The sequence below is a fragment of the Seriola aureovittata genome, chromosome 1 (genome assembly GCF_021018895.1).
Source record: "Seriola aureovittata isolate HTS-2021-v1 ecotype China chromosome 1, ASM2101889v1, whole genome shotgun sequence".
Lineage (NCBI taxonomy): Eukaryota > Metazoa > Chordata > Actinopteri > Carangiformes > Carangidae > Seriola > Seriola aureovittata.
Window position 1 is genome coordinate 15,660,050 of NC_079364.1, and position 101,921 is coordinate 15,761,970.

Sequence of the window (101,921 nt, forward strand, 5' to 3'; positions counted from 1 at the left end):
ATGACGCTTTCATGATATTTAATGCCTTGCTATAATATGACATTCTTATACCTTACTAAATAAACCCTTTTTTTTCATTTTTTCATTCCTTATTTTACTATGTTTTTCATTTTCATACTTTACTATATATACTATGATTATTGATTTTTTTATGCCTTACTGTACTATGACATTTTCATGATTTTTTCGGCTTACTATACCATGTTGTTCTCTGCCTTATTATGCTATGACATCTTTATGACATTTCTATGGACTATTATACTATGACGTTTTGTTGACTTTTTATGCCGTACTATTATGACATTTCTATGATTTTTCAAGCCTAATGATACTATGACATTTTTATGCCTTACTATACTATGATGTTTTTTTGACTTTCTTTTTGGCTTACTATAATATGACATTTTTATAACTTACTATACTATGTTATTCTGTTGACTTTTTATTTCTTAGTATACTATGTTGGTTTTATGCCTTACTACACTATTATGTTTTTATGACTTTTTATGCATTATTATCCTATGTAATTTTTATGACTTTTTATACCTTGCTATACTATATCATTTTTCTCAGTTTTTATTTCTTACTATGCTATGTTGTTTTCATGACCTTTTTATGCTTTACTATACTGTGGCATTTATATGAATTTTAATGCTTTTATGTACTATGTACTACATTCCTACACCTCACTATTCTATGAAATTTATTATGCCTTACTATATTATGACTTCTTATACCTTAATATACTATTACATTTTTATAACTTTTTATGCTTTACTATACTATGACATTTTTATGCCTTCCAATACTATGTCATTTTTATGTCTTACTTTATTATGACATTTTTATGACCTGCCAATACTTGACTTTTCTATGCCTTATTATACTATGGTGTTTTTTTAAGAGTTTCTGTACTATGACTTTTTATTCCTTACTATACTATGGCGTTTTTATGCCTTAGTATACTATGACCAATGACATGACTTTTTCATGACTGTATATGCCAAATATTTCCCTATATCTAGAGTTATGTTACCATATGTGTCACATATAAGAGGACATATCATAATGACACATTTACATACTCTTACATATGACTATGGAGGACTATGTTTATAACATGTATGAAATACATCATATACACATACACCTCATAGTAAAATGCAACTTCATTGAAAACAAAATGCTTATTAAAATTTTTATATGTTTGTATATGATTTTCTTAACAATGTCCATTAGAATCAGAATCAGAATCAGAATCAGATTAATTTGTCACTACCATAATTTGCATTTTAGCATACATGGAAGCGAAATACCATACTCCATAGATCAGGGTGCAGGTCACATTTAAAAACAACAAAAGACACGTTAGACACAGGACACAATATACATTTGACATAAAAACATGAAAAGAGAGCAGCATTAAAAACTTTTCATAACAGCAGCTTCAGATAAGATATTAAAAGGTGCTGATCCAAACAGGTGGCCTTAATAACCAGTGCATTTTTTGTGCATGTCACCCTCTGGTATTGGAGGCAGGGATGGGGGGGGCAGCATCTTGAGTTTGTAGTTCAGAAAAAAAGTGGAAAAAAAGCTATAGCACACTTGGTTGGATCTTTCCAGAGAAGAGTGCAAAGAGGTGGTGGGAGGGGTGGAAGAGTTCGAACAGTATGTTGGTGGCCTTCCTGACACAACAGCCTGTATAGATGTTTGCCACTGAGGGGAGAGAGACACCTGATATCTTCTCTGCAGCTCTCACTATTATTCAAGGAGAGCAAGGAAAGCAAGATAGGTCGCCAGGCTTTAGATGACAATTGTGCATTTCTTTTTCTTTTTTTTCTTTTTTTTTTTAAGCTATTTTAACCATGGAATTGTTTTTTTGTTTTTTTTATTAGAAAACATTTAAATTACAGCAGTCAAACAGCAGACAAATAACCAGCAGACAAAACATTAAACACATATCAAACTTAACACACTAAGTCTAAGAAACGAATGTCAAAAATTATTTGATTTCCAAAATAAAAATAAATAAATAAAAACCAACAAAATTAAATTTTCTCAACACAATCACAACCAGTCTTCTAATTCAATAAACCTTTCTCATTCTTTTAAGGTTTTTTTAACATCATCATTAGTTTTTGCAATATTTCCATCCAAAAATAAAGTCATGTTTAATAAACATTCTAAATTGATTAATATTCAAGGAATCCACATCAGCAGCTTTGAAAATACATTTCTCTATAATCAAATTAATAATACAATAATATTTCTGTGTAACATTACCTTACATAACTGAGAAGAAGTCCAGTGGAAAGCACAGCTTCATTGCATTGTACATCTGAACTTCCCTCCATAAGGTTGACACAACATGACAAGACCAAAACAAACGTACTGCTGACTCTGATTCAGTAAAACCAAAATAACACCTATCTGTCTCAGTAATACCCCAAATCTTTAACTTTTTAATTGTGGGCAAAAAATTGAAAATTATTTTTAATTGTAAGAATCTTGTAACTGTGTCTACTGTTGTTTTATTTAACTTAAACAGGGTTCCCAGGGTATAGGACAGTCAAAAGTACCCCATTTTCCGCTATATGGAGTAATAGATCTCGAGGTTAAATAAAATTTATAGATACTTTGATTTACCTTGTATCCTTTTATAGCTGGTTGGCATACTAATAAGTTAGTTTTCCCCCTTAGGGGGTGGTCCTCTGATCTTCAGATTTTTCTGACTTTTAGTGCCATCATCAGGTTTAATTTCAGTTCAATTTAATTTCAGTTTCTCCACCACTTTTGTTCACAACCAAACTAATGCTGCTCTTGCTAAACACCAGCCTGTTATCGTTGCTGCTGAGCTCACAGTGCAGCTGCTAATGAGGCCCCAGACTTGTTATGTCGGTCACAGGACACAGGAAAAAAACATTTGTAATTGCCACGTTTTTCTGGCCTCTTATCGTCCTCCTATCGTCTTTAATAAAGATTTTCTCTCAGTGAAAGGTAACCAGACACCACTGCAACTCATATTTTTTACTCTGAGCCAACAACAGGGCTTGGAGAGGATGATGATGGGTGTCTCACTTGCCAGCAATGAATATTAGACTGAGCCGGAGCCCCAGCTCAGGCTCTGTGGCGCCTGGTTGGCGGCGCTGAACGGGACTCCTGTGGTCGTAGGGAGGTTTGTCTCCGAAAGGAAGCTGAGGGTCAGAGGAAGAGCAGAGGGGGCCTCTCTGGAAGGGAGGCAGTGGTGGGTGCTAGCTTGCACTGGCAGCAGGTGCAGAGTTGCAGCAGCCTAACATCTTTACACAGCCTCTGGCTGTTCTTGCCATATTTAGCCTCCTGCTCTTTGGGTATGGAGATTAGGACCTCTGCCCATGAACAGAGGGATGCAGGGGAAGTTCTCCAGCTGGATTGTATGGAATGGCATGATAGGAAAAATTTCCTCCAGAGATAGGAATGGCAGCTTTACTCAACAGCAATTTCATTCAATTATTGATTCCTCTGACTGGATCATTCATGCAAATTATCTATATAAACTTTTTAGGAGATAAAAGATCTGTGCTGTTACATAACCATGATGTGAGTAAGGATACATTACTGCCTGCACAAGAGATTTCCTCTCTTGAACACAAATGACTGATGAAAGCATCCACTAAAATGCAGGGCTATGTAATTGTGATCTTGTGTAACTTGGCTAAATGTTTCTCCTGAGTTCAATGTGATTAGTTTCGGTTGGCTTAAAGCATGCTGCTCGCACATAAAAAGACAAATCAAAAGCAGTCTATAAATTCAAGATTGCACGTAGCTGTTGGTTTTGGATCCTGTACTCTTCATGTACAGTCACAGCTGCAGTAAATGACTCTTGTCTGAGGAAACAGTTTGAAAAATAAGCCGACTGGCCTTTCCACAGACCCCCAAAATACTCCAGTGACAGATGATACTGATTTATTTCATTGGTCCTCCAAATCCTATTATCTATGTAGCCCTGCAGTGGCAATGAATGCAGGCTGTGTGGCAGTTTCCATTTCCTGGGTACTTCTGCAATATGGGCAGAGCTGATTTGCTGCTGCTGGGGGCCTTTCTGCCTGAGAGGCCTGTGGGCCCTCAGTGGGCACCTGCTCCAAAATTCATCGCAGCAACTCCAAACTCTGATCTCACTGGCTTGACACACATCATCGAGTCCCACCCTAGAAATAAGGATGATGTCAGCTGCCTGCAGCACATGGGGGTCTAGTTGGGAGATTATCAAATGCATGAATCAACTGCATGAGTTCCAAATGATCTTATCCGGACACCACCCGCTCATCCATGAACAGAAAAGCACAATTACACATTTGATTTGTAGCTTGAAGGGATGGTAGTGGGTGTTTCTAAAGTTTGCATTAAAGTCTGTTTCCTTGACCCACTTAAGCGTTATTTATCTGACGTCCTGATGTTTTTCACTTTGCCAGTGTAAGTGACCCTCAGTTTTTCTGCAGCGAAACCTAGAGTCCATTCAACCATGTGAAATGCTCAGGGCTGTGAGGTCACTGTGGGAAGTCATCTAACCAAGAAAACAGGCATCTGTGAGACATTTTTTCACCAGCAGACAATCCCAAAAATGTTCCCATTTCAAATCAGTTTCCATGAGGATGTTTTGGACAGGAATCAGATGAATTGGTTATGGGCATTAGGGTACTTTTCGGACACATGGGGTGAGGGTGAGACAGTTAGAGATATCCTTATTTTTGGAATGTTTGGGGGCTTGTGCAATTTAGCTACGGAGATTAGAAACTCCCAATTCTGAGAATAGTCTTCACAAAAAAAAAAAAGGCGCCACATTTTTTCTCAGATTCCGGGATATAAATACCTCTTACAGAAGAAATGCGGACAGCAAATCAACAGCTTTACAATTGCATATATTGCAATGAAAACCAATGAGTGGCCGTTCATTCCAATCTTTTTTTGATTTCTTTATCTAATGTGTTAAATGTTATCTTGCTGCACCAACTGAAGAACCATGGCTCATAGGAACAAAGGTCAAGTGGTTGGATTTCTTGGTCTGTTTTGATGATAAACCACATACCAAGTTTCAGCATTAGAAAAGACATTGTCTCTATATCTGATCCTTATCACTGACTCACCATCATACAGAGATCTGCATGGTGCTGGTTGATGGATCAGTGTATGAATGCAGGTTCTTATCGCATCTCCTGCTCTGACAACTCTGAACTCAACTTGAACTTTCTTTTTTTCCCTTCCAGCTCCTTTCTCGAAGACGAACAAATTAAGGTTTGGTTTAAGAGTTTTTACACCAGAAACTAAAAACGCTCATTGTGCGGGCAGGCTGGCAGACACGAGACAAACAAGTACCCACAGCTGATAGTTTCACCCAGTTACAATGTTCCTGTAACATCGTCTCTTTTTTCATTGAAACATGAGGGCAGGGATGGCAAACGACAGTTGTGCATGTGAGAACAGTGGGCCTTTGTTGCACAAACTGATTTGTTTTGACACAGATGCAGCTAAACTGAGACCTGACTGCTGCATGTCACGTGCATCAGTGTGATTAATCTTCTTTTCTGGTAACTGAAACAATGAGGTCATATTTTGCAACATCTACAGACCTGTCTTACAAACGGTTAGGTAACTAGGGATGCACTGATCCAACCTTTTCTCTCTGATATTGATTCCAGTACCTCAACTCAGTTATCTGCCAATACTGAGCATCAATCTGATACCGGTGCACAGTGTGATGAACTTATTGGAATCAAATTTATGTGAGGTAACTCAAGGTGAGGGAGGGCTGTGGCTCTAAAAGCTGAGTCACTGTAACTAAATAAATGTAACAAAGAAACTGTATTAAAGGTGGATCAGACAGGTTGAGGCTGATACCTGATCTGCTTAATTAAGTATCTGCAATGCTTTTTGAAAAATATGAAATGACTTATCAACAACCCTGACTCAAAGTGAAACTTTGTACCTGTGACCTGCCCGTTTTATTAAGATGTTCATCTTCAGGAAGCTTTGGAGTTAATAACACCGGTCTCATTCTTTAAGAGGGAAAAACACAAAGACCCTGCAACATCTGTACAACACAGCTCTTTTTAAGAATACCTAACACTGGTGAGTATAAAATATTCTCCATGAGGTGTTTTCTTGCTTTTATCCAAAGGAAGACTGTGTGGTGGGGTTTTGCTGCAGGAAGCTGCCACATGAGCCTATGGCATCAGCACAGTCTCCCATTGCTGCTCAGTTAATAATAACCCAAGGATCCTTTTCCTATGGCGACACCTGGTGGAAACTGCTCATCGTGATCAGGAGGTATGACAGCAAAGTAAAAGTGAGAAAGAAATGGTAAAGCTTTATTTGTAAACAGCTTCTCCTCAACCTATGAAATGTAGAGACCTCTGAAAAGAATACAGCCACCGACTTTCATAAAAAATAGATGGTGTTTTATTTAGTTTTATTTTATCATCGTAGTTATGACAAATGGATGCAATTCATTCAACTTTATCTAATAAACTGAGCTTAAGTGGAAATATATATCTACTGTTATACCCAGTAGATATATCAGTAGTATCAGTAAAATGCTCCATATATTTTTTCACTAGTTTACATCATAACAAGTTTATGTCAAAACACAAAAACATCTAAATTAAAACATGTCACACAGCTCTTCTCCTGTACACCACACTATTTTCCCCTTCATCAGGGTGGTGTCTTAGAACACAGCCTCAAATATCACTGGGAAATTGAATGTATGTTTGTCAAAGAGAGGGGGAGATTTACAGAAGCTGCTTCTTACGAGGGAGGCACACTGGGTTTATAAGAAGGTTAAATGAGGAGTTCAACCTGAAGCCATTTCTGTAGAGTCCACTGGATTATATTTGTTAACAGGATTTCTCTGAGAGGTACTGGAAATTTAGCTGTTGGATGGATATGTTCAAACGCAAAGAGACTTTTAAATTAGTTAGGGTTACTCCTAATGTGAAGTGATGGCAGTGATTGTGTTTTGAAAGAGTGGTGTGGATAGTTAGGTTGAAAGAATACAAAATCTAACTACTCCATTGTCAATGGATATTCAGCCTTTTTATCCACTGATGGGTTAAAAAGTTCAGATCAAAGATCAAACTAGTTTTTGATGGACTTGAAGCTGACACTGTGCCGCACCTCAGTGCGAGTGTGTTCTCAAAGTAAAGAAATGTTAAAACAAACAAAATATGAAAAAACTGCCAAGCAGGTAAAATAAACATAGCACAAAAAATGAGAAAGGATGGACTAAAATTAAAAAAGTTTAAAAAAATTATATAAAAAATTTTGACAAAATAATCTTAACTCATGCTCCACTTACGGCTTTTATTCCAGGGGATTTCAACCACATCGGACAGCCTTCATCAGTGGATGAAGTTTGCTTCACTGTCTTAGTAATGATTAAGATGTCTTCACATGATCTTTCATCACTAGAAAAAAACCCATAAGCGGACATTGACCTTGATTTAAGATCTTTTTGTCAGACTAAAACTTCCATAGTCTAGAATCAGCTTCTGAGGCTTAAATGTGATTTTTTGTTATAAAACTGGTAAAACACAATTAATCAAAGCTGTACACACTTTCCTGTGGCTCAGTACATTCACATTGTCAAACTTCTTCAGACCTGAAATGTGACAATTTGGGCTCCACACTTAATTATAGTCAGAGTTTTCCTCATCAGTTTTGCTATGTGAGCCATCAATTATGTTGAGTCTTTACTGAGCCTGAGCCCCCTGGTTCTTACTCTCCTGCCATGACTTCTTCCTCATCTCCAGCTCAGCATCAGTGAACGATGCTGGACCCCAGTTGGTGATCCTCTGAGGTCCTTTATGACCTGAAAGAATGGAAGAAGTTAAGGAGAGGACATGCATTTCTTTAACAAGATGTGTTTACAAACAAGCTGAACAAAGGACTAAGAGTGGACTGAATTAGATCCCAGTGAGCGCATGGCCAAGGTACTTTGCTGCACCTTTCTGCACTGTTCACCAAGTTAAATTCAAGACATTTCAATACCACACAGAATGCAATTTAATACCTGTGTCGCGGCAATATTGGTCACAATATGAAAGTATGATGCAAAACCAATTGGATGGGTTGACATGGCCTAGAATAATGTATAATTATGTCACATCTGACAACAGTCAGATATTTATTTTACAATGTTATTAATCAAAGAAAAGCAGAAAATCCTCACACTAGAGAATTACTAATAACTACAGATGAGCAACCATCTATCCCCCTACCTGGCTGGATGAGACGCACCAACCCCTCATGTTTGGCCACCTTGTCTTTCCAAGTCTTTGTCTTGTTAGCTGCTCGTTCCAGTTTCCTCGACACCTCCTATATATATGAAAAAGAGGAAGAGAGATGGATTCAGATCATATGATTTTAGAAGAGATGTTCAGAAAAGAACTAACAGTCACTGTGGTCTAGCCTCTCCTACCTCTATATGTTATTCATCCAATAACATATTTCATTATTATCATTATTATTAGGAATTAATTAGTATCTAATTATTCTGACCATACATTATGTTATATGGCCCTTTTCAGACACATACATGTTTATTTGCCTATAGATACATCACCACTGCCCTCAGCCAAATAGGAAAATAGGGATAAAACTATTTCTGATGCCATGGGATAATTCATCAGTGGGTTAATCAAGGGACAAACAATGAATCCTTGTAAACCTCCACATGTGTAACCTGACCTCATACTGCTCCAGTGCTCCCTTCCGATCCTTCTCCAGTCTATCCAGCTGCAGCATGGCTGTCTGCAGCTCTCTTTCCTTGGCCAGCTGTTCGGCCACCAGCTCCTGCTTCTCAGCCTCAGTCTGAGAGAGCGCCCTCTGCTGCTGCAGGTGGAACTGCTCCAGCTCTGCCCTCTTTGTTGCCTCCTCCTCCAGCAGCCTGCAAGGGAACACACAGCATACATACCAACATTTCGTCTCCAGTAGATCCGCCCTGTATGTCTATTTGCTGCCAAATGCTGTTTCAGAGTTCGCACACTTATTTAGACATAATTTTCCATGATATTACCAGGAGATTCTCAATGACATAAGGTTGGTATGTCTCCTTTAAAACATATGTGTTAATCTATGTTAATAAACAACTGTTATAGAAATGTTTCACGATAGGACTAACTCGAATCGCTTCTTCTTTTGAATCTTATTGACCATTTTATGACTATGATTATTTTTATTGTGTTTTTAATCTTCTGTTAAGTGTCCTTGAGTGCTGTGAAAGGCGCTGCCAAATAAAATGTATTATTATTATTATTATTATTATTGTAATAACGTCAGTAGTCTGGTCTCTAAAAGTGCAAATAGCACCATTAAAGTTAATCTTTCATACTCAGTGGTGAGATACAGATACAACAGCAGACTAACAATACATGTGCTACTTTGTGAATTATGTTCATTTTCAAGCATTATGGATTCAGCATTTAGGCCAAAATAAGTATCATGATAACTACACATTATTTATAATTAGCCAACACTTACCAGTGTTTGCATTTGAAGGATCAATTCATTTATTCGCATTTCAGCAGTGATTTTGCTGAATATACTGTATGTATTTTTTTATTGAAGTTTTCAGGTTTGCCAACCATTGAGGTGCATTCAAAAGCCCAAAACTGGGGCAATCAGAGAATTTCAAAACATGACAAAGAACAACCCATATACATTCTAAGATCTGACTGTTCACTCTCTGCAACAGCAAATGACAGAATGACAAAATTGATTTCCTGAACCACATAATGGTATTTGGGCCTTGTATTAGTTCTTTCCTTTTCCATTTGTTTTCCAAGACTGGAAATAACTAAACGTTTCCATGTTTTCCTGCTGTTTTCACTGTTACACAATTGATTCTGGTAAAAAATCCAAAAGCCAACCACTGTCTCCAACCTTGGAAAAATGCTCAGCTCACTGCTAATGGCCTAGCATCTGCATGACCAACAGAACATAAACACTAGCTGGAGCCTCAAAAATTAGCTGAATCATCAGTTCTCTGACAGTGTCAAAGTATAATCATCAACAGCTTAAAAAAAGACTGCCAGTGAACTGGTTTGCATTATATTAAACAGGTGTTCAAATGACTGTATTTACTTCATGTACTTATCCACATAATATCCAGTGTGTGTGTGTGTGTGTGTGTGTGTGTGTGTGTGTGTGTGTGTGTGAGTCACCTGGCCTGTAGTTTTCGCATGGCCTCCTCATCCTGCTTGGCCTGCCTCTCGTCCTCTAAAGCCTCCTCCAGCCGGTGGTACATGTCTTCCAGCTCCCGGACACGCTGCAGGTACTGCTCCAGTTCACTGGACTTCTGAGCCACCTGCTCCTCCATCTGCTGACGCACCTGAGCAACACACACACGCACACACACACACACAATGTATAGCTTATTTCTTACACATGACTGTACATACAAGCTCTTGAACTGAGCAAAAATCTGTAAACAACCAGTATATCTACTGTATCTACATCTCCTTACATGTTGCTGCAATAATTGCAATGATGCAGTTATCTGTGTAGTCACTGAATTAAGATGATGATTAATAAGAGTCAGTCCATCTGACACTGACACAAAAAAATGACTCATCATCATGGGATATATGATTTAAACTATTTTCAACTTGTTTCCTGGAAGGACAGAAGCACAGTGGTGACTTCATCTGAAGGTAAAAATAAAATCAAACCACAGTTTTTGTTTACCACCATGTGTCGCATCATATGCACTCATGAACCCACATTATCCGGACAGAGTTGTGGGAGGCAGACTCAGGAAGAGCGGTTACCATTTTCTCTCTCTCCAGGTCCAGTCTGTAGCGATCCTGTAGGTCTAACTGAGTCTTCAACATCTTGTGCTCCTCTAATGCTGCTTTAGCTTCAGCCTCTTCCATTTTCTATGAAGCACAAAAGAGGAATCAGTTGTTACTTCTCTGCTTGACTGGAGGACAGGCTAAAAAGGGGAAATCATTTGAAGACAAAAAAAGAGAGGTTTAGTTTGCATTAACTAAGAATAACAGTCAAGAGCAACTTTTATCTTTCCTTGTAGTTACTAGTTCCTGTAATATTTTACTTAGTTACACCAGGGTTCATTTAGCAAAAGAATTTAAAGTGCCATGTGACTTTCTACATAGTCAGTAATTGGGCTTATAAAGATACATTAGTTTTTGACATTTGAAAAAAAAAAAGAAGCCATCTGGCAGGGTGAAAAGAGAAGTGAGAAGCCATCAATAATCTGCTGCAGCTCTGAAACAACTGTGTCCGCATGCCTGGCCTTTCAATAGATGCAGGTGTCCCTGACTGCCACAAAATGTCTTTTGCATAGCAGCTTTTACTTCCCCTTTCACTGTGAATGTTCTGCTGCATCATGTGTTTGTCCACAAAATGAAAAGAAAGCAAAAACTGTTTCAGTTGTATGTCTTGTCGTCTAGTTCCAAGATTTACAAAGTTTTCCAGACTTATCTACTATAGTTCCACATTTGTACCGTCAATAAAGCACATCCATATTTAGCTTTGTGTACTGGAGCACTATAGATGCTTATGTGTTTCCTGTGTGCTCATTTATAAGAAAGAAAAAGATAACAGAGAAAATGGTAAAAATCAATCAGATATAAATAGAAGGAAAGAGCTTCAAATAGAAGAGATTACATTGTTTACTACTATATGTCAGAAACAAAAGTGTTGGCAACATGACTTGATAAGGATTCCTGTGTATGGCATTTGAGTTGTGAAAAGATGTGATAGTCTCCATCTGAAAGTCAGTTTTTAAGTTGTAAGAGTTGAATGTGGAACAGTACCTCCCTCATGGCCTCCAGCTGTCTCTGTTTGTTCTCATTGGCTGCCTGGAGCTGCCTCATCTTCTCCACCAGATGATCCTCTTCCACATGCTGCCTTTGCCGGAGCTCCCTGCGCCTCAGTCGGGCCTCACGGTGAGGAGACGGCAGCCCCAACCTCAGCAGCTGGATGCACGTTTGAATTGCTGCCGTAAAATAGAGTGAGAGGGGAATCACTGACTGAATTACCTCCACAACAATCTTATTACAGACACACCGATAGATAAGTAACTATGACATTCAAAAATTCAAGTAAACAAAGAGATGATAATGACACGACTTTTTATGATGGGGCAGATACAGAGCAGTGGAAAATGTCTCATCAGTACCTTGAATCCATTCCTGCTTCTTCTTTTTATCTGATGCACTGATCTCAAAGCTTTTATCAATGCACTTGATAATAAACAGGCATTTCTTCCCGTCTTTATCTGGCAGAGACTGCAGGAGAGAAAAATATAATGGCACCTTCAGTCACATCGTACTAAACATGCAAAACCATGTGGGTTTCACCACAATTTTATTTCTGACCTAAATTAAATCTTTCAAGAAATGTGAGTTATAATGTACACTCTTATTTAGGAACAAAAAGGGACTTCAAACCATTTAGTCAATACAATATTGTTGACATATTCTATATTACATATTGTTAATAGATAACACATCTTAAAATGAACAGAACTACACAGCTGAACTGTTAACCTCCACACAGCAGTTTTGGTCCAGAACGATTTTTCCTTTCTGCTCCACCAGATCCTCACAGACATAATATGACAGCGAGTTGGGTCGAAGGATAAACCAGCGCTCAGTCCAGTTCTTCCTTTTGTGGCCCTTTTTCATCATGTATCCCTTCAGAACACAGTGAGGAGTTAAGCAAAGAGACTTGAGTCACTGAATTAGTCTGCCATAGATAGATAATTAAGAAAATAATTGATTCATTTGCCGAAACACATTTAATGTATGTATATGTGCACCTTCACATTTACACAATATACATGTGCTTTCAATGTCAATTATCCCAAACAAGGAGATCAGCTAATGTGGTTTTAGTATATATAGTATACATATTACTTTAAAAATTGTATAACTTGAAGGTCCTTGGTACACAGTGGAAAACTGCAGGTGCGTTTTTGTCAAACCAAACAATAAATTATGTACTATTATCATGCTTTCCATAATAGTGGTTGTCTAACAAAGGAATGTATTTATCTTTTTACATTTCTGTATTATAAATGCACTAACCTTTACAATCACATTTAGTTTAACTGATGCAGACCTGATACTTTTATAGACAATGTGTTATTTCCTCCCTTTCTTTTTGAGAGAATATTATAATTGCACATTGTCTACTGAAAATCAAAACATAGATTAACTGATTTTTTCCCCCAAAATGTTATTTTCAGATCTGGGTAGTTCCAATAAATGATCACTGCTGCTCATAAAGCATGCTGTGAGTACACTGTGACAAATGAAGCCATCTTAGATTAGCGTGCACCATTTTCTTTCAACACAGGGTTTTTAGATAATGGCAGTTGAACAGTAAGAGTATAGTAAGTACAGTAAGAGTACACTGTTTTTAAGTGAGTAAATCAAACTGAAATTAGATCAACGTCCTGTCAAACCTGCTTGAGCACATCCAGTATGAGCTCCTGGAAGACCTCATTGATGCCCAGGGACATGGACTGGCGATTCAGGCCCTTGCTGAAGTAACCCATCCCCACCACTTCAATCAGCTCCCAGGCAGTCAGGCAGTTCTTCTTTGTGTTCAGCTGCAGCTTGTAATCTGAAAACTTCTCCTCACTCCATTCAGTCCCCATGGTCTCCATCAGCTTTCGCAGAAAGTACTCAATCTAAGGAGATGGACATATATACCTCATAAAACCTTAACTTCATGAAATTAAACCCATGGTGGAGGGTATGGTTAAACATGCAAGAATGTTCCTCACCTCTTCAATGATGATGACTAGTGGGTATTTATCTTCTGACAGAAAGTTGAAAATACACCAGACTTTGAAAGAATCCTCATCTGTGATGAGTAGATGTTTAGTGCAGATATTTTTCTTGTAACACAGTGTCCAGCACATCTTGTTGAACTCTAGTACATCAAAATCCTCCCGGACCTGTGAAGAAAAATGGAGCATTCAGTTAGAGTCAAAGTCACACTGGTCAGCCCCACTGAGGGCACTGTGTTTACAAATGCTAAGCAGGAGACTGTTGTTTGTCTCTTTGTCTGCAGGATGTGAGGTACAAACCTGATGTAATTAAATGCCTCATTTTTATTCAAGTCAGAGCCTACAAGAGAAAGGCAAGAAAACAGCTTCCAAGTACAAAGAGTGAAACTCAAGCAGTTTACTAACTGACATGAGAGTTAGTTTTATAACACTTCAACAGATGTGTTTGCGTTGTATTACACTGTACTTACTAAGATGTAGGACATAAAAAGCCTTTCAGGGCTGTTCATGTCAAAGTGCAACATTGAGTATAAATAAGAGATTCGGTACCACTAGGATGAAGTATTAAACATCATATTTTAAAAGTTCTGCTTCTTTTGTAAGATGAAAAAAACACATAAAACAAAAACTTATTTTTCTCTTTTCACTTTTACTCATGTCATCTTGTCTACACTTCCTGAATCCCACACTAACCATCTTTACAATATTCTTGGTCCAACTCTTGTTTATGGAAGCTAATCTTGTCCTGATCTGTATCACTAATATTGAATTTGTTGTCCAATACTGTTTCACAGTTTCAGGAGTGCTTCCATTAAAGACTGTTGTGGAGGCCAACCTCTGTTTTTATTGGAAGTATGTTTAGATCGATGAAGCTTGGCACTAGTATAAAACAAAAATTCTAATTTTGGTAAATGATAGTGTGTTGACAAGAGTAGAAACACAAGACTCTCCCAGTCTCCTACAACTCTTTCAGTATCTTTGTCCCCACCTTGTCAAGAATAAACTTGTTGAGGTAAGGCATGTAGCCTTCGTTGGACAGAGGCCCTTGATCATCATCCTTAAAATGTTTTTCGAGGGCCACAGGGTCATGAGGGATCCTCATCACTGTGCACAGGTTGTGAGACAGCACCTAAAGATGATTACAAGCAAATTAAATACTACGATAACAAAAACTGCAGGTTAAGACACATAATTACTCAAGACACATTACTATACAGTTACAGATTCCTTTAAAAATACATATATAACATATATAAGGTTAAGTTAAAGGTGAAGCTCAAGAGCAGTCTTGTTGTTTTCATATTTTGCTACCACACATGCAAAAACCTTTTGCTGACATTTTCAAGCATTACTGGTCAAGCGTTACTTCAGTTCTTAAAAACGAACTTTCAGTCCCTAGACTAAAGATCCTTTTCTACAGATAAGTTCAGCTGTGTTTTATTTGAATGGTACAGCATTGTAGACATGCATCAACAAGGACCAAATCTAGCAAACAGTTTCCACTGACAGAGTGTGGTGGTAGGTAGATGGTGAATAGTTGGCTTTAAACTAGCCATCATAGCAATATAAAGAACATAAATTAACCTCCAACAATATGGACTTTTAGAGTTTTCTTGGCTACTCTCAGTGTTGAGAGAGCATATGTGAGAGATGAAAAACCCTGCAGGATCCTTGAAGTCAGACTGTGTCTTTGTCAGGCTGGGCACATAGACATCAGATCCAGCAGGCCCAGGCTGTCATACAGCAAAACACCACCTCTTGGTTAAACTTTCTTTTTTCAAACTCCCTGATATGAGTATTAACACACAAGGAAAACACAAATAAGCTGCTACATCACTGAAATGAACCTGGCACTGACACTTTCAACTATTACAGGTTGTTTCTCCTTCAACTTGCGGTCCTGTTGTCCTGTTGTAAGTAAAGTTGTGTTTTTTATATATTGCTTCCATTTTTTTCTTGTGTGTCAAGTATTATTCCATCATACGAGTAAGACTCCAAACAACAATTATTTCCAATATCCATACTTCTGACAGTTATTTTCTTTAACAATCAATTTATTGTTGAGTGTATTTCAAGAAATGGAGAAACTTTCACTTCTGAGAAGCAGGTAGGTTTTTATCATATTTTTTTTTTTTGCTTTGAAAATGACTCAGAGGATGAATTGTCAGAATTGCTGCCAAAAAAAAATCTGTCAATTGACTAGCTGATTAATCCACAAATCATTTCATTTTTAGGTGGTTTCAGGGGTGCAGGTGGTACTAATGAAACAGTGGGGGTCAACAGCTCAACCATTAGACAGGTTAATTGGCCATGTAAATTTTGTATTTAAAAACTGAATTTGCAAAGTAACTGGTAGCTATAATTGAAGAACATATTGTATGCAGTAGTAAAAGGCCGACATTTAGCCCTGTATGGTATAAAGTGTAAGTGGAATAAAATGGACGTAGCTAAGTAACGTGCGCATACGTCAGAAGTGTACGTTATAGTTCGAGTAAATGTGCTTACTTTCCACTACTGATATTAAGATAGACGATAAAATGCAGCTTAGTCGAGTATTTATCATGAGAGCAGACACAAAATGTCTTAGACGAGCTAAGTCTCGAAAACAAGTCATATCCATGAGATATGATGGACGTGACACCACATCAACCGTTACCGTTACAGCTAACATAAAGTAATGCACGAAGGATAACGTTACCAACGCTCCTACAGAACACAGTTCATTTGCCTTTATCCTTCATGGCGTCTGAAATGTTCAACAAGAAGGAAAAAAACAGAAGTGACACGCACCTTTAACTGAGACTTGGAAACTTTTCCACGATGGTCCACGTCCAGGGCTATGAAAGCGTGCCATATGGTCTTCAAAAGCTCGTCTCGAGGCCACATTCTGTCTCTCAGCAGTACCGGAGGCGCTCTGTGAGTCTGTGCCGTGTGTTTGTGTGTCACTCTGTTGATGTGTGTGGTTTATCTGTCCGCCTCTCAAATACATGTGCGAGAAAAGAAGTGATGACAGCGCCACATAACGTTTAACAGTTTAATACCTTTCAGCTGGGGTGTTTCATTTTATAAACTCAAAACCTCATCAAGTTACCAGCGGTGAAATTAACGAAGTACATTTACTCGAGTACAGTACAAGTCTGACATACTTGTACTTTACTTGGGTATTTTCATTTGATCCTATTTACTTATACTTCACTACATTTCAGACGGAAGTATTGCACTGTTTACTCCACTACATCTATCTGACAGTTGCAATTACTTTTCATATTCAAAATTGAAAAAAAAGTTGTCTCTAACTAATTAATATTGTCATTACTGATGAATCTACTGAATGTTCTATAGAATGTCAGAAAACAGTAAAAAAAAAAAAAAAAAAGAAAAACAGTACAAACCTTAAAAATATTGTTTACAATAATATAAAACAAATAAAATTGTAATTGTTATAATTTGTTAAATTAGCTCCACCCTGACCAGCTCCAATATTACAATGCTGCTTATTTGTTAATGTATCAATTATTATTATCTGATAATATATAACTCTGTGAGGGTCCAACTTTTACTTTAGATCTTTCTAGTACTTTTGGCTAATAATACTTCAGTTTTGGTATTTTTATGTTTTATAGGTATTTTCATTTTACTTAAGTAAAAGACCTGAATACATCTTCCACCAAACCCATGTTAGTCCTCAGTACCCAATTTTCAAACAGTGATTGTATCCGACAGCCTTAGTTACACATTATTTTACAGATTAATATTTTCCATTCAAGATATGTGATGCATTGTTTTAGATTAAATTATCTGACACTATATAAATAGTTAAAATTGTATGAATTACATTAGTAATCATGTGTATTAATCTGATAAAACACATACATTTAGGAATAAGCAAAAATTAGTTGACGAAGGTCTTGAAACTGTATTTTGACAGCAAAACACTTCGTAACAGGACTTCTGGAAGTTTCTCCCATTTCCACACAGGATCTCTGGAGCTCAGGCAGAGTGACCTTCAGGTTCTTGATCACCTGTGACTAAGGCCCTTCTCTCTGATTACTCAGTTTGGCCAGCTCTAGGAAGCGCCCTGGTTGTTCCAAAACTTTTTTCATTTAAGAATTTTGGCCACTGTGCTTCTGGAAGCCTTAAATGCAACAGATGTTTTTGTAGCCTTCCACAAATCTGTGCCTCACCGCAATCCTGTCTCTGATATGCATCGTCAGCTGTGATACCTTATAGGGACAGGTGTGTGCCTTTCCAAATCCTGTCCAATCAGCTAAATTTACCACAGGTGGGCTACAATCAAGATATGGAAACATCTCAAAGATGATCGAGAGAAACACGAGGCACCTGTGCTAAAGATCTAGTGTCACATCACAGAGTCAAAATACTTATGTCAATGTGATATTTCAGTTCAAAATTGAGTTTTTCTTTGTCATTATGGGGTATTGAGTGTAGATTTTTGATTGAGTTTGATGTTAGCATAAAGATGCAACATAACACAGGTTTCTGGACAAATCACCAGGCTGTTTGTCCTTGACAAAAGACAAACAGGATGAAATCATCTCTGGTGGACAGTCATCTGAAAAAAAGTTAATCTTATAGTCTTTAACCAATTATCAAACAAATTCATAAAACGGGAAGAAATGTGCCTGTATAAGGAAACACTCATGGTCATGAATTCCCTTAGCTTTTTTTTTTTTTTTTAATATGTTGTTGTATATATAGATGGTTCATCCATACACCAACCAAAAGCTTGAGACCTCCACGATAAGTCCAATTGTACATGCTTCAATGATGTATCCAATTGTACTTTCAGTGCTCACAAACACATGTCCTGTAGCCATACTGAACACCAAGAGCATTCTCTTTTTCCTGAAATCAATGTTTCCGAGTTGCCCACTGATCCACTCTGTAACCAGATGCGTGACAACCAGTCATTACAGAAGTCGCTTGCTAAGTAACAAAGTTACAGCTGTTTTCATTTTAAATAGTCTTCAATTTAAAAAATTTGCAGTCTGATACAGAAGGCTAGGAGACCTGAACAATATGAAAGTGCTAGTCATTAATTTACAGAGATCAGGCATCACATAGTGCTATGAAGTATCCAATATGCTACATATGAATACAGCTGTTGACACCTTACAAATGCCTCTGGTTGTTTTTCAAGGCTACTTGAAAAATCAATAACCTTGGCTTGTATGTACATAAACATGAGTGTTTATGCAGAAAATAACGTAGATATCACCACTACCAGAGGTATAATCTTATTACGGCCATTTGGCCACAACAGTGATAATGAAATATTTAGTCCCATTATCAATTTCTAACTGTTAATCCCCCAATTTTGTTTAAGTGGGAAAAAAAACAAAAGAGTTGCCGTCATGGTATCCCCTCCACACTGGGCTCCAGAAGACAACGTTGTTCAGAGCTTCTTCTCTTGCATCGTGCTCAAGTTCTTGGTTTGTTTTCCCCAGCCATTGGTTGCATTTTGGTTGCTTTCCCACATCTTCTGGTGCTATTTCCCATTTGACAGATTGAAGAATGACTGAGAAGAACCAGTTCTGGAACCACTACTTAAGGGAACAACACAAGCTTTTTTTTCACTTCACTACAATCAGTCACAGAGTAATAAAAAGTAGAACAGATGACTCAATTCATTCCTGGAGCAGTGCCTCCAAAGTTGAAAGTAGATGGCACCACTGGCGCCGTGAACTTGTACCCGCCGTGTTTCTCGATCATCTTGGATTCTGTAATTAGATGATGAGGCAACAGTACTTAAGAACCACAAACATAGGGGAGAAGAAAAAAAGCTGTTTCCTCAATGCTTACTGTTGCTCACTATTCATTTACCACCCAAGACAGATTTCATATAATTTGTAGTGTAAGACTTTTCTTCCCTGCATCATTGTCCACAGAACACAGGTATGTAATTCTGAGACAAGTCGTTGAAGGCCTCCATGGTTGGCCATAAGACATCCAGACCACACCAGATTCTTGTACATCTCTGTTTAATGTCTCAGTGTGAGCAACAGTTTTGGCCCTTTATGGCTTTATTATTAGTCAACAATAGAGCGATAACAGGAAATGATGGGAGAGAAATATGCAACAATAAAAGGTTAATCATTTGGCCCTAGACCATCATTTTGGCTAACAAGCATTGTGGGAAGTTATACAGGCAGGGTGCTCCACCGGGTATTGAAATTTTACTATTGAACTAGGATTATAACACACACACACTCATTTTCTTTTATGAAGAGAAAATATGATATGATTTTAAATCATCCCAGAGTATTTAGTGGGTAAAGGCTGTGAATAATATAGTACCATTTATTCCAAGTAAACGTATAGATGAAAAGGCATTAGTAATAGCATTTAGAATTTTTTAAATTGAAAGGCAAGTATCAATAACAAAAGAGCAGTAAATTGTAGCATCTTAAAAAAAAAAAAAAAAAAAAAAAAATACTTTGCCAGACTGAAATGCTCCATTAGCGTTTTATTGGAAAATTGAAGAAGAGTCTCAGCTGGTGCTCACCATGTGCTGCCCGTCTCTGGTCTGCAAGTGTGCCAATGTCCTGAAGCTGTTTGCCCTGTTCCTCGTCAAGGGCTTGTGTTAGTGCCTGGTACCATGCTGGGTCACGGCTCTGGATATCTGCATCACAGTGAAGTGAAATTATTGACTGATGTACAACACGGTTTGACACAAACAATTGTTTTAGTGAACCATTTAATTTTGATTTCTAACAGATCGGTTATCACAAGCTTTCCAGCAACAGGTTGCAGTCTTACTCTGTAGTATGGCTTTGAAGATCTGATACTCGTCCACTAAGTTGTCTTCATCATCTACAGCTGTAGTGTAGCCTTCAAGTGCCGTCTCCTCAGCATCATCCTCCTCCCAGTCTTCATCATCTCCATCTTCTCCTGCCTGCTTCGCCAGCATCTCCAGGTACTCCTGACCTTCCTCGTCAATGTCATCTTCATCGCTGCCCAGCTCAGCTACATTCAAAGAATTATGGGAAAACCTTTCAACATCATACCTTAACTCAACCTGCAGAGTAATACTTGATGACTGATGCAATTCTGCATACATCAAACACTTGTGCCTTACCGTTGTCGTCCTCATCTTCCCCATCTTCATCATCGTCCTCTTCCTCATTCTCATGCTCTGCTCGACAGGCGTACGCCCTCTTGAGGCCACTGAACAGTAGGATGGCTGCTGGAAGGAGCTGGCCGGCCACCTGGTTGACGGCCTGAGGCCTGTGCTCAAGGTCAATGAGAGCACAAAGTCCAAGAATGCACATCTTCCTGTCATGGAGGCTGTGAGGGGAGCAAGTGGAACAGGAGGATTAATAAGATTTCTAATTATAGCAATTGCTAATGAGGATAACAATAGTTGACTAAATAAGTGGTTGCTCAAATTGATTGAAATCATCTCCCATTAGAAAGAGACCGAAGTCTTGAGATTTAGAAAGGTTAACATTCACCACCAGGTACACTGTAGATGTTATTTGCAATATTAAAATCACTTATAAAACTGGTCTTACCCGAGGAAGCAGTCGACATCTTTGAGCCACTGGGTTATGAAGTGGTTAGTGATTGGCTCAGTGTTGTTAGGAAAGCGGAGATTCTCCAGGGTGTTCAGGAGAAGAGGGGGGCTGTAGTAAAGTGCAGCAATGGCCACCTGCAGGCACATAGTCCTCAGCTCACTGGTCTTCACTTCCCGCGTCAAACGCTCCAATGCAGCAGCCACAAACAAGGGCACAACCTGAAAAAGAAAAATACAAACTTCAATTATGATTAAATATTAAAATTGATATTAATTTTAATTCCCAGCCAAACAGATGTCTTTGTGCATCCTGCAGATGTACGCTTTGGTTCTGTAGGTTGGAATGTGAATAGTTATATAGTACCTGTTCATTACACTGAGATGTAAATGTGCTCGAGTTCATTAGACACTGACCTGATCAATGCCACGGCCTTTGCACTGCAGAATGATCACCTCTAACAACTTGGCTGCATGGCACTCGGGATCCTCACCAGGATCACCTGTCAGGACCTGTGTGAAGTGATGGATCAAATTAGAGCTCACAAGTCACCACAAATAATTTAGCATGTATATACAGTGTAGAGTGTTATCTCTGTAACATCATGTGTTAACAACTACAACGGCTCCACTATACCTTCTTGCACATGCTATAGATGATCTCCAGGTATTTGGTGTCAGATAGGAGGGTGTCTGTGTCAACTGTGACATAGTTGTGAAGGAGAGGCATCATATCTGAAACAGAAACACATTTATTATTCACTCAGGTGACCTCACAGAAAAACATGGAGGTTGCACAAAAAAGTGTTCTTTTCCTTTTTCAACTAAAAATATTTATCCATACCTCACTGACACCTGCTTATTAATTAGGATCTCAATGCAAAAAAAAAATTTCCCCCCCAAGCACATACCTGTGAAGTAGTCAAATCCATCCTGCTGGAAGACTTCATACACCAGTGGAAGGAGCTGCCACATCTGTGGCGACACCTGCTGGCAGGTCAGGCTGTGAGCCAGGGAGAGGATCTCCTCATAAAACTCTGAGAAAAGGAAACAAACAGGAGTGAGCCACTGAAGGTAACTACAGTTTGTTTATTATCACTAGGTGAACTCAGACAGAGAGTTATAGTGTGTATAGTGCGAGTGGAAAACAGAAGCACAGGAAGAACCAGTCCTGCTTACCCAATACATGTTGCTGCAGCACAGTGCCAATCACCTGCAGACAGATGCCCTCTAGTTGCTGGGTGATCTGAAAGAGCACAGGCAATGAGGATTTCATCAATATAGGGCAAAAAATGACATTTAATCAATTTGATAAATTTGAGAAGACAAAGCTGTATATAGTTTGATCTTAACAGTGTGTTCCAAATACTAAAAATGTTAGAGTGTATCTTCCAATGCAAAAGGAGTAGATTCCAACACAAGGCAGTTGTATGACACATAGTAAGTGAAACACTTACTCACACGTATTGTTCAAAATATGTTTAACAATAACATCTCCTGCTCTGTCACCACATGTGGCTGTTTGGTGCTTATTAAGCACTTACATTCACTGAGTGAGAAACTTCTTATTTTAACCAAATGTTAAAAGCATAATTCAACAGAACATGTTTCAAATATTAAAACCATATAAAACTGAATGCTATATAAAAAGGAAATTTACATGAAAAGGTATATCTTCAGGATGCAATTTTTAAAATTCAGACCGATTCTATTCTTTAGTCCTGCCAGGATTTCACAGGGTTTTTTTGGGATTGATGTGGGCTAAGATACCTGATTTCGCAGCAGCTTTTCTTAGAAATTGTGATGCATGTTGCAATGTTTGCAATGAAACTGAAGGAGAAAAAAGTGATTATGCTCCCTTACTCTTTGTTAATCACAGGTAGAGCTGATCTTTCTAATAACCGCATGAATTTATAAAGTAGAGCTTTGTACGTATGTATGGGGTCGTTATGCTGCGATGATTGGTCAAATTTATGTAAAAGTTGCGATGATTGAACAAAAATGCAAGGTCGCGCAGAATTCATGGGGATTGGTTGAATTTGCATTAATTAGTGCGATTGCAACATTCTGGAGGGACTGGTTATTGATCAAAACAATGAGGATAAGCGCCTCTTCATCATTAATGTTCATGTTGTTTATTAATGTTTGTGGTGGTATGTCAGTTCAGTAATATCATCTACCCTCTATTACATCTACACCAGTGGAACAGGTTTAATTTCCTCTATATAAAAATTCAGCCAAATTGGAATAATTCCAGTTCTTTGCAGCAAAATGACGTACATCAACGATCGATGAAACCTAAACTACTGAACTGTTACGCAATCAAAAGTCCTCAGTGTAATAAGCAATGCTTGGTCAAATCTAATGCCTTCTTGGCTTCAAGCACCAGCAGCCCTATGTTTCAGCAGACACAGTGGCAGTGTGCCCCAGCACTATTTCTAGCGTCTGCCTCAGCCTCTGAGTCATTTTGAACATGGTGAGAACAGAACGTGTTCCCAGGAGTCGGTGGGTGGCTGAAGTGTGTTGGCAGGAATGCTACAGCAGACCAGAGCTGCTTCTGCAGAGGAAGTGGCACCGAGATGAGTGATCAGCCAGTAGAGAGTGTGAGTGTGTGTGAGTGTGAGTGTGAGTGAGTGTGAGTGTGTGTGTGTGTGTGTGTGTGTGTGTGTGTGGGCAGCATGCTTAGTGGCTATGCAGCTAACCTCTTTGTGGTCCTCCACCACACTTAGCAATGTGTCAATGGTGTTGAGGATGCCCATAGCCGTCACAGCCTTGTCATCTCCCCCTTCCTCATCAGGCCCCGTCTGAATCACCTGGTTGAACGTCATCGCCTGTCAAAGAGTGAACACAGAGAATAATGTGATTGTGTCTGGACTATCCATTAGTATCACTATGTTTCATCATCAGGCAGGACATTTGAATGAAACACACAGGATTGTTAGATTTGATAAAAAGGAAGAGATAAACATATGTGATTATATTGCTTTTAAGAGAAAGCTACAGAGGGAAAGCATGAGACATCACAATACATCGGGCTTGATAGTCGCTTTCTGAGAAGTAAACACCTGCTATTAGTGCATTTCCATGGCAAAAAAAAAAAAAATTTTTTTTTTTTTACAAAAGCACTGCGCAACTAAGTGCACAATGTTTTCCAGCAAATTAGCAAAACAATAATAATCCTGGTACCTGAAGTTCAATATGTATTTGCCGTTTTTGTTAAGGCACATTAAATTTTTGGATATTATCAGACCATTGTTTCTTTTGGAATACTGCATGAGTGACTTTAATTTGGCTGCCCATACTCATGGGTGCATACTTACTAGACAGACTTCATTCACACTCAGTGACTTTAATATTTTTCTCTTGGGACTGAAGTTTTCCACATTTAAAGCAGCCATAGGAGGAGTTTATTTGGCTACTCATCGATGGTAAACAGGATGGTGTCACGTCAAATGATGACAACCTGTAGACTCCACACTGAGTAAACACCATACTAACACTGGATAGGGCCTCCCTTTACTCTCAAATCAGCCTCAATTCTTTGCGGCATGAATTCCATAAGATGTTGGAAAAATTCTGATGTGAACATTAACAGAAGCTGTATCTGCTTATTTTATGCATTCCACTGTTGCCACACAGTTGGCTGATTGGATAACTGCATGAATAAGCAGTTAATAATAAGTTGTACACATGTTCCTAATAAAATGCTCGGTGATTGTATAATGATTGCACTTACCAAATGCTGTGTCATCTCCACTGCAATTGGTGTGACCTCCTCACTGTATTCACAGATCATCTTCTGTATGACATTGGTGAGATCATCGTTCTCTGTCTCCCTGACAATGTGCAGGAGCGCCTGCATCACTGGCCGGATGAAGGGGGTGATGTATTCTTTGGCTAAAGAATACAGTATATGGGTTTGTTTAGACACTTAAACTACTACTGAATTGCGCTTTATAAAACGGAAAAGCATGGTATGCAGTGCAGTCAGGAAACGTAAGCTGTATGCTCACCTTTCTCCTGGTTGCTGATGAGAACCTGCAGCGCAATAGCAGCCTCCACCTTAACTGGCATCTCGTTGTCATTGATTAGACAGAGGCGGGTCAACTCCAGAGCCGTCTGCAGGTTCTGGTCACTTTTGAACTTCACCTCGCAGAAGTAATGCAACACCCAACAGGCCTGTAAGAGATTGAGAAAATGTGGCAGGATAAATAAAAGGACCTAAACTTAAGCTAATATTACCAGCATGTGTTAAATTCAAAGCTACTTTAATCAGTACTGTTATCATAATAATCTGAGTTGTGCCTGTTATGAGATCATCACTTACTCTGGCTCTCATGTAGCCCAGTTCACTGCGGAACAGGGGGAAGACGTGATTCTGCAGCATGAACTCCATCTGGTCCTTATATATTTTTTTCTGTGTAAAGAAAGACATAAATTTCACAAGGCATTCAAACACACTTTCCAATATATCTTGTACATTTAGCATTTTCAGCTGTTAAAAAAAAAAAAAAAAAAAAATCCATCTACAGCTTGTTTGATATATAATAAAGAGGCTGTTCAGACTGAATTTTGGCAAATCAGTTAATGACAACTTCACACTATCAGCACTTGAATTTTTTGGCTGATGGCTGTTAAATATTAAAAATCAAATCAAAAAAAAAAAAAATAGTCTGCCAAGCCACAACTAAGTAGGCAAATTATTAGTAAGTACTAATAGCCCATAGCTAAATCAACTTCTGCACAATCTCTAACCCCACTTAGTCCATTATTTACGACTGAATGCTTATGAGGTCAGTCATGGTGAGAACAGGTGGGTGCTCATTACCTTCAGCAGGATTTCAGCCAAAGAGCCTATCATGTGGAGGGCACCATCCTTTTTCCTGGGGTCAGAGGTGGGATCAGTGAGAATCTGGTAGCAGAAGCCCATAGTCTTTTGCAGCACCTAAACAGAGACAGAAAAACAAACTGAATCATTCTTTAGGCCTTATTAAATATGAATTGTGGGGGACAGAGGAGGAATCAGTTTTCTTTTTTCATTATGGGACCCATTTCTCTTACTAAACAAAAATCAAATTAAAAAAAAAAAAATTATTTCATCTCACCTCTTTCCTCTTGTTGCAGGCAGTGAAGAGGAGTGTCTGGGCTGCTGTTGTTGGAGAGATGAAGTCCTCGAATACATCTGAGGAGGACAAAAGAAATGGGAGTAACGGTTAGTTATCACTGACGCACAAGACTACTTTTGGATTACAGGCACCAACTTTCTCTGCTTACCAAACTTCATGCGGATGTACTCATATGGATCCTCCTGCCACAGTTCCTCATCACTATCTGTGTAACACATGAGGGGGAAAACCACATCCTGAATGATGCCCTGAAAAACAAAATTAAAAAGTCACAATTAGAAAGTGGATTTAACATAGTGGATGCCAGGCACTTGACTTGAGACCATTTTTTTGTAAAAGTGTCTTCACACTGTCCAATCATAATGAACTACCACTGCAAATTGTTAAATTTGAGGAGAGTTTTAAACTGTAGTCAGGTTTTAATTGGTCAAACACCATTCTCTCTGTGTTGTGGTTATATATAGTATAGAGTATAGAGTATATTAGAATTGACCTTTTAACACTCTTCACATACAGTATTGCAAGATATTTTCTGGATATTCAAACATGCTGTATTTTTACCTGGATGTGGGGCTTAAGGTTTTTCCACGTCAGAGCATGCGCTATGCCCTGGTTGATGTAGTTGAGCGTCTGTTGGAGTACTCTGGGAGCCACGTATTGCTTTTCCTTGTACTGGTATAAGACTTTCAGCAGCACCTAGCAGACAAATGTACAAAGAAATGCTTTGAATTTGTGAAGTGCTCTCCAAAGACATAGTTCAATCTGACTGGAGAGCTGCTGCTGCTGCCATCACATCTTCTGAAGTTTTTACCTGCTGTGCAGGAACTGCATATTCCTTGAGGAAAAGTTCAGCAAACTCTGCATACTCTTTGGTTGTGTTGCCTGGGCTTCCATACCTGCATACAGGGTTGAACAAAGTCAGTGTTACTGATATTTGTATGGTTTATTAAGCAAGTTAAGAGAAGAATGATTAGCTTTTTACCTCTCAAACAGGCGAGCCAAGATGTGAAGGGCCCACTTCTTGCACTTCCACCATGGCAGCTCAGGCCTCTCGTCTTCATCTATCTGCATCGTCTCCTGCACAAACCATGGATAACGTTGACACTGTCAGCTTGTGGAGAACTTAAATGTGCACATCTCCGAAACTGAACAACCTATGATTTGATTGAGGAGTGATTGGGAATATTAGTGCAGTGTGAATTTATTTTGTCTCCTTACCGGAGGAACATCTCTATCAACTACTGTCTTCAGGATCTCCATCCATTCTGTCAGGTTCTGTCTGTTGATGAGTTCCAGGGGGAGGTTGTACTGCGGAGACAAACAAGAAAGTAATTTTGAAAAAAAAAAAAAAAAACACTAAATATCTGGTCTAATTAGAGTAAGATTTAGACATGTTCATTTTGTAGATTTCATTCAAAAAAAAAAAAAAATTAAAAAAAAAAAATGATGACACTGCTTGTATTTTCTCAACACGGGTTGAGCACAACTTTAAGAGCCGTTCTCAGGCCCCAGCTAAGGAGATGATGTTAGGTGCAGTGATGTTACCTGGAAGAGGGCATAGAGGATTTTGAAGATCTGTTTCTGAATGAGGACAGAGTCACTGGAGTGGTCAGGGAGCAGCTGGATAAAACGTTCTTTCAGCATGGGCATGAAGATGTGCATGGCAGCCACCAGAGGTTGACGCTCTTCTGGTTTCTTATATCTGTTTGACACATCAGTCACACAGGCTCAATGTTAACCCCATGCCATGTGTTATTATTCAATATAAAATGTAGAAATGAAGAGTGAAAACTGACATACTCGTAGTTTTTGACAAGCTGGTAAAGGCAGAGCAAGATGCCCAGCCATCCTGCACTGTTGTCTGACTGCAGGTAGAAGCCAATCTTGTCCACGATGGTCGTCCACTTGCCAGGGTAGTCATGCTTGATCATGTGGTGGATACATGTTGTCAACTGGACCCTGACAAGTTGAAATGGCAGTTTTAGATCGATTGATTTAGACAGTGACAGATTCACATACATTAAAAGAATGTATGCCAGGTGGAAAAGGGTGATTGGGAGGAAACATGGATGAACAACAAAATCTCCTGAGCTCCTCTTAGCTCTACTCAGCCAAAAGGACACATGGTTACCTGATGCGCTCGGGGGAGTGGATGATGGCCTCCACTATGCTGTCTCGAATGAACTGCCTGTCCTCCTCAGGGATGTTATTGACAGGAGTCTCTGTGCCTGAACCGTCTCCATCACTCCAGTGCTGGGTTATCATGTTCTTCAGGTAGATCACACCTAGACAGAGAAAGACCACAAGGGTCAGCCTTTTAAGGCACTTTCAGAGCGCCGACCAAAACATAACGACACCAAATACAATGTATGAATGATAAATATCTTAAGCAGAGCCCAGTCTTAGTATCTAAATATCTTTAAAATGCTGAAATCTTATTTGCCTATCACACCAAGCCCCTTGTGATGTGAAATTTCATTTGCAAGATACAAAAACTTGTAAATTTCAGTTTGAGATGGTTTGGCAAAATGTTTGTGACGCCTGTAAATTTTATCTGCAAGCTGCTTTGCAGGGGTGTTTCAAACTAACTAAAACACTATATTTGGTTAAGAAATTCTGCTGGTGTACAACCTTATCATACTATCATACTGACTGCATTTACATCATTATGACTGTACAACACAGTAGTGTGAATTCAGAACCATTTAAAGCCTAAGCTGCAGGAATAAATTCTTCCATCTGTAGTTCAGTAGTTTTGAATGTCACACCAGCATGTCAGCTGGGTTCACCTCTAATGTGGGGCCCCATTCTGAGCTCTGTGGCTCGTAGGGAGAGGCATCTGAGGGAGCAGAGGAGTGAGGGCTGGGAGGCGGACGTCAGACTGCTGACACAAATGTCTACACCGCTGGCGAGGCAATCATAATCCAGCCTATCATTGCTGACAGAGCATAAACCCCCCCCACCCCCCTCCCCTGTGCCTATGACCACCAAACTACACTATCGCCCCAACACTGAAAAGCCATTAAGAATCTGTCCTATAAATTACATTCATGGACAGGAGGAAAATTACTTCTTGAAAATGTCTTGCTGAATGAAATGACTGCAATCTTAATAAATGATTGAAAAGAAGGGAAAAATTAAATAAATAAATAAAAAAACATGAAGTGAAAATTTGTAAGCCCTTTATTCCTATAGCTGTTCTCTGACATAACTTAAGCCTCACAATTTCTTTGAGTTTGTCAAATTGAAGCAAGCACTTGTACCGCCTAGGTTTTGCCAGTCTTACTTCAGACTGTTAAATACAGACTATTTCAGTTGGATGAGTAGACTATGCAGATTTTTCACAGCACATTTGAGAACCAAATATTTAAAAGTTCTATCGGATCACAAAAAATCTCAATTAACCCTGGTAGCATTGAGCTGTGCAGAATATTTTGTGTGTTTAGCATGTTGAGTTTTTAAGGTTAAACTTCTTTCTGCTACCACACAAATACAACTGAGGTTTCATTCAAATCACATTTACCTCTTTTGTACTGGGTTGGCAGAAGAAAGGTCAGAAGCAAAGATCTCAAACACTCAGCACATACTGCACATGCTGCCAATACTGATTTAAGTACAACTCAAAGCCACATTCAATCATGCTGGAGATAGACAAACAACCACTATTAATGCATTTGATCAATATGTCCACTAAAAATTATGTAATACCCAACTGTCAATCAAATAAAAATGATTGTAAGAGAAGCAGTGAGATTGTTTCCTCAAAAGACAGCAGTTATATTGGGCTGTCTACTAGCATCAAGCCAGACAGGAGCCAAATGAACGACAATCCACCCAGCCTAAGTGACTGACTCAGTGCCAATACAATAAATTTAGACAATGTAGATTTGTAATCAGCTTCACTTGTGATATGATTTCGACAGCTTCTGTGCAGTCTGGAGGAGCTGTTCCTCCTCGACTCTGCTCTAAACACTGTCAGACATTTTTTTCCTACAGCTGGAAAAGTAATTTATTGCACAGCTCTGTAACAGCTTAATTTGCTAGTACGGTTATGGATAGTTGGAGAGGTGGACACACAATGATTCAGGTCCTATCTGTGCAACTTTCTGCAACAACTTTGGTCAGAAGTTTAACTTTGACCATTGATTTTTCCCTCCATTAACACCTTCCTCATAGAGAACCGTTTGACTAAAATGAAACAAGCTATATTTAACCAACTCCATGTGTCCACTGCACTTCAGCGTAGCACTTTGGCCTCACGAAAACACAAGTGTGAATCATGTATCATCTCTAAATTATCTTTTTTTAAACTATTATACAAGTGACCTGTTTAGTTTGGGATCATGGGGAATATGTAGTCTATTTCAATTCTAATGCAGTTTGATAAAATTGGAGTCAGATGCAGAACAAAGTGGTAAGTCACACAGTACCAGGGTGTTTCAGTCACCTTTATACGGATACAACAGGGAAAAGCATGGACTGTGTCATAACTCTTGAGAGGGTTTAACTAAATAAAAAATTACAGAAAAATATCACTGTGAGCAGACTAAGTGAATTATCCATCCAGCTTCACCAACAATAATTTAAACATTCTTTTGTGGGTTTCAGTCTCAATGTAAGAGTAGGTTATCCAAACAGGCATAACGTTATTTAAGAAGGAAGACTAAACATTTTATTTCAACATTCAGCTCAATGATAAATAGGTTGAAATGTTAATAGTGAACCAGTGTGCTTGTTTATTGACAATTTGGGAGAATAGCTTTTACCTTCTAAATTTTTTTCTATAAAAAAGGAAAAATGTTTTTTGTTTATCGGGGAACATCCTGCACCTGGTTGTGTTGAATTTCCACCTAAGTTTTTAAATAGCATCCTCAACCAAATCTGATTAGACAAACCAGTTTATTGTAAAGATTTGATGGTGCCACTCCCTATGGTACCACTCCCTAGATAGCAGGGACTGAACCTTTATGTTAAGTGAAGAGAACATTAAAAAAATTAAAAAATATGCTGGATTCATGTCTCATTTCATTTCCCATGACCCTTTACCACCGATAAAACTATTTTTACATGTCAGAGTTTAGACTCACCTGCTTGCCTGACAGGCAAATCCAGCTGATCAGACATGGTGACACGCAGCAGAGTGGACACAAAGTTTACCTGGGTGTGACCCTGTAAATCAGAATTGAAAACAGCTGAATGTAAACCAGTTAGAAATACCAAAACAACATGTGGAATCTCCTGTTTTTCATACCATCTCATAATAATTTGCTTTTCACACCATTTTACATGAAACCTACTTCTTGTTGTTAGTGTTGTACTGTACGAAGACAAACATGGCTTTAAGCTTTTTGGTAAGGCATCACAGAACAAGAAGTATTTTTGACATGGCAAGTTGAGTACACATTATGTCTAGCATTTAGTCATGCAAACTCTTGTTACTAGGCAACAAAGACAGACACGACCTGTTTACCTTTTTCAAGATTGAAGAATAATTTTTTAATTTTGTTGCATTTTTACATCATGTTTACAATAAAAATGGGCTCCATACTTTTTTTTTTTTTTAAAAAGTCAATGCTCATCACAACTCAAAAATTTTAGTTTTTTTTATTTTATAAAAGAAGTACAAAAACTGAATACAACATCAGCAAGTTATTCAAGAAAATTAACATTAAAACAGATGCTCACATTAACCAGCTTGAATCCACAATAGTACAAATTTTTGGCATAAATGCAAGCCAATTTTCTGACCTATATTATGATTAAGTGGTAAAATGAGATAGATTGAATTCTGGGTAACTTTTTCCTACTGAAAGAAAGCTGCAGTAAGTTTGCCCCTATGCACATGTAAAGGTGGACGATGACATGACCAAATAATGCATGAGATGTTTGTATCTGAGAGGCAAATCACTAATAGATATGCTGCAGATTCTAAACATCACTCTGGTATGCAGAGCTCCACCACAAATAGTATTTACAGTATATCATTAGTGTGTGCTTTGAGCCACACTACAGCTCCACTGTAACAAAACAGTTCATGTAATGTGTTTGAGCATTTTGTTGAGTGTTATTCAATATTTATCTGGACATTTTCCATGAAAAACAGTCATCGTTTATGACTAAGCAAAGGACTGTATTTAGAAATGATGCACTGAACAGATTTACTCCGTCCACCTCCAGAAGACAACACACAACTCGAATAACTCCAGCCAGTTGTGTGTGAACACTCTCCCAGCTATGCCATTCAAGTGAGCCATCACTATCAATGCATATGTGGGTGTTTTATAAAAAAAAAAAAAAATTTTTTTAAATAAAAAAAACTCAATCCCCTTACACTGCCAAATATAAACATGGGAGGAAGGGTTACTTACTAGGAGCAAAACATACTGACCACATGTGCTATAACTGAATTATCACTTGAATATTAAAAAATAGTTACCAATACAGGTGGTCACGACTTAAAGGCTTCAGGTTGTGTCATGTAGGACACTGTGCATACTGACTGATGTTAACACCATTAAGGAGAACAGTATGGCCCCCACAGAGCCCTGATCTTAATATCATTGAGCCAGTCTGGGATTACATAGACAGACAGTAGACAGAGGCAGAAGAGCTGTGGCAAGTTCGCCAACAACCTACCTGCCAAGTACCATTATAAACTTTATATTGATTATCGATTTGATGAAGTTTCGTTTGGCTAGTTAACTTTGTAATAAGTAGATAAAATGGATAAATATAAATTATTCATGGCATCATTTTTAAGTTATAGTCAACCTCATTCGAATCAGTCTCAGCCATTTAAATTTTTTCCGATTCTGAACTGTCACTTAAATATTTGTGATTGACCAATCAAAAGTAAAAGACGGATGAAGAGAGAAAACAACTTTTTAACTACACAGTATTGCTAACATGGCTCACATGGAAGTCGGCTAGCGTAAAACTCCATTTTCTAATATTTTCACGAGTTAGATCTAAAGTCATAATCAGATATTAAGTGTGGCTGAGGGAAACAGCGGTGTAATCTGGCTAATGTAAATCTTGTTCAGTTTTATTGTAATAAAGTCATCACTTAAGGGCTTGTCACAGTGACACGTGAGCAGCAGCTATGTAGCTACGGCAGCCGATCCAACAAGTAGCTCCGTTAGCTAGCCGATATTAGCCACACAGGAGACATCAATATACCGCTGTTAAATACTCTAACTAGACCATGGCCCGCATTCACTCATCTAATTTTGTTGGTCAAAATACCAGTCATATTATTCTGGTGTCATGTCAGGTCCGATATTAGTAAAAACTGTAACGAAACTGCGTGTGACGAGCTAACAATTACCCCTTCAGCATAACAAGAAGGGTTAGCTTGTTTAGCATTAGCGACACAGCTGGCTCGGGCTAACGTTGACGTTGGTTACTGGCAGTGAAATCATTCGTAATGCTGTTGGATTCATGTTTAGTGTATTTGCGGTAGTGTTAGGAGTGAGGGCGTTAGACACGGTAGAGTTATACGAATCATGTGGCGGAATTTAGCACCGGATCTGTCACGGTAACGACAGCGGAGCCCAGTCTGCGTGATCGCACCATCTTGATGTTGTCAACGGCCAAGGCCCGAGCGGAGACCGCGCCACAACTGCCATCACCATTAACGGCTTGTCTTAAACTTTACCTCGTTTAGCTGTCTCTCAGCGGCCTCCCGCAGATTGGGGTCCATCGTCCCCCGAAGGGCCTCGACCAAAGACTCGGGATCCATTGCGAAAACTCTGTTTACGGCTCGGATTTTAATATTTCAGAGGACTCTCAATTCCCAGTCACTGCGCACATGGACGCACGGCTCTCCGGTTACCCGGCGCGAAAGGAAGCAGTGAATGAAGTACCCGGATAGATCAGCGCCAGATTTGTGCAACACGAACATCCGGCTGCAAACAATGAACCATGGGGATTGTAGTTTTTGTTTTGTTTGTCTGATTGGTCAAGTCGACATTGCTCACATACGATATCTACACTCAGTCAACAGTTTATTAGGAATACTCACCTAAAACTAAAGCAGTCTAATACGCTACAACAGTCCTGCAATAAATTCTCCTTCATCAAGATTATAATGTTCAGTTTTTGTTGAAACTGTCTTAGTGAGGTGTTGATTCAATGGTGTGGTCATTTTGGAGACTGCAATTTGTAGTGTTGTTGAACTGTACTGCAATTTACAAAGAGGTGTGTCTTTTGTGTAGGAAGTGTACTTGAAGTGTAGTACTTGAAATGTATTTAAGTATACTTGAGACATTTCTGCATAGTAAGTTTCCACTACTGAAAACTTAAATATATAAATAGGTTAGTGGCAGTAGGGCGATTTCAGGTAAAGAGTTTTTGGCAAATCTCCCTTTAGACTAAAAGTTTGTCCAGTCCAACTAAAATCATGTTTTTTTTTCATTTACACAGGTCCTCATCAAAATAGCTATAGTGAAATTAATTTGTAGAAACCTGTCACCCTATTTTGCAGAAGTATTATTTTCTGGTTGAGTGGGGCACTTTTGGATACTTTAGGATCAAAATTTATCATGCATGTGAGCAAAGCAAAAATATTGTTTTTTACAATACCCCAGTCTAATCCAGTTTGCATCCATACATCAATTTAGCAGATTCATAGTATTCAGTTGTCAAGTATACGGATATTGAATATAATGTGTCTGTAGTTAGATGGAAATAGCAGTACGCTGTAAAATGTGATTAACTTTTTTGTTATTAATAGCTGGATTAATTAATTAATTAATTAGTTAAAAATAAAAAAAATAAGGAAAAAATTAAAAAACTTCAAATGGTTTAACCTTGACACTATATCTTTGGACAGTGCCTTTTTTTTCAATTTGCCTGGGTTTGCTTACAGTACCTATTGTCATTAATCTTGGGATATATAATTTTCCCCTCTGCCTCTACTTTGCTTTCCATACTATTTTATTTTTAGTTCACTTCATTCCTCTCCTCTCCTCTCTCTCTCTGTAGCAGCATGCTTGCTGTTTCCTGTGGGTAAATGAATATAAAATGTGAATTACCACTGCAATTTCATATTGCCTAGTTGTCAGATAAATGGAGCTGAATAAAAAAGTGTTATACTTCCCTCAGAAATGTAGCAAAGTATAGATATACAGGTGTTGGTGATTATGCAGATAGTAAATATTTATCCAGGTTTCAGTCAATTATTCAGATATTGGATCCAGATATTATACATTGGTAATTATCCAGATATCAGTTAATTATAAATATATCGACCAATTCTCCTGTTGTCCTTATTATACAGACATAAGTTAAGTATCCAGGTACTGGTTAATTATCTAGATATGGGATAGAGGTAGAGGTATTCCCAAGATATTCTCCAGATAATGGTTGTTAATTATCTTGATGTGGGTTAATTATATTGGTTAATTATGCAAGTAGTGGTTATTTATTCAAGTATTAGATAATTATCCACTTATCCTTAATTATTCAGGAATTGTTTAATTATCTGGATAACAGATCAGTTGAATAATTGTTCTGATATCGGGTAATTATCCGGGTATTGGTTGATTAGGTATCCAAATAAGGTGGACTTCCATATATGTTTTGTTGCTATATCATTGCGTTTTGATGGTGGTCGTGGTTTGAAGGGACTCCCAAGGTTGTAGCTGGTTCCCTCTCGCTGGGGGCGCTGTTAGTGGATGGTGCTGTTAAATGGGAAGGTAAAAGGTCAGTCTCTGTAACGTGTCAGCAGGCTGTCACCGCACTGGTGTCACTCCATCCGCCGGCTGTTGCCGCTTCATACATCGGTAGTACAGCTGACCCCGACGTTATCTCTGAAAATGGCCAAAAAGCGGAGGGAAAGACGAGAGACCGACGGGTTGTCCGCGGCACAGGAGGAGGTGAAGGCGAATGCCAGTGACTCGCAAGTACTGAAAGGTAGGTTCAGGCTGTGGTGGCTAACTGTTAGCTCACTGACTGTTAATCTGAATGGAGAGCATATCGGAGGAAAGCAAATACTTCTTGATCGATTAAGCAATATAACGATTTGCCAACGGTTTTTCTGCCTTGAGGTCAATGTGTATTGCAAAGCCGGATCTAATGTTAGCCGGAGGCTGCTAGCGAGCTAAAATTAGCGATTGCGACTAAGATAGCTATCTTAACAACGTCAGTGCTAATAAAAACATAACGCCGTAGTTTTGAAGTCGTTAAAATACAATTCAAAATTCAACTAACGCTAGAGGGATTATGGGTATGATGCAGTTACATTGAATATTTAAACGAGAACAAAATCTGAAAGCTTTGGGTTTAATAGCGGGCTGTTTCAGAAACAATGCCCAGGCATTTTCAGATATCAGATTCTTTACTGAGGTAAACATAGAAATACAACACTGCAGAAATATTCCATTACAAATAAAAGACCTGCCCTGAAATTATTATGAAAAAGTATCTATTTTCAGCTGAATGTGCAGCCCCAGCAATTTTATCTACTGTTTATATACTGTTGCACATTGTTATCTATAATAATGCATCATAATTTAACATCTTTATCATGTGTGTTGTGTGTAAAATCATCATAATTTGTAAAATAACTAGTAACTACAGATCTCAGGCCCTGTTCAGACCTACTATTAGTATCTGCTCGGGTGATCCAATCACAAGTGGACAGCTCTAAGGACAGATGTGAACACTATCTCACAAACACTTTGACAACGGATCCGTCTGTCTGTATAGTCGGAATTAGCTAAAAATAACAACGCATACGTGTTAATTTGCATATAGTGGTCATATAGTGGTGAAGTGATCACAAGTGGTCACTCCAGACACATGTGGAGAAGCATTTTAAAACCAGGTGTGAACTGTCCTGATGTTAATGCCAGGTGTGAAAGGGGCCAGATAGATGTTGTGGAGAAGAAAGTGCAGTACTTCTCTGAAATGTAGAAGAATAGTGGGATGACATGGAATAAAAGATCCTCTTTAACTATTCAAATGTACCACAGTCAAGCACACAGATCTAGTTCATCTCCCACCCAAAACAAAGCTGTTATGAAACAGATATAAATCCATCAGTCAGAAGCACAAAGCTAGACCCCCATTATCTCCCACTGTACAAAAAACTCCTAAAGCCCATTTACAGATAAATATCTTGACTTCAAAAGTGAAATATTGCAGATAGCACTGTTATGAAGGTATGCTTATTTGTGCTACTAACATAAAAGATGTTTTGTGTGTTGATTGAATAAAACAGTTATTGCCTTATTGTGCCACACTGTCACTTTATAAGCATTTTATCTTGATGTAAAGTTGATGACACAATGAATTTGCTTGTATATACCTACAGTATGCTTTGAGCAAATCATTTTCTATAGGGGCAACAATGCAACCAGTTGTTCTATCAACAAAACCCTGCAGTTAAAATATCTGTGACCATAACAGGAAGAACAGAAAAAACCCTGTGAACTGATGGCAGTGCTGTGTGAAGCAATTCTTACTTGTGGAACATTAAACAAGGCTATAGGATCCCCAAAGTCTTTTTTAATGAGAATTTTCTTATGAATTGTATTTAAATATAATTCATGATAAAATTTGTGATAATACACAAAAAGTTCAAACTGAGGTTAATGTTTGTAGACTTGATCTTTGTAGCATGTTATTAATTTCATCTGTTGCTGATGTCGTGATTGGACTTATGTGTTGACATTCTTACACTCTAATTTACATTTTACACTCAGTTGCTAGTTTATTAGGTATGTATAGTTAAAAGTAATGTGGTCTAAGACAAAGGTCTTGCAATGAAATTTAACTTCAAGAAAGTTATAAAGTAAATCTTTGTTTGAGACAGGTACATAATAGACTGGCAATTGTGAGTGTATGTTGTTATAATAGAGTCACTTGAGTGGATTAGATCAATCTGCTACCAGGAGTCCTGGCTTTAGAAATATTTTTATTGTTGTTGGCACTTGGATGAATATATATTCTGGAATTGCAAATATCTGTATAGGAATGTTCAGCCTTGATTCCTGTGCTGATCTGTTAATCAGTTGTACTTGTACACTGTTAATTTGTAATTTGCTTCTGGCTTCCTGGTTCGTCTCTCGGTTATATCTCTAACAGGCTGTAAAAAAGTGAACCACCAAGTACATTTTTATTATTATCTACAGTATATCTTTAACATCAGACTGAAATTAGATATTACACCTCTCCTTTCCATAAAGAGTTTATTTGAAGCATAATTGAACTGCAGACTGTCTCAGCAACAGCAAGAGTGTGTCTCATGGGAGAGACTCAGTTCCCTGCAGGGGCTTCAACAAGTGATGCAAATCCCATAAGCAAATTACACAAGGCTCCCTGGTAGCTAGCTAGTAGTTTGTTTTAATGACAAACTGTTATTCTCCTTCCCCACAGAGGCTCAACACAATGCTGGGGGCTCAGCACGCATGTCTCTCCTGATTCTGGTTTCTATCTTCACCTGCTCTGCCTCAGTCATGTACCTGGTCTACAGGAACTTCCCAGAGCTTCCTGAGTAAGTTGCTTTTCGGATGAACAAACTTGATTAAATGTGAGGGGTGAAAAAATCTGTCTTGGAAAATAAGATAGTCCTAATAGTCCTAATTTGTGTTTAAAATATATGAAAAGATTTTCAGGGTTTTTAAAAAAAAAAAAAAAAAAAAGTTTTAGTTGCACTAAAAATCTAAACCAACTTTTACAGTAGTTACAAAAGGATTTGCTCACAGTGCAGTGATTGATGTCAGGGTGAATTGCCTCTGGTTTTCCTGTGAAATCTATATCCTTTTATTTTCACGATAAACAAAAGAAGAATTACTTATTGGATCTGACAGAATGACTGAATCCGTCCTCGCCCCTTTTTTGGTTACCAAAATAAATTCAGTGCTGCTGAATCACACGATCATGACAATATAATTGGTGTAATGTTTACAAAATATGCAGCTTGCCCTAACTTTAAATAGAATAGTAATTTTCAGATATACATGTGTTATAGTATTGACTGTGGAATTATTTTTTTTAATTGGAAATTAATGAGAGCTCAACAGATAAAAAATCCAGAAATGTACAGTGGCGTTTTGAGCGTTCAGGTTTTTGTATATTCATGTTACAGTATCTAGGACAATTTAAAAAAAAAAAAAAAAAAAAAACTTTTGTCATTATGTTGGAGAAAATTTTGAAATCTTTAGCCCTTTCTCTGACTCAATGAGAGATATAACAGAGTTCCTTTGCCAAATAATAAATTATGTAATTTTACAACACAGAGCAGGATTACACCAACGATTATTAACGATTGGAGCAGACCAGCATTTTAAGAAATATGATATTTTACATTGATACTGAGTTTTTGGTTTGACCCATAAGAATAAAACTATGCATATGCAGTTCAGCCTCTCGACTCACACACCTTGTGAACTGGTCAAGAACCATATTATTCTCAGCAGTGTCAAACACAGCTCAAAGCAATCACCAAACTCTCTGCTTAGTATAGTTTACTAAAAGCCAGCTTTGAGATTGGAAAAAAGAAAAAGAAAAAAAAAGGGGGGGGGGTTGTATTGTGATGAAAACAAACTGTTTATGTGAAATGTATGATTGAAGATTACATTTTTTTTTTTTCCAGTGATGAAATGGAGAAAATCAAGATCCCTAAAGACATGGATGATGCCAAAGCTTTGGGAACTGTATTGTCCAAATACAAAGACACCTACTACACCCAAGTCTTGGTGGCCTACTTTGCAACATATGTTTTGTATCCTTGGAGAAAACACAGTCAGCTTTTGGAAAAATATATCTCATCTCCTATTAAGAATGTTTTCAGAACATACCAGCCGTTTAAAGCAGTTGCACTGATCATTTGTAGCAACAATTCAATTAAATTAATTTGCTGTTGACTGAGGTCAGCAACTTCTGCGAACAGTTCAGCAGATTTCCAGGCCCAAATATCAACTTTAGGCTCTTGATCTTGGGATGCTACCGTGAGGAACACTGGCTTCTTTCAGTTGTTTCCTTGAATCCTAACTCTCTTCCACAAGCCGTTCCTTACAAAGTATCACCATTTTTGGGCATACAAAACCTGTCCAGCAGCATTTCCTCTGGCTCAAGCAGCATCGGATAGATATAATCTCAGTCATTCCTTGCATGAATGTCAAGAGTGTAGCATCTGAATCAAGACAATGAGACTTTGGCTCCAAGTCAGGTCATATCTTATGTAGAGAAGTGTATGTGAGCATTGGCTGGGATGTGCAGACAAAAGATGACTACTTATGAGCGTAGCTGACCTTTCCAGTAGAACAGAAAGACAAATCTTGTGTAGAACAAACTGCTAAACATGTCAGTACTGTTTTCATCTCTTCTATTTATTTTCACTTAACATGTACACTGTCAAATAAAAGATTATAGAGATAGAACAGCAGGCTAGAGAGCTTAGAGGAATATGCTTTGATGTATTTATCATTGTCGTTAATGTATTTGATTTAACATGCACATGCCTTTGTGATAATTGTATGTTTTTGTAAAGTCGTTTACCTTGACACTTTTGTCAGCCTCCAGACGTTTGCAATCCCTGGATCAATCTTCCTCAGCATCCTGTCTGGATATCTCTACCCTTTCCCCTTGGCTCTTTTCTTAGTCTGCTTGGTGAGTAAGGACAGTATGAAATATGTGAGAGAAAAACAAATGTTATAGTGTATAGTAAACAGCTGTGCACTGAAATAGTTAAAGAGTACACAAGACAAGCAGGCAAACTGACTTCAGTGCCTCAATATAAAACAATGCCATGTGGCTGCATTGCATCATAGTCAGTTGTGGCCATTTGAATTTTTTTTTCCTCTCTTCTCCATCGGTTTTCATCCTCTGCAATTTAATGTTGGTAGAAACACGGTGAGTGCGGAAGAAGTTCTTGTTCTGGCAGACAGACACTAACACGTGATGTTTTTGCTGCGAAAACCAGGAAGGGCAGTGGTTAATGTGTGACAACACAAAGGCCCACAGCTTCTTGCCCGAAAAGACTTACACAACATAACACTACACTGCTACTAACAGTTAAAAAACAGCGGTGGAAGATGGAGATCATGGTTGGATAAGTTTGTTTGGTGTCTTTAGTGGGCTTCCAGAGAATGACAATAATTTTCAGGGGAACTTATCAATATGTGTGTGTGCAAATTTGGAAGTACCCATTGTTTTTGTTTTTTTGTTTTTTTACTTCAGCTTTGAGGTTGTGGTTGTCTCTTCCTTATCATATGTTTTGTCTGTTGGCAGTGCTCTGGCCTGGGTGCCTCCTTTTGCTATATGCTGTCATATCTGGTGGGCAGACCCATGGTGTATAAATATCTCACAGAGAGAGCACAGAAATGGTCCCAGCAGGTAAGAGCTTCAACAGATAATGCACTGTAAACTGAAGGCGTATCAGTAGAAGCAGTTATATTTTTCAGGATCTATTGACACTGTGTAATTGCTATTCATTCAGCTTTAAGGGAATTTTGAAGGCTGAAGTATCGTAAAATGTTACATAATGGTTACTGAAATTACTGTAATGACGAGGGTTGGGCTGCAGCTAACAATTATTGTCATTATTGATTAATCTCCTGATAATTTTCTTGATTAGCTGATCAATCATTTTGTCTGTAGAATAGTGAAAGAGTTCCCACAAAGTCTAATATGATGTAGTCAAATTGCTTGTTTTATTCAACCAAAACCCCCAAAATATTCAGGTTATGATCAGATATGACAAAGAAAAGCAGCAAATCGTCACACTTGAGAAGCTTTAACCAGCAAATGTTTAGATCGTTGCAGCTCTAGAAATGTTTTTTTTTTTTTTTAACTTTCATGTTCTTTTATTACGTCATGCCATATGTTTGAGGTGCTGTATTGTAGTGCTATAGTCCTATATTTCACTGCCTCAGAAAATGACCAAACAGTAAAAACTGATGGTTTTAAACTTCACAAATGGCATGTATTAGACAATATTTTGTGACTTAAGAAATATTCTGACTTTTTGCTGACAGGTTGACAAACATAGAGACCATTTAATCAATTACATCATCTTCCTGAGGATAACCCCCTTTCTCCCCAACTGGTTCATCAACATCACCTCACCTGTCATCAATGTGCCTTTGGGGGTTTTCTTCATAGGTACTTTTCTCGGTAAGTCTTGTTTGTCCCTTCTGTTGTTTAATTTTGGTATTGTTTGTTGCCTCTGATTCACCTGTGTTCAACCTGGCTGATTCACAGGAGTGGCACCACCGTCCTTTGTAGCGATCAACGCAGGTACAACACTGTACAAACTGACCACAGCTGGCGAGGCCGTCTCCTGGAATTCTCTGGCTGTGCTCGGTGTTCTTGCCGTGCTCTCGATCTTGCCCGTCTGCTTCCAGAAAAAGCTGCAGCAGAAACTAGAGTAGAACACTGTAAACACCTCAGAACCTCATCTGCTGATTGATCCCAACATCCCCTTCCCTCGGCTCAGGAACATGCAGATGTCACTCAAGTTGCTGCTGCTGCTGGGGCTGGTGTGGTGCTGGTGGGAGAAACTCTTACCACTGGCACAACAAGCACTCATTGACCTCAGAATGCATGCAGTGGTGGGTTGTTCCTGATGTTAAGTAAAGTATAAACTGGCTGCTGCTTGCACAAGTTTTTTGGTTTCTGTGAACTATGTTGTTGATTGTGGCACATCTTGTAAATAAGAGAAATTGTGTTTTTTGTTTTTATTAAATCACTGCTCATTATCGCATAATTCTTGGCAGACAATTAAAGGTGCTACTTGTAGGATGTTGAAGTAAAATACCTTATTCTGATACTTGGATTTTTTAAAAATGCAGCTACCAGTTGTTTCATATGGCCTACTTTTCATGAGGAAAACACTCTAGCTCTTTTCTTCCTAGAAACCGCAATGTAATAAATAAATAAATTAAAGCAATGTCATCAGTACCTTCCTCAGGCCATTTCAAACATCTGTTTTTTTCCCCCTTTGGCAGTAGCTTTTCAATCACTACATCCTATTTGTAGCACCTTTAAGTTCCACTCCCATATTTGATATTTATTTTAACATGATTGTGTCTAATTTTAGCCTAATGAACTGTACCACCACAGCAATAATAGTCACACTACTGTTGAAAGTGCATTTTTGTTCTTAAAGTCAATTTCGATACCTGGTGCTTGCCTTGGCAAATGTATGCAGTGAGGAAAGGGTGAAACTGCAGGGAAGAAAAATGCAGTGGCTGACCTTAGTAAGTGCTACTTTTGCTGACATGTGGGTTGTTTCCCATGTTCTTCTTTGAAAGGTGCCTGAATCCACTGCCACACAACCCCTTTTTTTAGTTTCACCTGTTTTCTCTTCATATTGGGAGCCTAAAGCAGCTTTTTGCTACTGTACCGTGTAAAGAATGGACAAAGCTGATGTACTGTTTCCTTACAGGACATCGGGACTGCAAAATGCCAAACACGAACCTTTGCCCAATTCAAATTGCTATTTTTAATTAAGTGAGTATGGGTCCTGTCGACACAACTGATTAATGTGTGGTAAGATGCACACGATCCAGAACAGTTGGTGAAAAGCCTAAAAACAGATTCATGTTGGTCTGTCAATTTGGGTTAGATGGGCTCTCAGCTCAGGTTTTGCATATAGTGATAATGATGTACACACTTGTAGGTGTGTACTCAGATTATGTTTGGTTGTCTCTGCCCCATGATATTGTTTGCTATGGCAGTATAGACCTGGAGATGTCCATGCTGTGGATGATGCGCCAGTGTCCTCAATAAGACTGTCAACAGACTGAGGTATCCAAGCCTTACTTTGCTCCTACTGCTTGCATTCTTTCGCCATGAAAATCCTGGTATGTTGCCTTTGTGTTCTTTGAATGGTTTTGAATGGCTAATTTTCTCCTGTGCTATAAAAGCTTACTGATTCTTTTCATTTAGATGTTGTTAGTGTTTTTGTTTTGTTTTTTGCCTGTGTACTGAGATAAGTTGATGCTGCTGCTGCTGCTTACAATCTTTCTGGACAGTCACCAGAGATGTTGCTGCAGCAAATGCACATGGAGGTAACACATCTTATGTGGTCCTTTTCTTTAATTCTTTAATTTGAGATTTCCTGATTTTACTTTAATGTGTTAGTACTCAAACGATTTACTGTGTACTACTGTAAGATTATTACCTCTCATACCCAGTTTTGAAATGACATTAACATCAATTTATGTAAAACTTGAACAGTTCTATAGGTGATAGAACTAATGTTTTAGCATTAACTGCCCTCATAAATTTTGACTACTGGGTTGTTTTTATGGTTCTTACTGGTTTATGAGAGAGCTACATTTGTACACCTGAAGATCATTGTTGTCTGGGAAAATGCACCTTCTATAAGGTGGTTAAGTCAATCAGCAAACGCTATAAACTGGCCCTAAAAATGCTTTTCTTCATATTTACATAGAAGCTAGATGATCATCTTCTTAGTCCTCCCTAAAGATGGTAGATTTTTTTTCCCCATTTCCTAAAACAATTATATCTAAATCTACTCTGGACATACTCAGATTAGATATGTTATTGGTGGTGTTTGTCCTATCAAAGATGTTGTGAGGTCATTCTTGTGTAACCCTCTGTTAACATTTCAAAAGGCAGTATTATTTTGTACTGAGCAGTGATGTATTGCAGTATGAAGTGTTTACAGATTGCACATTTCTGTCCTATCTAATCAAATTTATTATTATTTTTTTTTTATATTTATTGAATCATTAAATGATATTTCCAGAATATGATTGCGTTCTGAGAAATACCTGTAAAGAGCACATGTTTAATCAGGCTGCAGGGAGCTGTGATTACAAAATCCATTAATGAATACATATTTTTTTTTAAACTACAGGATTCCCTACAATGATGTATTAAGTTCGTGGATAGATTGGGTTTGTTTTTGCTTTTTAGGATCACAGAACATGCAGCAAACTTCATCGACACATAACCAAAACCATATGTCTGGTGGTGGTCCTCAACTATTGTGAGGGTTTAGTGCCACCTGGTGTTGATGTTGAAGTTCATTGATCATGAATGAAGTGGAGAACATGAGTATAGCTTGAAAAGGGAAACCTCTTGGATGTAATTCAGTCTGCCAAGGAAACAATACAGGAGTGTGATAAAGCTGTAAAAGCCAGAAATACAGCATTTAGGCAGCTCGAAAAATTCATTCTCAGTAGGCGGTATTGGGCAGCTGCCCAATGTGGCAATCAGAATAAATCAAATGGAAATTTAAAAAAATCAATCTTGTGTCTCGAGACAATAATCTAGTCCAGGTTTGACGTGTCTAAGTCTAGGGGTTTTTGATCTGGACCTGGTCCAATGTGTCTAGATGTCCCCTTTTTGTGTTTTCACAAATAAAATAAAGGTTTCACAAATTTGAAAGTGGGTTTCAGACATGGTTAAAGCTTAACTAGGCTAAAATGTCTAACATGTTCAAAACAGTAATGTGCAAAAAGCCGAGAACTGGTCCCTCAACTGTCAGTTAAGTTTCCCTCAACCTTCCCTTTAAATTTCCTGCTAAATCGCCTATCCATAATGACCACTAAGAAAACTAGGTTGATTAAGGGACACTTTTAGTTATGTCTATTCTTAATCATAGTATTGTTGATCACAGCATAATGTATTTGTATCATGTTTCATCATGTATAGGCTATAATGGTGACCCATAAAACAATGAGTCATATACATTTAAAAATTTACCATTTTTATACCTGATATGTTATTTACTAAACATCTAAAAACATTATTACTGTCAATTAAATCTTCAAAATGTATTCTTTATTATATAAAGGATATTTCAGACCAGAGTTGCTGTTCGTCAGGTACAAAAGAGGAGACAGAATACTCTGTTTAAACATCTGATAGAGCTTTTTCACAGCAGATATACTGCTATATAAACAGATATTATTTATACACTTAAATAAAGCAGAGCCACTGTTAATGTTGTTAGTAACACCTGTTTTTCCTATTAAATGTCTGCCATGAAAAGGTCTTTTAATCTTTCCATCACAGTAATAACAGTCTAACACATTTTTATAGTTTTAAATTAGGAAATTAAACTTTTTCTTAAAGGTAATAGGTGCAACCTTTTTAACTTAAATGTTTGTTTGTTTGTTTTTTTAGTTCAACCTTCCATATCAGTCTGAACAACATCAGGCCCATTAGACAGTTACAGCCTCTGGTTCCCTGTAAAATCCAGATTGACATTTCCATGGTGGGAACAGGTCTGAATGAGAGGCTTATCTCACTCTGCAGGTGGTGGAGCCCTACAGTAATGCAGGCAGCAGAGCAATCAGCGGCTGTTGACAGTTGTCATGGCTCTTTTCACCACACGCCTGAGTTTTGTTTGTTCATAAGAATTATGGGCGCAACACAAAGGTGGGCTCTACTCAAGGAAGCCATCCTAATGTCAGAAATGGGTGATTGCTGATTAGTGTAAGAGCTGCTGACGTCAGTACCCTTTAAAGACATGTTACCGGAGAGAGAGAGAGAGAGAGAGAGCAGTGTACAGCCGATACAGAGATGGGCCGCACTGCTTTCCCCTCATTGACTTTGATGGTTCTCCTCCTCAGCTGGACTTGTTACGCTGAGGAGGATGAAGAGACTCTGTCCTGCCCAGAATACCAGGAGGGTTTTGACGGCTCCTGCTACGAGTTTGTGGATCAGCAGCGGTCCTTCCTTAATGCCCAGGGATGGTGTGAGCGAGGCGGGGGACACCTAGCTTTCATCCTGAATGACGAAACTCAGCAGTTCCTTCAGAAGCACCTGGAGCCAGAGAGGGACTGGTGGCTCGGACTGGCACCTGCTGCCCCAAACCTCACGCTCGAGTCTGCTGCCACTGAGGGTGAGAGGCAGAGTAGACACTACATGATTTCTAATGGCTTTTTTTTTTTTATAGATTTTTGGTGAGTTTACTATCTATATTGATAGTTTGATAATTCAAGCGCTGTGATACAGGTCAGCTTGAATGAAATCTGTAGTATTCATAAAGAATTCTATTTTTTTGAAACCTTCCCTTTTAGTAGCCAACATTTAAAGTACTTTGATGCAAATATAAAAAGCAAATTTGAGCTTTGTGTGATCAGTGATTATATCTCAAAATTGACCTAAAAAATGTCATAAATTGCCTCACATGCTATCTCATTAGGCAGCTTACACGTCCATTGTAAAGATTTGAAATGTGTTTGCTCAATGACGCATGTTGGAAGACTGGCACATTTGGATATCTTCCTCAAGCAGCAAGTGTAATGAGAGATATTTCTCATTCATTTGATATTCTCAATAGGCTTGCTGTCAAGTGGCCTGATTTACAAAGGTGTCTTTAGTTTCCTTCACAGAGAAAGAAAGAAAGAAAGAAAGAGTATTTCTCATTCACTCACCCTGTCACCAGCGCGATCTATTGCTTTGTTGTTTTACGATCCCTAAATTACATCTTAACAATTAACTTCCCCGGGAGAAGGACCTTGTATACTGATAACATCTTCTGCAGCATTTTGCTTGAATAGCAAAATACAAAATAGACATTTGATCAAATTAATTGATGTGATTTCTTTAACCTTCCCCAGGTTCCCTTGCTTGGCTGGATGGCTCAGATGTCAGCTACAGCAACTGGGTGAACATGCCAGATGCACAAGAAGTCTGTGGATATGTTCTGAGGCATTCAGGTTTCCAGTGGGAAGCCACAGTGAACTGTAGCCAGGAACTCAACTTCATCTGCCAGTTTGGTACAAACTCTTAAATAAATCAACGTACAGCTTCAAAATTATGCTATATGTTGATTTATTTACATATAAGAGTAATTATGACATTTTTTATTTGTTTTTTCTCAGATTCCGGGAGATCTATCGCATGTGATGTACAAAATGCCACATTGCAATGTGGCTCTGGTCAAGTTATAGAGATTGATGACAGCTTCTATGGTCGAAAGACAATTCACTACTGCCGATCCAAACTTACAACCTCATCCACATCCTCCCAGGAGGAGTGCAGCTGGATAGATGTGGTAGATTCTGTAACAGGTATTATTAATTAACTAAAAGTATTTTTTCATTACTATTACATGTAAAATATAGAGAACCAGCCTTTTTAGTGTTCTGCAAATATAATAGTGGCTATGATAGTAAAGTACCAAAGTATTTGTATAATAGATTTGGTTACGCCTCATTTACTTGACATATTCAATGTTCTACCTGGTACTTTAGGATGAATGATGGGACATTCAGTTTAAAGGCATCTTTGTATTTACAGTAAAATCTATGGGAACATATTTCACTTTGTTAAAGCTGCTTTAGCGAAAGGGAAAGATAAACATACTAAAATCACAACAAACTACGTTTTGGTTTCATGCTTTGTGTCAAACACAAAAACCATGATTGCCCTGTGACTGCAGACAAAGGGATTACACTGCCAGAAAAGACATTAGGCCAATCCCCTCCTTGGAGCTGAATAGATGGGCTTTGGGGTAAATATACACTCACATTCATATCAGTCTGGCATTAGTTATGCTGGAAGAGTTCATGCATTTACTAAGTAAACAGTTGGTGTTTCTCCTTATTGTTAATACACTTCTTTAAAGAGCTTATTAGACTGTTTTATTATAAGGTTACACAAACACCAACAAGATTATTTACATTTAATAGGATGAAAATTGAACAGTGTCATTTCTTGTAAACCTTCTAAGACTATACATCAAGTGCCTTTCAATTAATAAAATTGAATAATCCAGTTAATCTGCAACACACTGTCACCCACTGGACTTCTGTGTCATTTCAGCCCATTGCCATGGACTGCAGGCTTGCCATGCTCTGTTGGATCTGAGCTCTTTTGGTGAACCATGTCCTGTGCTGGGAAGTTACCTGTCTGTAGAGTACCACTGCAAACACGGTCAGACGCACAATTTATCCTTTTTACTTCCACTGTGCATAAACTTTCACACTCTAAAAGAATACTGTAGATCATTATTAAAAGATTGAACAATATAACTTCAGCCACATTAACTACCACTTTATTTAATTCATTGTTTAATTGCCTTACAGAGGTTATCTATGCAGGATATGTGTAGTTCACTCACTAGTTCGAAGTTGTGGTTGATGTTGTGACCCTCAGACTATGCTACTCGTGTTTTGTGTTCCTCTTTTTGTGACTTGACTTTTCATCTAGTTTTGTCGCCTCTCAGGCTTAGCTCACAAGTTGACTTTCAACTCAGTCAAATGATTACCTCAGTGGTGTAGTTAGCAGAGTGAACTTAGGAGAACTGCACTGTTTTATTTATGTGTGTACATAAATACTTTAGCAATGTTTCATGGTGTGATTTCCTCTCAGGACTCCACTTACTGATGAGTAAACTGGCGGCCGTTTTTGATAATGTCACGATCACTGTGAAGTGGCTCCTTCATCCATTTCAGGGAAATCTGACATGCACAGTGAATGCTGGAGATGGGCACATCATTGATCCATACAGCCCAGAGGAGTGAGCAACACTTTGCATTCAATTAAATACTGTAGAAAGATGCTGAATTGTATTTATGTAACTAAAGTTTTACTTGATCTTTCTCACAGGATGGAGAGCACTATTATTCACAAATTCAGCCATGCTGGTGTTTTCATGGTTGGGGTGGAGTGCAGCACCAGCGACTGGCATGTTGCAGCTCAGAAAGCCATAACCGTTCAGCAGCCTGTCGGAGAGTTTAGTGTGATCAAGTGCTATAGCGGGAATGTGTCAATAGATGGCACTAAATGCAATGCGATTTATGGCAGACCTGTTCTAATTCAGGTTATGGTGGAGGCAGGTGAGTCAATATAACACCATGGGTACCATTCCTCAAACATTACAGAATAATTTGATACCTTTATTTTCTGTTACTAGGCACAAATGTTTCCTACACAATTCAACATGAAGACCATTTGGTTGCAAACCTCTCAGTGGACAGAGGGATTACACCCCACAACATTACACTGAATTCAAGTGTGGCAGGGGAGCTCGGGCACGGCTGCCACAACCTGACTCTGGCAGCGTCAAACAGGGTTACAGCCCACGCAGTGTCCATTGATCTGGAGCTGTGTCTGCTGGAGCCTGTTGAAGGCCTGCAGGCCTCAGTTACGTCAGAGGAAGGCGAGTGTCCAGACTCCACGGATATCATCATTGATGTTTCGTTGGAGCGAGGAGCCCCTGTGCAGCTTCTCTTCAATCTCACTGGAGCCAGGGATACTTTGTCTGAGACCAGAGACATGCTCAATAGTAACTTACAAGCTTTTACATTTTCCAGCCCGCTTGAAGGTACTTAAAATGTAATATTGTATTACAGTTTATGTATTATAGTTTAATATGTGCTCTAATTAAATGGAGATAATCATGCTAATCAAAATGCTTCAATCCAAATTCTTTTGGTAAAGGATTGTTAAAAGTTAAAGTACGAGCAGTGAATGCCTTTTCGGCCTCTGATGTGGACGTGGACTTAGAGAACGTACACGAGGCTTGCAAGAATTACTCTGACTTTTCACCAGGCGAACACGGAAGCACAGTATGTAGAATATTGGTATATATATTATATTATATTGTTTATAAATCTGCATTTTGCGGGTGCAGAACAGTGACTTTGTTTGTATCTACAGACAGGTAATATGAGCGTCGACAACTCTTCTGACTTGAAAATAATTGCTACTCCTGACACTTTGGTCGACTACACTCACAGTGTCACACTGAGTGTAACTGGAACTGAATCATTACCCAGCGAAGGGCTCTCATTTGAATGGAAATGTAGTAAGTACAACACTTCATTGACCAGTTTTTACCAGTTAAACCATGATTTTAATAATTACAGGGGGTGAACAGGATTGGAAGAACATAGACAATACAAAACAATAACCTATGATGACCAATGAAACTTTATTACAGCAGTAAGAACATTTTCATGCGCACCATAAAACCAGATCATTTGTCTGCAATTGTTTCTTTGATTTCACCACATCCAGAGATCACTGTACTGATTCCCCTCAGCGTTAGAGGATATTCCAAGCTTAGCCCCTGGCTGTCTGTGCATTGCTGTATTTTTCACACAGCTGGATTTGGTTTCCCCATCCAATCACCAGTAATAGAAGCATCATTACAGCATTACTGGTGTCAGATTTTCAGTTTCATTTCAGTGTGGATGAACCATAATCATCACCTGCCTAAGGTCTTCTGGTTTTCTAGTATATTACTATATAGTATATTGTTTTTGCAAAACCAGGGTAAGCACTTTTCCTGATTCCTGAAGCCAGGACGTGATTACATCTTAACAACAAACACAATACCTCCAAAAACATGAAAACATAGCTGGGACACTAATGCACATGTACACACACAGTGTCAAATAGGTATTGATTCAATTGTATGATAGTTTCTGAGGTTGTTGTTGGTGGTGATGATCTACTGGGTTGCATTATGTTCTTGTTATTTTGTCCATCCCTTGTAAATATGCTATAAATATACTGTCATTCATGACATGTATCTTTGTACAACAGAAATCTCTTTATTGTTGAAGTGCTGTTTTAAAGTTTTGCCTCTGCTTTTTTTCCATACAGAAGGAAACTGCAAATGCAGAAACAAAACAAATAAGGAAACTCATGTTATCAAAAAAGATTGTCTTCCAAATCCGTTTGAATTTTTCCAATACACTTTAACTGTGAGGAGAGCGACCTGGTTTAGGAAATGGGTTGGCCTCGCTTCAGCTTCAAAGTGCATCACTGTTGCTCCAAAAGAATTCACAGATGTCACCATCAGGTAAAATGAGAGCATTTAGGAAAAAAACACTAAAAATGTTCAAAATAATGATTCTGCAGGCAGTTTGCAAGAGTAAGAACTACTGTTAGTTAAGGAAAAATAATTCCAAATTTGATTATATTAACGTTACTCAACCATAACACATACTGTATATATTATTTATTTATTTGATGCTGCAATAATAGGGTTAAAAACATTTCAACTTGGCAGCTTTAAATCTTTATCTAATGCTTTTAGAATTTAAGGACTAGATGTCACAAAAGATTGAGCAACTCTGCAATAAAGACCTTTTTACTGGAATAGGTTATAGTTATATATTTCCTTTTATTCTTGCAGTTGTGATAATTGCACTTCCGTGAATTTGAACGACCACATAAAGTTAAGACTGAGCTGTGTGACAACTTGTCCAGACGTAGTCTGGTATATTGAGGACCCCAGACCTTTGTTGGTAAGTCTGAGAAAGCACTTCAGTCGATTTTAAAGTTTAGCTGATGAGATTACTGTGTCAAATTACTGTGTCAAACATTAATTGATAATCTTTTGCCAGGGTGACCGTGAAAAGTGTTACTCCAACGCAGGAAGGAGGCCAGCTATTGAGATGCAGGACGGCAGCACTGAATATTCTGTACACAGCCAGCATCTGAACGTTTCGAGGCACACATTGCACAACATCAGTGTGATTGCTTACGGTGTGTTTTGATCCCATAGTCATGCATAAACTTGTTCTTTTTTTTAAATACGGGATTCCAAGGTATTAAGGTAATCCATAGCATGATAAGATTGGAATGAATAAGGGGTAAAGTTTTCAAGTTTGTGTCAATAAAAAAAAAAACTGACATAGTGATTTAAAAATGTTTTCTTTTTTTACAGGCAAGAAGAAGCCAGGTTTTGCCAAGTACACGCTTCCATTACCGGGTCCTGAGCCAACTGATGCACCCACAGACCCCAGCCCCCCCTCATGTAGCATCTCTCCCACATCGGGAACCGTTCTTGATGCTTTCGACATTACCTGCAAACCAAGCTCTTTCTGCTCTGAAGGCTGTTTTTATTGCTTCAAAACTGACACAGGTGAGAATGTGATGCACTGTCAACCCTTCATGTCACTCAGATTATAAACATAAAGCTGTGTTACAAAGTGGATTTATACATTGATACAGGAATTTAAACCTTTTTTAAATTGGTTGCATGAACCAAAAAAGAAAGTAAAGAGGATCAGTTGACTCTGGCCTTCCATTGCAAACATGTGTTTTGCTGTACAGATTTGTGCCTGGGATTAATTTTGATGTTTTGCTCCTTTAACAACATGTGTGTAGATAAATAATCAAGAAATCATTACAGCAGTTTTACTAAATTGTCTCTTTTGTCTTTAAGGCAAACATCTGCGCTGCAGCAATGCAAATGAGGTGAAATCTGTCCTCCTGCCTCTTGGAGATAAGAACAACAATTACAGTTTGTCTGTTGTGGTGACCATGAAAAATGCATATAAGAAAGCCACCACAACTGTCACTACTCAGGTTTGTTGTCTGCCAGTAAATCACGCTTATTAGAGAAAGCAGGAGGATTAGAGAATTCAAAATTGGAACGTGTTCCATTAATTTAAGGACTTTGAATAAATCTGATTAATTGTTTCTCCCCCTTAAGGTGCGGAAAAGTAACTCCAGTGCGTCAGTGGAGGATCTCCAGTCTGCAGTAGAGGATACCGTGGCTCACTTAGAGCAGCAAGGTCTGCTGTCTGGTGAGGCACTCGGACAAATATTCACTTCAGTTTCTGACATGCTGAATACAGAGGCCGGCCAAGATCAGAGGGATGCGAGGACGAAGGTGACTTTATTCGGTCGATGTTGAAACAGTTGAGGCTAATATATTGCTGTGATATTTGTGACGCTTGCATTGTGGGTGAGTGGAGAGCACCGTGGGATTAATCTGTACCTCCTCCTCTTTCAGCTCAGAGCGCAAATGCTGACCAAAATGACCACAGTGCTGGCGGACTCCCCCACTAACACAACTCAGGAAGTGAAAGTGACGGCCACAGCTGTGGCTGGACTCACCCAGCTCTCAGATGAACTCAGTCCTGCTGCTCAAGTACAGTACATGAGATCAGTTCAGCAACAGAATCTAAAATCCTGCTAAAACTATTTTGAATTATTGGTTTCACTCTCCAAATGCTAAAAGTGCTGTGCAGGTGGCTGTTAGCTCACAGGCCATAGCAATACTCGATACTAATTAGCAGTAATTAGGGATCAATGCACAATGTTTCATCATTAATTGCACGCTTGGAGCCTTAATTGTCTCCTAGCCCAAACATTTTAGTTAAGGACAATGTTGCATCTTTAACATTTAGATATACTGTGGTGACTAATAGGTAGAAATGATTTCTTAAAACCATTTTTTCACCATTTTAAGTTGATGTAAGTGGAGGCTTAAATCTGATTTAATGCCATGTCAAGGAAAGAAAAAAATATTGTAGTTGATTTTTGAATTTGACAGCAACAGGCAGAACAGGCTTTTTAAAAGTGTTAAAAGTACCTTTTTCAGCCTGAAAGTAATTTCAGAAGTAAATAAAATGAATATAAGGTCATTAATAAAATATGTTGCTCTTTGTGTAATAGATGTTTGTCAGCTCCTTTGAAAGTTGGACACAGATCAACTTTAATCTCTTCTGTTTCTGTGTTTCCTCTCCAGGAAGAAGCAGGTTCCTTATTGGTTGACCTCAGCTCCTCCCTCAACACTATCAGTGTTAATCAGGATGGAGTGGATGATGGAGAAGTCATGCAAGCAGCGACACCAATAGTTGAAGCAGCCAGTAATATTTTGAATATTTCATCAGATGTAAGAAAAAAAAAATCGCTAAATGTATTTTTTTGCTCAATTTTGTCCAGAGGTCTCACTAAACAGATTTAATTTTTTTCTTCAGAAAAAAGTGTCAGAGTATCTTTTGACTGGGATAAACAATGTTCAAAGTGCTTTGCTGAATAATAAAGAGTTGAATGGAGACCCTGCCATCATTGAATCTGGTCAGATCAGTGTCTATGTTAACAGGTAAGAGATGACTGACACTGGCTAGAACGCATACTTGAGACTAATCTGGTGTTTGCTTAAAACACTGAAATGGCTTTGATGACATTCTTTCTACAGAGTGTCTCCAGAAACCATGCAGATGCAAGATATAAACGTCCAGAAGAACAGCTCGTCCAGATTTTCCTTCCCTAGACTGCCTGAAGATGTGGTTTCTTCAAATGAGCCAGTGGATGTGAGAGTAAGTGTGTGTACAGCAGAGGAAAATGCAACAAACAAGAAACATTTATATGTTTTTCAAGGTGCCAACAGATGCTGAAGCGCATACTTGTGTCTATGGCCTTTTCTCGAGTGTACTGTGGTTGTAGGGTTCTGCATTGAACTGGTCAGTACACTCATTATGCAATGAAAAAATGTGACGGTGAACTAGTTCATTCCTCATAAAAAAAAATTATTTTTACAAATCTGCAACCTTACTTTTCATGTTTGCATTCTCTTGGGTCAATACATGTAATTTTGAGAATGCTACATTGAATATAGAGGAGAGAAAAAAACTTAAAATGTGACATCAACTACAACAATAGAACCAACAGAAAAAGACCATGTCAGATCATGTCTGGTCTAATACATTTAAAGTAATCTGAGTTCTCTACCTCATAGATGATGAGCTTTGAGAAAAATCCATATTCTTGGAAGGAAGGAAACATCACAGGAACTGTAGGATCTGTGACTCTCACCAGAGTGAACGGTGCTGTCATTCAGGTTGAGAACTTACCTGACGAGATAGAGGTAATTTTTGTTTTAGAGCTACCTTTAGTCATTTTATCTTGGATAACGTTGGTAGATTTTTCAGAATAATTGTGTTCTCTGGCTTTTCAGATTTTCCTACCAAGGCTTGACGTTGGGCAGGAGAACAGCACAGTCCTTGACCTCGCCAATTTCAGCACATTAATAATTGACGTCCCCTCGCCGGATGTAACACTGGTGCTGAAAATGGAGCTGTCTCAAGACATTTCCTTCATGCTATTCCTGGGATGTCAAGATTATCCAAATGATGAGAATTACGTAGCCAAGACTCAGATGCCTCTAGAGAATTCCAGAGAAGGTAAAATTAAAGTTACTTTTTGTAGTGTAACATACATAATATGGCTGAAAGTTACTTTTAGAATATACTCAAGAAACACTGAATCTAACAACATATTCATAGATATCCTGATGAGAGAATTTTCTAAAACACATGGAAGCCTGGATGTGTGTGTTTTGTACATGAACACCTCTGTCATTTTAACACAGAGGAAAAATATACCTGGGTGCTGAGTCCCAAAGACAGAACAGGAGACGTTGGAGTGCACTACCTTGTTATGAAGCCCATTGTAGAGCCAGGCGTCAAATCTATCAACGCCACCATCACTTTCACTTCCATCGCTGCCCAGTGCAAATACTGGAATGACTCAAAATCGTCTTGGAGTGAAGATGGCTGCAGGGTGAGTAAAGAAGTAACACACACTCCACAGTGGTTGCGGCAAAATATATTCTTGGAAAGTGAGCTGTCAAGTTTGAGCGGCTGGTTTTCTTTTTTTTCTACAGGTCGGTCCACTCACCACGCCTTTGGTCACTCAGTGCCTCTGTAACCACTTGACTTTCTTTGGCAGCTCTTTCTTTGTCATGCCAAACTTGGTGGATGTGTCACGCACCGCAGAACTTTTTGCTACATTCACTAACAATCCTGTGGTGGTGTGTTTTGTGGGGGCCATTTTTTCTGCTTATCTCCTTGTAGTTATATGGGCACGCAGGAAAGACATCCAGGACTCAGCCAAGGTAATTGTCAGTAAAAAACTTTTTTGGTTCAGCTCAGTTTGTTTATTTCAGTCCTTGTTAATACTTATACATAGTAACGACACATAGAAATAAAACATAACAATATTGGCTGAAAACTACTATGTATAGTCAAAGAAAATTAAAACAAGCAGAAGAAAAAACTTTCACTGCTGGGTTTATGCATTGATAATGACCATATCTCTGTTTTCTATTTATTCACCACCATATTTAAAAAATTTTTTTAATAAAATTTGCCAAGTGAACTACACATTCTTAATTCATTGTCACACCTCATCCACAGGTTTACCCTTTTGGCTGGTATGCATTTTCTTTTTATATTACTACCTTGCTCTCAATTTGGTTTATGAATGTGTTCTATCACCACAAAAATGTTGGTCTTTGTCATTCATTTTGTCAAACAATACATTGAATGTATTGAGGACATGCCTTAATACATTCAAAGTCCACAAGTTCCGTAACCCTCATAGTCTCCAACCTCAAAATATTCGATCATGTCAGGCTGGATTTTTATATTTCGTCCACATGTAACCATTTCCTCAATAAGTTGGGTAAATAATCATAAAAACCTAAATCCCTGATTGCTGTGTCTTGGCATTCACTTGAAGGTCAAGATAACAGTGCTTGAGGACAATGACCCCTTGGCTGAGTATCGTTATGTGCTGAATATCAGCACCGGGCATCGGCACGGTGCATCCACCTCCTCTCAGGTCAGTGATGTCTGTTAAACCTTAGAGGGATTCACAGAAATAAAACCTGCCTGATGTTTCTGTTGCACAACCTTTATGACGCTGACACTGACAACTCTAGACATCTCTGTTCATCTTGAGTGACCTTGTTTTTGTCTTAGGTGACAATAACTCTGCTGGGTACTGAAGGAGAAAGTGACCCCCACCACCTGACGGACCCGGAGAAACCTGTATTTGAAAGGGGCGGGGTGGACATGTTCCTGCTCACCACACACTTTTCTCTTGGAGATCTACAAAGCATCAGACTGTGGCACGACAACTCGGGAGAACACCCTGCATGGTACGGGTTAGAGAGCAAGAGATTCATATGACACCAAAGAAGATTAGATTAAAGTTAAGCTTGAGTTTTTTTTATCATTATTATGAGCACATTCGATGATTATTGATGTTATGTACAGGTATATCAACAAAGTGATGGTGCAGGATCTGGAGAGTGGTCAGAAATGGCACTTCCTGTGTAACTCCTGGCTGGCTGTAGATGTGGGAGAGTGCTCTCTTGACAAGGTCTTCCCAGTAGCCACAGAGATGGATTTAAAGAGGTTTAGGTGAGATCTGCTACTGAACTGATAAAGACACATTACCAAGAAATTAAACATAATTCTACATCACGTTATTATTTTTTCTAATCTGTCCGTATTTTTCTTTGACACAAGTAACTTGTTCTTCATGAAGACAGCCAAGGATTTCCGCGACGGTCATATCTGGTTCTCCGTCATTAGTCGACCTCCCTGCAGCACTTTCACACGTGTGCAGCGAGTGTCGTGCTGTTTTTCTCTTCTGCTGTGCACTATGCTGACCAGCATTATGTTTTGGGGCATACCGACAGACCCGTCTGAGCAGACCATGGACCTGGGTAGGTAGCAAAATATAAATCATTCAAAGCTTTCAAGAAACAACAAACTACAATATTAAACCCCCATCCACCCCTGTTGCATGGCAATGACCTGGCGCACAGAAACGTTCGTATATCTGAAACAGTGGTGCTGTATGGAGTAACTAAAAAGACCTGACCTTTAATCACATCCATTTAAAGTCGATTTAAAGAAGCACTTTACTTTGCAGGCCACATCGAGTTCACCTGGCAACAGGTTATGATCGGAATTCAGAGTTCAATCATCATGTTTCCCATCAATCTCCTTATTGTGAGTATCTTCAGAAACACTCGTCCTCGGGAGAAAACCAGCAAAACAGACGTGTCCAAACAGGGGAAGACAGGTCGAGTTTCTCCCTCACAGACTTCCTTCCCGCAGAAGGAGCTGAAGGACATCACACCAGACACTGTGATCAAGGTGAGGGCACAGGTAGCCTGAACATAACTTAGTGGAGTAATTACTTCTCTATTCTCTGTGTCTGAAGAACTTGATGTGCTTTCTACATTAGGACATAAAGAGAATTGCACAGTCACTCGCAAAGGCCATGAAAAGTCCACTGCCCTATCAGGAGCTCCATCCTGGTCAGCGGGCAGACATTAACACTCTGCTGTCTCTGGTGGAGGACATCATCAGACAGCAGAACCGAGCAGCTGGAGACTTCTACACCGACGCCTCCAAAAGGGATCGCTCCATGATCCTCAGTTTAGGTGCAGTCAGTCTGCAAGGTAAACTGCACGATAACCTTCACAATGCTCCTGATATCATGTGTTTATGATTTTCATTGGCCGGTCCATTTGGAGGACCAGACTTATAAGGGAAAAAAAACAAACTGTATTTATTCTTTTAAATACAAATTATGAAGCTGCCAAACTCCCCTGTAATTCCTCATGATGGACCAATCTGATGATAGTGTCATATTGTCACTGGTCTAAATTGACATCCTAACTGACTAATACTGATTTTTGCATGGACAGAAAACAGTTTGTGGGGGAGCCCTGAGAAGACTTCAGATGAAGTTCAGAAGAAGAGCAACAACAGCCGATACCTGTACAGGCAGCTGCGTCATGTTGAGAAGGAGATGGGTCTGTTGGGACCTTCTCGTTTCCCGAACCCAGACAGCTACAACCGAGCCATGCAGCAAGTTCAAGGAATGAAGGGTCTCCTGGAGCACCACCACCCCTCGTCCAGCCTGGATGGAGACCAGCTCGACCGCAGCCCCAGTCCAGAAGAGAGCGTCAACAACGGGGACTCCGCCAAGAAGTGCTGCCAAGGAGGGCTGCCATGGTGGTTTGTCTTTGTTGGGTGGATACTGGTGATTGCAACCAGTGGTGTGTCAGGATACTTCACCATGATGTATGGGCTGACGTACGGGAAAGAGCGCTCTATAAGCTGGCTCATCTCCATGGTGGTCTCCTTCTTTGAGAGCCTCTTTATTACCCAACCTCTGAAGGTGAAGAACATTACAGTGATCACAACGTAAAGGCGGAACAGGGATAGCACTGCAAATGTTACGTTTTAGAAAGCTATTCATTAACTGATATATAAGTGGAGTTTAATGTGCAGTTTTTTGTACTGAATAAAATTCTATTATGCTGATGATTATATTAATGATATATTTACTGAAACATAACACAACAGACAAATTAGGAGATTATTTGTCTGAAATTTGATCTTTTTTTTTTTTTTAACCAGAGATTTGATTCATTTAAGCCAAAAATTTAAGTTTAAAATTGAAATAGTGATTCATACATTATTTTATCTTCTGTCACAGGTTCTTGGTTTTGCTGCTTTCTTTGCTCTCGTTCTGAAAAAAGTTGACCAGGAGGAGTACGGAGAGCCTCAGATAGATGAGAGTCTCAGAGACGCAGGCATGTTTTTTGTCTCATTTCCACTTTTTTGTTGCATTGTTTTGTGTGATAACATCTTAACAAATGAATACAAAATCCCTCCCTCAGATGATCCTGATGCACTGCGGGCAGCCAGAAGAGACAGCACGTGCAGTTTCTATCAGCCACCACCTCCCACTGACATTGAGAGGATTAGGAACAACATGATTAAAGAGCAGAAAGTCTTTGCACTCATGGGGGAGATTCTTGGTAGGAGAACCGCTTTGATACATAACAACATCAAAAGCAATTGAATACAGTTTGAGATGCTGAGATAATTTGTAACTGTAACTTGTGATACAGCCTACATGGGATTTATGTGGATGTTGCTCCTGGTGGCGTATGGTCAGAGGGACCCCAACGCCTACTTTCTGACACAACACATTCGACAGAGCTTCAGCAAAGGGATCTCTGACAGTATGAGTATTCAGGATGTGTTCAGTTGGGCAAACACAACTCTTCTGAGCAACCTGTTTGGAGAGCGCCCAGGTCAGTATCTTGTGTTGTTATTGAATGTCACACACAATTTATTTGCATAATTCCCCTTCAGCATTTGCAAATCTTTGTATACTTACGACAAAAATGGAAAACGTAAAATAGAGTATGTATATGAATAAATATGAATACGTTCTTTCATCTGTGTGCCACAGGATTTATCACAGACGGAAACTCAAAGCTGGTGGGTAACGCTCGTCTCCGCCAGGTGAGGGTGAAGAAAAACTCCTGCCATGTTGCTCGCTCCATGCAGAAGTCTGTGCCGGACTGTCATGCTCCGTACTCGTGGGAGTTGGAGGACGTGGGCTCCTACAGTCCAGGCTGGAGCCACTTTGTGGGAGGCAACACCTCACTGAACCCCCACAGCCCGTGGACATACCAGTCCCAGGGTAAACTGAGGGCTTACCCCATCTGGGGCAGTGTGAAACTCTACAGAGGAGGGGGGTTTGTGGTGGATCTGGGGCCCGATTTATCAAATTCCAGCAGGTAGGGATTTGAATACATGAGGGACCCACTGAAATTACCTCAGTTGATGGTATAAAGATGTTTATTACTGAAAGGATTGATTAGTTGACAGATTTTAGTAACTGACTAAGCAGCTAATCAATTAGAAATCATCATCTTGGTCTCTAGGAAAATGCAGTGGACATTGTTCCCTTCTATCTCACATTTTATAGATGAAATAAGTTACCAGTTTATCATAAAACGATCAACAGGTCAACCACTAATGGAAATCATTGTCACATTGGCTCTGTACTGTGTGTTTAGATTTGTAAATGTAAATGATATACTTTAACTTCTTGTGTTGCTTTGATTCTTGTGAAACCAGTAATGCTGCTTCAGGATTTCTCTTGTCATGGCTGTTAGTCCTGAGTCATGCATAAATGATATTATTTATCTGTGTCAATGCAGATCCCTTCAGTACCTTCATGACAACACCTGGTTTGATGTGTACACCCAAGCAATCTTTGTTGAGTTCACTGTGTACAATGCCAACGTCAATCTCTTTTGCATTGTCACACTCATGCTGGAGACCACAGCCGTAGGTGAGTGGCCCATGTTCATCCACTGTGTGAGGGCTACACACTAACTCGACTGTTAATAAAGACCATGTTGTCCGTAATGTTGTGTTTCCTCCAGGGGCTTTGCAGTTCCGCAGTGAGCTTCAGAGTGTGCGCCTTTACCAGTCGACCGGCGGCCTTCACATCTTTGTCATGGCCTCTGAAGCCATCTACTTCCTCTTTATCATTTACTACATGTTTGTTCAGGTGTACATTCATTACTCGTACTTTACCACTACTACTAGTAATAACACGTAAAGTAGTTTCTCACCAGATCATCTGACACAGGCTCCTCTCATGTCCTGACAGGGAAAACTGATGAAGCAGCAGAAATGGGATTATATCAAGAGTAAGTGGAACCTGCTGGAGATGGCGATCATCATTCTCAGCTGGAGTGCGCTGTCTGTCTTCATCAAGAGGACTTTACTGGGGAATCGGGACATGGACTATTACCAAAACCACAGAGACCAGTAAGCAATAAGAAAAACACAACTCATGCAAGTAGGCCTTTCTTATCTAAACATTTAGAACATGTTGTGCATTTTGCTTTTTTATTTGTTCTGGTTTTATTTACATCTTGTAGTTACCAGCTCATCCTCTCTGCAGTACAGTAGATGCTCTGTGCAAAGCTTTTTTCTCCATTTCACCAGTATGCAGTAACTATTTTTTTGGTTCTGGTAAACAGCAACACTCACTGACCGACACCCAGCTGACCGTGGCAAGTGTGGCACATTTTAGTTGACACAGAATATTAGTCAGATATACTGTATATTTAAATTGTGTGTACTTGTTGTACTTACTATACTCTGGTGGATAATGAAAGAATTTGTATACAATATAATCATAATTATATCCAATATATTTATATGTATGTACCTGACAACATATATAAGGCCCCATTGAGAAAATTGAAAACCTAATTTTAACTGACTCTATACCCACCTTTCAAATTTGCTAGTTGAATTACATCATTTCAGAAAAAAACAAAAAACAAAAACAACTGTTAATATGTGTTCTTTGCAAAAACAGAAACAGTGTCTTGTGCAAATAAAATTTTTCATTTGGTCGTTAAAACAAGGCTCTTTACTCTCACGCTCTGTCTCCAGATACGCCAGCTTCCATGAGACGGCCAAGGCTGACGCGGTGCTGGGGTATCTGATTGCTTTCTTAGTACTGTTGGCTACAGTCAAACTGTGGCACCTGCTGAGACTGAACCCCAAGCTGCACATGATCACATCCACGTTGCAGCGGGCCTGGACTGATATTTCAGGCTTCCTGGTGGTCATGACCATCATGTTCCTGGCCTACTCCATTGCTGTGAGGAGTTTCCCACACTCTACATGCTGCTGGAGCCACTAAATATTTTTCTATCAATGCTTTGTGAAATAGAACTTGGAAAGGTGGTTATTGACACAAAAGATGAACTTTCTACTTTTCAGTCTAACTTGATGTATGGGTGGAAGTTATACTCCTACCGGACCCTGCTGGATGCTGCACAGACCATCATCAGCCTGCAGCTTGGCATTTTTAACTACGAAGAGGTTAGTATGAGACTGTTATAAATCTACTGCAGCAGATTATGACAGCAGACCCTTCTTAAGTGTATTTCTTCCTCCTCACCCTTCAGGTTCTGAATTATAATCCGGTGCTTGGTGCTTTCCTCATCGGCTCCTGCATTGTGTTCATGACCTTTGTGGTGCTGAACCTCTTCATTTCTGTCATCCTGGTGGCATTCAGTCAAGAGCAGATACATCACAAGGTAACCCACCCATGCTGAGCCTGAGGTGTCTAAATGTTGCTGATGTCAGTGTAGACTTGCCATAGCAGCCAACTGTGACCAGTATCTGAAAATATACTGCACATGATGCAGAAGAAGTAAGCCCTTACTATTACAGCGACAGCCTCAGATGGCTTGACACTCCTTGAGTTATATATATTACTCTCTTCCTTACAGCCATCAGAAGAGGATGAGATTGTGGACCTGATGCTGATGAAACTCTGCGGTTTGTTCGGACTCAAATGTAAGAAACAAGGTGGCGACAGCCTGACTGACAGGCCGGTGCATTCATCTGCTTCAGCAACATTGATAATTTCTTCTGGGAATATTCATGAGGGCTGAGATGTTACACCGCAATCAAAAAAAGTTCAACATTATAAGATGTCCAGAATGGTTTGTGTCAGTTATTGCTTTTGCTGTTGCCATAGTTTGCTTGTTTTATGCAAACCAACATGTTGTTGCTTTGTAACAGAATATTAACCCTTGCAAGTCTATAAATTATTAGCATTTCTCTCTACTACTGTAGATCTGTCTCTATTGTACAGAAAGAAAGACACAGAGAGGAAGCAGGAACTAAGGATAGTCATTATGTTGTGCAGTGAGGCACTGTATTTAGGCTGCAGTATATTTTGTTAAACAAATAAATGTGTTTCTGTGACTAAATCATGTACAATATTTTTATTCCACAAAATAATAAATAATGGAGACAAGTAAAACATTGTATTTGCATCAATATGACTGATCTGATAAAAAAAAACAACTTCTGTAAACTTCTTTACATGTGTATGTTTAATTTCCTGAAGTTTTCAACTTGAATTTGTCAACCATGTACAGTAGTGGATACTGTAGTAACATTCAGCCTTTATCATCATGTTTCTCACAAGAAAGTATGAATACATAGTCAATTATGAATTTCTCAAGGCTTATAGTTCTATTACCACCAGATGTTATTAGATTCAACAAGATACCATTTTACTGTATGTATGTAGTCAAAATACATAAAATCAGGGGATGTGAACCATAAACATCAGTTCACACTTGATGTCTGGTGCCAGATGCCCTTCAATACCCTTAATCATTTCAGTCTGTTGCTCTTACAATTCACCTGTGGCTCTGTAATGTACACTGAAATTGAATTGAGCAGGTGATGAGCTAGATGTTTAAATTTATTCGGGAGCCTGATTTACTTTTACCAAGTATGTCAAATTACCAATATCATCATCAGTAGCATCAGATTACTGCCGGGTATAGTGTGTTTCTAGTCATGCAGATAGTCTGATGTGCTGCGGTTTTGAGCTGTTTGTCACTAAGACTTCTGCTGCCCCCCCAATACATTGAAAGTGTTTAGAATACCTCCAGTGTGATTTGTTATATCTATGTTTTTAGCACCACAATATCAAATTCATTAAACTCCACTGTACTAAGAAGGAAGCAGAAGTTTCAGTGATGAATATCTTAAAACCAATTGTCATCGATCATTGTTTTTGATCTGTTGTTTCTGACTCTCTGTTTTTTTTCTGTTTGTCTAACTTTGTAGAGTGCAGGTGTTGTGTGTAAGTTTATAATATGAAAGTACATGATCTGTAACATAGAGTGATAGTGATAACTAAGTGTAAAGGTCAAATGACAACAAATGCCGGCAGCAGAGCAGAAAGGATGGGATGGCTGAGACTGGGTAGGGGTGGGGGGGGGTGGTTATTCTAGGACACCTGAATACACTGGTGCATGGTGAGGTGTTGAGGGCCTGTTGTAACTCAACAAGTTAAGCTTGGGCTTTGACCTTTTGCATTTAATTAAGTCACAGCAGGGCTCTGTGGCCATACCATCTGTTGGTATAAACTGTGCCTCTTGAAAAGAGACCGTGAGAATAACATTTGCCTATAAAAGTTTGATAATTTGATGGGGATTTTTGAAATATCATAATTTCAGATTAAAAGGAACTTCAGGCCAGCTATTTTGGAAAAGACATAAGAGGGAATAGCAGTCATTTAAGAAGTGCTTCAGCCAGTTTGATTTGAATGTATGTATCTTCTTTGTCCATTTTTCAGTCATATTATCTATTTAAAAAGACAGTGCCACAAATATAAGCCTAAAAAGGCCTTCATTTTTGGAGAACTGTATCCCTTAAGGGAATGAATGAAGTTTCTTTTCGGTTTAAAAGGGAAGTTGATGAGACATCTTGTAGTGTAATCATTGGTCGTGAATATTCCGTTTAACTAGATTTTTTATGGATGACGTAACATAATTATGAAATATTCACATATATCACATTCAAGCACAATTCAGAGGTTTTACTCGTAATCATAAATAATGCCGACATAAGTTTTACGTATTGCGTAATCGGTGTGGGCGTGGCTCCCACAGTGAACCGCTCGGGTCGTCTGCTGACAACAAACACGCGCGGTAGGAGGAGCGAGGGGGGGGGACGTAGCAGCCGAGTGACAGCGGACACAGTTAAGCAGTTACAACGACAGAGTCAAATTAAAGACCGTGGCGGTCTGAAGACAAGTTTTAAGGTTTTCTCAGTTATAGAGAGAATATATATCGCTCAGCGACGTCAAGCTGTCTGACTGAAGGGTGTCCGGTTTCCTCAGTCTGAGGGTTTGCGATGCCCTCTGACTTTATCTCTCTTTTCAGCGGGGACCTCGACCTGACTTCTCCCAGATCATTGTACTCAAAAGGTAAAAATAACAGCTCTATATTGTATGTATATACTGTATGTTGTTTTCTTTGTCGCTCTCGTAATTGTTTTGATGTAAATTTGTTGGTAACTCACCACCTACCTGGCCGTAGCTCTCCATGTGTGGTGGTGTTCAGCCCCCTCACTGCCATTCATCTCTAAACCACCCCTGTGTCACATGCTCGCTGATAATAGTTTGGAGTTTTTCTACATAGCTAGATGCCCATGGTATTCTTCAGCCTTGACTCCTTAGGTTGTGTTTCCTGGAGCAAGTGAGCAAGTTATTTATTTTTTTGTTTTCTCTTTTTCTTTCTTTTTTTTTCTCCTCGGCAGCTGCATGCACACCGGTCAGACCAGTTTACTTCCCCCCTGCCAGCTGAAAAGCAGTGCTGTCTATTTTCTGTGGGTTGTTTGAAAAGACCATCAGTTCCTCCCTCCCTAACCCCCCCCCCCCCCACGAGGCACCACACTGTCCATGAGAGCGGCGCTAGCGTGCCCATCAATATATATATATATATATATATATAAAAACTATACCATCGTGGGTGTGGGAGCCTCAGGCAACTCTTAGGTAGAATAAATGAACTGAACTGAACTCAGGAGACCAGTGATAGTCTGAAGAAGAATTTTTGCATAAAAGGTTGATAATTTGAAAAAGTTTACCCATTAAATAATTTCCACTCAGACACTTATATGGAAATATGCTCATTTGCATCATACAAGCAGTTGGAAAAAGTGGAAAAAGTATGTCTCCAAAACTGTTTGCACTTTTTTAGTTTACATATCTATCTTTTTAGCCAACAATAGAAAAGTCCAACCGGTGCTGGACTTGTCAGTAACATTATGAAAATCAATATCAATATTTGAGGGTAGCCAATAATCAGATAATGATTATTATAACATAAATATAGTTTAAGTGACCCCTTCATATGGCTTTCAAAAATTTGCGACCACGTTACTGTGTGTACCAAGCAAGATGGCAGTGGAAAATTTTACTTAACTACGTTGCTTCAGCATTACCGCAAACATATCTTTGACAGTTATATTTCTTGTTATTCATTGGGTGATATATCTGCACTAACCAGATATGTGTCGGCCAGCCAATTTTCAATGAGGTCAGGACTTGGGAGAAGTTGTATGCAACCACTGTAGGCAGCTGTTGTAATCCAAGAAATAGCATAATAGGCTCAGGCTGTGTTCAGAATGGCGCGAGCACTGTATGACAAAACCCAGAGCCCTAGTTCATTTTAATGTCTCCACTGTGCCAGTGAAGAGAGCTCCAACAATTTAGTTGAATCTGGCTGTGCCATTGCCACACTGTAACGCGCCATCATCCAACAATGCACCATTTGCCTTCTTTGAATTCTACAGTCTACTTTACATTGGTCAAGAGGTGATAACTTCCTTATGATATTACAAATCACTGCAGTATATTGGATTTTCTTAGTTTATACTGTCTTCGTGGTACCTGAAGCAAGCTGACCAAAAGCTGCAAAGTGTTTTCATTCTGCCCATCCCATAACGTGCCTTTGTGCTTAAGATTAAACTGTTAATTGAAGCTCTCATTTAACTTTGGATAAATCATCAAATTTTGGTGTGTTTACTAAACTCAACAGCAACTGATCTTTCCATTTACAATGTCCCAGTCTGTTTTTGGACAATTCACCTGACCTATATTTCTTCAACAGCAGCATGACACTGTACACGCATGTTTCCTATCAAGATGGTTCTCTCATGATAAGAAAAGCCCCAATTATACCTCCATTAAAAAAAGTGAAAATAAGAAAAAATAAAGAACATGGGTGTTAATTAAAGATCAGCCAGAGCCCATTGATGTATTATAAACAAAAACAAGATGTTATTTGCAGTAGATTTTATATATTTATTATTTATTTTCCTTGTAATTTTTAGCCCACAACATGAAAAACAAATATTAAGCTTAAATATGTTTTTTTAATATAAAAATCTAACTTTAGTGAGATAAAGAAAAAAAAAGAAAGAAGATATTTATCTTTCTGAGGTCATAATTAGCTCACCATATTATTAATTGATGTAGTCTGTGTTTCTTTTGACTCTTATGAACTCCTCTGATAGACTTTCATCATTTTCTTGTGCAGCAGCTGAAATTCCTTTGAGATCCAAACTATCTGTAACTTATTCTTTAGCCTACCTTGTTTGCTTACTAATCACACTATTGTGTATTTTGGTCAGCATAGTTGACTCGGGTGTGTGTGAGCGGTAAAGTTAGTTTTGAATGTTGCCGACAAGGCCAGATCATGAGGAGGATCACATATTTTTGGAACGCGAGTAGCCCAGGGAATACCAAGGAAAAACAACACACTGTAACAATGGCACTCAGGATAGGAATACCAGTCACATTACCTTTCTGTGGCTGGTAAAGGACTGTGGGTTAATGGATGTCATAAAACGTCTTCCCACCAGTTTCACATCAAAGGTGAAGAATGTTATGGCCTTCCCATAAGTTCTATTAAACCTGGTGCTCAACATAGTTTAAAATTTTTTTTTATTGACCCACCAAAGCCTGGTCAATCTTTAACTATCTAGCTGCTCTGTGTGTAAACCTGGGCTTAAATAGCACTCTATTAATATTGACTGCTGTGTTAAGCAAACTGAGCGGCATGCGCTTAAAATACTTGATTGCCTTGAAAGCTTGTTGATATCTGATGATGAAAGAAAAAATACTGTAGAGGGAAAAGATCTGAAAAAAAGGAACATTGTATTGTGAGTTCTTAAATGTGCTGTTCTATATCATGAACAAATGAGTAGGTGGACTCTGAACCCAAATCTATATTGGGAGCACAAAATAAAGATACTGTTTTTAATGTTGACATAATCAACTGATGATTCAGTAGTCTTGTAAGGTTGGGGTCATGTAATAAGGTAGAGACTGTGTTTTGCTGTCATCTGGAACATTCTTTACTGCGTCTTCATCTGTTTAACATCAACCCCAACCTGTTCTGCATATTTCCGACAGTCAGTTTAGCTGGGGTGGTTTTGCTTGGGTTAGTTTCCAAGTGTCACAAAGGAAGCAGCAGTGTGATTGTGCTTGACAATGACATCTCTTTATTTCCACTTTTGAAATCATACTGAGAAGAACCGATATTTTGACATACTATAATGATAATGACTGTCTGTTATATCTGCAGAGCTGTGAACGCTGTGGATAACACATGACATTTGCATAATGCACGCTCAGCCAGCCAACTCAGGATGAGACACCAATATGAGCCCCATAAAAATGGGTCAAAAAGTCTGATACTATCTTTCTGAGGACAGTGAATCTAGATCTAGGTAGTAGTACCTCACTTCTCATGCTGTACCTAGGCTTTGTCAAGTCTACAATTCCTCAGTATTGTGCATTGTTCAAACTCTCTTGTTCCTGCTAGCCCTTCTGGAGGTATGAAACCTCGGCCGAGAAAGAGATGCATGTGTCGAACTTTACAATTGTTTTTAGGAACTCAGAAGTTTTACCTGCATTTTGACTGAAGTGAAAAGGCTGGGAATTTCTTGTAATGTTATTGACATTTGCATGAAGCTACATACCTGACTTCTTGACTCATCTATAGAAGGGCTGGATAAAAGAGTGGGCTGATGAGAAAGAGGCAGAACAAGTTAGAGAAACAAAATTCAGCTTTGCTAATTGTTTCAGTCTGGATATATGCAACATTAAGCAGAAAAATAACCAGACCCACTCAGCAGATTCTTGCTACTTTTCAGACAGGGATCTGACCTTTTTGGCTTGTCTTTCTTTCTACCTCTGCAGGTCTCCTTTCTACCTCTGCATGTCTCCTTTGTAATATCAATTTAAATATCACACGGTGATGCAACAGTATATTTCTGAATTAATTACCAAAAATATTGACAGCATTACCTTTACGTGCCCTCTTCCAATGTATAATTATGTAATATTGATTTAAGACTTCTTAATCAAATGCTGCACTAAGTTGTTTATGTACTAGTGACTCCATACATATTCAAGTTAAAGAGAAATGTTTTTATTATTATATTATTATAAAGCCTAAATGCTGGTACTGGATGTATATTTCTTGTACTGTATATTCACTATTAAGGTTAACTGTTGCTGAACTCATTCAGAGTGTCCTATAAAACAAATGATGTAGTGATGCAAATTACTCACACCTCTAAATATGGTGTGAGTTTACTTCCTTACCGTCTTTTAAATCCCTTTGATTAATCATTAACACTAACCAAACTTCAGTAAAACCCCTAATGAGGGTCAGGTCAAAATATCACCTCCTCTGGTATTTACTGCACACTTGTGACTTTGTTTTGGCCGCGGCAAATCAATGTATGAGTGGTTTAACCTGTTGAAGCCATGCTGAAGGGTTCTCTTTGTGTGTGTGTGTGTGTGTGTCTGTGTGTGTGTGTGTCATTTTTGGTTTGAAAGCATCGGTGTGAGGACATGTTGGTTGGTCCTCACAAGTTGAACGGGCTTTTAGAGGGTTACGACTTGGTTTTAGCGTTAGGGTCAGAGTTAGGTTTAGGTTAGGTTAAGGATAGGGAATGAGTCTCCTCAGAGCTAATGTAAGATAAGAGAGTGTGCGTGTGTGTGTGTGTGTGCGCGCGTGAGTGTTGAAGTCTTGAGCAATTATGTACATTTGAAAATCGCTAAGATTTGTCAATTTTTTGTCATACCAAGGAAAGCCACTCATTTGTTGTTTTTCTCCTTTTTACACTCCTGAGAAAATATTTGTGCTTTGTATGCAATGATCTGGACCTGTGCAAAAATGAGAAAAATATATTCAAAAAATCTTAGTGAAATATCTTGAAAACACTGTCAAATATCAAAATATCAAAAAAAACATCAGTAAAATATCCAAAAAATAAGAGTAAAGTATTTCACGAAAACTACTAAAATATCAGAAAAAATACTGAAAAATATTTGTAAATTTGGTGATATTATTGTACCATATATTGTGTGTCAACATTTGAAGGTGTTGTGTGTTTTGCCAGAACACACATAACATCCTTGGACCATGATAGGTATATGTTTTTGAAAGTGCAGTTTTGGAAGTACCATATAAATCACTTTTATAGCCTTTATGATCAGCAATGACGTGATCAGCAAACTCATTAAACCTCTAAAATGTTACAAGTATGTTGTGCATGTTCTTTTTGTGAGAAGAGTCACAGACCTTTGTCTCCTTGGCAGTTTATGTGGAACAGGGTATCACTTACTACCGAAGTGAACAAAGTGGAACAATATATTGTGTATATTCCAGTCAATGTTTGCAGTAGCATTTTATTCTGTTTTATATGTTAAGTTGGATTTCTGCCTCTCCAACAAACTGTTTCAGTGATTCTTCTGTAGTGTCCCCTACATAAAGATTCATTTAACCAACAGTAATTGATTGAAAAGTTCAGCATAGCATTTCTGTTAATTGATATGTAGACAATGTTGTGTTCACAGGCCAAATTTCGAGAGAGAAAGATTCATTTTCAGATTTATTAGCTGTAGTGTTGTTACTGTCTCTCCCTAGTCTAAAGGAAGAAGAGTGCAGGAGGCCATGATGCTTAATGCTTTTGTTTCCAGTCATCTTGTGGAGGATTTCTCACACTCGTCTGTGAAAAGCCCAAAGCACCTGTGAGATCTAACATCCACCCCTTGTGTTTCTCTCCAGGGCAAGATGATTCTGAACTAAGACATTAAATATTAAGTGTGGTGAATCTTGGCTGGCGGGAGTCTTTCCATTGGCAGATGAGAAGTAGCAGTTAAGGTGTCACCAGCTCATAACTACTGCTGTACACACTGTGTTACGCTCCCCTGGCAGGATTTCACCTGGCTCAAAATGAGAGAAAGACAGTATTGAAACCATGACCTATTGAATCTTAATTTATTCAAACATATTTTGTAATGGAAACGATCAAACAAGGTCCCAAGAGGATGTGTGAGGCCCAGTCTGTCTCTGTTCTGTGTTTAAATAATAATGAAATGAGGTCTGTTTACAATATAGTTAAACAACAAATAATACAAGAACATTTGTGGACCATTAGACAAGAATAAAGATGTTTATTTTACGGTTGTACATGTAGACGGTACACCACAAACCAGATTGCCAGCTTCACATAATCCAATATACCAGCCTTACAATACACACTCCCCTCTGTGAAGCTTATTATATTCAGTTCTTGCTGAAACTTTGCCAAAGAGCTGTTGATTCAAGTCTTTGTTCATTTTGGGGGCTGAATGTTGTGGTTGTGCATTGTTAGATTGTGAAATACTAAAATAAGCTTCAAATTGCAACTAGTTGACCTTTTTAGTCTGTACTCTGACTCTCCTCTCTCTCATCGTCCCTCTCCTTCTGCAGCAGTTGTTTTGTATTCTGTGTGCAGACCTGACAAATTCACTGCATCTTCTTGGTAATGGACACCTGTAATTAGCACATCCATCATCCTGCCATGGTGTATTTTCATCTACCACAACCTTGGAGTGATTTTGCTGTTGCTATTAAGAGTTGGCAGTGATGCATTTAATACAGTGCTCTTGAAATAGGATTTATAATTATTACCAGTGTGGTTACAGATGCGAACAGCGGACGTCCAGGTGGTTTTGTGTCTACTGCACTGGGTGTCTACACACATGGACGTGTTCACACTTTTGTTGGCACGTGTGTTTAGGGTTTAGGCTGTGTATGACCCCACTGCTGGCCTTTGCACCTACACCAATACAGAAACTATAAATTGGACTGAAGAGTGCAGACTTCCTCTGTGTAGAGAAGGTCTTCAATGGCTGACTGTTCCTAGCACCAGACACCCAACCTTTGACCTTAGTCTGGCTGTCATTCTAAGGTGAAATCCTTTAGTGGAGTTGATCAGAGGACACTCACTATCATCTCTGATCACATGGTGCGTCATAATTATCACAGCAGAAAGTTTTTATATTTTGGCACCAAGATGGAGAACGTAAACTGGAAGAAAGTGACATATTTTTACTGTTCTGTATTTTAAAAAAAATTTCAGGGTATTTTTGCTTTCATTGGACATTGGACAGATTAGAAGTAACAGGAAAGAGAGGTGGGGGAGCATGCAACAAAGGTCTCGGCGTTGCCTATATATTTGTACTCTTTGACTATAGAGCTGCATGGTATTTATGACACATCGTGTTGCTGTCAGTGTTGGTGTTCCTACTTTTTTCCCAGGTCACATTTTTTTGAAAATTTATTTGGGACCTACAGTTTGGAAAGCTTATCCATGGGTCTGTTTGGGATTGGGTCCAAAAATGTTGGTGTTGTAAAGACCTCTACATGTCCGTTCACTTCCACTACCCCACATAGAGTAGTAAAAATGTCACTAGGTCACAACCATATCATATGATAAGCCCTCAGTTTTCCTCTGCCTGCCATGGATGTTTTGAGACACAGTATACCTACAGTCACTTAATGATTTCAAAAACATGATCTAGATTTATGTTGCCCTTTTAAGGAAGCAAGGTTTCCTTATAGAGGCTCATACAGAGTAGTATGAGTAAAGTATTTTGTGACCTTCAGAAATGCTGAATACTTTTGGCATGACGTGGTAAAACAATTCATCCTAGAACCTAACGGTTGTGGTATCTCCATATCCTGTGTTTTAATTTCTTTTTTCTGAGTCATCTGCTGCTTCCTTGGCAGACTGGCTGGGCTGGAATGAACAAAAGCACTGGACTGATTACAGGACTGTTGTCTTGGACTGCATTCGCTAGGTGTACCTAATAAACTGGCAATTGAGTGTATGTTGGGTAAGGATTAATAATGACAGTTGATTAAAAGTTTGTTTTCATTTTAAAATCAAATCCAACTCTTTCAAACTAGGTTAATATCTACCTAAAAGAGAGCGTGACAGCTAGTCACCATGCTACTAACTGAATGTTTTTTTACATGAAACCTTTAAAACACTCACGAGACGCTTTAGGTCTGTCTAATGTCACTTTAATGTATTCTTATTCTTTATTTTCTTTATTTTTATTAATTTCCAAGTTTTATGAATTTCTTTAGATATTCTTTAGATATTATGTCATATAAATATATATAATGTCAGTATTATTTTTGTCATGGCTGGCCTCCTTCTTGCCACTCCTTCCTGTGTTTTCTTCCTGTCTAAGTTTGGCAAAGAGGGAGTTTTTTTATGTGCTGAGTTAAGTAAGACGTCATCAACTGAAATGACAGTCTTCATCTCTCAATGTCTGAGCAAGCCACAACCTGCACGAAAAGAAATATCATTACAGCTTTTCTGTCTCCATGCTACAGCCTGATTTCATTTACTCAGTGTGTATCCTGATATAAATCCTGTTTTAGCATGTAAGACAGAGGAATGAGCATGGTGTTTACATTAAAGTATTATTTTGGAGTGAAATTTTACCCTAAGAATCAGCAGAGATCATGTGCACATCTATAAACAAGTGACTCTAAAATCATTTTTATTTTCAGTAAAACCATCTGACCAAGGCCTGAACAACTTTATTCACTTTTGCGGTTGTGGTGTTTGCTGAATGCTGAAACCTTTTTTCCCCAGTCAGCTGTGATTTTGCTTAATTAGACTTTACACCAAATCTTCTTAAGGAATTAATAGCTGAAGGTGTAGGCTTAGTCTGAATAACAAATTGTCATAAATCTGGAAAATGGCAAGCCATAAAACTTAGGAAATGAGGGCAGAAAGACTGTACAGTGTGCTTAAGCTCTAAAGGAGAAGGTTGTGGTTCTGCCAGGCCTAAGGAGACCTGCTGATCCCTTTTTGTTTGAGGCAGTGATTGTTATGAAATGGCTTCTCAAATTACAAAATTTTGGCATTAGGTTTCTAGTCTTACATTCTTACGCTCCACTGTTCTATTGTGAATTTCTGAGTGCCTCAAGACTCAAACACATCTTCCCAGTGTATGCTAAATGTTGACCCAGTGCCAGCTATTTTATCTGTTTATTCCCACTTTCTTATCAGTAGAGTCAACAGCTTCCATCAGAAGTTAGTCCACAGTTTTCCAAAATTAGACCTCTTTCATGCTACAAGCTGTTTTTAAATCATGTCCACTGTGATTGTGGATGGACTGTGTAAACAAAGAGTGTATGAGTCTTCATCTGCATCGTGTACTCAAAAGATTTTGTTTTCAAAACAACAGTGAGGCATCTTGTGTGGAAAAATATTCTCATTCGCTTTCGGGGGGAGAGGTAGATGAAAAGACTGATATCACTCTTATGTTTGTAGAGTAAATATAAAGCTACAGTGAGCTGCTGGTTAGCTTAGCACAAAGATGGAAGACAGCCAGCCAAGAAATAGAATTGGAAATAATAAATAAATAAACAATAATAAAAACACATACACATGGGTTTAATACAGATTAAACACACAAACTCATTAGTGGGTGGATTTTATTATCTCTGGATTGCAGGGCCAGGCTAGCTGCCTCCCTGTTTCCAGTCGTAATGCTAAGCTAAGCTAACAGTCTGCTGTACATAACTGTGATATCAATCTTCTTAACTCTTGGAGGAAGAATGAATAGAATGGATATTTCCCAAAATGTTGAACTATTCCTTGAACCGGCTATGTCCTGTCCTTTATTTTGTAACATCTGTCTTTTTTCTGCCATTTGGTGTGCAATTTATTTGAAGTGTTACGCATAAAACAGTATAATGTTCTAATTTACTTTTTTATTTTGACAATACCAGAAGATGTCTTGTTATATTTTTGATGTATGAAGTACCGTATAGTGGTGTCTTGTACTCCCTTGTGGGTTGGGCCGATGGAGACTAACTGTTTGGCATACTCTAAGTAGCTTATAATTTCGATTTTGCCGATTCCTTCCCTGGCTCAGTCTAAATGCAGTTAGCCTGGCAGCTTGGTGACATCACACTGCCAGTCAGTATGTGCGTGTGACATTACCAAAGGCTCTTCCTGTTGCCACAGCACGGTTTTCCTGTGAGCAGGACAGATATGTTGGCACACCAGATATTTTTTTGAACAGTTGTATTATAGGCTACTGTAGGTTCTGTCTTTGTGGTCTCCTGTGATTCACAGGAAAACATTTCTCATCACCAGTTAGGCCTGACTTCATTGGAAGTATTGTGCAGAAGTTTGATAAATGATGGTATATATTTCTGTGTGTAAGCATGACATCTTTTGGTGAGTGCAGATCTGTGTGAGCTTGTAGGCCTTTGTGTTTTCCTCTGTAAATAGTTTGAATTCCACTGCTTTCTGAAGTCATGCTGTCATGTTAAGCTCAGTGTCTGGTTTATCTTCCGCTGAAAAACACAGATGTAGACAGATATGTTGCAGAGCATTATTCATAGCCAGAATTTAACAATGTTGTATACAAGCCCAAATAACACAGAGTAACGCTGACTCTGTTGAACTGCTGTGAGGATATTAAATACGACTAACTACGACTAACCCACTTTGTTTTCAACCTTGACATGGAGCTGGTTGGTTTGGCCCTCACAGGAGCCTCAGGGGGCTGTTTTGTCAAGTCAGGATGGTGGTGGGTGTTTGTTGAAAGCAAGTCATGTAAACTCATGCCTGGAGGTTGTTCCTGGTCACTTCAGGATTAGCTGGACTGAAAGAGCTACATGCCACAAACCCTGAGCCTGGTGTGACACAAATGAGTTAGCCCGTTCTAAAGCCATACTCACTTTCATTTTATATAATGAAAGTCTTTTGTAGAAACAATATGTGCCTTTTTCTATAATCCCGTTGCAACATCTGAACTTTTAGATTAGTGGGATTGCAGGAAGTTGTTTACATTTCTAACAACTTCTCTTTGTCACAACTACTCTTTTTATTTGGGACTGACCTAAAAGCTGCAGCCATAAATTCTTCATTACAAATATATAATAATAATGAGATATAAAATGATATTGTGATTATTGTTTGATTCACCTTTTTAAGTATTTTTGTAAGATTATCTCCGGCCTGAGCAGCCTACACTGTTTGACTGACAGTATGGGATACTGGCTTACAGTCAATCTGATATCATGCAAGATCATTTAAGTCTGAAAACTAAATTGTTTTTTAAGAGAGTATCATAATATACACTTGTGAGCATTCTCACTTTCTAACTAAAAATTCTTCTCCTCTCCATCTTCGGACCTGTTTTCTCCAGAGTTTCCGGCTCTTGCAGTTAAACAGTCAAACGTGTGGTGGTGATACAGTATGCTGCTGTAGCTCTGACTGAAACTCAACAGGTAAAAGAGCAGCACAATAACTGTGATTTCACACATCTTCTCCACTGTAGTGTGGCAATTCTTATGTTTCTCCATCAGCTGAAAAATTTGTTAAATACAGTGATGTTGTTATGACACTTCCTCAGTGCAATTATAATATGTGCAATCATAATGGCTGTTGTTGTTCAGAAGACACTAACCTTTTCTTTCACCATGTTTGAGTCATCATGTCTGATGAAATTGTATTGTCGTATGGTCATGACAGGCTCTGCAGTCATAAAGGAAAGTTATCTGACCTGTATTCTATAAGTAATTGTGAATGTGAGAGAAAAAAAAATCAAGGCCTTTAAAGCTTTTGAAAATAGACATAAATTGACGCGGGTCATTGGGTGCTCTTTAGCCTTGAGGTTAAAGAATGGTGTTGGTTGAACTTCATGATCAATTTTGAGCCTGTAGTTTGTGTTGCTGTTGAACTGCATTGTGTAATATTTAGTGAACCTTAACCTAATTAACCCTAATATGAATAATGACGTATGTAGATGTAATGGGATGGTATTTTGGAGATGTTAGTGGTTTCAGTTCATACAGTATATTCACACGAGAACATTTTCAGAAAGGAAGTTTTAGTAACATAGATGTGATGATCAAGCTTGATAAGTCAGAAAACCTAAATGCATAAAAGTTACATCACAATATTGCAGTATTTAAAATTCCATGTAATATCTACCACGTATCATAATATATTTATATTTGAGGGTTGAAAAAAGATAATTATATATCAGCCAGTATTATTTTTTAACATGGGAACATAACATAAACAATCCTTTATGATAAGGGTCCCTTAAATGTGATAATTTGTGAATAGTGACCATAGCAGGACATTTTGCATTTGGATAATAAACTTGTCAATACTCTGACAATTTATCATCTGGGCTCTAATAATGATATTGACACTATGTGAATATTTTGCATATCTTGTGTCCCTCTTGTTTGGCAAAAGCACTAACATTAATTAATGTGTGACCTAAATGTGAATGAATTATAACTTAATTATCCATATCCATCCACGTGTTGAGTAATTTATCAGTTACAATCAGTAAAAACTAAGTAATTTATCAACTGCAACTACAAAAAATTATTTTTGTGGCTTGATTATTTATTAATATTGAGTTAAGTTGTGTTATATCACACACTAATTCTTGCATTAGAATAATGAATACATTAAATATGCATTAATTAAGCATGAATGGTATACTCATATTATAAAGAGTATTATTTTAGGTTTTAATGTTATCCCTTTGTAGTGGTTGGGGACAAATAAGATAATATGTGATGACATTTTACAGAGATTCAGATTAAGATTTTTGCCACAGTGTTGTAAGGTTGTTGATGTAATTTCCTGCATTGTTAATTCTCAGTTCTTCATTTGAGTGTAGATAATGCTGTTTTATTTTCTAATTTTCTCCACATTATCTCATGAAGGACGCAAACGCTTAAAAGACTTGCCCCCTGATCTGTGTTGCTATGGAGTCCCTGGCAGCCTTCATGTAGGCTTGGCTGTAAACATTTCAGGGTTGTTGTACATGGGTTGCTGCAGGTGCCAGCCTTTTCACTGTTTTTTTTCCTTCTATGCTTGGATTAATCTCCAAATGTACTAACAAGGTAAGCCTAATCTTATCTCCCCTATCACTTTTTGTTCACCAATTTCAATAAATCCACCTTGTGTATTTCTGTTGCCTGACTTTTTCAACATAAGTAGGTTATTCTATTGCTTCATTTTTTGCTTGACAGGATTCCACATGACAATACCTCTAACCTGCTGGGCAAGTTGAAGTACAGAAAAGGGTCTGGGAGCACAGTAAACAAGACAGGGAGAGGGAGGGAGGTAGGTGGAGTGGAGGAGGGGGACAGAAGGGGAGTTAAATCAGTCACTCAGCCAAAAAACCAGTGCCACGCCCCAGGTGCCAGGGCTAGTAAGAGCAAGCAGCAGGAATGTGAGGGAAATGAATGGGAGTGTAAGTCCTGCCATTCACATGGTGAGTGCTTTCTTTTTTCACCTTTAGCCTGCACTACTTACCATATAAACATATCACAAGGTATGGTGAGGGTCTAAAGAGCAAAAGTATTTAACTGTTGGCTCCAAAAGTATCTAACTTTGTACAAAACTTCTGACGTGAAACATGGATTTTAAATGTATGTGGTTTGTTACTTATCCTTCTGTTTACATTGGACGTGAGTGGGAACTAAATTTGTGAAACAGTTAATGAGGGTGGCCACTTTTCAGTTGACTTTATATTTTTATCAAAATTGTATTAATAGCAAGAGTAGACCTAATCAAAACTAACCACATGAGCATGTTCTCTGTCAGTGTGAATATTTTTGGTCAAGCTTTAATCTGTTATTATGCTGATCACAGACGGACAGAAAATGAAAGGTTTTCCTCGGTGGTCAGTGGTCTGCAACAACATGACTGCAGTCTTAAGTTAAAATCAAAACATCACGTGGTGTGTGAGTCAGTATGGTTTATTTCACAGCTAACGAGGCTGATCTTTTTTTTTTTTTTTTTTTTTAATGTTCTCCTGAGTGAAAGGGACAGTGTTTTGTCACGTGTAAATAAAGAATACCACTCTGTCTGCTTATGAGGAAACAAATATGCAGCAAAATAAGAATTTTTTCAGTTTTTAAAAACGTCAAGGGACTGTGGAAACACTTTGAACAGGCCAGCCAGTGATTCGAGACCACTGCTCTGAGAGAAGAGTACATATTTTCTGTCTGTGCGGTTGGCAATCTGTTTACTGGAAGGGCTGCTCAGTCAGAGCACATGTTGCTGCATGTGCAGTCAGTCAGTGAGCCCCAAGGAGACTGTAGAGTTAAAGTGTAAATGCAGGGGCAGAGAAAGTGTTTTTGTGGAGGTGGTGGAGGGCGTTTGTGTGCATATGCATGCATGTGTGTCTGTGATTTTGTTTGGAGAACTTTGCAAATAACCAGCAAAACCACACTAGAATCCTGTGTGTATGTGTGGTTCAGTGTGAGTTATATGAGTTTGCTGAGCCCAGATTTAAGCTCCCTTTCTGGGAACCAGCATTCCCTGCTCTTCTAAAGCGAGCTGTAAGAGACTGGAGGGCTTTGGGAATGAAGAGGCATGGGCTGGTTTCAGTATGTCCCAGGTTTGTCTATTGTACACAGCGAGTGGTAACAATGGGAGGGTTAAGTATCTGATATACACACCGAACCCTGGGACTCAGCTGCAAGTAATTAAAGCTGGCAGTTGGCAGAGAAGAGAGTCAGGCGACTGTAATGGCCGCTCTAAGTTCATACCATAATATTTGGATGATGAATCAGGCTGCTAGTAAAAGTGTTGTCATGCTGTTGACCCAAGGCTTTCTCCCCTCACCATGTCCTGTTGGCCCTGAGGGAGGCACAGAAAAGAGAGAAAAAGGCTTTGTACAACCCTGCTGCCTGTTTGTAATGAGATCTGCTGTTTATATGGTATGCTACAGCTTTTGCTTTGACCTCATTAGTTTCGTCATTTTGTACTTTTTTTTCCATCTAGTTTGTTCCTCCTAAAGGTGTATTCAGAGCGCTGGGTTACCATGTTAGCTTTAATGAAATGGATCATGAGAGAGGACATCTACAGGCAGTGGATGTTAAGTTTGATATAATTTTACTGCACTCTCCAAGATATCGTAGTAATCTATAAAGAGGAAGCTTGGGTATTAGCCTTCCAGCTCCTTGTTTAAGGAAGGTATTCTAAGGTAAAAATGTTCGTCACATTTTCCAGGAGTACTAAAAGATGTCTTGTTTTGTCTCAGAAACTCAGAAATACTGAAATTATAAACATTTAAAACAATGAAAACCAGCAAATCCTCACAATGGAGAAGCTGGAACCAGAGAAATTGTGGGAAAAAATTAAACACCTAATCCAGTATCAAAATAGTTGCCAATTAATTTTCAGTTAATCAACCAATTTTTACAGCTCTAGTCACAAGCCTTAAAGGGGAACTCCACCAGTTTTACACATCAAAGTCAGTTAACAGATCTTGGGAAGTGCTACTGCACAAATGAATAAAGTTATATGCAAAGCCTTCTGTGGCTCCAGAGGGAGCTGCATGAAAGCTGATGAACTGCCTGAAGTGATGTCACTTGAGTCTGTGTTGGTTGGGGCTGAAGACTTTTGTTTGAAAATGAAAAAAAATGGACGTGTGGCGTTAGACAGAGGTGAACTTACCAGACTCTGTAGCCTGCTCATCATCTTCTTCTTGAGATGGGTCACTACATTAGTCTCTACTCTCATAACACTTCCAAAACTCTGATTGAACTGTTGGTGGTTGTGCTGCATTGTGGGTAATGTAGGTGACCAGTTTTGACAAGGATGAAGAATGTGTGGAATACAAAGGATGATATCTCTGGCTCTGCTCCATCGATTTTGATCCTTTTATTTTTTTATTCTCCATCAGTTCAAAATCGATGACCTACTTTTTTAAGACTGTGGCACAGCAGAAGGTTATTGTCATTTTAAACAATGAAGATGGATCTTTTGAATGAAGTTTAATAGTCCTGATAAAAATCATGATCGTAAACAAGGTCACTTCACATTTATTCCCACTCTGATGTCACTTTTTTGATTCTTCTTGGTTTTCAGTCTATCAACAAGCTAACCATGCGTCAAGCTTTTGTTTCTCTAAATCAATGCCACCATCTTGGTTAGAACAGGCCATAGTGTTGCATGATTCTTGCATATATGCATGTTTATGTATGTATATGAGTTGGACAGCAAAACAGAGGTGGAAACCCTTTTGGCATCTGAACTAAGTCCAGAATCACCATGCATTGTTCCCATAGACAAAGATCTGTCACATTTGCTGAGTGTTTCCTTGCCAACCGGGTTGCAGCCATGTTCTTACAATTGTGTAAGAGTTGTGATTGTCGTACAATAATGTGTAACACCGCGATTACAACATAAACATGAAATTGAATCACAGAAATCGTTTTTTCTAAAGAAAATGTGACGCAAAGTAAGAAGGAATGATGTACATATGCATTTGAATCATGAATCACATTTCACTACAGAAAACTGTTGAATTCTTGTCAATATGTCAACTTATTATCCCCCCTCCTCTTTCAATAGAATCAGTGTATGACCTTCTTCCCAGAGAGCTGCAGTTGCCTTCCTCCAGTCAGCAGAACCCAAAAGCCATGAGTCAAAAGAGCGGTGGAGAGGCAGGGCCTCCCCCTTCAGCTTCTCTAGCATCAGGTAGGATCCTATTCCTCTTATCCTTATTTCTCCTCTGCGAGCAAGACCGATCATGCCCCACCCCAAAAAACAAACCTATGTAACAGTCTGTACCTGTAGGCAAACAAACACCTGCATAAGACAGGAAATCCAGTCAGACAACCAGCCTGCTGCTCTGTGATCCTCACGTTAGTCCAAAAGGACAACAGCAGAAGGAACTGTATGTCATTGGAGTTGAGTCAGCTGAACACGTCTGCTATCTGTACCTGCTTGTACACCATGAAATATGGGGATGAAAAGATTGTAGTGATCTGCTATATGTTTTTGTCTCTTGTAGCAACTAAACTTTGAAATGTAGGTCATGTACAGCAGGTTCAGACAGTATTTAGAACCCTCTGGCATTTTCCATTTTTTAATGTTGTATTACTGACTTAATGTTTGTAATGTAATATTAATTCATGGTTTAAACCGAATATAGTTCCTCGTAATGATGCAAGAGCCTGGCAGAGCTTATTATTTCACCGTTTTGCATGCTCAGCACAAAGTACTTGGTTGTGGTTGTTTTAACAGCTTTGTCGCTTTTTTAAAAACAATTGGGAAGCTTTGAGTGGCTGTAATCACCTTTCTGACCATTTTGCACTTCCAAGGTGGCGCTGTTGTTCACAGGAGAAGGTCATTTGGGCAGAGAAGCCCAGAAGTCCAGAAATTGGATGTACTGTTAATGACTAATTACTGCACAGTTGAAAGTGTGGCCAGTTTTATTGGGTGATAAGCCTGTTGACCTCTCCACATGTTTTTTTTTAACAACATCTTGATCTCCATGCTTGCAGTGCTTGCAGTGCTTACACTTGCAACTTTTAAAACATTTTGGTTTAGTTCATTCTAGATGAACCACAGATGTCTGGCTGGGTGTGTGATGATTAGACAGAATTTCATTTAAACAGACCAATTACTAGTCATTGGGAAAAGTTATGTGTTTCACAAAAGTGCTCAGAAACTCCAAGCTCACTGTGTGTCCCCTGAGATTTGATTGAAAGTTTGTCTGGGGACATGCACCATTAAAGCAGAGTATCTACTGGCCTGACTTTATGGTGGGTTTTACTTCATTGTCTAATCCTACTGGCCAAGTGTGTCAAAGCAGGTTAATACAGCCACAAATACAACAGTAAACTGGATGTCATCTGCCATTAAAAACCGCAACAAATGAAAAAGATGCCCCCCACCCTTCTGATGATGTCTACAAATCACATGCCACTGCTTAAAAAAATCAATGTATGTAGTCCAAACTAATCAATAATGGACTGAAATGTGTTTTAATGTATAACATTTATTTGGCCTTTTTTTCCCCCAGTGACTCTAAGCGTTAATACTTTCAAAGACATTGGATAGGTTGTTTTCATGCAGCAGAGAGACAAGACAAGGGCAGTCAGGCAGGATGGACCATCTTTCAGTATTTATTCATATTTATGGGTTGCAGTAATATGTGATTATATATATATATATATATATGTCTATGTGTTGTAATACTTGCTCAAAGTGACACTACCTCCATAAGTTGTATGTGCCTCTTTTTCTTTCCGTCTGTGTGTTTTGCAAACTAATGAGTCACCAAACAATCCTGAATGTCAACAGCAGTCTAACTCCTTTTTTTTTTTTTTTTTTTTTTTTTTACAATCTGCAAACGTAACCACACTTTTCTCCACTCTTCATCTAGTTCATTGTAACTATTTGAAAGCTTTACAATTACAGTGTATGTCAGCATGCTGGAGCAACACTTATTGACAAACAAAATACCCTGTGTTTTTTTTTTTTTCAATCTGAGTAAATTTTCACTGTTCAGCTCTTATTGCTCATTCGCTGTCTCATTTTTATATTCCAGGAAATTCCCTCTGAAGCAGGGAGTGTCTGCATATAAAATGGTCTGCAGTTCTCTGCTTCATAGGTCAGAAGCTTGTTTATTTTGTCTCTGTGGCTACGTTCAGTCCCAACCAAATGAACTTTTGTAGCAAAAAAAAAACAAAAAAAAAAAACAACAAAATCGAAAATAAAAGCTCCAATAATTGGCATGCATCTTATTGTGCATATGACTGTTTTGAACTTCCCTCTTTATTTCATCATTTTGGCACATTTTTCATTCAGTTGAATATGAACAAAATGTTAGTAATAATGATACATTTATACAATTATTCTGTTTTTTTAGTTGTTAATTTATTTACACGCATTTTTACTCTTATCTCTTATCTTTTTACTCTTACTCTCAGTTTTTTAAATAAGGGGGACTGCTCACCTCTCATCTCTTCTTTGGCCCCATTTTAGTCATACTTACACTACATTCACAAATCTTCAGATATCACATATAAACATATATAATCCCATGAAAAGGGGGGAAGATATATAAAAAAAAAAATACAAAAAAAAAAAAGAAAAGCAAAAATAAACAATCATGAACAGATTTGCTGCTTAAATGGGACTGCTAGCCAACACTGGTTGAGATGCCTTTATTCACTGTCTAATTATTTGCACTGTAGATGCCATGTCCTCCTCTATGACCATGGAAGGCCCCCGCAGTGCTTTTTCCACCTCTTCCAGCTCCACCATGCATTCCAGTACTTCAGCCAGTGACCAGAACCCAGTTCACAGCAACAATGTTGACCCAGAGGACACCAGGAATAGCAGAGCGGTACCAGAGGTTGTCGGAGCAGAAAGTGGGAATGGTAACGGCAGCAGTGGCGGTAACTGCAGGGGCAGCAGTGAGCTAGGTGGAGGAAGAGGTGCGACATCCCAGGAGGCCCAGCCACATCACCAAATGACCCCGTCTAAGCGCCGCACCGTGCTGAACATCTCTCCACCACCACAAGACTTGTTTGATGATAGCCTTATGTCCTGCCAGGAAGAAACATCTCTGGACTCAGAGCAGAGTAACAGCATCTGGATGGACGACTCTCTTTCCAACTTTAGTATCATGAGCACTGTTTCTTACAATGACAACACAGAGGTACCACGAAAGTCCCGCAAACGTACCCCTCGCCAGAGGCCTGGCCCCAAGTCTGTGCGTGCAGAGGAAGCCAGCATGGACGTGTTTGATGCAGACAGTGCCAAAGGCCCACACTTTGTCCTGTCACAACTAGGCCCTGACAGCAAGACGGGACCAAAAGGAAGGTTTGTGTAACCTGTAGATGTATTTAGCTTAAAGTAATTGACCTGTTTGATGTAACATGTCCATGTCTACATCTAACGAGTTTGTCAAAGGGGTCTATGGTCAAGTACAGATGGGTGAAGGATTAAAGGAAAAAACAACTTTAGGTGTCTTAGTAAAATATGAAGCCACCACCAGCTTCCAGGACAAAGTCTCTGAAGCTCTGCTGGAGGGATGGACACCATTATTCCAAAAGATAGTCTAGAGCTGCAACGATTAGTCAATAAACAGAAAATAAATCAGCAACTAATTCCATAAATGATTAATCGTGTCAGTCATTTTTCAATGCAAAAGTGCCAAATATTCTCTGGTTCCAGCTTCTCAGATGTGAGGATTTGTTGTTTTTCTTTGTCATATATATAACAGTCAACTATATATCTTTAGCTTGTTAATCGATAATGAAAATAATCAGCACTATGCTGCACTATGATGTTACCTCATTTAGCATTTTCATGGTGGTGGTGTTACACTTTGCTCTACAAATATGATTACAATCAGATCTGGTGACTGCAAAAGGTGGAGTGTATGATTCTCTTCATATCAAATATACATATATATATATATATATATATATATATATATATATATATATATATAAACCATTCAGTGAACCCTTGTGCTTTTTTTTCCATTCATTCAGGTTTTTCCTGTAATTTGACTCCAGTTAGTGAGTCCTTTACTCAGTACTTAACTAACTTTTTTTCATTTAATATTTTAACATTGGTAGTTGCATCAATGAGCTTTTAAGTTTGTACTCGGTGTATATTTTTATTACCATTGTCTTTAGTGTCCTTCGGGATAATCTCATACAGCACTCATCGTGATTGTCGAGAGGTATTATTGGGAAATAACACCTTGACACACACCAACAGATGGAAATCTTTAACAAACTACTCTGGCTCTAAATTTCCCACCACACTTTGACTGAAGAAGAGCGGTTAGATCAGAGGGGAGGGAGGGGCAGGATACTGAAGTACAAACAATGGTCAGCCACAGTGAATCACAGAGCCTCTCTCAAAGACCTAGGATAAGCAGAGCAGATTAAATAAACAGATAACTCTGAACGCTTTAAGAGCTGCAGATAGAATATGCTTGGTTGATGGAGGGCCTCTTAACTCTGCATTGCTCAGTGCACCATGGTAACTTCAGAGCTTTTTCACTGTTGCGGCTATGAGAGCAATTTTACTGCAGCAGGCCCCAGAACAATTTTCAGCTAGATATATAAACAGATATTTAATATTGACAGGGGTCATGTTGTGTCTTCCCTTCCCCTGAGTTGAATTCTGAACCTAAAGTTTGTGTCAGTAGTTGTATGGATTATCCTTTTGAATACAAGAGTGAGGATAGGGTCGTAATCTGTCAAAGTTACAGACATACTTTTTAATTCACCACATTGCAGGAAGATGCCGGCTAGGTTACATGTAGTGTAATGTCAGAAATGATAGAAGATGTTAGAGTTAAAAGGGATCTGCTTATGTCTCTGTCAAACTGGTCTTTGTTGCAGCTCTGATGATCCTCAGACAGCCAACCAGAAAGGAGGAACTCTTTCAATGCAATACCCACAGAAGAGTGAGGGGAAGGAGCTGAAGATCCTTGTCCAGCCTGAGACTCAGCACCGAGCCCGCTATCTGACTGAAGGCAGCAGAGGGTCAGTGAAGGACCGCACTCAGCAGGGCTTCCCTACTGTAAAGGTGACTGTTAAACCCCTGACACAGCCTCTATAATGAACTATGTCGTCAATGTTTCAGCTTTTCTGCTAGGCGTTTAACTTCACCTTCAACTTTTGCTTAAGGTTATGTTATCCAGTTTTTGTTTTACATCTGCCCTGCATTATGGCTTCCTATCATATTTATAGTTTATTTTAGTATATGCTATATATGTGGAGAGAGGAGTACCACTGTAAAACTGTTGTGGCCGAAAGGTTAAGACTGGATTTGGGGCTGTAACTGTAAGTGTAGCAGAGACTCAGCAGCAGAAGACAGTTGGGTAGGAGCAAGAACAAAGACATTGTCTTGCATTTGATCATCAATTTGGCCAGTTGCTGATCTGGAGTAGAATGTGGGCACAAACCCTGTGAGTTCTGCTGCATCAGATACTGGCTTGTTTGTACTGTCGGGGCTCAGGAGGAACACTTGAATCCGGATGCAGAACCAGGCAAAGAAGTCAGCAACAGAAGGTTACAGCAGAAGATAAGAAACACGAGCAGGCTTTTAGGAGGCTGACTAGATGGCACAAGAATGTGGATTTAAGATAGGCTAATACACAAACCAACAGTACTGGATGAAGGTATTGTAAATGGGCAGGACATATGAGACATGATTGCTTGATGAGAAGAAAACAAAATGCACTCGGGGAACACACTGAGGGCATCTGCTGGACAGGTAGGGAGATACATTTGTAAATCTGCAAAATGAGAAAGGTGTAGAGACACAGGAGCAAGTTCAGCTACAGGATAGTATAGAAAATGCTCTGGTCCCTATAAAGCAAATTTTGAAAAACTGTGGTTCATTGAAAAAAAAAAAGAACTGTCAACCAGAATGTATCATATTCAGACGGTTTCAGTGAGCCGACGTCTTTTAATTCCATGTCTTTTTTCACTTGCACAGCTGGAGGGGGTGAACGAGCCAGTGGTTTTGCAGGTATTTGTGGGCAACGATACTGGGCGTGTGAAGCCTCATGGATTTTACCAAGCCTGCAGGGTGACAGGCCGCAACACCACAGCCTGCAAGGAGGTGGACATTGATGGTACAACTGTCATTGAGGTGTCCATTGATCCAAGCACCAACATGACACTAGCGTATGTACTTTTCTTGAGCTCGAGAATGGGTAGTTTGTGTGATAATTTAAAATGTGATAAACCACAAACAGAGCCCCTTTTTCAGTGTTGCTTTTATGTGACTAGTTCACAGATTATTCTAATCAATTGCTTAGTAAAGCAATTGCATAATAGACCCATGTGAGCTGGAAGGTAGATTGAAATGTTTATACTTGTGTATTACATGTTGTAAAGAGCTGATAGTTCAGCAAATAAATTTGTGTTTGTTTTTTTTTTTCTCTGTGCAGGGTGGACTGTGTTGGGATCTTGAAGCTCCGTAATACTGATGTCGAAGCTCGTATTGGTGTCGCTGGATCCAAAAAGAAGAGCACACGCGCTCGGCTGGTGTTTCGGGTCAACATTCCTCGTTCAGATGGATCAGTGCTGACACTACAAACTCCCTCATCTCCAATCCTGTGCAGTATGTCAGCCTCCTTGTGTTTGTCTCTTTGAAATAATTATTATATTAATGCATAGACTGGTTGAACCATTGAACAATAAGGTATTAGATTGCAGATATTTCAAAGAAATAGATTCTATGGATTGTTGCGTTAATTAGCGTGTATTGTTTCACTATATGAAACCAGTTGCACTAAAATACAGAGTTTGAAATAGGTTAAACAAACAGTTGACCTGTAACCTACTTAGTTAATAATTACCATTTATTCTGTAAACTGAGGTATTTTCTTCTTCTGTTTTAACAGGAGAAGCCCTGTTTTTTAAAGTTTAGTTTAGCCTGAGGTCGGGAGACTGGTGTCCTTTGATGTCAGCATTTGGAGACAATGTGTAAAGATTCCTTCAGACCCGAGTGTTATTTAATAATGCGTACAGTATGAGGGTGTGGCTGGTTTCATAAACAGGAAAGACGCTTAGGGCCATAAGAAAAGTTTCTGTGTAAGTGGATTTGGGAGAGACAGGGGAGAAAGAGAAGGAAAGGACGAAACAATAGGGGTGTGTGGACCTCTATTGTTTACAGAGAGCCAGCATGCAATCCAGGGAAATATCTTTCCGCAAAATGAAAAAAATAGTAATCCCCCTTGGCATCTGTGTGTGTGTGTGTGTGTGTGTGTGTGTGTGTGTGTGTGTGTGTGTGTGTGTGTGTGTGTGTGTGTGTGTGTGTGTGTGTGTGTGAGAGAGAGAGAGAGTACTGAAAAAAGGGAAAAAGTGAAATGTGTTAGAGGAAAGGGGGAGTGGTCTTGAGCGTCAGCATATTTAAAGCCTCTTCGTCCATTTTGAAGGCCTGCGAGGAATATCCAACTATTCATGTATATATTTTTTTTGTAAGTCAATGCCGCCCTGATCATACAAGCCATGTTAAGCAATGGTCTTGAGCTGCAATGGGGGTGTTATTTGTTTCATAAGTAACAAATAAGTTGGTGTGAAAATGAGTGTTTTCATCAGTTAAATCCAGTAAAAAAAAAAAAAAGAAAAAAAGATGAACATAGGGTAACAGATTCCAACATCAAAGAACATCTCTTTAGCATTTGCAATGGTCTGATAGCTGCTAATGACAGATTCATGACTTCATGTATTCATGCATGTATGCATTGACGCTACAGCTATACACTGACTATAGAGTGTCCAAGAAAATCATTGTATCATGTTGAAGTGTTGTTGACAGACACTGTGAACGCCAAAAAAGCTTTTAACTAAATGCCCAATCATGTAAAAAGCATCTATGATAACTTTCCCCACTTCTTAGGGCTCAGCATAGTTAGTTTTTAACAATAATATCTGTATCTGAAAAAATCAGTAATACGCCACCCTGGGTGATGAAATGCATTGAGGAATAATCAACATCTTATTTTAATTTTTCCCTTCATTGTTTCAATCATGGGGAGCATTTCTTTGGGCTGTCCTCCTTGAAATAGGATTTAAATTACTATTGTGTCTTCTTAGAGCAGCAAACAACTTTTGTTAGTGACTCTAAATCTTGTGAAAATCATTGATCTGCTTCTTCAAAAAAACAAAAAAAGAAACAAAAAAAACGTCCTGATAGCTGACTGGTTAAGGCGCATATACCTGATAACTGCAAAGATCTTTCTTCTCTCTGACTGTCTCTGTGCAGTGCCTTCCAATTAAGGTGAAAATGCCAAAAATAATCATGGTGTTTTTATCTGGTCTGTTTGCAGCCCAGCCTGCAGGGGTGCCTGAAATCCTGAAGAAATCACTACACAGTAGCTCAGTGAGGGGAGGAGAAGAAGTCTTCATCATTGGCAAAAACTTTCTTAAAGACACCAAAGTCATATTTCATGAGAATGTTTCTGGTAAGAAATCAGTCTTTTTCAAATATTCTTGGCCAATGACATTTTAAGTTAATCCCTTTTTAATGTGGTGCTCTCCAACCAAACGCTATATCTTCTCTCCAGATGAGAAATCGTGGAAAGCAGAGGCTGAAATTGACATGGAGCTGTTTCACCAGGTAAAATGTGAATGTGAATGTTGTGTATTGCAACAAATGATTAATGCCAATTACTAATGAGCTGAGTAGATAGAAGCAGCCGTTCCAGATTTGTATTGGACTTGTAATCATGTAATCATCTTAAATGGTTCAAAGGTTTGAGTAGTCTCATTGTTTTCTGACCTAATTACACTCAGTCTCTGAGCATGTACTGAGTGTGTCTCAACAGTCTAGTTTAAACCTTTTCCCTTATAAACAAAATAAGTAGATGAATTCATAAATCTGCAGTTGGTAGAAAAGCATCTTTTGTTTTTATTGAAGCTACACTGAAAACAAATGTTTTGTTTACATGGTATGTATCTTGAAGGCCTAACAAGTATGTTGAATTTTGTAACTCAAAAATCATGCATCAAAACATGCACTGTTGAAGTTGGCCAGTGTTATTCATAACTGAATGCTGAGTAATCACATTTACATTACAACCTACTGCAATCACAGAAATGAGCAACACTGTGTTCATGGTGTGTTGATAAAGCATGAGACACAAACATATTGATGACCTGCTCAATCAAATGTTGTTCCACACTGTAGGAGGTGGTCAAAAACATTAGTGTAATATTTTTTCATCTAATTAAATAATTAAACAGTTAAACTTCTTTAACTGCAAGTTTATTAATTTTTTACTCACTCTTTGACTCTGATTAGATAAGTGCTGATAGGGGCGTCGTGTAGCGTAGTGGTCTAAGCAGGCGCCCCATGTGTAGAGGCTACAGTCCTCGCTGCAGTCGGCCCCGGTTCGAATCCCGCATCGCACGGCCTTTTGCTGCATGTCATTCCCCCTCTCTCTGCCTCCCTGCTTCCTGTCACTCTCCACTATACTGTCCATTAAAGGCATAAAAAGCCCAAAAATATACTTAAAAAAAAAAAAAAAAAAGATAAGTGCTGATAGACATACTGCTGTCCCACTGTTGCATTTTTTTCTTGTTTGCTGACATAATTTTTCATATGATCATCCCAAAGAATCACTTGATAGTGAAGGTGCCTCCGTACCAGAATCAGGCCATCACCTCTGCAGTGTGTGTGGGAATCTATGTGGTGACGAATGCTGGGAGATCCCATGATGTCCAGCCTTTTACCTACACTCAAGATCCAGGTTGTTATCTGTTCATTTCAGTTAATCTATGAAATTACAATATGTTTCAAAAGCGCAATACACAGCCCATTTCCAAACACATCCACATTCAAGACCTTTGAAAGATATGACCAACCAAGTAACTGTGTAAATGGACTGTGTCATCTACAGTCTTTTACACCACATGACTGTCATGTAAGGATATTTCTGAAGATTTTTTTTTCCTGTATTGTTGACTCTGGAATCTGTTGATGTTTGTGTTGCAGCAAAACAAGATGTCCCAGTGAAGAAAGAGATGCCTTCTCCAGTGAAGACTTGTACTTTTGATGAACAAATTAAAGGTTATTTTCCTTTTGTGCGCAATTCAGAAGAAAAAATATTTATACAAATGAGTTGAGTTCTGGAGTCTCCCATCAGGCTTTGTGTGCCTTGCATTTGACAGCTGTTTATTTCCTTATACATTGTATACACACACTGTACAGTGAGCTTTTAGCTTACAATGGCTAAAAACAGCTGGAAAAAATAAAACATTTTAAGAATAATATTTAATATTATTTAATATTTATTTGTTTAATGTATAATAATAAGTCCTTTGCTCTTGTTCCTACAGTTCTAGATGGTGCCTTGATTCCCTCTATGCTGCCTTTAGTGAAGAGAGAGGATGTCACTCCGATGGAGGTGACCAGCAACCTCCAGTCCTCTGGAGTATTTAAGGTGATGTATTGATCCATTACCTCAGTAAAGGCCTCATTAATAACTTTTACGTTGTGAAAACAATTTAACTGGGTTGGATTGATTTGATATTTCAAATTACATAAACCTTCAGAAAAATTAACTTCATGCTTAGTGTCCTTAAGTGGAGTGTTCTTGTACATATAGGTTTAACAATTGAAGATGCCGCAGTAGTTTTGCAAGTTTTGCAAAGACAGAAATAAAGCACCTTTTATTTTGTGTTTCCAACAGACAGGTGACCTGTGTCCAGCCCAGCAGAACCCAGACATGACTGCAGGACATCTAAATAAAAACAGACCATTCTCCAACAACCTGTCTCAGCCTGCAAGTGACCCTGACAAAAGCCAGGCTCCTGTTTTTACCAACACTGAACCCTTAAGCACCATCCAGAAACAGGACATTGCTGCCACCAGTTCATTCTCTGTCCCTGCAGACTCCCTTCTCCAGCAAGGCTCACAGCAGTTCCTCCTGGAGCCCAGAGAAGGCCTCAGGCAGGAGAGGCCAGGCAGTGGCTCTGGAGCTGTTGGGAGGCTGTGTGGTGAACCCGCACCCCAGCAGCAGCAGCTGCCGCTGTTCCCTCCAGATGAAGTGGCTCAGCTGGAGGAGGCAGTGAGACAGCTAAAAGCCAAGGGGTTCTGTAGCTTACCACTGCAATCTGACAACTCAATGGCCAAACAGCAGCAGCAACACATCCAGCACCAACAACAGATCCAAAAACAGCAAATTCAGCAGCAACAACAGCAACAGATGCAGCAACAACAGCTTCAACAGCAACAGCAGCAGCAGCAGCAGCAGCAGCAGCAGCAGCAGCAGCAGCAACAACAGGTGTTGGAGAATTTACAGCAGCAGCTTTTCCAGTCACAGATTCAGATGCAGTGCGGCATGTTTCAGGATGCATCCCAGGGCAAGAATGCAGAACAGCAAGGCTCATCACAAGGAGTGGTGCCAAACCAGGGATCTCTCTTCCAGCAGGCCCAACAGCAGCAGCAACAACAGCAACAGCAGCAACAAGCAGCTCTCTTTCAGCAGGCAAATGACCTACTTTCTATTCAGACCAACTTCCTTCAGCAGACACCCTCTCACCCTTCACCACCCATGTTCCACAATCCAAGCTCTTTGGCTGAGACACAAGATCCACAGGGAGCTCTTTTTCAGAAAGCGTCTCAGGAGCAGGTCCAGGCCGCTCTCTTCCAAAACACCATGACAGTACTACAGTCTCCAGAGCAACAACCCTCAACCCCTGGACTTTTCCTCCCCCAGACCTCCCTGCCCACTCAGCTTACAACCAGCAGCTCTCAGCAACAGCAGCAGCAACAACAACAACAACAACAACAACAGCAACAACAACAACAACAACAACAACAGCAGCAGCAGCAGCAACTGGCCTTCCTCAGTGCTCTGCAACCCCCTGCCCCTGAACCACAATCTGTATTTCAGGCTCAGACTCAGCTCTCCCCGATCCAGCAGAGAAGTCCAATGGAGCAGCAACAGCCCTCCCAGCCTCAGCCCCACACACAGCCAACCCAACAGGCTTCCCTGTTTCAAAACATCTCCCCACATCCATCTGCAAACACACTCTCTCCAGGCCAGCAGCAGCAACAGCAGGCTGGCCTGCTGTTTTGCAACAACACCCTTTCCACACCAGACCAGGCCTCCAGCCTTCTGTTCAGCAGCCAGGGCCAGATGCCTCCTTTGACCAGCAGCAGTCTAGTTCCTCAAGAGCCCCAAAACCCCTCTCTGCTCTTTTCCCAAGCCAGTATGGTGACAGTAACCCAGCAGGATCGCTCTGAGCCCATGGCATTAGGGAACCCCAACGACCCAAGACAGCAAGTCATGTTTCAGGGGCAACAGCCTATGCAGCTGGGCAGCAGCTCAAACAACCGGCAGGAGCAGCCTGTAGGCCTCTTCATGCCTCAGTCCAATATGGCTTCTCTGCAGGGGGGACTAGCTCAAGAGCTAACGCAGTCAGCCATATTTGCCTCACAGAACGGTGTGGCAAACCTACAGACGACCACCTCATCCCCCGTTCAACAGCCAGGAACTCTCTTTCAAACTGCTGTGAGTGGGAGCATCAGTCAACCCAGCCAGCCCCAACAACCTGGCCTGTTCCTTTTTGGGATTCAGAATGGTAAGAAATTGATAGCCTAGGTGTACGTCCTTGAAACTGTTGAGATTACAGTGAAATTTGACGGGTGGCCAAAAGCATCATTCCAAAGTAACACTAACAATTCTGCTCAATGTATAAGTAGACACTATTTGTGAAAATGTTGGCCATATCAACTTAAAAGGTGATGTCATTGTTGTGTTTACAGCTTGTTTCTGCTGCCTCCAAGTGGCCAAAAATCAGTTAATTTAGTTTCATGTGACTCAGAAAAGATAAGAGAGTTAGGAAATGAGAAAGTAGATAGGGAACCTTTAAATCCTCTCTCAGAAACTGAATTGTTGCAGTGATTCACAAATTTCACAATTCATTTATCAATTCATTGTCCAATAAAATGTAAAGTTCCTCATCTATTTATAAGTTTTTCAAAGGCTTTTTAGGTCCTCTATGAATGTGGTAAGAATTCATGACAATTAATATTCATGCTTCAGAAGAATCATATCACTATATGACAATATTATGATATCTAGACTATTCATAGACTATTCATTGTCCAAGCTGATGACTGAAACACACGCAATCCATATTTTGTGTTGTGTAAACTTATAAAATCACAAAGCAACCAGGCACATCAAACTCATTAACTGAAACTAAATAAATATCCCTCCTTTCACCACATCACCCCCGTCCTCCAGCAGCTCTACTGGCTCCCAGTCAAATTCCGTATCACGTTCAAAATCCTTCTTTATACATTCAAAGCCATTCACAACCTCGCCCCCCCCCCCCTATCTGGTTGATCTCCTCCGCATTACCACCTCCTCTCGTTCCCTCAGGTCTTCCTCCTCCCTTTACCTCTCTATGCCATCTGCCCGCCTCAGCACCATGGGGAGCAGAGCTTTCAGCCGCTCTGCTCCCCAACTCTGGAACTCTCTCCCACCAGACATCCGTAACATTGTTTCTTTACCCCAGTTCAAATCAAGACTCAAAACTCATCTGTTTCAATCTGCATATTCGCCGTAATTTCATTGTTTTCTTTTTAACTGTCTGTTGTTTTTATTATTTTTATTGTGTTTTTAATCTTCTGTAAAGTGTCATTGAGTGCTGTGAAAGGTGCTGCCAAATAAAATGTATTATTATTATTATTATTATTATTTTGACTTATCTGTTCCCTCCTCACAGGATGTGGCCAGTTGATGAACACACCTGGAAACACGCTGTCGGATCAGATAATAGCCATCAGCCAGTCTGGTCAGAACCAAAGAGAGAGTGGCGCACACATCCAGTCCCTGCTCAGCCAGTCCCTGTCTCAGTCTGGGACTGTGCAGAACAGCATGTCTGCCTCGCAGAACATGGAGAAGATCGATGACCTGCTGGTCAGTCTGCAGGAGTCCGGCAGCAACTTAACTCGTTCATACTAACCTTCATAAAGGTTCACGGATTTGTCTTTTATTTTTTACTGATAATATTTGGAATAATTGTAAAAAGTCAAAGTGTTGTCTATTGAAAATTCCATGCAGGTAAACGTTAATGAATTAGCCTGAGAGAAAATTAGCATTATGAGCTTATATCTGGTCACCAAATGTTTTTCTGCTAACCCATCATTTGAAACTGAGGAATTATTAGGAAAGAACTAGCTAAACATTTCTGCTGGCCTTTGCTGAGCCAGTCTCTTCCCAAAAAGACATAGCAGTATAGTAAGTGACATAAATGTTAATGTTTATAAAGACAAACTGGAGAAATGGATATCCAGATAGTGAACTAGGAATTGGGTGTGGGGTTTTTTGGCTGAGCGGGTTGACCAAGAAAAGCAAATGTCTCTTACTAACTTAATGACTGACTGACTTCCCATTGTTTAAACAAACATGTGAAAATTGAGGTGGACTCCAGATGAGAACAACAATGAGAAAAATTGTCATTACTGTCCGATGAGAGAGCTGGAATTCGGCCCTTTTCTCCAGCTTTCCCTCTAGAGGACAGTAACTTGCCAGACTGGGAATTCATTTAACTTGTGAAGTTTTGTTTATATCTGTAAGTAGATTGTCAGTGATCTGCACAATCTTCTGTTTTTTTTCTATAGTGTTGTCAAAAAGTGTTTAGTGGTTTCCACTATATAGTGCTCCCTTCAATACTTTTTTTGTAATGTTTTTGTAGTATGGAGGGTGGAGTATGCGGTATGGCAGGAAAGTTTGGACAGACTGTGGTATGAATGATTAGATACGTCAAAGAAGTCGAAGGTAACCGCTGTTGACATGGTTTGAAATGATTTTCGCAACAGTGCAGAAAGTGTAGTGAAAGAAGGTCAGAGGGATAGAGAGAAGGCAGGGAATTGTAAGTAACAAGTAGAAGACTGCAGGCTACAGAAATAAATAGAAACATTTTACTACACTAATCTGGTGTGTAGTCGAAAACAGGTGTCTATCACGTATGTGGGTGCTTATTATTTCAATGTTGTAGCAGCTAGTTTGCGCCTGATATGAATAAATTCACTCTAGCTGTCTGCACACGGTGCACACAGTGACTTAGGTTTTCGTTAATGGGATGAAATTGCACTCAGCAGGTTCATAAGTAACGTAATGTAGTAATTTTTGCTATCTACGAAAAACCTGGCTAACTTAAGTCTAGACTTGTTTAGGCCTGTTTGGTACAGTAATACCTATAAAAGAATATTTGTAGTTCAGTGAGCAGCTGTCAGTGTGGCAGTGTAGTGAAGATGGTCACCTCCAGCTGTGAAACATATCTTTCTATATTAGATACTTTGCCATCTCCATGATGCAAACATGTGTTCAGGCTAACATTTAGTCTATTCATCAAAACCAAACTGTGTTGGGTTGCTACTTTTTACAACAGATTCTCATTTTCATGCATTACAAAGAGATTCATCTTTTTAAGAAAGTGTGACAGTAGAAATATACAAACACAAATACTGGCTGAGATTTTCTTTTTTACATGTATATTCAGCACTTTATGGTGCTGTTCTTTGTGACCACTGAACTCATCCAGGGTACAGAACAGTCCCGCAAGAGGTGGCTTTTTTATGACAGCCACCTCTTCCTCATTGTTTACAGTGAAGAATACACATTTTTAGAAATGCACTTGGATCAGAAATGATTGTCATTACTGTCCTGTGTTTGCCTGGCAACATCTTTGTAGTCAAGCAGACTTGCAAAAATATCTCAACTAGAATTTCTTTTAAGCCAGTATCAGCGCATCTCATCGCCAGCCAGGTTACAACTACTACTTTTCATTCCCCAAACCTAATGCATTATTTATTCCTGATAACCAGCTTAAAAATCTGGACAAATGAGGAAAAATGTGGATCAAGACATTTTTATTCAAATATTGTAATTTTAGTGGACATATAACTCTTATTTACACAACTACAGTAGCAAGAGTAGAATGTAATATAGTATATTAATATAATATTTGTCATAAGGGTTAGATCATTATGTGTTTCACTGTCATTTTGATGGCATCATTCTGCGTCAGGCACGCATGAACTGGAATAGTATTCTTAAACCAGCTAGAAAAGAGCCTTTCACCAGTTTTATTAATGTGATGGGTTTAGTAAATGTTGAGGAGAAGCAATAGTTTGTTGGCTACAACTGCACAATATATATCTCATCTGGGTTAAGGTATTAACATGCAGGAATAGAGCCCATTTACATGTTTTCTTGTAAATGCAAACTGTAAATGTCTACAGATTTAATTCTCCTCTGCAGTTGGCCAGTGGCCTCAGGACCAAAGTTTGACTCGAATCTTGCTTTGCATAGATCCTGATGACAGGCCAGTTTTATGGCTCACAAGCTTTTCTTTTCTTTTTTTTTTTTTTCCTACTTGCAATTTTACTTTTTTAGAAAAACATAGACAATTTTTTTTCCTCCTAAATATACAGATGTCATTGTTAGGCACAATGTCCTGCTGTCACACTTTTCTTTCTGTTTGTTTGTTGTGTTGTTTTGGAAAAAAAACAAAAAAAAAACATGTCATGGTTAGTTTTACTGTAAGTGTATGCATGAACAAGGGGCTGGTCTCTGATGATGACAGAATTAGCTCAGTTTAATGCCTTGTCTTGTTTTCTCTGTACAGTTTGTTAGAAATACATAAACACAGTTACATTTTATACACTTTGAAATCAGAAACAGCTGTTGTTTTATGATGGAGATTATGTAAACTTGACTAATGTGATTTATGGAACTACAGTGTGTGTGTCTGAGCAGTCTGAGTGGTATTTAAAGGGACCCTACTCCTGAAGGAACGTGACTTTGGAGCAAAGAGCTATCTGTGATTGGCTTTCTTCATCTTGTGAAATAGAAGAACTAAGATTTCCAGTGTTGAGTATTTATGATTTTATTTGTTTTTGTTTTTGTTTTACAAAGTTTTTATCGGTGTAGTTCCTGCGCCTCTTTTTGGAGAAGCATATCTAATTTATTTGTGTGTTGGTTATTATCTAAATTGTTTCCCGTAATCATAGTTGTGTTCAGATCTTTCATTTTCTAACTGTACTGATGACAGCAGGATGACTCTGAATAATATATACATTCCTGTGCACAGTTACTCCTTTGTGACTTAGATGAATTAATATACACCTTAATGTACATATCATGTGTTTAAGGCTTGTAATTGGACAGCTGGTGCTGTAGTCCTTTATGACCACAGCAGGGAAAAATGGCACCAAACTTTTAACTGCTTTTACTGTCAAAATAAAAAAAAAAAATCCTTTAAAGTAGGACCAACAAATTTCAGTATTCTTACCATGAATATAGTACTGAATGTAATTATACAGCATGGCTGTAATGTCTCACTTACATCCCGAATGTTCTTTTATACACATATTGGGGAGGTAATCATTTTTTTGGAATTACAGTTTCCTCATTTGTGTATTTATAATGTAACTGGAGATCACAAATATATAAGAGCGTTACTCTTTATACTGTCATTACTAATTGTATGGAAAAGAGGGGGATTGTTGAAAAAGTTCTCATTTTTTTCAAGATGCTACAAACTCTTAAGTTTCTCTGTTTCATGCAATAGAACAAGATGCGGCTTTCTTTTAACATTGCCAGTTAATTAAAAATCAACAAACTGAGTTTGCTATTTTAGATGTTTAAACAGTTCATTTTTTCCTAAAATGTCACTTTGGACACTAGTTTATGCTGTACATGTGCCCTGAGGAGATGTTGTAGTATCAACCAGATTGATGTTTTACCATTCTTGTCTGTTTAACAAGTTGCAGGCCCCACCCGCGATGATTAGTTCTCATTAACTAGAATGTTTTAAGCCATAAGATTTTAAGTGTGCTTTAAGTACTCGACAACAGTGACCAGATAAATGTGGTTGTGGTTGATAAATGTGTTGTGCAATTTCTGTCATGCATCTAACTTGTTTGTACTGAAGTATCCATTGCATTTATGTCATACAATGTAGATGCAGACAATTTTTCTCTGAAACTGCTATGCAGCTAATATACTGTAAATGTAGATCTGTTAGTTTTTGAATATATATTTTTCTATATAGCCTCTCCTGTTTTCAACATAAAGGAGATACCAAAATAGATGTTCTTTCTATTATTTATGTTGCTTGCTGAAACATTTTCTGATGCTTTGAGTGCTGCCTGAAACTGCTTTTAAACCTTTTACTCAGTTAAAATCCAAATTTCTCTTCTCAGCAGCCATCTTTTTTTTGTTTTTGCTTTTTTTGGTGAGACAAGGGTCACTAATTGTTTGTCAGTCTTCTTTATTCCATTCTTGCTTGTAGGGTTCATGTGGAGGTTTGTGTTATATCCAGGCTTACTGTTTACTAGTGCAGGGGTTCCTAGTCTTTCTGATTTCTGTCAGGGCCTCTGAGTTACCAGATGTCATATCATTCTCACATATCTTATTCAGACCAGTAAACATCAATGCATGCTAGATTTGTTTGCCTTGTAATTTAGAAATGGTGTGAATGACAAATTCTACAAAACATCAATATTCAGTGTCATTCGTCCCTAAATTTGTTCTTATGTTATCTAATATTGCTGTGTTAGTCTAATATTATCAATTTCCAATACCATATACTTACTCCACACCTCTGTAACATCTTAAATCTGTTCACTCTGAACACAAGAGAACCACTCTACTAGTAAACAGCTTTTGTTTAGTCCTGGAAGTAGCAAGGGGGAAATTTTTTCCTTTTTGTTTCTAACTATGTGAACAATTGTCAAATAACCCCCCTTGGGAGAAAACACCTTTCTATATATTTGGCTTTTGTTCGGACATTTTTATTCTCTTGCAAATAATTTTTTGTAAACTTGCTGCTATCTATATTAAACATATATACTTTAAATGTTAAGCCTTTGAGCTTTTATTTCATGTTTTGTTGTAAGCTACTGCATAAGAACACTTGACTGCAGGCTGATGATCTTCAACTAACAAACAAAGAGAAAATACAGATACTTCATTACAGCTTGTCTATAGCTCTTTATTTCTTAAAGCAAATACCAAACATTGATTAAACACATGAAGGGGCAGTTCAGCTATCTGAAAAAGTGTTTAACCCATTGACCTTTCTTGTTTTTAAAGCCTCCAAAGCTGT

At 38.8% G+C, this 101,921-nt stretch overlaps 5 protein-coding genes across 8 annotated transcripts; 3 read left to right on the top strand and 2 right to left on the bottom strand.

The window, feature by feature from the left end:
* Window positions 1–6,314: 6,314 nt before the first annotated feature.
* Window positions 6,315–16,765, bottom strand: swap70a (switching B cell complex subunit SWAP70a). The gene is made up of 12 exons (XM_056367536.1): window positions 16,586–16,765; window positions 14,784–14,924; window positions 13,790–13,963; window positions 13,466–13,693; window positions 12,546–12,692; window positions 12,176–12,284; window positions 11,811–11,992; window positions 10,803–10,910; window positions 10,197–10,363; window positions 8,722–8,920; window positions 8,253–8,349; window positions 6,315–7,843 (listed from the first exon to the last, which is right to left on the bottom strand). Exons 1-12 carry the CDS (start codon window positions 16,679–16,681, stop codon window positions 7,725–7,727), a joined length of 1,767 nt encoding a protein of 588 aa, XP_056223511.1. The 5' UTR covers window positions 16,682–16,765; the 3' UTR covers window positions 6,315–7,724.
* A 1,702-nt stretch (window positions 16,766–18,467) lies between these two features.
* Window positions 18,468–34,304, bottom strand: ipo7 (importin 7). The gene is made up of 25 exons (XM_056367411.1): window positions 34,113–34,304; window positions 31,543–31,624; window positions 28,587–28,740; window positions 28,256–28,414; window positions 28,001–28,157; window positions 27,674–27,763; window positions 27,438–27,532; window positions 27,267–27,351; window positions 27,017–27,151; window positions 26,604–26,703; window positions 26,435–26,511; window positions 26,158–26,274; window positions 25,657–25,746; window positions 25,343–25,508; window positions 25,066–25,226; window positions 24,032–24,160; window positions 22,509–22,575; window positions 22,241–22,366; window positions 21,967–22,064; window positions 21,747–21,842; window positions 21,331–21,551; window positions 20,895–21,103; window positions 20,576–20,782; window positions 20,322–20,438; window positions 18,468–19,536 (listed from the first exon to the last, which is right to left on the bottom strand). Exons 1-25 carry the CDS (start codon window positions 34,194–34,196, stop codon window positions 19,439–19,441), a joined length of 3,120 nt encoding a protein of 1,039 aa, XP_056223386.1. The 5' UTR covers window positions 34,197–34,304; the 3' UTR covers window positions 18,468–19,438.
* A 1,859-nt stretch (window positions 34,305–36,163) lies between these two features.
* tmem41b (transmembrane protein 41B) lies at window positions 36,164–44,348 on the top strand. The gene is made up of 7 exons (XM_056375769.1): window positions 36,164–36,370; window positions 38,837–38,954; window positions 40,056–40,184; window positions 40,978–41,071; window positions 41,693–41,797; window positions 42,439–42,577; window positions 42,665–44,348. The coding sequence occupies exons 1-7, from the start codon at window positions 36,274–36,276 to the stop codon at window positions 42,832–42,834; spliced, it is 852 nt and encodes a 283-aa protein (XP_056231744.1). The 5' UTR covers window positions 36,164–36,273; the 3' UTR covers window positions 42,835–44,348.
* Window positions 44,349–45,331: 983 nt separating this feature from the next.
* LOC130169230 (polycystic kidney disease protein 1-like 2) lies at window positions 45,332–64,609 on the top strand. The gene is made up of 41 exons (XM_056375782.1): window positions 45,332–47,285; window positions 48,007–48,165; window positions 48,271–48,459; window positions 49,214–49,324; window positions 49,763–49,910; window positions 50,000–50,229; window positions 50,307–50,717; window positions 50,834–50,961; window positions 51,053–51,200; window positions 52,004–52,202; window positions 52,539–52,650; window positions 52,750–52,891; window positions 53,073–53,270; window positions 53,574–53,716; window positions 53,844–54,023; window positions 54,147–54,284; window positions 54,885–55,031; window positions 55,117–55,241; window positions 55,338–55,458; window positions 55,878–56,006; window positions 56,097–56,322; window positions 56,511–56,701; window positions 56,805–57,035; window positions 57,662–57,763; window positions 57,904–58,082; window positions 58,201–58,347; window positions 58,456–58,655; window positions 58,865–59,091; window positions 59,183–59,399; window positions 59,649–60,124; window positions 60,446–60,542; window positions 60,630–60,770; window positions 60,864–61,049; window positions 61,211–61,541; window positions 61,968–62,101; window positions 62,196–62,323; window positions 62,426–62,586; window positions 63,223–63,433; window positions 63,556–63,657; window positions 63,744–63,875; window positions 64,071–64,609. Exons 1-41 carry the CDS (start codon window positions 46,964–46,966, stop codon window positions 64,233–64,235), a joined length of 7,464 nt encoding a protein of 2,487 aa, XP_056231757.1. The 5' UTR covers window positions 45,332–46,963; the 3' UTR covers window positions 64,236–64,609.
* Window positions 64,610–66,311: 1,702 nt separating this feature from the next.
* nfat5b (nuclear factor of activated T cells 5b) lies at window positions 66,312–101,672 on the top strand. Of its 4 annotated transcripts, none has more exons than XM_056392445.1 (13): window positions 66,312–66,574; window positions 82,870–82,995; window positions 85,503–86,133; window positions 87,675–87,861; window positions 88,777–88,967; window positions 89,234–89,406; window positions 91,118–91,252; window positions 91,355–91,407; window positions 92,407–92,539; window positions 92,785–92,859; window positions 93,129–93,232; window positions 93,482–95,378; window positions 96,531–101,672. In XM_056392445.1, exons 1-13 carry the CDS (start codon window positions 66,502–66,504, stop codon window positions 96,767–96,769), a joined length of 4,017 nt encoding a protein of 1,338 aa, XP_056248420.1. In that variant the 5' UTR covers window positions 66,312–66,501; the 3' UTR covers window positions 96,770–101,672. The 4 variants fall into 4 exon arrangements, with proteins under 4 accessions (XP_056248420.1, XP_056248553.1, XP_056248507.1 ...); XM_056392578.1 differs by lacking the exon at window positions 66,312–66,574 and adding an exon at window positions 77,701–77,762; XM_056392532.1 differs by lacking the exon at window positions 66,312–66,574 and adding an exon at window positions 79,706–79,777.
* Window positions 101,673–101,921: the final 249 nt, after the last annotated feature.

Bases quoted from the DNA above. Each gene is read 5' to 3' on its own strand.
- LOC130169230 (XM_056375782.1), top strand. From the start codon at position 46,964: ATGGGCCGCACTGCTTTCCCCTCATTGACTTTGATGGTTCTCCTCCTC. The intron at 48,166-48,270 runs GTACAAACTCTT...GTTTTTTCTCAG, and splicing joins CAACTTCATCTGCCAGTTTG to ATTCCGGGAGATCTATCGCA. The intron at 56,323-56,510 runs GTAAAATTAAAG...ATTTTAACACAG, and splicing joins TCTAGAGAATTCCAGAGAAG to AGGAAAAATATACCTGGGTG.
- swap70a (XM_056367536.1), bottom strand. From the start codon at position 16,681: ATGTGGCCTCGAGACGAGCTTTTGAAGACCATATGGCACGCTTTCATA. The intron at 10,911-11,810 runs GTACTGTTCCAC...TGTGCTTCATAG, and splicing joins AGCTGGAGGCCATGAGGGAG to AAAATGGAAGAGGCTGAAGC. The intron at 8,350-8,721 runs GTCAGGTTACAC...TCATATATATAG, and splicing joins GAGCACTGGAGCAGTATGAG to GAGGTGTCGAGGAAACTGGA.
- ipo7 (XM_056367411.1), bottom strand. From the start codon at position 34,196: ATGGATCCCGAGTCTTTGGTCGAGGCCCTTCGGGGGACGATGGACCCC. The intron at 25,509-25,656 runs GTAAGTGATGAT...AATCTCTTACAG, and splicing joins TGGGCTACATGAGAGCCAGA to GCCTGTTGGGTGTTGCATTA. The intron at 19,537-20,321 runs GTGAGCACCAGC...ATCTAATTACAG, and splicing joins CCAGAGACGGGCAGCACATG to AATCCAAGATGATCGAGAAA.
- nfat5b (XM_056392445.1), top strand. From the start codon at position 66,502: ATGCCCTCTGACTTTATCTCTCTTTTCAGCGGGGACCTCGACCTGACT. The intron at 87,862-88,776 runs GTGACTGTTAAA...TCACTTGCACAG, and splicing joins AGGGCTTCCCTACTGTAAAG to CTGGAGGGGGTGAACGAGCC. The intron at 92,540-92,784 runs GTTGTTATCTGT...TTTGTGTTGCAG, and splicing joins TACCTACACTCAAGATCCAG to CAAAACAAGATGTCCCAGTG.
- tmem41b (XM_056375769.1), top strand. From the start codon at position 36,274: ATGGCCAAAAAGCGGAGGGAAAGACGAGAGACCGACGGGTTGTCCGCG. The intron at 36,371-38,836 runs GTAGGTTCAGGC...CCTTCCCCACAG, and splicing joins TGACTCGCAAGTACTGAAAG to AGGCTCAACACAATGCTGGG. The intron at 41,798-42,438 runs GTAAGAGCTTCA...TTTTGCTGACAG, and splicing joins CACAGAAATGGTCCCAGCAG to GTTGACAAACATAGAGACCA.